Source organism: Solanum dulcamara, chromosome 9, assembly GCF_947179165.1.
Source record: "Solanum dulcamara chromosome 9, daSolDulc1.2, whole genome shotgun sequence".
Taxonomy (NCBI): domain Eukaryota; kingdom Viridiplantae; phylum Streptophyta; class Magnoliopsida; order Solanales; family Solanaceae; genus Solanum; species Solanum dulcamara.
In genome coordinates, this window is record NC_077245.1 from 8,008,588 (window position 1) to 8,152,766 (window position 144,179).

At 32.5% G+C, this 144,179-nt stretch overlaps 13 protein-coding genes across 14 annotated transcripts; 6 read left to right on the top strand and 7 right to left on the bottom strand.

Annotated features, from left to right (window-relative positions):
- Positions 1-4,865: 4,865 nt before the first annotated feature.
- On the bottom strand, positions 4,866-6,368 carry LOC129902871 (zinc-finger homeodomain protein 2-like). Its single transcript, XM_055978303.1, has 2 exons — positions 5,852-6,368; positions 4,866-5,760 (listed from the first exon to the last, which is right to left on the bottom strand). Exons 1-2 carry the CDS (start codon positions 6,066-6,068, stop codon positions 5,255-5,257), a joined length of 723 nt encoding a protein of 240 aa, XP_055834278.1. The 5' UTR covers positions 6,069-6,368; the 3' UTR covers positions 4,866-5,254.
- Positions 6,369-41,163: 34,795 nt separating this feature from the next.
- Positions 41,164-44,697, top strand: LOC129902520 (transport inhibitor response 1-like protein). The gene is made up of 3 exons (XM_055977812.1): positions 41,164-42,204; positions 42,583-43,081; positions 43,172-44,697. Exons 1-3 carry the CDS (start codon positions 41,597-41,599, stop codon positions 43,934-43,936), a joined length of 1,872 nt encoding a protein of 623 aa, XP_055833787.1. The 5' UTR covers positions 41,164-41,596; the 3' UTR covers positions 43,937-44,697.
- A 9,570-nt stretch (positions 44,698-54,267) lies between these two features.
- Positions 54,268-64,449, bottom strand: LOC129904608 (uncharacterized). The gene is made up of 7 exons (XM_055980173.1): positions 64,035-64,449; positions 63,659-63,757; positions 63,395-63,436; positions 63,029-63,158; positions 62,773-62,874; positions 61,144-62,564; positions 54,268-54,881 (listed from the first exon to the last, which is right to left on the bottom strand). The coding sequence occupies exons 1-6, from the start codon at positions 64,347-64,349 to the stop codon at positions 62,500-62,502; spliced, it is 753 nt and encodes a 250-aa protein (XP_055836148.1). The 5' UTR covers positions 64,350-64,449; the 3' UTR covers positions 54,268-54,881; positions 61,144-62,499.
- Positions 64,450-65,692: 1,243 nt separating this feature from the next.
- On the bottom strand, positions 65,693-69,112 carry LOC129904609 (uncharacterized). The gene is made up of 6 exons (XM_055980174.1): positions 68,722-69,112; positions 68,471-68,569; positions 68,056-68,097; positions 67,744-67,873; positions 66,111-66,212; positions 65,693-66,017 (listed from the first exon to the last, which is right to left on the bottom strand). The coding sequence occupies exons 1-6, from the start codon at positions 68,944-68,946 to the stop codon at positions 65,953-65,955; spliced, it is 663 nt and encodes a 220-aa protein (XP_055836149.1). The 5' UTR covers positions 68,947-69,112; the 3' UTR covers positions 65,693-65,952.
- A 4,667-nt stretch (positions 69,113-73,779) lies between these two features.
- Positions 73,780-74,331, top strand: LOC129903487 (uncharacterized). Its single transcript, XM_055979053.1, has one exon. It carries the CDS (start codon positions 73,780-73,782, stop codon positions 74,329-74,331), a length of 552 nt encoding a protein of 183 aa, XP_055835028.1.
- A 2,364-nt stretch (positions 74,332-76,695) lies between these two features.
- LOC129903902 (bet1-like protein At4g14600) lies at positions 76,696-80,316 on the top strand. The gene is made up of 4 exons (XM_055979423.1): positions 76,696-76,882; positions 76,982-77,105; positions 78,930-78,986; positions 79,838-80,316. Exons 1-4 carry the CDS (start codon positions 76,824-76,826, stop codon positions 79,997-79,999), a joined length of 402 nt encoding a protein of 133 aa, XP_055835398.1. The 5' UTR covers positions 76,696-76,823; the 3' UTR covers positions 80,000-80,316.
- Positions 80,317-80,404: 88 nt separating this feature from the next.
- LOC129903901 (uncharacterized) lies at positions 80,405-82,312 on the bottom strand. Its single transcript, XM_055979422.1, has 2 exons — positions 80,979-82,312; positions 80,405-80,836 (listed from the first exon to the last, which is right to left on the bottom strand). The coding sequence occupies exons 1-2, from the start codon at positions 81,996-81,998 to the stop codon at positions 80,438-80,440; spliced, it is 1,419 nt and encodes a 472-aa protein (XP_055835397.1). The 5' UTR covers positions 81,999-82,312; the 3' UTR covers positions 80,405-80,437.
- Positions 82,313-90,094: 7,782 nt separating this feature from the next.
- Positions 90,095-92,025, bottom strand: LOC129903301 (uncharacterized). Its single transcript, XM_055978822.1, has 2 exons — positions 90,703-92,025; positions 90,095-90,627 (listed from the first exon to the last, which is right to left on the bottom strand). Exons 1-2 carry the CDS (start codon positions 91,726-91,728, stop codon positions 90,226-90,228), a joined length of 1,428 nt encoding a protein of 475 aa, XP_055834797.1. The 5' UTR covers positions 91,729-92,025; the 3' UTR covers positions 90,095-90,225.
- A 595-nt stretch (positions 92,026-92,620) lies between these two features.
- LOC129904012 (40S ribosomal protein S21-like) lies at positions 92,621-94,620 on the top strand. 2 transcript variants are annotated; one of them, XM_055979544.1, is made up of 4 exons: positions 92,621-92,725; positions 93,482-93,574; positions 93,682-93,814; positions 94,365-94,620. In XM_055979544.1, the coding sequence occupies exons 2-4, from the start codon at positions 93,525-93,527 to the stop codon at positions 94,428-94,430; spliced, it is 249 nt and encodes an 82-aa protein (XP_055835519.1). In that variant the 5' UTR covers positions 92,621-92,725; positions 93,482-93,524; the 3' UTR covers positions 94,431-94,620. The 2 variants fall into 2 exon arrangements, with proteins under 2 accessions (XP_055835519.1, XP_055835520.1); XM_055979545.1 differs by having other exon boundaries at positions 92,659-92,725; positions 93,514-93,574.
- A 6,386-nt stretch (positions 94,621-101,006) lies between these two features.
- On the top strand, positions 101,007-102,373 carry LOC129904014 (40S ribosomal protein S21-like). Its single transcript, XM_055979546.1, has 3 exons — positions 101,007-101,055; positions 101,132-101,265; positions 102,291-102,373. The coding sequence occupies exons 1-3, from the start codon at positions 101,007-101,009 to the stop codon at positions 102,354-102,356; spliced, it is 249 nt and encodes an 82-aa protein (XP_055835521.1). The 3' UTR covers positions 102,357-102,373.
- A 604-nt stretch (positions 102,374-102,977) lies between these two features.
- On the top strand, positions 102,978-103,690 carry LOC129903489 (uncharacterized). Its single transcript, XM_055979054.1, has 2 exons — positions 102,978-103,272; positions 103,362-103,690. The coding sequence occupies exons 1-2, from the start codon at positions 102,978-102,980 to the stop codon at positions 103,688-103,690; spliced, it is 624 nt and encodes a 207-aa protein (XP_055835029.1).
- Positions 103,691-113,396: 9,706 nt separating this feature from the next.
- Positions 113,397-114,987, bottom strand: LOC129903292 (purine permease 3-like). The gene is made up of 2 exons (XM_055978801.1): positions 114,060-114,987; positions 113,397-113,816 (listed from the first exon to the last, which is right to left on the bottom strand). Exons 1-2 carry the CDS (start codon positions 114,816-114,818, stop codon positions 113,460-113,462), a joined length of 1,116 nt encoding a protein of 371 aa, XP_055834776.1. The 5' UTR covers positions 114,819-114,987; the 3' UTR covers positions 113,397-113,459.
- A 25,796-nt stretch (positions 114,988-140,783) lies between these two features.
- LOC129903467 (purine permease 1-like) lies at positions 140,784-143,821 on the bottom strand. Its single transcript, XM_055979028.1, has 2 exons — positions 142,999-143,821; positions 140,784-141,346 (listed from the first exon to the last, which is right to left on the bottom strand). Exons 1-2 carry the CDS (start codon positions 143,761-143,763, stop codon positions 140,966-140,968), a joined length of 1,146 nt encoding a protein of 381 aa, XP_055835003.1. The 5' UTR covers positions 143,764-143,821; the 3' UTR covers positions 140,784-140,965.
- Positions 143,822-144,179: the final 358 nt, after the last annotated feature.

Here is a 144,179-nt window from a genome sequence, read left to right on the forward strand (position 1 = left end):
GATAACTTATTTAATTAATGGGCTAAAGTGATAATATATTTAATACCCTGTACCACTTCTTCCATATTTATTAAAATAGTTAGTAGGACTATTACTTTTAGTACTTAATTAATTAGAAAAGAGATAAAAAAAAAAGAAGGAACTACCTATTGCGAAGTGCGGTGACCAGTAGCAATGATAGGTGAGGGTTTTACCTCTAATTCCTCAATTAAATTGTTAGAATTAAATTATAGCTTGTGCATGTGATAAAGCATAGTAGTATATTAATATAAATCAAGGAGGGGAGAATTAATGGTTTGGGAAGTGACCGTGTGTGTATTTGGGATTGGGGACAAGTTAGTGATGTCCTAAAAGTAGAGTAACCTAAATTAGTATTATTATTTTATTGTTTGAGGGAGAAAGTGAAGTAGCACAAATTTCATTGTTTGAGTTTTAATACGTTGTGCATTGGTCTGTTAAGCTAGGGGTACAAGTTTTAATGCCAATCATTGAGTAATAACAATTATTATAGTATATATATTGAATAGATTTGGAAAGTGGTTAAGCTTTAATTGTGTTTGTATTTGCTTATCAAATTATGATTCAAATTTTGATATATTGAGATAGATAATTAAATAATATATGTTTATATTATTTAAACACAATTAGAGTTACGCTACTAGGAGGAATTAAGAATTAACCCTACGCTTGATATTTAGAAATTGATTATAGATTTGAGTGAAATGTTGGATCTAGACTAGACATATATATAATATTGGTGTCTAGGGATTCGTTTTCTTGCGAATATTGTATACTTGATAGATCTGGAACGTGAGGCATTGAAGAAAGAAAAAGCATTGGTGAATTAGCTTTCTTGATTTCGATTTTTCGATTGAGATAGGTTATGGTTTATTCTATATCATAGATAGACTCTTAATAGCGATTGATAGTCATTGACTAATGTGTGAAGTTTACTATGCATTTAATTGTTGTGGTTGGATGGTTGGTATGTTGTTGTGATTGGTCTGAAATTTCAAGACCGTGAAATCCATAATCTTGAACTTGCCCTATCAAAAATGGTGCCTTGAATAAAGAAGGCTTGATGAAATATTGTTAATGAAGTGGAATGTAATAATAAAGAATGATAAATTAATTATATTTGGATCGGGTATCACAAGCCGACACGGAATGTTTGGATCGAATGTCACGTTCCGGCACGGTATATTTGAATCGGGTGTCACGTTCCGGCACGATAATATTAAAGAAAAATAAATTAAAATGACTTAATGTTAAATCTCCAATAACTCATTTCCCAAAAGAGCGTGATGTGGAGGCCTGAATTCTCATATGTGATCTTAATATTGTTGATTTGTTATGTAATTGTTCATTGTATTGCCACTTGATCTTTGATCTTGTTAGTTGTCACATGCTAAGTGCTATGGTTGATTTCCCGCTATTACTTTATGCATATTGATTTCTATTTTGAGTCGTCCGATGATACCTACTCAGTACATGGTGTATCGTACTGACCCCTACTTGTATTTTTCTTTATTTTATTTTGTGGAGTGCAGCAAGTGTTTCATCGACTTCGATTCGACCTCAGCTCTAGCCAGTGTCCAGCACATCAGGTTTCAGGGTGAGTTATTCCTTCTAGCTCGTATTGGATTCTCTCGGGCATGGCATGATGTCCTTAGTTGTCGGACACATTAAGTTATTTATTTATTCTGGTGTTTGATATTTTTAGACGTAGTATTTTAGAATTAGATGTCCTTGAAGTGATGACTTTCAGGTTTTGGGAAGAAGTATCTAATAGACTTTAGTCATTTTATTGTCTCTTACTCTCATAAATTGAGTTTCTGCGTTATTGTCATATTTTATAAGTTGGGATTTGTATCGTTATTTTTCCCACCTAGGAGATTAAGTATGAGTGTCACTCATGACCCATTTTGGGTCGTGACAACGGAGGTAGTAACAACAAATATGAGAGGATACTAATTTTTTGTCTCTTTCCCTTTAAATGTTGCTAATACTTCTAATTAAATTTGTCAAAAAGATATTAATTAAGAAACCAAAAGTCGAGAGATCAAAGCCATAACCAAATACACTTTATTTTATATTTTTCCTTTTCTGGCAGAGCATCCCAAACAGACGGAGAAAAACAAAAGAGCATCATTATCTTAAAGACACCAAATCACATGACCTACAGGTACTTTACTTGAAAACGTTAAAGAAAACAATTTGATGAAATGTGGTTAATGGGGTTCATAAAAGGACACATATTGCAGAACTAAGCATTATAAAGAATTTGAATTTTATGTGTTTGTGATACTAGCTTTTTTAAGTATGTTATTGAGTTCTTGATTAATAATTCGTACATATTGAATGAATTTTTTAAATACATATATAGATTTGGATTAAAGTTATTGAATTCGATAAAAAACTTATATGATGAAAAGATATTGGACAGGAGAGAGTGGTTGAAAGATGACCACATATATATATTATTAGCAATGGAAATGAGCTGTAATGTTTTATTATTGATTTCTCAGAAAACAAAAATCATTAATGTCTGTTTTTGGTATATATGATGAGATAAGAGGGAAGAAAGAAAGAGGCCCACATGTTTATACTGAAACAGAATAAAGCAACATGAGACCGAGCTTGTGATAATTTTTCCGACAGTTTCTTTACTAGACCAGTCTTTCTCCAACATAATTTGGAACTGCCCAACTTCATCCATCCATCATCCATTGTCTAACTCCTTTTTGGACAGAGGCGGAGTCAGAATTTATATGTATGATGTATTTTGAATTTTAAGATACGGTCTTAAGTGTTAGTAACTAGATAAACACTAGCTCAGGAGGAAAGCAGTACTTAAGACCATATAAGAAAATCACACATCGATCCTTAAGGGGCAATATGGGACTCTTCGCACACCCTAACACCCAGGACGGGGGCTCAACATCAAAAAATGAGAATTGGGATTAATTCTGTGTTGTATCATATGAAGAAATGAATCTTGAGATTAACTTAGTGTTTGTTTGACTTAACTTATTTTAAGCAGCTTATAACTCAACTTATATTTTTGACTTATAAGTTGTTTTCATCTTATAAGCTGCTTTAAATAAGTTAAGTCAAACAGATCCAATTATTTTTTTGAGCTTATTTTAAGCACAAAATGACTTTAAGTTGGCTAGTCAAATACTTAAAAAAACTAAAAACAACTTATAAGCAATTTATAAGTCAATCTAAACGGGCTCTTAACCCCAAAATCTATCTCAAGAAGAAAAATTTGCCGCAAATCGTATAAGGAAACCACTCATTCCTTAAAGGGCAGATGTTAAACTCTTCAAGGACCAAAATTGTTGGGAGATGTCAAACCCCGATGTTATATATAATACCTCCACCATGCTCCTACCCATATATTTAGTAGGCTTTTGACCGTATATAATTCAATATATAGAATTTAAGGAATTGCTGTTGAGGATGAATTTTTTTTTATTACACTTTTTGCAATATTGAAGAGGGCTTTTTATTTAGAACTTACGAAATAAAGTTGGAAAACAGGTTTGAACACTTTTACGAATTTGAAATCCAAGTTTGCTTTGTCAATTAATAACCAAACACTGATTTAAAATAAAATAAAAAATTATTCTAAAAAATGAACAATTCTCATGGTCTAATGTCTTCTTATTGATAACAAGAGTGTCTCATCCGGAATTAAGATTTGAATATTTTAGGTCTGAGTTCGAAATAATACCAAAACTCACTTATTGGATTGGAAATCTATTGTTTGCGGTTCTTATTTAGTGAATTATCAAAAATAAATATAGGACATTAGCCAAAGCTAATGTCTAGACCTTAACTGATGCACCACATCAGTTTTTTGTATCCCAAGCTTTCTCACTTATACTACATCTAATATTTATCATCACTTATCACTTATCAGTATAGAATAACTCTGCTCGGCAAGTTTAGGCCGAACTCATATTCACAATTTCTCTTCTTCTAGCAACCCCCTCCACAACCTAAGAAAACTTCGTTATCGTGGGGTATAATTACACATACATAGTCATAAAAGATGTCTTTTGACATTCACATTATATTCATGTTTGGAAGTACAGTAGTGTATTGTTCCTGCTGATTCATGCATGTGTAGAATAAACAACTTAGAGAAGATTCAACCCCCCCCCCCCCCACCCCTTTTTTTTAAAAAAATGAATAAAGAGATTTGGAGTTGAGAATAAACATGATGAATATATAGCATAAGGAATTGAGACGTGCTACAAACGTGATTAATTTTCTTAACTACTAAAATGGATGAAGAAGCCAATAATACACTTAAAAATTATCCATGATCCTAATAAAAGCATTACTACTAATATCCCTTATATATTTATGAAGAAGTTATAACATGAACGAGACAATCTAGATAGGTGTACCTCTATATGCTATGTTTACATTTTCCAGCTAAGTTTATCAAGGCCATCATATTTAATAACGGAATTTTAATTCAACTCTAAATTAAATTAAAGTCCATATATATACTAATACTTTAATATATAAATATTCTTCAAGACTAGCTTAGATAGGATAAAACAAATTAAATGAAGGTGGAAGTGGAGAGGTAGGGAAATAAATGCTAGCTAGAAAAACACACACAGAGAGAAAACAAAAAGGCTTTGAAGAGAGCTAAAAGTCATTAAGACGCCCGGCCGGCCGCAATGGAGCATGTGAAGAAGGTTAATAACCTTTGCATGTTGAACACGTACCATTTCTTCTTCCACAAATTCTTCCTTTTATACTATGATGTATCAACAAAACGCCAAAAAAAGAACAAACAGCTTCATATTTTACAAGAAATAATAAATAAGTATATGTCAAGATTAAGCAACACTCAAAGGTGCATAATAAGCAAAGATCAAACTCATCATTGCACATAAGATATCCAATTACACGTAAAAAAAAATCAGATGGAATTTCCAATGGACAAATAAAGAAAGCACCAAAGGTGACTGACTAACAATGTTTAGCTAGTAGCTAGGAATCCTAAACAAGTTACTCATCAAAATGTTAAATTTGATAATAATACTGATCTCGTACAACAAATCCTTGGCTTAATGATGATCTAATTAATTAAACTAGCTGCCCTCTTCCAAATTTTCCTCCTAGCTAGTTCCATCAAATAGAAATATGCTTTAATTTCTTTTTACCCTATAAAAAGGTTAAAAAGAAAAACTTAAGCATAGTGAAGAAAAAATTTTAAATTACTTGTTTAGGGTTTTTTACCAAGAGTGTGCTTGTTGTTGTGCATCCAAACTTTGAAAACATGTCGCTTGACATTTGTCTCTGCACAAAACTGCTGCACTAATGCCTCATCTTGCTTTTGCATACGCCACCCCAATCTTTCCGCAAATGCCAACATTTTATCCTTTTGGTCTCCGGTGAACTTTGTCCTAAACCTCTTTCTTGAATCACCTAGCCCACCACTCCCCCCACCCCCACCTCCACCGCTACTACTAGGATTCGACATATCTTCGTCGTCCCTAGAAGTAGATGGCAGGGCCAAAGGGCGCTGATGTAGAGGTGGGTTAACGTGTAAGTACCCAGACGGGTGATGGGTGGTTCGATACGAAGAAAAAGGTGAAAATTGGGGGTGATGATGATGGTGATGCGTGAGGTGGGGTGGTGGGGTATGATGGAACACCTCACCTTCTGCTTCCTTACGGTGGAAATTTCGGTGGCAATTGCAAGCCGCACATTTAAGCGCATCCATAGTACCTGTTGAAATATAATATAATTAATTAATAATATTATTTTTAAAAATAATTTATTTATTTTTTTAAGATGTTGTGATAATGAAAGGAGATACCTTCTTCACCGGCCGGCATAAATTCGCCACATCCATCAAGGGCGTGGCCACCTATGCCGACCGCGTGATTCTTCAAACACTCTCTATACCTAACATTACTTTTTCTGACAATACTAGTAGTGGAAACCCCTTCTTCTCTTCCAGTATTGTTACCCGTTTGGTAATTTTCTGCTCCTGCAACACCAATTTCCTGTTCTTGCTCTTCATCAAATTCCATCTTAATTTCACTTTTCAACTACCCTCCTCCCACCTACACACTTTTTCTTTTCTCTTCGTATATTATGATTATTATTATTTTTTGGATTTTGACTATTACAAAAAAATGAAAATAAAAATCTACATCATCTCAACTCAAAATAAAAACAGATCTAAAGTGGGGTTGTTGTATATAAGAGAATTTTGATAGTGAGAGAAGAAAAAAAGAGAGGGGAAAATGATTAGTGATGAGAAAGATGAAGATCAGAAAGAGAAGATAAGAGAAAGAGGAGGGTGTGGACATCAATTACCCAACTCTGCAAATTAAAGGGGAAAAAAAAAGATGGTCTTTTTAAACTTGATTCTTGATGATATAATTCTCTTTTCTTTTTCTCTCAAAAACCCTAATATTAAAAAGTTTATATTATAACTAGAATTAGTTTCCTTACAATTGTTTAAGGTAATTGTATAAATTTTCATCATTTTAACATAAAAATAATTATAATTTACAATATTTATTGTATACTTTTTAAATATTTAGATTTTAATTAGAATATTATATTAATTAAAATAAATTTGATTTTAAAAATTAATCAACATTATTGTAAGAAAATAAAAATTAATAGTAAATGATAATTTTGACGGTAGTAAAACATGTGATCGTGATATTATCATCTATCAAACAAGTTTTATGTTTTTATTTTTTTGGCAAAGTTATGTAAAAGTGAAAGTATTCTGAAATTACTTTACAGTAAGCACGAGAATGGAAATAAGATGGCGTGTCTGCTCAGTATTTCAGTTTAGTGACGTCTTGTACATCTGCATAAAGCCTGTTCCTATGGAAAATTTTAAGTTTACTCTAACAAAATTTTTTTGAAGGGTCTAAAAGTTTGAAATAGTTTGGTTAATGTTTATGTCTGGGGTCCGGATTTTGTGTTTTTTGGGGGTTGTTGAAAATGTATAAAAGTTTCTATATGAGTCAAAGTACATTTATGTCACCTAATTAGCACATACGATTACCTCCTGATTTATTCAAATAAAAAACAATAAGCAATTATAATTACACTGAATTAATGGTTGATTAATTTCATTAATTTGTTGTTGTTATGTTTTATTTTTCATTATTTTGAGCATGGATTTGTTCACTACTATATTTATTTTATATACTTGATTTAAATATGTTTTATTTCGATCGAAAATCTATCAAAAATAATTTTTCTAACTTCTCAAGATAAGAGTAAGATTATGTATTGCGTACATATTATTCTTCTTTTCAAACTTTATTTATGAAATTACGCATTTTCCAAATTGGGCTAGAAAAGAATCCCTCATTCGTTCATCAATTTCATTGCCTCTTCCCTGACTATCCACTTTAGGCATCAACACATACTTAAACGTAAACTGTACTCATCTAGTTTTGAAGTGATATCTGATTCTTTAAGCAAGTACTAAATCTAAATTAATGTATTAATTACTTCCTCCGTTCAACAATATTTATTTATTATTGACTTTGTACAGTTCTTAAGAAATTATAAATAAAAGAATAATTTTCTCATATCACCCTTTGAATATAATAAATATAATGTTTTGAAAATATAATAGAGAAATGACTACTAATTAATGATACGGATAAAATAGGAACTAAGTTAAAAAAAAATCTTAATTTTATTAATTGTACGATTATTATTGAATATCTATTTTTAATATAGTGAACAAGAAAAGATAATAGACGGAGTAGTTAAGTTTCCTTATTTAGTATAAATAACGTCATCACATATGCAGGAATAGCATCGAATATTTACTTAATGACTCTAACACAAAAACAATATAGTGGAGTTGAAATTTCCACGGAGACCAAAAAAAATCAAAGCGTTTTTCTTTGTCCGTCTAAATTTTAATACGTAGCTAGAATTATTGATATTTATACCGACAAAATTAATAATTAAAATACACAATTTAATTCAAGCACCATAGAAAAAATACCTGGAGAATGGATAAATAAAGTCCCAACTCCCAAATATATCATTCGAGCGTAGGCGGATTTAACCTAAAATTTATAATTTGATGTGAATTTAATAATTTAAATTTAAGTTTTATCACATATTTATTATAAATTTTAAATTTTGAACTCGTCTTATCGATGTGACTAAGTGAAAAAAGGAAATAAATGGTGGTTGAGAATTGAGGAAACAAAGGAAAGAAAGTGAAAGGGTGGGAATAGAGGGAACTTGTCGGGATTTATGGTAGCTGCTTCCATCACACACACTCTGACGCCACCATCTTCCTATTTTTAGCAAACTTGTTAAACTAAGAAGAAGAAGAAGAAATAATGCATACCGTGATGACATTATTTATTGATGATAAAACTAATCTATGTTCCAAGTAATACGTACTAATAAATTAATGTCATTAATTAAATTGCAAAAAGAAATTGTGTAGAGACTATTTGATTATGTTTCAGACAGAGTTGTTAACTAGTGTTCCGATTATAAATTTTGAAGAATTATTTTTAAAAATTTGTTCTCTCACAGAATTTCAAATTCCCAAATGTTTTGTTCCTATTTTTTTCTATTTTTATTTATATGACGTAATTTATCTAGATATGAAATTTTAAAAATATGGAAAAGACTTATACGGAAGAAGAGGGGCACTTTATACGGAAATTCTCGACAGGGTTGACCTAAATACAGTAACTATTTTGTCCAGTATTTTCAGTATTGGGAATTACATTTGACAGCCTGCACTTACTTATATTTCTTGCGACAATGTATATTACATGAGGACCCCTTCGTCTTTTTCAATAAAATAAAATATATATCATTAGGTGGCTACATTTGTCAATAACATAAAAAATGAAAACACAGTTATAGAGATAAATGGTATACTCTCAAATAACACAATAGCATTTACTATGTAATAAGCGTTTTCATCATGATAATCAATATTATTTAACTTTTTTTAGAATTTTTTAAAGTTTAAGTAGGAGATGAATTTGTGTTTGATCATACATTTTATAAAAATATTTAAATTTGAATGTATATTTTCTAAATATGATTCATACCCATGAATTTCTAAAAGCTAGCAAAATGACTCAACTTGATTAATTAATCTGAAATATATAATCAAATTTGCTCTACAAGAGTAATATCTCATAATAGATAGTCACATAATGTCATAGATTAGATCTCATAGACGAGCTAGCTACTACATATTATTACAAATATTTTTTCACTTCATTTAATTTTTTTGAAATTGGAATTGAATATCGAGTTGTGATTGATTATAATTTTTGCAAATAATATTTGGTAAAATAAAATATGATTTTGGATACTTTTCAAATTTCAAATACAACTTCAACTTGTTTTTGAAATTTTTATAGTCAAATATTGATTTTCAAACAATTAAAGTGAAAACAATTTCAAAAAAAAAGTAAAGAATTCTCAAACCAAACGAATTCAAAGTCATCAGGGAATTTTGTTTACGAGAATATTTTTCCCTCAATAGTTTTATATTTTTTATATGTACGTCAATCGACCATAAATCATACTTATATAGGCTGTGCTTTTTATTAATATATTTGCTTGTGTCGTCTCAATTATTATCATTTAAGATTTGCAATTGGCCTTTTTGATTTGTCATTTGAGTCTCTTCTTAACAATCAGGGGAAATCAAGATTGAAGGTTTTTTTTTTTCCACTATGATTAAAATTATTTTTTATCATATATATTATATGCATGAACTCTTGTAATGACCCAAACCGTCATTAATTATGACTAAATAGAAATCACAAAAAATTAGCTTGACTGGGTCCCACTATCCCGCTAGAGCGGAATGGTCCCGCCTCAGCGGGAATATGGCCGTCAGAGCTGGAGATCATGGGACAAAACTTAAGTCGCAAATTTCTTATTTCCCCCATTTCTCCCAAGTGTAAATTGGAGGTTTGGGTTTCTGCAAAACCCTCCAAAAAGTCTACTCTTGACTGGAGAAGATGAGAGGAGGGAATCTCAGCTTTTGGAAGGCTTTAACCGGTGGAATTCAATCCAGTCTTGCCCGTAGAATGTTGAGAATCAATGGTTTCAACAACACTATTTCTCCACGATTGCTTGGTGCCCATGTAGGCTAGGCTTCTCTTTTCTAAGTAGTAAATCTATACCTTTTATGTAGTATAGAGGGAAATTTAATGAGGAATCATATAACTAAGTTATGGCTTGCGGGTAGAAATTTGGTGGAGTTAGTGTCTGATTCGAATGTGACCTAGTAAAAGGGTGTTATAATGATTTGAAAAGGTGTTTTTGGTGGTGATATTATTACATATAGATAGTTATTTTATAATGGGCGTAGTATTGCGTACAGTAATATAAAGCTAAGTAGAGATTGATGATAAAGGTTTGGTAGTGTGGGTGTTGGGCTGTTTTCCGAAATTGTCTTAAGTGTAATTGAGTTACTTATGATATGCCTAAATGTATACCGATAAAGGAAACAGGTTAGTTTTTATATAAATGATTACTTGCTGGCTTGTTTGTGATGAACCTGTTCTGTTGATATAATGTGATCTATTGATGATATTTTATGGTTGGTTTGTATAACTGGATCGGGTGTTACGTTCCGACACATATATGGATCGGATGTCATATTTCGAAATATATTTGGATTAGGTATCACGTTCCAATACGTTCTTGAATCGGATGTCACATTCCGACAGGTTATTGGATTGGCTATCACGTTCCGACACAAATATGACTGGATTGGGTTCCCTGAGAGAGCCAAGTATATATGTGTGGATAGTACCATGAGAGGACTTGATGATATTTGTATTTCCATGTAAAAATAAAGTTAGTGATAAATGAGCCACGGACTAAAGACATGTAAGTGAAGTCTTTAGTTGAGGTGTATTAGTTATAAGGAATTATGATCTTGAATAAGCTTATTAGTGGATAAGAGAATGAACCCTGTTAGACCTGGAGGTGACCTATATGGTATACTCATTCTTAATATTATAGATTTAGAAGTTGAGGTTCTAGCTGCGAGAGAGTTTTACCGTTGTGATTTTCATGAGTAACTGTGGTAGGGATAGTGACTACCTAGAACTCGGGGTGAGTTAGAAAGTGTGGTTATGAGATGGATACGTCTTATGTTGTAAGATAGTTGGACTAGGACCAGTGATAGTTGGGTGAAATCATTGAGTGGTGAAGGTTGTTAGATGGGGCTGTTATAGTGAATGATCAATAGTATGATGGGCTCATAACTCATAGGTATTAACTTATAACTAGAATGGTAGTGGAACTCCGAAGTTCAGAGTGGTGAACACCTTAAAATAGGAGTAAGGAGCGTATTTATTTGGTCGGGATGGATAAAATGATAAAGTTAAATTTATTCTAATATCTTTTATTTTTTTGTTCATATATTATGCGGTGGGTATTAGATTGAACGATGATGCCTACCAGTATATGTTATTTGTACTGATACTACTCTTGCTATTCCACTTGGCATAGTTTGGTTGTAGGGTCAATTATGTCTTTTAGGTGAAGACAAAGGCAATCCTCCAGCAGCTTCTAATTTTTCTTCTTTATGGTGAAAGCTGATACATTGGTCTTTTATTTTATTACTACTCTTAGAAACTCTTGTACCTATTTGGAATAGTATCCGTGGGGGTTATATATAATTGAGATGTTCTAAATCTGATATAGTTTTCTTTAATCCTTGGATTAATTATTCATATGTTGATTGAACTTCTGCAATATTTTATTAGAATGGTTAAGGGTTCTCTTATCTAGGTGTTAGATTTGGTGCCCACACGGCCCGGTGGGTTGGATCGTGACAATTTGGTTTTAGAGCCCAGGTTACTGGTCTCCCAGTACAAGAGAAATTATGGAATAGACTCCTACGTATTGGTGTGTTGACGTCTACATTTAATCTTCGGAAAGCTATGAAGCATTCTAGGAAGTCATTTTATTTCTTCTCTCCTTTTATGTGATTTGTCCTTAATAGTATGGGTTGAGTCTAGTTGGTATTTTCGAATTCCAATTGGTATCTTAACAAAGTAAATTTGATGTTGTTGTAAAGGCTAAGAGGACACAAGCAAGAGAAATTGGGACCAAAAAGGTTCCAATTGGTATCTTGTCTTAGAGGCGGTGAGAATACATAGATAATCAACTATTAGTCATCCATGAAGCGGACTTAATTAATAGGTTTTAAACTTGATTGAGTTATGTAGATAAATATTTGATTATGTGCATAGTGACTCCTGATTTAAAATGCGAAATACTTTTGCTTGCATGCTGAAATTTTGTGGTATATGTTTGATAGTAATTTTGTGAACTTGATGTCACAAAAGAGTCATAATTGAATTATGTACATTGAACTTGTATATGATCCAAGACTATTAAGGGATGAGTTCTGAAGTGTTAAATGATATACTTATGTGAGAGAATGGGCTTGTAAATGGTGCGTGGACTTACCATTTATGTTAATTGGTAAGGAAAGTTAACAAATGGGGACTATGGAGAAACTCTGATTTTGGGGCAGTCGAAAATTGGTTGAAATCATGTTAGGAAAAGATCTAGTGTTGTGCATCAGCCTAGTGGTGATTATGAAAGATCCTTAGCATATTTTATATTAAGCTAAAACAAGGTGTTGTTGCATTGTGTCTATCTAATATAATGGGTCGAGCCATTAGTTTAAGTTAATAAGAACTTGATGATGCAAGTTGTTTTAAATGATGCCTTATCTATCTCGATGATGTTGGTCTAATGGAGAGCAATAATCTTATATGTGTGGTGTTGGGTTTGACTCTAGAACAGTCCATGTCAAAATTCTCGAAGAAAAAGAGTCGAATAAGTTAAGTTTTGCTTTTGGAATCTAACAGGGAATATGGGGCAGGAAAGATGCCCAAAGAAAATTTCTGAGGCTATTGTCTCGGCGAATCACACACCAGTGGGAATATTTCGCCAAAGTGGGAATTATCACGCTAGGGCGGGATCTCACGAGACAAAGACCTTAGCAAAGAGGTCCCCTATTTTTACTCTATTTTTGGCAATGATCTTTTAGGCGCAAATGACTAACTCTAAGGGTAATGTAGTGCCCAAGTAAGATCGAATAGCCAAAAAAACTATGGTATTAATATATACGGCAATGTGAATAATTTAAAAAACATCTGGTGCTTATAAAAATAGAGGAAAATAGTAAAGAAAGCAGTAAATTCTTTGTTCATTGCCCAAACGGGGCAAACCAATCTAATAAAAAATCATAACGGGGTTGAGGAAAGTGTCGACGTCTAAATCTAGGTCCTTCGGGGTACTCTCCTGCCCATGCCTCATTCAAGAAGGGAACTCATAGAAATCATCGGGTTCCAACCTGTCAATTCACTCTAGAGGGCGACACATGAGAAGATGGTCATGATAGTCTTCCACATCCTTATCATGAGGCGGTCCCTCTCTATGATCTTTCTCCTCTCCTACCGCAGCTGACGACAAAGCATTTATACCTTTATAGCGGTATCTGGTGGCACTGGAGCAGGGGTTTGGGCAAAATGTCCTCTTAGTCGCCTCCGAGCCACAGCTAAGTCCTCTTCCAAACGAGGGTTGACTGGAGGCTGTGACTGAGTGGGAGGAGCAGCATCCGCATCCTCGTTCTCTATTGCTGCCTGGTTGCTTCCGACCCTATCGGTTCTCCTCTTCTTCTATTCACTAGAGGAGGCTCTCTTGATAAGCAAGGGATGGAAAGGGGGATCCATGGGGAGTACCTCAAAGGAGTCCAGTAGTGGTACCCCGGTTGTCTTACAAATGTCAATAATCATGTTTGGTAAGAAGAATGCCTTTTTGTTTTTGCGATAGAACATCTTCCACTCTGAAATAATCTGGATCCCACATTTAGGTCTATCCCCTGAATGACACAAGCCACTACTAGAGCCCTCAGAAAAGTCAAATATGTACGGTTGCTGAAAGGGTGGAGCCTCCTAGCCACTAAGTGTAGCCACCTTTTAGCATCGTCATATTAGTCGGTGCTAGTAATTCCCTTTGTGCTGGACTAATAGACCCTACTCTGATGCTCTGGAACCAACAACGTGTTCCGTAACCACTCTAAGTTAATCTCCCGCAGCGTGGCCATACTCGACATTGGAGACCTCGGGTATTTTGAGCACAATATTAATACAAATGGGATTCAAGAAGATTTCCACTCCTATAATACAAATAGAGGGGTCAGGGTCATCCCAATGAACCTTAGGCAGTATGGCATAGAACTCTCTCACTCAATTGGTGCATGCTGAGTGAGGCAATTTGGTCATGACCCCACCCAAAATCCTCCAGCCGGGCATAGAAAGCAAATATCTTATCCGCTATCCCTAGCATATAGAAGTCCCTCTCTGGTAGAAATTTGTTGTTTCGTAAGTCGTGGTGCCTTTTCCAAAAGTGGCATCAGGAAATCTAACAAATAAGAGGTTGACATCATCATGGTGAGCCATAGTGATGTACCTGTAAGTTTCACAAATTTCCAATTAGAACTCAATAGTATATGTGCGAAATCAGAGTTAATGAGGGCAAATAAGCCCTAATACAAGGCCACTGCCTGGCTAAATCCCGCCAGATCAGGAGGATCCTGCCAGTGCGGCCCTGCCAAAGCGGTATGAAGGCCGCTAGAGCGGGTTTCATCCGAAAAGAACGCCAGGTGTAACCCATGGCGGCTTCTCACCCCCAACTCATAAATTTCTTCAATTTTTTTTGCAGATCAGTATCCTAGGTGTCCTAGCAACATTATTTACAAAGGATTTTGGTTCAAAAACTCCAAATAACTAGCGTGATCAAGGTTTGTTCCAAAAAAAACCTTTCAACTTCCACTCTTGCATTCCATTCTGATTTGGGTGAAATTTGTTGTTAACCTTACACCCAAGACATTAGAGAAACATTATAGACTTAAGGAGAAAGTCCAAACTACGTTAATCTAGCAGTGCAAGCAGTTTATTTCAAAAGATTTGAAAACCGCCCTATGTACCATTGATTCTATGAATTCTTAGCGTTATTAAGTATTAGAATGTACATGATAGCCTTAAATTAAAGTTAAGGACAAGTTTGTTACCATAACCAGACGATTGGAGTGGAGAGTTTGAGAGAGTTTTGGAAAAAATTTGAGTGAAGGAATGTGAAGAATGGGAGAAACCACTCTTCTTCCATCCTTTACTGATCGCCCTCATCCTGCCAGAGCGGCAGAGTTCCGCTCCAGCGGGAATATTTCTACTAGAGTAGGATGAGGCGGGTCAGTGTTTTTTGAAAAGCGAGCCCATTTCCTTTAAGTAATCCTTAACGAGCGTGTATTCTAGGTATAGTTATTCGCCCGTAATTCAAAGTACGCGACTTTTCCTTATGGTGTGAACAGTAATGTATATTTCAAGCATGCTCGACAGGTTTGTGCCTTCTTCTCGTGTGTCGTTCGGGGATGAACGAAGGATAAATTAGTATCTATTATAACAACCCAAACCGTCGTTAGTTATGACTAAAAAAAATTATAAGAATTTGATTTGACTAGGTCCCATAATCCTGTGAGAGCGGGATGTTTCCACCTCAGCGGAAATATGGCCTTCAGAGCGGGAGATCATGGGACAGAATTTAAGTCACAAATTTTTTATTTCCCCACTTCTCCCAAGTGTAAGTTGGAGGTGAGAGTTTCTGCAAAATCCTCGAAAAAGGTTGTTCTTGACTAGAGAAAAGGAGGGGAGGGAATCTCAGCTTTTGGAAGGCTTTAACCAGTGGAATTCAATCCGATCTTTCCTGTAGAATATTGGGATCAATGGTTTCAACACCACTATCTCTCTATGATTGTTTGGCGCCCAAGTAGGCTAGATTTTTCTTTTTGTAGTAGTAAATCTATACACTTTGTGTAGTATAAAAGAAAATTTAATGAGGAATTATATTACTAAGTAGTGGGTCACAGATAATGGGTAGAAATTTGATTGGGTTAGTGTCTGATTCAAATGCGACCTGATAAAAGGTGCTAGAATAATTTGGGAAAGTGTTTTTGGTGGTGATATCATTGCATACAGATGGTTATTTTATAATGGGCGTAGTATTGCGTACAGTAATATAAAACTAAGTAGAGATTGATGATAAACCTTAAAGGTTTGGTAGTGTGGGTGTTGGGTTATTTTTTGGAATTGTCTTGAGCGTAATTGAGTTACTTATGATATGCCTAAATGTGTACCGATAAAGGAAACAGGTTAGTTTTTATATAAATGATTACTTGTTGGCTTGTTTGTGATGAACCTATTGTGTTGATATAATGTGATCTATTGATGGTATTTTATGGTTGATTTGTATAACTGGATCGGGTGTTCCATTCCGACACATATATGGATCGGATATTACGTTTTGATACGTTCTGAATCGGGTGTCACGTTCTGACATAAATATGAATGGATTAGGTCCCCTGAGAGGGCCAAGTATGTATGTGTGGATGGTTCCATGAGTGGACTTGATGATATTTGTATTTTCATGTAAAAATAAGGTTAGTGGTAAATGAGCCACTGATTAAGTACTTGTAAGTTAACTCTTTAGTTGAGGTGTGTTAGTTATAAGGAATTATGATCTTGAGTAAAATTATTGGTGGATAAGAGAATGAGCCATGTTAGGCCTGGATATGATATATATGGTATAATTGTATTCTATATTATAGATTTAGAATTCGATGTTCTAGCAGCCATAGAGTTTTACCATTGAGATTTTCACGAGTAACCGTGGTAGGGTAGCGGCTAGTGGCTACCTAGAACTTAGGGTGAGTTAGAAAGTGTGGTATTGAGATGGATATGCCTTATGTTGTAAAACAGTTGGACTAGGACTAGTGATAATTGGGTAAAATCATTGAGTGGTGAAGGTTATTAGGTGGGGCTGGTATAGTGAATCAACAGTAGTATGGTGGGCTCATAACTCATAGGTCTTAAGTTGTACCTAGAATGGTAGTGGAACTCCTAAGTTCAGAGTGGTGAACACCTTAAAGTCGGCGTAAAGAGCGTATTTATTTGATCGGGATGGATAAAATATTAAAGTTTAATTATTCTGATATCTCTTATTTTTCTGTTAATATATTATGCGGTGGGTATCAGATTGAATGATGATACCTATCAGTACTTGTTGTTTGTACTGATACTACTCTTGCTATGCCACTTGGCATAATCTGATTGCAAGGTCATTTATGTCTCATAGGTGAAGAAGAAGGCAGTCCTCCAGCAACTTCTAATTTTTCTTCCTTATGGTGGAAGTTGAGTCATTGGTCTTTTATTTTATTACTACTCTTAGAAACTTTTATACATGTTTGGACTAGTATCCGTGGGGTTTTGTATAATTGAGATGTTCTAAGTCTGATATAATTTGCTTTAGAACTTTGGTTTAATTATTCAAATGTTGATTTAACTTCCGCAATATTTTCTTAGAATAGTTAAGGATTCTCCTATCTAGGTCTTACATTAGGTGCCTGCATAGCTCGATGGATTGGATCGTGACAACTCTCTTCGATTTCTTCATATGCTTATTTTTCATATTTTGAACCCTTTAATAAAAATCATGGTTGCAAATCCCATTTCTAGAAGCAACGCTCCCAACCAAAAAAATCATTTTTGAAAGTTAAACTCAAACCTTTGATTAAACATGAAGGTATTTCAATTATTCTGACCCCTCTTCATGATAATCGAGATTGAATTAATTAGAATGTCATCAATGTACTGAGCATCATCACTAGAAACACTACACAAATTTCCATTGATTATTCAATGCAAAGTTAATGTATAAATATTACTCCTAGGTTTTATGGGTATATCAAACATCCAAGTTTTAGGTACAGTTTGGCTCCGAATAGTTTTTGATTTTTTTTTAGAAATTAGTGTTTAATCATATAATTTATTATTATTTGATAAATATATTTGGCAAATACTCTCAAACTTTTACATTTTATAAAAACATCAATCGTTTATTAATTTCAACTAATATTTATCTACCAACTTACTCCATTAACGTGGTCAACCAACATTATTAAATAACATCTCTATCTATTAATAAATAATCAGACTATTCCTTTCTACAATTTATTTTTAATGCGATTAATGTGTTATTTTTGCCAATATTATTTTTTTGTTATTGTTGATTGTTATCAATTATATTATAAGATTTTTTTAACGGAACATGTTTATTATAAAATGATAATACAAACTTATGGTATTTCAAATAATTTTAGAACTTATTGATATAAAATAATATTTTTTGAAATAGTCAAATATTTTTGAAAAAAATTATAGCCAAACGCGTGGTGAAACTTCACAAAAATTTCACCCAATAACTTAGGGTTGTTCAAAACCGACCGCTACCGATAACTCAACCGCAAAAATGGCTTATTGGCTTATTGGAATTGAGTTATCGGATTAGCGGGTGGAGAATGGATTTAAATTTTATAATTAACGGTTTATCGGTGTGGGGGACGGATTACTCAATTTAGTTATTGGGTAACCGTTAATCTGTTAAGAATTTATTATATTTTAATATATTTTTATCCCTAAACATATAAAATATGTATGATAATTATAATTTGTAAACCTAAAGATAAGCCTCAACAGGCCAAGCCCATTTAGTTAAACAGGCTACGCCCATTTAGAGTATAAGACATTAAACAACAAATAAGAGTCATCCATATATTACTATACCCTAAATCCTTAATTTTACCTAAACCTAAATAAGAGTATAAGACCCTTGCCGAGTTGCCGCCTCTGTCTCATCTCTCGTTCTCTCTTGTGAGGCCAAGAGGTGGCGCCGCCCTGTCTTCTCCTCCACCAGACCTCCTCTTCTTTCTCTTAGGCCGCTGAACCTCCAAACCCACTGCCTCCCTCTTCTCTTTCCTCCCCTTCACCTCTATCCTCTCACTCTCTTCTACTGTCTCCGGCAAAATTTCGCCGCGGATAATGATATGCTAGATGTTTGTCGGTTTGACAATTTGTGAGATATTTTTATGCCGTGTGAATCAAATATTGCATTGTTTTTTTCTACATTTATGCTCGTTTGTTCTTCCAATTGGTTAGATACATACGATGTTATTATAGGTGCATAAAGCAGTGTAACTAGTTGGAAGTTTGTAGGTGCAAAGATAATAAAAATGCTAGGTATTTTTCAGTTTGACATTTCATGAATATGTTTCTACGTCGTATGAATTGGATTGTGCATTGTTTTTTTTCTGTTTATATGCTCGTTGATCTCATGATGGCTAGATACATACTATGTTACTATAGGTGCACAAAACAATCAAAATTTTTTGGAGGTTAGTAAGTGTAAGGATAATAGAATGCTAAGTATTTGTCAGTCTCAATTGTTTGGGGTTTTGATGATTACAATATTATCGTCAGTGTGGTAACAAGTGTGTTCTCCTTTGATGATTTGACCATCTGGAATGTGTCTATGTCAAATATGTGATGAATACTAGGCCATTTGTGTTGTTAGATCATCCAAACAGATTTTTGACACACGATTTGTAGTAGCTCTTGTGTAGGAATGGGTGTCTGACATTAATCGATACACCGCCCGATAACCGTTCGATTATTGTTAATCCGATACCGAATCAACCGATATCTTATAGGTTGGCTAGCAAATTAGTACTTTTAAAAGCCGATAACCATTAAGTCAAAGCGTTAAGCATAATAATCCGTCCGATCCGCCCGATAAGCAGCCCTACAATAACTTGCCAAGAATATTTGAGAATTTGGGATCAAACATTAACTTAGAAGATAAAGACTTTTAGACACCTCATGTCATGTCCTCTAATGTTGGCACCAACTTTCACTTAGACACCTCAACTAGGTTTTGTTCATTTTAGACACTTCATGTCATGTCCCGCTGTGTCATTTTGACACATTTTTGAAAATTAGCTAAAATAATAAAATATTTGTAATCCACTCGCGGGTGACATGGCATGCTGACTAATAAAAGAAGGATACGTCAGTTTGGTTCACAAAAAAAATAATTATAAGAAGAAGAAAGAAAAACTATTTAAACTTATATTTTAAAAAATATTTCACTAATAAAAAACCATTTTTCTAGAAAATTCATTTCAATCAACAGCTACTCCTCCTTACCGGAAAAAATGGAGTTTCACCGGATAAAATTATGAGATTAGATCTAATTTTTTCCAATGACTTTTTATATTTATTTTTAGAGTTAATAATTTTAATTTTAGATAAAATGTGTTTTGATGGAAGAGAGGAAGGAAGAGATAAAGAGAGTGACAACAATCGTGGATCTCCATTTTTTCCGGTGAGTTAATGATTTGATTTGGAGTAGTACTTATCGATAGTAATTTTCCGGTGAAATTTATTCGTGTTTTATTCTTTTACATTCTTATAAGAAATTTTAAAATCAGTGCGGTGATTTTTTTTTATTTTGTTCAAAATCAGAGCATTGCTATGCTTTTACAAGATTTTTCCAAATTAATGTGGTGGTCATTTGATGAATGGTGGTGGAAGGTGGAAGGTGGAAGGAGAAAGATGGAAAAGGAAAAAAGAAAAAAAATGTTTTTCACTCGTTCAAAATGAGTGCAATACACGTACTCTGTCAACTCAGTAAAAAGTGTTAAAATGACACAGTGAAGTATGACATGATTATCTAAAATAAATAAAGCCTAATTAAAGTGTGTAAGTAAAAATTGATGTCAACTTTAAAAAGCGAGCAGTAGATTTAGACTTGTTTTTAAGAAAAGCTTGACTAGTAAATCCAGTTATGAAATGTAGGAGTATTGTTTTGTTCTATATATCCATGTAAATTTCGAGGAAAAAAACACTGTTTAAGTGACAGTGGTGGCAGGTATCAAGTGTACAACCAATGAATAAAATTAAGAACTGAAACCTGGCCAACCACTGATCACTAATAATAATAGTCCATATAACTGTTACGTTGCATCAATTTTTTTGTGTCATTTCTCATGTATTTTTGTGGACTCATCTTTCTTTTTCATTTTACAATTTACATCATTACCTCCTGCTATTTCATTTATTTATTCACCACTCTTCTCTTTCTCCTTTCAAGATTTTAATACTAGCATCACTTTTTAATATTTGGCCATGGCATTTTTATTACTCAGATCTCCTCGTTTTTTAGGTAAAATTTATGTACATTTTATTCTCTTCAGATAAATTTACTCATAAAATTATATTGAATATATTGTTATTGTAATAGGATCATTTATAACGGGACATAAAAGAAGTATACAATATCATCTAAAGAAGTTGTATACTCCTTTCATATCCACCATAAGATGGTATTTGACTTTGCACATATATAGTGCATGTAATGTATCTATTCATTTTAAAACTTATGTATTATATTTAATTTGTATTAATTGAAAAAATTGTACAGTAATGAATGAAAAACTAGTTTGATAGAAAGTGTTAGATCAAAGTTTATATTTTTAATGAATTCGTGAAAGTTGAATTGAAATGGATGGTTTCAAAATGTCTTCAACTGAAAAAAAAAATGTTTCAGAAAGTTTAAATAGAGGAGATAAAATTGTGATCGAGGAACAAAATATAAAGGTTCATATGGCGGAAGGTTGAAGATTTCTTTATTTTTAATTAAAAATCTCAAATTAGAGTCTATAAAAATAAAAAGATTAATCACATTAAAAGTGTTACTCTAAAAATGATCCGTGCAATACGTAAATTCAGATTCAATTATGTTTTAATACAGGTACCGAATTGTAAAACCAAATAATTCCTACTTATGTTCTTTGACTTACTTTTGACATCTGTACTACTATAAACAATTCTCATATTTATATTACTATTATTATTATTATTTTTAAAGACAAAAATGTAAGTATTTATTTTGAATTTAAATTAGAGGGATTTGTTTATGAATGGAGTGGAGGTGGGGTTGTAGTAAAGGGGAACAAGGATGTTGACTACACATAAAAAGCAGATCTGAGAACTTCTGACTCTTTTTATCTCCATTTTCGTCCCCCTTTTTCTTGCCAGCCTCCCCATTACCCCCACTTGTCTTCATTACTCCATCAATATATAGGGTGCATGCTACATTAATTTAATTTAATACTCCTTTTATATACACTACATCAAAATGATCTTTTCACGATAATTGATTAACGATAATAATTTAATTATTATTTAATAAAGTTGTTTTTAGAGATAATTAATAATTTTTGTAAATGTCTCTAAAATTTATAGCGATATTGAATTCAATGATAATTAACTAATATCGATAAAAACTTCAATATTCTTTAGTAATATGTATATTTATTACTGTTAAAAGATATTTTTATTGTAGTGATATGTCTAGTATGACAAAATAAAAGCAATATACTATACTACCTTCGTTTTCAAACATTTGAAACCTAAGACACTATCCCTAATCCCTTACCCTTACAATCACTAGATTGTAGCAAAATTCATATTATAAAACAATTTCAACATAGGGATTAAGTTTAATCCCTCTAACAACAATCAAGAAAAAGTTGCTACCTCTTCAAATTACCCCTAACTTGAAGCTATACCTCTAAGAAAGCTGAAAATAGGTATAACTCAAGCACAATCCTAAACATATAATTATGAAATAGGTTCTTCAATCTGGCCCCTTATATTAAGTCGTACTTGAACAACTAGTCAGAATTCTATCAAATATGCTCATGTAGTCATGTGCATGAATATCATAAATAAAGAACCTGCATAGTTATAATAGCAAGTGAAAACTAGTTAAACACAAACGCTTTTAGGATTAATTATGAAAAAAGTGACTCTTTTAAACGTAGTATTTATTTAAAAGAGTCCTATTTTATATATTCTTCCAAGTTCCAACCTTATCAATTTGCTCTAATTTGAATATAAAAATAAACTTTTTTGAATTAACACAAAATATAAATTTAAAATAAAACAAAAAAATAAAATATCTGAATTTTGAATCAATATATTTGTCCTTATTAACTTTTATAATATTCGTGCATTGCGCGGGTACAAAATGCATAGATTAATCATGCATTAAATTTATATGTCCATGTTTGTATTTTATAGTAATTTATTTATTACTCTTTCCATTTTAATTTATTTGTCATATTTTAATTTGGCATGACATTTAAGAAAATAAAAAAGTTTTCTGAAACTTGTGATTTAAAATCAAACATATGTCAAATATACTAAAATATCTTTTAATCTTTTGTCTTAAACATGTCGGGTGAAAAAATGAAATTAAAAAGTTGCTACAATGAAAAAATAGATATTCTTTTAAACGGACTCAAATTTTTTAGGACAAATAAGTTGAAACAAATGAAACATTTGAATTTTGTCCAATGTAAAATAATCAAAAATAAAAATTTGCCTTGCTAATAGTTCAACGAAATACATTGTAAAATTAAAAGTGTAGTTTATCATAATTCATAGCTATGTATACACAAATATTATTTTTGATATCATAACAAAAACGTTTTGTACTGATAATATTAATTTAATGTACTCAAATAAATAAGATAATTTTTTTTAAAATATTGAAAAATAAATAATAACTATTAATTAATTTAAATTTAAAATTTGATTATCTTTTATAGAATTCAAGAATGGGGTAAATGCTAAAAGAAGTTGATTATAGAGACATTAAACAAGCTTTTATTGTATTGTAAAAAAAATTGTTAAAAAAATGTGACATGTTATCTCATTAGGAGAGAGAAGTATATTTTGAAGAAAATAGGAATTGTTGGGTGATGTTGTGGTCCTAAAAAAAATATAAGTGATATTATAAGGAAAATTCCCGAACATGGTGACTATCTAAGGAATTTATTCAAATTATAATATAATCTAAAGAAACATACTTGGTTTATTCATTATAGCCTACTTGTTCCATTTGTGTCTTTTAGGGGTAGTTTGGTTTGGATATAAGTTATGTTGGATAAGTTATGCTGCGATTAGATATACTTAGAGTAGTTTTTATTACTTGTTTGTTTTGTCATATTCAAAGTTATATGCAATGCATAACTTCGAAAAATAAGTTGTTTGTTTACAAAAATACCCTCCACCTTATTTAGTTTTTTTTTTTTACATTTTCTTTGCAAGCTTTAATTATTCATTCTTAAAAAATAAATTTCTATCTTATTTAACTTAAATATTTTTGTGTATGCAATTCCATGATTGTGTTGTGTGTTTTTAAAATTGAACTTTCATCTTATTTAATTTAAAAATAAAACTTCTATTTTAAGTTTATTAAAGTAAAAAAAATTATTATTAAAATTATCTACATTTTAATTGATATATAAAATATAATTTTTAGTGAGTAATAAATTCTTTAATTAAAAAGATGTAATTTAGTAGTGGAGTGAACATTTTAAAAGAAATCAAAACATAAATAACCATAAGAATTAGACAAATAAATTCAAATTATAATATATTCATAAATAGAAATTGTACTTATAAAATGTAATTTTTTAATAGAAATATATTATCATAGAAAGAACGATTAATTAAGATTGTAACTGTTATTATAAATGTTGTTAAAAATTATGTTAATATACATGAATGTAAAAACGGGTGTATAAAAGAGAGCTTAAAAGGGATATTTTTGTTATTTTACGTACTTTATCCTAGGATAAGTTATCCTACAATTACTATTCTATTCTTAGAGAGGAATAACTTACCCCGATGCTTATTGTTAATTCTGTTATAAGTTATCCCAACCTTTACAACCAAACAATGAATTAAAAAGCACTAAAAACTTATTCCGAAATTAACTTCTCTTATCCATCACACAAAACAACCTAGATATTTTTCTCAAGCTAGTATTAATTGCTTCTTCATATGTCCATTTATGATATGATGCCTTCAATATGAATTCATTTCTTCTTATCACCAATCAAAGGACTTTTCTACATAATATATCATATGTTTTTGAAATATCAACATAAATTAGTCACTTAGATTGAATAGAAAATAGTACTTTAATTATCAGCAAAACATCTTTTGAACTCATCATAAAGAAAGGATATCTTACACAAATATATCGCGCAACAAAATTCTTTTCATCTAAATGTTTGTATGTCTATGTGATATATTTATATTGTATAAATTATGTATAATATAATCATATATATGATGTATAATTATGTATCAGAGATGCATATAAGTTCTTATTCACTATTATACAATAATTATATATTGTGGTAGTTCATCTTCCTCCGTGAGTTGAATTCTTTTGCAATTCCGACCAGCTTAAAAATTTTCTTAACATCTCAAAATTTAAATATGAACTCTGTTTGATGTTTTGAGTCTTTTAATATACTATTCACTTGAAATGATTTACGTTGCAACAGACCTTATTTTAACTCGAGTTTCAAAACTCATCAATATCAAATTTTAGACTTGGTGATGAAAGATTTTGTGTATGGTGAGGCTCAAAGTATTATTGTTGTCGATCTCTTTGACCACATTGAAACTTGGCTTTTTTTTACTTATTATTAGTTTAGTCATCAAATTGTGTGGGATGAATCACATTTATAGAGACTAAATTTGACACCCCTACTACTTTTAGTCTAAAATGAAAAGACTTGCTAGCTATGCCAGGTAACTACACTCTTTATAATGATTATAGTCCCTGTATATGTTAAATCGTTAAAAAAATTGGACCAAGCTTATACCCATGGTCCGGACCAATAACTCATGATTAGTCATATAAGTCCAAACCGTATTCGAACATCGTTGATTCTGTAACGTCAATATTAGTAAATGAAATACATTTGGAGAGTAAAACTATTGATACGGTTCGAGTTTGAACAGCCGTAGCACAACTATACCTTCCCATAACACTCAATTCTGGTAGATTCCCAATATATATGTGCATATGGGAGCAAGCTCCCTAAGGTGCTGTCATAGTACAACGTACATACAACATATATATGTGGGCTTGTCAACCTGGGACCAAAACATTAACCACCTAGCAAATTACTGGGTCCATTCTCACTGTAAGCCCATTTGTATCAACTCATATTTAAACCAACCCCTCATAGGACAAGTTGGTTCACAGACCATCATCTTCCTAAGATTGCACGGGTCCACCTCATGGATTCTCCCATTTAATGCAATTTTTGCCCCCATCGACACATGGGCGGAGTCAGATGCGCAAACGCTTCATGTGTACCGTCTTAATTATAAAATTATATAAATAAGTTGTCATGGACAGTCAGATCTTTTTCATATACTATACATTTCATTATAATAGTCAAGTTTCTCGATAATCGACTTTTCATGTCATATTATATTACATGTTCTGTATAGCAATATTTCATCATGGTAAAAAAGAAGAACAAACGCCGTCGTTATAAAGAGGTTTGGTCGTATTAGAAATGTTAGATTCACTTGACTTTTTCATTTACTTACTTTTAATCTTATATTATATTTTGAATAGTGAAAATTTTGACTCCGCGCATTGATATATATGATGCCTTTTGAATTCAATGTGTGAATGTATTATATATTTATGTATCCCTCTCAGTTATTATATTTCTCTACTCAATAACCAGTGTATATTCCACTGAGGAATAAAAATATGAAGAATTCAATGACTCTTACCCACAAGCTTGATCATAGATTCACAGCAACAAAAGAGAAAATGAGATCTTTTGGCCATTTGCAAACTGAAATACAAGAAAAATGACTTTTTCAGATATATTTTTTATGTGTAAAAATAAAAAAGTCGTATAGAAAGGCTATAAACAAATATTTAAAATGAAAGGTTTACTGAATTACTGCTTCATACAAATTATAATTTGTTCAATTTTTTAATGAACAATATGATCTCGACCTATTATTTATTCAATTTGATTGATTTGAACCAAAAAAACTCGAATTGTAGGGCAGCAAATTGTGATCTATTTGGTTAGAAACAAATTCCATGGTGCCTTTAATATAAACTAAGTCAGATGCATTTTATTGTTGAAATCAGTTATTACCTGTAGTAATTCCATTTTCTGTTCGATCATCACCAATTTTATAGGGAAGTGGTTATACCTCTAAAATGCTCTTATTTTCCGTCCCAATTTATATGAGCTAAAACAATGCTCTTTTTCTATCTCAATTTATGTGAGGACGTTAAAAATGTAAGAATTACACTACACAATAGCCCAATAAAGTTAATAATGAAAATAGCATCCCTAATCTTTACTTTTAATATATATACATATATTATACGTAGACTGATTATATATTTATGAAACACTGACTATATATTGGCGATGATTACAAATTGTTATTGCGAGGTGAGTGATATTTTTTTAATTGACTGCCAAAAATGTAAAGATCTCAAAAATTTATTCATACAGTATACAACGTTTGCCTAGCTAATGGCACCGTCTAGCCGTTTGTGACGGTAACATTTAAAATATAGTCGATTTTTAAGACTATTTAAAATTTAACCAACGTTGGCAGACTTCAGACATGTGCTAATGCTCCTCCTCCTCCTCTTCAAGGAGCCACTTACATAATTTACACATACGGATTATTAGTCATATTCCTAAATTTTGTGTTCATATAGTACGATAGACAAAAAACAATTACACAACACTCAACTAGTTAATCTAACTCATTTTAAGATTTTATCGTTACTATCAAGATTGATATAGCAGATACAATAATAATAATAATAATAATCTATTCAATGTAATCAAACAAATGGGGTTTGACATATCGGATATCCATAATATTAAATTTTCATGCTTTTGAATTTCAGTCAGAATATATAGTATGCCATAGTTTTTGAGTCTAAAACTAGGTTCCGCAACAATGAGATCTTCATTTTTATTCTATGACGGCTAAATTTTAAATAGTTTGTAATTCGACTATTCTATAAACAGTGGTCCTAGAAATGCCGATTCCTGCACTTGTCCCCAAATTGGTTATTGATATAGCGGATAACCTACGAAGATACTCATATTCAAATAAATCATTAGATCTTAACACATTGTTTGGTACGTGGACTAAATTATATTAAGATTATAATTTCTGAAATAATTCATATGATGAGATAAAATAATTTCAAGTTGAATGAGATAAAGTGGAATATTTCATAATTGAATCTGAGATAAAATTTGTATTATGTTTAGCAAATGGTATAAATTTATTATGTCTATCAAATCATTTATAAATTTTATCTCACGCTTAATCTTGAAATATCCCGCATACGTAATGATCCCTAAAACTCTAAATTAGAGTGGAAACACATTTATTAACTAATCATAATTTAATGATAGAAAGTTATTTACAATATTGACGTCATGCATTTATATTTATTTTTAATAAAACATCAAATACAACTACTTCTTCTTATTATTATTATTATTATTATTATTAGTTGGATTTACCGGTATCATTTTTTAACGGATGACGTATCCCATAAGGGCTATATGAATCCAAGCTTCTGGGCCTAACCCATAATTAGCAAGCTTATTCACAATGTTGTTCGGCCCATAGAAAATTTGGGCAAAATGGAATTAGTTAGGGAAATTTACATAAATGTACTACATTAAGAAAATATTTATTATTTATAGTAATAATATTTTTTTTATTGAATACTTATAATACAATTTTAATGCATATTAGCGAGAATAATTTATAAAACTCAAATAATACAAATTTTATTCATGGATAATTTATTTATCACATACTTTAATACACTTATAATACATTATGTCGATTTTTTACCAAACATGTATAATACATTTTAAAACACTTATAATACATTTATATTGCATGCATAATTCACTTTTAATACATAGTAGATATATCATAATATTGCTATACATTGCTATAAAAAGTAATAAATAAAAAGTATCGCTAAAATCAGTAATTATTTATTAAAAATGTTTTTTCTAGTAATTTTTCCAATTATTTAGGGGGAGTAGTTATACATTTAACTGTTCGATAAAAAAATATTTACATTTGCTAGTCAATATACATTCATAATATATACATGGAAAAATTACTTAAATGAGTGCTTTTTAAAAATTAATTACTGATTTTAGCGATATTTTTTATTTATTACAATTTATAGCAATACATAGCAATATTATGATAAATCTACACTTGTATTAAAAGTGAATTATGCATACAATATAAATGTATTATAAGTGTTTTAAAATATATATTATGTTTGTGTAGTAAAAACTGACATAATGTATTATAAGTCTATTAAAGTATGTGATAAATGTATTATCCATCTATAAAACTTGTATTATATATGTTTTATAAATAGTACTCTGCAATATGTATTAAAATTGCATTATAAATGTATTATAAGTGTTCAGTGAAAAAAAATAATTATTGCTATAGATGGTAAATATTTTCTTAATATTATATATTTATGTAAGTTTCCCTATATATATTGTGGGGTGGGGCCTATTTATGTTAATTTTCTAGTAATTGTTTACGTAAATGCATGGTGTATACGACTTACGAGTTATAAATAGTGGATCTCTTGTCAGTTTTTGATCGCATTTACAGATTATCTTTAATTAATTAACAAATTCTCCTCTTACTTTAGTTCAAATATATAGAGTGGAATTTCTTATAAGACTGTTATAATATTTCTTTTCCCCTTAAAATCCATATAAGGAAACATTTAAGTGAAAAATTATTGTAATAGACTTCTATTTATTTCCTTGTTTCTCTTTCTTGATTTTAAGAAATTAAGAACTAAGAAATGAGTTCGAAAATTTTTAAGCTAAACAGCAGTCGAAGTAATTTGTATTTCTTTTACAATATAGTAATTGTGTGATTTTATCATACTTTTTCACCAGTATAGTGGTTGTGTGAATTGACACCACTATAATTTTATCTTAAAAATTACTGTAGTGGAAATATGAATATCTAATTTCTTGGGAATTGCAAAAACTCCCAAATAAAACAACTTCCAAGTATTGTGATTTGCAAGCTGGCTAATTGCTGGACAGCCCAGATCAGTTTTTATGTTTTTTGTTGTTAGCCCAATACCAAAGGTTTGTCCATGGACAATAATGGAGATCTTTTGGATTTTCTGGTGGACTGTTAAATTGTATTTTGTCTAGTTTAGGGTCTAATTACGGATTTTTTGTTTAGTTTTTAAATTATCTTTCATACCATATTTATTTCACCATATACATGTATCTCAGATAAATGCAACTCAAATTATGTGTAATTTATTCCAAATACATCGTATTCAAACGTGATTCACATGTATATGAAATACACTGACTCTCTTGTTCGCCTCTCTCATATTTTGCTCGTCTTTCTCCTCGCTCGCCTCTCTCCCTATAGATCTGTATTTTAGAATGTATCTAGTATCAGAAAATACATGTTGATTCTCTCGCTCCTCTTTCTTCGCTCTCGCTTGTCTCACTTTATGTGTGTATATATATATATATATATAGACAAAGAAAAAACTACCTAATTGCACAAAAAAATCCCACCATAAATATTAACCCATGCTATAGCTTAAAATAATTACATATTGTCTCATTAATTAATAAATTTGTATTATGTATTACCTCTTCACATGTTCGAACCATCTCAGTTCACTCCCTTTATCTTATCCATTACGGGATCACTCCACCTTATCTTGAATATCTTCGTCTTAATTTTATCTCTCTTAGTATGTTCACACATACATCTCAACATCATTATTGAGTTATTTTTGTTGTTTATGAATTTTAATATGTGACAGCATGTCAATTATATTTTTTTAAATCTCAATTAAGGGGCCATTTAGTTACAAAGATTAAGGGTTATGCCAATATAAAATTTGAGATTAAGTTTGTTCAGTGTTTCATTGTAGTATCTGCTAAAATAAAGACAAAAATCTATACCAAATCACAAAATTATCTATGTGATATAGATTTATAGAATATGAGATTATCTATTTTGATTATAGTCTTTATAATATAGCCTTGTTTTGAACCAAATGATTTGTAAATGTTTGTAAAGTGATTGATTTATAATTAATTTAACATGTAACTCAATTATGTAAATATTCTTTTTCACTATTGATGCATAGAGTTAATTTTGTTTTTTTTAAGTTAGTGGGGAATTCTTAGAAAGTTTAAGAATCTGTTTTGATGGATTTTTTTTAAAATAACTTATAGGTTGAAAATTGCTTATAAGTTAAATAAAATAGATGCAACCCAACTTATTTTTTTGATTCATAAGTTGTTTTCAACTTATAAGCTACTTAAAATAAGTCTATCCAAACAAATTCAATTATTTATTGAGATTTATTTTAAACACAAAATAACTTTAAATTAGTCAGTAGTTAAACACTGAGTTTATATTTAAATCATTCTCCACTTTTTAGAACTTCATTCACCGGCCAGAAATCTGTCTTCTCATTGTCTTTTGGTTGTAGTAATATATTCATAGCTCCCTTTTTTTAACTAGCCAGATAGCCTAAAAAGGGTTACTCTAAAACACCTAAAGCACCAGTTAAATCAATGCCTTTTTTTGTCTTCAACTTTTCCCACTTTTATGCTTTAATTTCTCATCACCTTATTCTCTATTTCATTTTCTCCAAATTTTTATTGTTCGGTTAGTGAGAAAAAAGAAGAAAATTTCTCACTAATGACAAGCCATCTGTAGTATTAAGTTAATCTAATTTAATTTACAATTTATTAAATTAACTTTCAATAATTTTAAAAAAAATATCACATAAATTGGGATAAAAAAAACACTTATTTCCCTCTTTAAGGAAAAAAATATGAAAGAACAAAACCGTCCAATTCCGAAGAGTCCACGGGCAAAATTGGTATTTTCCTTTATTTTCAAGCAATCTTTAGTTGTTAGAGTAATTAAAAGACATTTGTGAGCTAGTTGACTAATGTCAAGGTTATAATTGTGCCAAAATCGTAACAAAAGTTAAAATTAACCTATTTCAAATAGTTTTGAAGTATTTTTTGTTAAATCATTTTTCCAAAAAATAAAATAATGTTTAATTAATTAAGATTTGAAGTCAAATCGCAATTTGCGCATGACTAAGACAGAAAATTAGAGTAGTGTATTTTCTTATAAGCTTATAATTAGTATGCTCATAATGCTAAGTGGCTAAATTATATTAGGAAATGATGACAAGAGAATCAGGACCATTTCTTTATCTGTTTTTTTACGGTACCACTTTTCTTTCTGTCTTCAATTAAAAGTTGAGTTGACAAACCTTTCATCCTCATCAATAAAGTTTATTTATCCTAATAGAGGTTAATTATTTTGTTTACTCCGGTCATTTCTTTTCCTTAATTTAGTATACAACTTTACCGATAACAGTTGCTTAATATTCTTCAACTTTTGACATGATATCACAATTAAATTGTTCATGGCTATTCTGAAATACAATCCAAAAGAAAATATAATTACTTTTTTAAGAAAGAAAAACATACTTGTGAAACTTGTAGTCTAAAATAAGTCATAAACGTTTGTATGACTATAAATTATTTTATTAAATATAAAATGGACATGCTAAAGTAAAATTGTTACTAAATATAAAAATATGTTATTTTCTTAATACCGACTTAAAAAAAAGTATATATATTTGGACAAAGAAAGTAATTAATAATTTAACTTATATATAGTGACAGTGTAAATAATTCTCACATTATTATCATTATATTTGAACCTATTTTAGCATGTAACTCGCCTCATTTTACAGCTTACCAATTCCACTTATTAATTATGAATCATTATTTATAATTATCTTTTAGATAAATTGAGATAGTTTGAATTTTTTTATAATATGATCACATTAATTAAAAAACACAATTTTGATGGGGAGTTAGCTCATCAAGAATGTTTCTGACTAACATTTTGTTAGAAATTTCATGATTCCATTGAGATTACAATAGAACATCTGTCCAAAATTTAGTATTTTTTTTAGTAATATTAAGATGTAGAATTTAAACTATCTTTCTATAAATTAGTTTCGAACTAATTTTGCATGATGTTGAAGAAGTAGTAAAATAGAAAACACAATCATATCAAAGAATTACATGCTTGTAAGTGAAGTGGGATCAATGATAACCTAGCCATTCTTCCCCTTTTAATAATATAATTAGTAGAAGAAGAAGCCGTATCATATTAATATCTTCTTCTAAAATTTTGATTTGAAAACAAATTAACTACTACTATTTCTTTATGAGCTAATAAGATACCATGATTAACGAAATAATCATATTATTACAAGTTTCATTTCTTAATTACCTAACTTTTTATAAGATTTGTTTCTAACGGATCAAATTATCAAAATATATTAGGAGCCACTGTTTGATTCTTAAATGGTCCCACGCAATATTGCTGGAAGATTTATCCAGGCCTTATTATCGTTTTGCCAATTTATTTCAAGATTTAAGTATAACAAATGTTCTTTTTTTTCCCTTTTTCTAATTTGGGTTTAAACTAAAGAAAAAAAATAAATAAGAAATAAACATTACTAGCCAATGGTTTCTATTTAAGAAGGGTTTTGTTTGATTAAATTGGATAAGATAAATTTATTGTAGTATTAATTATTTGGTATTCTAAAAGATGGTAAGTGCGATATGTTCATGAAATGACTAGGAATTTGATTTACTATTGCTTTTTGTTTATTATTATTATTATTATTATTATTATTATTATTATTATTATTATTATATATATGCCTTCAAAAGTACTCATTGAAGTGATCCATTCTTAATTGAAGAGTTCCATAGAAATCATGGTACCATAATAATTAATTTGATGTATTTAATTTTTGGCGGAATGCCAAATCTTAGACAAAGAAGATGAATACTAAGGTTTTGGAAATTGACACGTCTTCTTTTTTGTTTTGATATCCACAATCTAATTAAATTTGAATTCATAAATTATAGGACTCATTTTTATGGGCAGCCCTCCAAGATTTTTTCCATTACTAGAAACTTAAACTCGAAATTTTTGTGGTGGAGAAATTCCACCACAATCTATGTTGATGAAAATTGACTCGCCATTGATTAACTTTTGAATTTTAATATAGTTGAACCATAGTGTCCATGTTAGTTTGTTTGAGTTGAGCAAAGCGACGTCAAATACCATTTTTTGATAACCACCATGTTTCAAGAAAACTTTTGATTTTTGAGACAATTGATAAATTACATATATACATATGAGTTTGAATTTTTTCTTATTGTGAGATTCTTTTATAAATATACATTTGAGAAGTTTATAGTGTAATATAATTACGCTTTATATATTTGATAAAATGTCTATCTCAATGTGTATGTTTTGAGTTCCAAATATTTTATTTGACTTGTGCAATGTGATATGTGCATGACTATATATTGGTAAGAAAAACATTAGGTTAAGTTTAGTACTCTTGCTTAAACTGTCTTGAACATTTGTATAATGTAATCTCGAAAATAAAAGACTCGTTGTTTTTGACAAATGCCAGAGATTCTTACCATATAATATAACTTTGCCCTTTGAACAAGATAATTAAGAGCAGTTACCTATTTCCTAAAGTTCTTTCTAAATCACAAGGTAATATTATATATGCTCTGATATCAGTAAAATCTCACTAAATTAAAATTTGGTAAATTAATAATCTCTCTAAGATAATATTTTTCTTCGATTCTGACTTAGGACAATGGAAAAAAATCACTCGTTTCGATAAGATAATATATTTTTAGAAGACCCATTTATAAATATATGGTTCCATTAATATTATAAATTAATAATTTTATAAAAGTATAAATATATCTAAGACAATTTTAGTGAAATATGATTCTATTGTGTTTTGTTAAAATTTAAATCTAATTGAAGATCATCTCTAACTTTTCTTATTGCATCCAAAAGTTTCGGTGTTGTTTTTTGGAACTGCACCATAAAATTGTGATGAGTTTTAGATGCGATAAGTGCTTCCTTACGAGTAAATGGTTTCAATTGTATTGTATTATCTTAAACTTCATCATCAACATTGTTTTTTCCGATGGTATCCACAATTTCTTCTAAGCTCCGAACCTCTGAACATGTATCATTTTCACCCAGATAACTCAACAAGTTATTGACGTTCATTTTTTTGTGGTAACCGAGATCATTAATCATAGATTCAAGTTCATGAATAACGTTTTCACAAGTGGGTTCATTAAAAAAAATGACATTTTTTCTTATGAATTCCAATTTCGTCTACATGTCTTGTCTATCAAAATTAACCTTCTATAAAATTCAAAACTCTCTTTAAATTAATAAATATTAATTTATCAATTAAATAATACCTCTATAAAATAAAAATATTTTATGACCCCACCTCTATTAATTAAGTGAGATTTTACTTGTAACTTTGATATTTGCCTAGCTACCACGAAAAATATAATAAAAAAAGCTAAGGAGAAAACTCATCTTATTCTCAGATCTCACATTAATAAATGAGGAACTAAATTAGCCTTTCTCTAAAAAAAAATTAAAATATATATGCCCCACTATAATCTAATTTGGCGTCATGCCAAAAATAGAACCATAACAAGAAACAAAGTTAGCATAATTTTTTTAATTTTATTTATTTATTTATTTTCTACTCGCGGATGACTGGTTGATCTTTCTTTTCGAATTGAACTATCACATTTCTCGCTACCAACATTGATTTCTTTGAATAAAATTGAAGAAGATTAACTTTTAGAGTGAATTTCTTCTCTAAATTAAAGAATTTATTTACATTCAGTCAATATACTTTTGTTTGAATTGAAAACTTGTTATACCCTACCATCCCCTTAAAATGCGGGTGGGGTTGACAAATGAGGGTTAGAGGAATTTGTCTTTTTTTCGACAATTTTTTTTTTTATATATAACATATTTCATGTGGAAGGCTAATAAGACTTTTCTTTACTCGCCTACGCCCATGAAAGAGAAGATCATATCAACAACAAACAACGAACAAAAGTTCATGTTCCTTATTCCCATGAAAGCATGAGTGAACAATCAATTATTGTTGAAAGGATTTGAAAGAATCAAGTTTGTGAAAGGCTTATCGGATGGGAAAAAAGAGCTTAGACTATCGATTTTAAGTTCAAGATCGATTAAAAGAGCTACATCTAGTAGGATTGGAGTTCATTATTGCATATCGAAAATAAAAAAAATTGATATTGAAAGACCAAATCCTTTTGAATTTTTTTTTAGATTAACAATTTTATTTGTATTATAAACATGAGGTTTAAATTCAGTTTAAAAGAGTCTTTACAGTCATAAAAGAGACCTTAAAAATGAAATTTTTAGAAGTTAGTTCCTCTTTTTTCTCATAATATATGGTATTACTTATCTAAGTCTCAGCAATTCCATTCCTAACGATCTGGAGGTTAAATAATTGTTCTTATTCATACTATGATTTAGGAAGTGACTTTCCTTCTACTCGATTTGTCACTTGTCTATTGGATCAGTCTTTTTTAAGGTGCAGGCAAAAAGAGAAATGTTAGATTATGATGGAATAATTGAGATATCTTCACTTGTAATTTGAGATTTTAAATTTGAGCTTTTGAAAATAAAAAAAATATTATCAAAAACACTGCTTCCACTGAGGAATATTTTGATACACGAATTAAAATTTAATCGGATTCAACCTGACATTGAAAGTGAAACCAAAAGGAAAAAGGTCACATTCAGTTTATATTCCACCTTTGTTTTTCTTCTTTTTGTCACTGTTTATGTTGTCTCCTTTTTCAATTTTTTCTTGTAATAATAGTATGGTTAGTCTTATTCTTCCGTCTACATAATGTGAAAGGAAGCGACCATACAATGTATAAAAAAGATTATAAACGAATCAACTGGCAGTCAAAATCTTTTTTCCACACACCACTAAAATGGCGCGTGCAAAATACATTTTAAATCGCTCCATTTTCTCAATTTTAGCAGGCGTTTGATCATGTTTCATTGTAAAAAAATTTAAAAAAATAGTTTTTATTTTCAAAGTGATAATGATATTTGATAATTGAAGTTGTATTTAAATATGAAATAAATTAGAGTGGTTTGTTAATTTTGTGAGTAATTTAATGTGAAAATATTTTTTTTTATGGTCAAATATGTTGAACTTGGAAAAAAGTTCAAAAAATTTCATACTCAAATGCTTAGAATTACTTCTTTTGTAGAAAAAAAATAAGTGACTGATTTAATATATATATGAGTAATTTAGTGAAATTTTGTAATGAGTATTATATGTTCATTCAATAATTATCACTTGAAATAAACTAATTTACCTCTTGTTACTGAGATAGTTTTACGTCACATACAATTTCATATGCTGATTTTTTATTACTTATTTCGTTACAAGTGATTTTATAAATAATATAATATTATAATAAATAAATAGACATAAAATAATGATTATTTGATAGGAGTTGGGTATATATTATGAGTAAGAGAGGTGACAGTTTATCAATAACCATCAAAAGATATAGCGCAATGGATGTAGTTGATTTTTTCTTTATTAGAGGTTTTGAATTTAAACTTTAAACATGTAAAAGTTTCTTGATAGGAAGCACTTCCCTTTGAATGGGACCTATGACACAAAATTTAAAATAATTAAATTTCAATACGGATATCAAGCAAGACTTACTATATCCATATGAATTATGTTCCCTATCTCTATAAATCTAAAGGAGAAGAAAAAAGAGAGAGAGAGACAGTTATATAAGTGGTTGGGTGTAATCCACTTGCATTTGCATTGCGTAGGGTTGAAATTCAACAATTATCTTTCCCCTTTCTTGTTTCCTTGTGTATATTTTCCAGCAAGGAAGTGGAAATTGCAGCAAACAATCCATGGTTTTAAGTTATTTACAAATCAGTCATTTAACTTCATATTATTGCAATCCCACCCATAAATAGCATCTGTCCAGAGCATGTAAGCGATAACTATTTTTTGGTGTTTTTCCTTTTAATTTGCCTAGGTTATTAGTATTGGAGTTCGATTGAATTCGAATTCGCACATTACATGGTCCATTTTATGAGGGACGACACTCTCAATAAAAAAAAAATCATTCTCAAGGGCTCGAAACTGTAATCTATGATTAATGATGGAAGGATTCCATACCATTCTACTACAACTCATTTTGGTGATTATTTTTGAGTTTTTTCATTCAATACCTTATATCGACATTAAAGCTTAACTAAATTCAAATTCGAGCATTGCGAAACCTATTTTTGAGAGTGACACTCTTAATAAAAAAAATTCTATTCCCAAAAACTTGAATCTGAAAATTAAAATCTCAAATCAATAACAGGGGTGTTGGGTGTTTCTCCTGACTTTCCTAGTATAATTGAATTTTTCTTTTCCTAAAAGAAAAACGTAAAATCTTCATATTTGGCTAGTCCTTTTTCTTAAAGAAAAAGTTTATAACTCTATAATTAGAGGTTTATTCATTTTAACTTGGTAGCATTCACAATGTAGTCCTAAGGGGCTTTTAGAGTATTGTGTAGGGGGGGAATTTGTGAGACACAAGTGATACGTTATCACTTGTGTAAACCTCCTTTTATTCTGAGTGAATTGTGTGAAGCTATTTCTCTCGATATTTTGTACTCTCATATTTATAGCGGATTGCTCATCTCCTCTTGTGGATGTAGGTCGGTTGACCAAACTACGTTAAATGTTTGTGTCTCTTTTAATATATTTCTCGTTTGTCTTCTCATGGTCATTCAAGATTTGCTTTTACTAGTTTCCGCATGACACCTAATAATTTTCGATTCCAACAAGTGGTATCAGAGTTAGGTTCAATGGTCAATGATCTAATGGATGTACCAGGTTAAAAATGGGTGTTCATCTTGGCTAGTTTAGTACTAACCGCAACCTTTTTGATAGTAATGAAGAATTTTGTTGGAGAAATTTTTTCAGAGAAGTTCTCTGTGTCGAGACATAGATTTTGCAGAGGAGATTTTGAAGATGAAGATGTAACCTGTTGAAGATTATGTAAAGAAGGTTGAGAAAATTTATTTTGTCAGAAATTCAGACCAAGGGTGAGAATTATTGGGTGTCTGCCCTCACTTTTCTAGTATAATTGAATTTTCCTTTTCCTAAAAGAAAAACGTAAAATCTTCATATTTGGTTAGTCCTTTTTCTTATAGGAAAATGTTTATGACTCCATAATTAGAGGTTTATTCCTTCTAACTTAGTAGCATTCACAATATAGTCCGAAGGGGCTTTGAGAGTATTGTGTATGGGGGAGAATTTGTGAGACACAAGTGATACATTATCCCTTGTGTGAACCTCTTTTTATTCCGAATGAATTATGTGAGGTTATTTCTCTCGATATTTTGTACTCTTATATTTACAGCCTCTAGTAGAAATGCAAGGTAAGGCTGCGTACAATAGACCCTTGTCGTCGGGCCCTTCCCCGAGCCCTGCGCATAGCGAAAGCTTTAGTGCATCGGGTTGCCCTTTTATATTTATAGTGGATTGCTCATCTCCTTTTGTGGATGTAGGTCAGTTGACCGAACGACATTAAATGTTTGTGTCTCTTTTGATATATTTCTCGCTTGTCTTTTTACTCATAATCATTCGAGATTTGCTTTGTTCACTTTCGAATAACACCTAATTATTTTCGATCCTAACGAGTGAAATTACAAATCATCCCACCATTATTTTTAGTTGGTTGTCTTCTACAGAGAAAAGAAAAGAAAGCTCTTGGGGCAACTCACTATCTTGTTCCAATAACTCTTAATTTTCATTGGATGACGTGAAATCCTTAATTCGCAAAAGCTAAACCTTATGTCCTTTCATTTGTAAATAAATTTTGTATTCCAAAAATTAAACCTATACATGTTTTTCTCTCAAAATAACTATTATATTACTCTCTCCATTGCAATTTATACAAACTAATTTCTTTTTTAGTTTGTTGAAAAAAAGAGTGTTGTATCTCTAAATTTTAAAATAGTTTATTTAAATTTTTATTTTATCTTTAATGAGAAGCTTTCATATCCTTAAAAATGTTATGACATGTGTCAAAAACATAAATTTCATTTAAAACAATAATTTTTTTTTAAAAAATAATTTCTTTTTAAAATTTCGTCTATAATCAAATAATCTCACGTAAATTAAAACAAAGGCTGTAACTGAATAACTACAAAAGAACCAAGAACAAAGGGCTTTTTCCTTTTTTTGCCCGACTCTTTAGCCTTAAGAATGAGTCCTTGCCCTTCTCCGAACATGACTACCCAATCTAAGAGCGGACAATTAATACATTTTACTTATTGAATTGGGTTCTATGGTTGGTCCGTGATCCCTGGATGCCAAAAACGTTCTTGGATGGGGTAATCTCGCAGTTCCTATGGGGTGGAGATGACGAGGTCGGTCCATAAATTTTTCTTTCTTTTTTTTTGTTGGATTTTGCTCAAAATTTTGAATGAAAATAGTGTATCAAGCTATTCGCAAGAGTCAACTTGGTCCTCTTCTCCAGAGATCTCAAATGAGGGAACCGAGAGAGCCGCCAACTTCAACTACTGTCCATTGTGAAAAAAAGAGATAGTCGAGAACCATCAATTATCTTTTGAATTAAAATAAGGACAAATCGAATATTGCGACTACAAAAAGAGGGAAGCAAAGCGTCATAGACAACTACACTCAAGAATATAATAGTTTCCCAAAGAACAAATTTATTTTTATTGAGTATTGACTATTTTGAATTTTGAATCTCAGTTCTCTCACGGAAACTTACTACTTTCAAATTTGAATATAACGAAACCATAATGGTCCTAAAGGAAAATAGCCAAAAGACAAAGGGTTCCTCTCTCCAAACAAGCTTTGGCATTAACCCTTAACATGTATACAACATATGATTGAGACATATGCTTGAAAGAATTTACATTTTTTTTCCTTTTTAAAAAAATAATTAAAGACAACATGAGATATTCAAGATAAAATACCTAATAGTACTAAAGTTTTTCAAACTCTCATAATAGAAGAAATAATCAAACACATACTAATTATTTTAATTTTTTTAAAGGAAACTAAACTAATAAAATCATATCTAAAGGACAATAACCTTTTACAAAAAAGTTCAGAATATTCTTCAAAAATTATTTATTTTTTTTTTGCAATTTTCCCTATTTATTTTTTTTCAAAAATTAATTTTGTAAAAAACTACAAACACCAAAATCCAAAAGAAATGGCAAAAGAAAAAGACAAAAGCTAGGCTTAAGAAAAGCCCCCTCAAATAATGAAGCAGCAGATGTGTGGAGAGCCATTGGATTTTGCAGGCTTACCATTTTCACAAAGAAAGAAGCCATGGGAGAATCCCAATACCTTCACCCACCCATAATACTTCACTGATTCACTCTAATTCAGTATTCACTTCATCGTCAGTTTCACCCCACCCCCTCTGTTTCTAAACCCCAAGAATCAAGCTTAATAATCTTGATTAGTGATAAAGAACCCTTTTTTTTTCATCTTCTTCAACCCTTCCTGGATCTGGAAAAAAGATATTTTATTACTTCAAGGGAAGTTTATTTATTATTTCAGTTTATAAATAAATTATTCAATTCAGATTTCAGAGAAACACTTCCCATAAATCTAGACCCCCTCATCCCCACCCCCCCACGCCCACCCCCACATGAGTGGTAGTGACAATCCTTCAGAGATGTCTGAAGATGAGGAGCGTCCTTGTCCTTCAGATCTCACCGGCGGCGCTACCGCAAAAGCAAGAAATTGTTGCTTCAACGCCGCTGTTACCGGCGGCGGAGGGGGGATTTTTAACTTTTCGCCACACCCAGATCAAGTTCTTGAAAATGTGCTAGAAAACGTTCTTTGTTTCTTAACTGATCGTCGTGACCGTAACGCTGCATCCCTTGTAAGCAAATCTTGGTATCGGGCTGAGGCTTTAACCAGATCCGAAGTCTTTATTGGCAACTGTTATGCTGTTTCGCCTTCCCGAGTTACGGCCCGTTTCAAAAGGGTGACCTCTGTTGCCATTAAAGGAAAACCTAGGTTTGCTGATTTCAGTTTGCTTCCTCCAGATTGGGGTGCCCACTTTACTCCTTGGGCTTCTGTTTTGGGTGTTTCTTATCGTGGACTTGAGAAATTGTATCTCAAACGTATGTCCATATCTGATGATGATCTAGGTTTGTTGGCGCGTTGTTTCCCAAGTTTCAAAGAGCTTGTTCTTGTCTGCTGTGAAGGATTTGGGACTAGTGGACTTGCTATCGTAGCCCGTGATTGCAGGTTAGTATTGTTTTGTGGGGATATACAGATCTGTTTCTGTGCAAACCCTTTTGGTAAAAAATTAAGAATTTTCATTTCTAGAAAGCTGAATTCTTTTTCTGCAATGGGAAATTTACAGCTTAAACTAGTGTAGGTATATTATGTTATTTGAATTTGTGCTTCATGTGTGCTGGTGTTTGAATTTGTTATGTAATTGGGTTGTTCTTTAACTGTTTAATTTTTGCGTTTGAAACTTAATGATACTTCACGAGGACTCTAGCATTGAAGTTGTGATATTTGAGTTAGGATGTAGTGACATTGAATTTGTGAGTTTGCAGCTGTGAAATATGGTTTGGTAATGTGATTTTTCTTGTGCATAATAGAAGGTTTTTGCTGCAGGCAAATTAGAGTGCTTGATCTGATTGAGTCCGAGGTATCTGACGATGAAGTGGACTGGATTTCCTACTTCCCTGAGAACAAAACGTGTTTGGAGTCTTTGACCTTTGATTGTGTTGAATGCCCTATTGACTTTGAGGCATTGGAGAAGCTTGTAATCAGGTCACCTAGTTTGAAGAGACTAAGGTTGAATAGGTTTGTTTCTATTACTCAGCTGTACCGGTTGATGATTCGAGCTCCACAGCTTACCAATCTGGGAACAGGCGCATTTGGCGTCTCAACGGTTGTTGATGAACCAGATCCTAATTATGCTTCAGCATTTGCTGCCTGCAAATCCATTGTCTGTCTCTCTGGTTTCAGGGAAATTGCTCCTGAATATCTGCCTGCAATCTATCCAGTTTGTTGCAATCTGACCTCTCTTAATTTAAGCTATGCTGCCAACATTAATACTGAACAATTCAAATCTGTCATCAGCCGTTGCCATAAGCTCCAAGTATTGTGGGTATGTCGTTTGAATTTGCTTAATGTTCTTTTAAATAAAATTGTACTCCGTAATAGCGTTATTATATTGAGCTCAATTTTGATCTGTCAGGTATTTGATTCTGTATGTGACGAAGGACTTGAGGCAGTTGCTGCAACATGTAAGGATCTGCGGGAGATTCGAGTTTTCCCAATCGAAGCCCGGGAAGATGCAGATGCCCCAGTTTCTGAAGTAGGTCTCCTTTCAATTTCTGAGGGTTGCAGGAAACTTAGGTCCATCTTATATTTCTGCCAACGAATGACAAATGCAGCTGTTATAGCTATGTCAAAGAACTGCCCAGACCTTGTGGTATTCCGACTATGCATTATGGGTCGGCACTTGCCTGATCATGTTACTAATGAACCAATGGATGAAGGCTTTGGGGCTATTGTCAAGAACTGTAAGAAGCTTACTAGACTCGCTGTATCTGGTTTACTGACTGATAAGGCTTTCAGTTACATTGGACAATACGGAAAACTAGTCCGAACCTTGTCAGTTGCTTTTGCTGGAGACAGTGACTTGGCTTTGAAGTATGTGCTCGAGGGCTGCCCTAATTTGCAGAAGTTAGAGATCAGGGATTGCCCATTTGGAGATTTGTCTTTGCGTTCTGGTTTACACCACTATTACAACATGAGGTTCCTTTGGCTGTCATCTTGTAGAGTAACTCTACAAGGTTGTCAGGAGATTGCTAGCCAATTGCCCCGTCTAGTAGTGGAAGTGATTAGTGGGGAGGATGAGGAAGGTAGTGAGACTAGTGAGCATGTCAATACCTTGTACATGTACCGGTCTCTTGATGGACCGAGGGCTGATGTACCATCATTTGTGCAAATACTGTGACCGACTTTTTAGAAGATAGGAATTTTCTGCAGTAATTGATTGGGATCTTGGAGAAATGATTAACTATTTTATTGGGAAGAGATGCTCTCCGGAAATCTGTTGTGACCCATATGAAGGTGCAAGTTTCCTTCTTGAGAAAACAAATGATGCACCACTTGCACAGGCAGTGAGCAATGTATAACTGTATTCAATGCTGGTCTCCATGGATGTCATTGTATATGGTTCAGTACAGAGATTGTTTTTTTCCAGCAAAGCAATCTAGAAGTCAAATGTTGTTGTATCAGTAATCTTTTCTATTCACTTTCTTTTCTTCATATTCATGGAGCCTTCAATTAGCAAGCGGAGTCGTTGCTAAGGCCACAGTAAGGTTAGATGTTCCAAACTGCATGGTGGCGGATCAAATTACAGCTCAATGAGATTTCTAAAAGGCTTTCGGTAGAATTGGGCTATTCAGAATCAACTCATATGGAATACACCTGTATGCTCAGTCGTGGTACTGGCTCGTCAAGTAGTATCTTTTCATACAATTGAGTCCCTTCTTATTTTTTGCTTCATTGTTAGTTTAGAGTTGAAGTTTTTTTTTAGTTGGTGATAGCCTAATGCTCAGAAGGATACCACAGTTGGATCTCTCCATCTCGCTTTCTAGAAATATTTGTTCTTTCCAGGATGTGTTGTTTCCTAGCACCTGACTGTTGAATTTATTATTGTTATTTTTAGAAGAAATGTGAGATGGGTAATAAATGCCAAATATGCATGGACCAGATGCTAGTGTGTGTTTGTCTTTGCCTTTCTTTTATGTGGAATGATCAGCTTGATAGTGAAGACCCATAAATGATGCGTGGAAAGCCTTGTACAAGTACAAAATGCAGGGCCCTCTCTCCCTCTCCTTCACTCTCTACCCCTCCCCCACTCCCCTCATATATGTGGGATCCATATATGAGTCTTATCCTCTGTATACCTTTCCAGCTGATGAATGGCCCTTATTTCCCCCTACTGTGTCTCTTCTTGTTGTATCTAGAGGAGCCTTTGTAGTAGTGGAAAGGATTGTACAGCACATCCCTTATTTTCTGCTGATGCACCTTTTATCATATAATTCATTGAATGATTCTTTTGGATAAGAGCCTTGAGGAGCCTGCTGTGTTATCTGCTTACTGTTCATATGCTGCATTCTTGATCTGTATTATTGAATACAATTCAAAGTGGGACCAATCACTAACGGATTGGTTTGATGATTTGTCACAACCCCTTTCTTTATTTGAGTTTCAAGAAAGGGCAAAACCAACTCAAAGTCATTCTATCCCAAAGAGTTCAATGTCTGTGTATTTATTCTTCTGGATGAGACTGGTATGTAATACAACAACATACCTAGTGTAGTCCTGTCCGTTACAAGAAACAACAGATAGTAACAAAACTACAATAAAATAATAAGTTAGTCGAGGCTTAATATCGACCGACTTCTCTGCTGATATTTTCTCTGGCAGGATATATGGTAAAAAAGCAAAACCCTATTAAACAAAGTGGGATCTGAGTATGCAAATTGAATGAGTAATTGGAAGCAAGACTTCCATTTTCTTTTTGTCTAAACATTTTTAGAGGGTAAGTGGACCTCACCCCATTTTTGCTTTTCCTAATTGCTTCTAATTCCAACAGACACCTCAAAATTCATATATCTCGAGTCAACTACATCATTCTTGATCTTTAACCAAGCTCTTTGAAGGAGTAAAAAGACTATTTACTTGTCCATCAAGGGTTCATTAGGGGGTCTTTGTTGTGTGTTTTTAGAATGGTTTGCTTTTCACTTTCAAACACAAAAAAAAGCTCGTTGGCCTTGGTAGGAAAAAAAAGTGACACAACAGTGTAAGAGAAAATACATGGAAAGTGACCTAACAATAAGGACAGGCTCAAGCATCTTTCAATCTTGGCCATCCTATGCGTTTGAAGACCACTTCTGATGGACACTTCTGACATAATTAATGAACATGGACAACTTAACATTTTATGAATGGTCACTCAACTTTGCATAAGTATCACAAGAACCCACTAAAGTATTATTTTTTAACAGAAAAAGTTCACCCAACTTTCCTTTAGTACCATAGAAAGGGAGAGCTTTCATTTGGTTAACTATTTATCTGCATTTTTATTTTATTGATAAGAGAATCAACTTTCTTACCCCCAATTTTTTTTTTTAAAAAGAAAGTACCATAGAAAGTCAATAAAGACATTCTATGTGATATTTAAGGCAAAATTGAGTGAATTTTTTTGTTATACAAAATAATGTAGTGACTTTGATATAATACAATAAAAGTCAAGTGACCATTTATGAAATTATTATTTGAATAAATAAATAGCAATCAATGAGAGGTTCACTACACACTGAGACTGAGTAAATTAGGTAGACACATACATCAAAGTGCTTAAGCTACAAAATTGAACTCCTTTAGCAAAATTTGGCCCAAATCATCTCAAAAAGTGGACCCCCTACTAGACTGATCATTGAGTTTTGGTGGGCCACGTGTACGGTATGGGAGGTGGAATACCATATATTAATCCCCCCCCCCCACCTCTTGTTGAATGCATTAATTAGTAGTATTAAATTATGTAATCATGTTTAATTACTTAATTAATACTACTTGTAAGTTCTGAGCATCACTCACAATCACAACTTAAAACACTATTTCATGTCCCAAGTTGGCCAATGATCTCGTCAGCGCCTACGCGTTTCTTTCAATTGTACTATTCCTCTAGCTGTTTGTACCTTTTTATGTCAATTACAAAGAAGTATTCACTCCGTCTCATATTAGTTGATCACTTTTATGTTACATGTCTCAATTTACCCCTTAATAAAAATATTTAAAACTTTACAAACTTGCTTATACTTTTAAAAAGAAAAACTATAAGTGTAAAATGAGAAAAATTTAATTAATTATCGCTTGATTTGTATATTAATAAGTAATTTGGGAAAATTATTTTAATAATATGGACAATTAGTATGAGATGGATGAAGTATGATTTGAATTTTTTTAGTTGTAATAAATCTTTCATTTGTTTCAATTTGTTTATCTAATTTTTACTTGACACGAAGTTTAAGATAATGAAAAATACTTTTGAATCTCATTGTTTTAAAAATATTTAGAATGTATTAAAATGTGTTTTGATTTTGTGGTTTTAAACTTATCACGTGGAAATATAATTACCAAAAAAGAAAGAGTTTTTTTTTTTAAAAAAATAAAATAAAAGAGGGATTAATGCACAAGTTTTGTCTGTTTAATTACACTAATGGCTGAACTAAGCACGAGGTCAACCACTAAAGTATATACCCTTTAATCTCTTCGTGCTCCTCCACTTTCTTCTTTTATATTTTCCAATTTTTCTATTTAAAATGCATATGTGTCTTTTTTTGTTCCTTTTCCCTTTCTTAAAATCATTAAAATATCTCATCCCATTTCTTAAAAACTTTTCTTAACCATTATTTCAGCCTCGATAATTCTTAGATTAACTTGTTTGGGTTCTATATTAATTAAATTAAAGAGAAAAAGAACTTCTTTAATAGGCGTCTGAACATTAAAAAAATGTGATATTTTTTATATAAAAAAGTAGATTTGAAGTTAATTGAAAAAATATATTTTAAAATTAAAGTTGTGAATGATCATGTATTTAACTTTTTAAAAATTGAAATTAATGAGCGAAAAAAAAAACTGATTTTGAATATGAAAAATTCATCTTTAAAATCTTCCTTTTTTTTTTAACGTTATGTCAAATTAAACAATGTCACATAAATTGAAAGCGGAACGATGTTAGTAATATTTAGGCAGAATTTTATATTTTGGAGACGCTGAAACTTTGTACTTGTTAGTTCGGCCTGCCTTGTGATCGGATCACACAATTTTAAAAAATATTCAGATCACATTGATGGGCAATTCATTTTTCCAAAAAAGTTTGGGTCTGCAATATATAATTATTTCTATTTTCTCTTTCCTTTTTTCCTAAAAATAAATTCCTTTGTCCACTATAGAAGACATGAATTCTTAATGGATTATATTTACTTAGATTTCTTGTCATACTTGCGTGTGATGTCTGGTGATGGATCATGTGAACGAGTAAGATGTTGTTCTTTTGTTTTTAGAAAAAGAAATATAACAAACACACTTTCTTGGAAAATGTTGGCGTCAACTTGAAAATTGGCTATACAAACAAAAGCACAAGCCTAATTTTTGACTTAAGTGATATACTTATTTGAATAACTCTCCACACCACCTAGAAGTAAGGGTGTGGGGTCAGTGATAGAGTCGTAATTTTTGATACGAAATTTAAAGAAGAAGCTAAAAAATTTTAATATACATAAAATACTTTTTGACCTTATATATAGGAAAATTTTTCATCGAAGAAAATTCGGATGAATTCTTTGCGCTCCTCTAGGCACTAGCTCCGTCTTGTGCGCAGAGACGAAGCTACAAGCATGTCTATTGTTTCGACAAATTTAGTAGCTTTAATCTAGATTTTAAAATTTGTGCTTAAAAATCACTTAATATTTATAATAATTTATTAAAAAATTAGTAAATTATTTTAAAATTCAAAAGTCATAAATTCAAAATCTTAACTTTGCATGTATTTATGTTAGGTTATTCTTTCATATTCTAGTCACATGAGTAGGCTTGACAAGCAAAAGGCTCTAACCAAGATGTTAACAAACACCGCATGATAAAGAAAAGAATGAGAAGACAGAAGGCCAACTCATAAGGTAAGCATTAATATTGTGTGTTTTTTGTTTTTGTTTCTTTGTATGTTTTTATCTATCTACTTTTAATTTATTTAATTTAGTTTCCCCAAATGATTTCCTACGACTTTAGAAAACATGTTTACGTCCAAATACATGAATCCTTGTGGTGTCTCAAAATGATTAATTGTACAAAGGAAAGTGGTCAATAATGTCAACAAAGTTAATTGCTCTAGAAGGCCTATTGCTATTTGTATGCGTGACCTAATTTAACACTTTTTAAAGTTAGCTATTTTTTTTTTCACTTAGTGTGATTCTGACATTGTTAAGGTAATATTTGCACTTAAACTATAGCCACTTCCTAGCTGCAGGAATTAGGAAAAAGTGGTCAAACTTTGAAAGCTCAATTTGTAATTCTCATTTGCATTTTTCTTTATGGACTATGTACTAAGTTGTACTAATTATAAGATCTTATTGATGATCGTTAATAAGCTTCCAAACGAGCATAACCCGGATAGAGGTTCTTTCCTACCGGACATGGCGGTTGGTGGGGTGGGGGGTCCCCTCACGCTCAAAACTAGGGATGTACGTAGATCGATTTAGTTTGATTTTTTATTAAAAAATATCAAATCAATTATGTTGGTTTATTAAACTTATAAACCAAATCAAACCAATGCTGATTTTTTCGGTTTTTGTCAGTTTTTTCGGTTTTTCCTTTTTTTTTGGATTTTTTGACAATCACACCGTGATTAAAAAATAAATCAAATTGAAGAGGTTGTTCCCTTGATCGTTTGATTTCATGCCACACTTGAAATTCTCAATTGAAGGTTTTTCCCTTGATCGTGTGATTATATTGCTTAATGACATCTTAAAAACACTTGAATAAATAAAATTAAAAAAAATAAAATGTACAATGTTCTCTTCAAGACATTGTCCTAGGAAAACATATCAAAAACTCACTAAAAGAAACAACACATATTAATTTTTTTAGTCATATTACAAGACCAATTATGAAATAATATATGTAAATATTGAAAGTTATAAACTACTTTAAAAAATACTTACAAAGCATATTATAATTAATATTTTTTTATATATAAAAAAGGTAAAATTATACATGTATTATGTCGGTTTAGTTTGAATTCAATTTGACTTTTTTCTATAAATATCAAACCAAATCAACAATAATAGATTTATTTTTTTCAACGCTAAAACAATCAAAACAAATCAGAAGTCAATTTTTTTGTCAATTTGACTTGGTTTGTCGACTTGATGATTTGACTTGTACACTCTTAATCAGAACTGGACATCTGATGCATGTATAGAGAATTTAATCTGAGGCTCACCATTGGTAAGGAACAATTGGGATGAGTCATGTTCTAATACCATATAAGTAAATAAATTTTGTTGTCTACCTCAACCTCAAAAAATAGCTCAGAAGGGGAAGATTGCCCGAGCTATATTAAATAGGCCACATATCCCTTAAACGACCAACGTGGAACTCTTCAGAAAATTCTCTCTTCAAAATATTTCATTTTGACAGCAATACTTTGAGAGGAAAGTCTACCACGCTTACCAAGTTAGGCAAGTGAGGAACTTTGAGAGGAGTCGTCTCAAATAAAACCTAGAAATTGGCTGGTAGATATTACTTACTAAGTTAAATCAATTGAATTGACACAAAATGGTACCATGTGATGTATTGTGGTAGAATCAGTCCATAAAGATAAGTACCACTGATGTATAAAGAAAAAAGTCGATATTATTTTGATTCATGACTACTTAGCTAACACATTGAAAGTCCAATCAAGTATTTTATTCTAGTCTAGCCATCTTCTCAGGTATTAATTATACCTTCAAAAAAAATTAGAAGGGCCAATTTATATGCTACTTCTTTATGACATCTGTGAGAGAAATCATGAATTCATCTAATCAATGGGTTTCAAGTTGATTTCTTTTTTTGTTTTTTGGGTGGAGCTACGTGATAAGTGGTGATTTTATCACTTATTCAAGGTCATTTACTTAAGCTTTTGTAGTTTTTAGTATATATTTATTCTCAATGAAATTTTTCATGTTTCAAATTAGTAGGAGGCGGAAAATGAAGTGAAAAAGAAATAAATTGACGAAATAAGACTCACCCAAAGTTTAAGTGTGTATCTACTCGTTCAGCTATATACAAGTTTAAATGTCTATTTATGCATACTCAAAGTTGAAGGACACAAATGCTAAATGAGAGGAAGTTAAAGAACACATTTATGTATTCCAAACCTGTGTTCAATTTCTAAACCCTTTTCTCCTGCTTCGTGATTAATATGACGAGTTCTTTGTATTTATTGATCTTAACATGAATGACTAAACACATATTTGATTTGAATAAGTTATGATGAAATTAGTTATGATAAGATAAATTGTGATTGAATTATTTTTTATTGAGTGTTTGGTTTGTTGCATTCAAAATAATATGCATTATAGAAATTTTAAGAATAAATTATTTGTTTATAAAAATACCCTTTATGAATATGAAAAGTGATGTATAAAAAGGGTTTAAAGGAATATTTTTGTCATTTATCTACTTTATTCCGGAATAAGTTATCCTAGAATTACTATACCACACAAGAGGAGGGATAACTTATCTCGGTATTAATTATTAATCCCGAAATAAATTATCCCGAACTTACCAACCAAACGATAAATTGAGTGACACTATAATTTTAATCCCGGGACTCCAAACAACCCCTTACTGTTATACATAGAACAAGTTTGCACTTATAAAGTCTAGATTCTGGATTTGCCTTTGGATTTCCTCGTACATGAGACTCCTAATTTTCTACTAAGTTGGTGACGTGTAATAAAAGTTCATACTTTTAATGTTTGTTTACAAACTTTTTAGAGGTTGTCAATATCATTCAACTTGTTCACTACTCAATGAATGGTTAAAGATTCAGTGATGTTGAGATAACCTTGGTCAATATCACTCCAATTCTATCTTTTCTATAAAGAAAAAAAGAAGGAAAAAGTTTAATCCAACAGCCTCACCCACTACTGAAATGATAAAAACAAAGCACAGCCTCTAAAAACTCATTGATGATATAAAGCTTTGAGCAAAGATGATGCATTGATTTCGAATGAGAAAAAAGAGGGAATCTTCTAATCATTTCAACTTTAGAACTCAAAAAGAAAGCAAAAGAAAACTCATCCCTCCCCCCAATCTTCCCCTTTAGTACTTATCATTTTCTGATGGATAATTGTAGTGGCTTTCAATTCAAATTCTTATCCACAAAAATACCCTGAAAAATCTTCAAACAATTATTTTCAATGAAGATGAAAACCTATCCTCTGGAGAAAAAGTGGTCTGGTCACTCTCCATCAGGATGGCCATTCAATGAAAGTTAGAAAGAAACAGAGTTTTGAGGTTCAAGAGGTCAAAAAAGTTTTGAAAAGATATTCTTAAAGTATTTTCATGGAGGTGGTCCCAATTCAGCCTTAAACACTTTTTAAGTGTCAAAGTAAATGTGAGATACAATACTAATCAACAAAAGAATCCATAAAAGAAACACTCTTAAAATTCTTAGGCTAGGTTCTACCTAGTTGAAATGATGTTAAGCATAGCCAGAATCTTGATCATTTGCAAGGCTTTGCCTTTTTATATGTACCATATTCTTAACAAAGAAATGTCTAATCATCAAGTCAAACTTTAATTTAGTGCACACCACTAGAAACTAGAGTATAGAGTCATTACATAGAAGAGGAACAAATATGTCATATCCTTCCTAAGCCACCGATCCCACTCAAACCAACCAAAGGAGAAAAATGATTTAAGCACTATACAAGCAAACATAATAGCAAGTCTACATCATCCACATGGGGTAAAAGAATTAAAACAAGATAGAAAGCGCAAAAATATTCATGATGTTTTGATCAGTTAACCATGAGCAAGCAACATTACGCAAATCAATAATTTGCTTATGGGGTTAGTCGATAAAAACATGACTGGATGATAACTATCTACAGGAAAGTTTGAACCAAGCATCAGACGTAACGACGACAGGCTGATGCAGGAGATCGACTCTAAATTATCCCAACATAATCAGGTTATTTACAAGGAGCAATTGTCATGAACCATTTGAATTTTTCTTAACAAACTCTGCATATTCAAAGACTTGCATGACTCCTTCAAGTTGAAAAGGATAAAAAAAGGAGTTATCTAACTCGATTATGAAGGTGAATAGAACAAAATATTTACCCTACGAATTCCAGGTCGTCTCCTCTCCTCTGAAACAAGTAGTGTTTCCCACATACTAGATGATACGATACAATGTAACCCAAGGAAAGGTTGTCTGCAACCCCCCATCTCAAATGCACCAGATAACATAGATCATGAAGTCACTCTGTTGAAATTAACATCTGTGTTCTTGTTTTTTGTTGTACAAGAGATTTCATCCATAACATGGAGATGCAGATAAAACTTTAGCATGATTATGTTGTTTCAATCACCATTCTCAAATTAACTAATAGACAAATAAATACAACAACAATTATGCCTCAGTCTCAAACAAGTTGGGTTGGCTATATGAATCCTTAGTGACCATGTTACTCTATATAAACTCACCTCAGATTAATATTACTCAACAACATACCCAATGTAGTCCCACAAACCAATATTACTCAAAATATAAGTATTAGAAAAGTTCATTGCATTTTCTAGTGGCGTATAAATTTTTGAAAGGCTAAACTCTTAGAAAAGCTAAGGACGTAAAGTAAAAGTGCTAACATGATTAAAACATATCATCAACTAAGGTATCACCTATATAAATCTTTTTCTTCCATTGCACCTCATCTTTCGCTAAATTTGCATGGATCTCAAGAGATTCAGGACTACCTCATCTCCTTTTAACACCTTTATTCACCATAGTTTCACATCCACAAACTTGTGCATTTAGTAGTTGACGCAGGTCATGACCAAACCATCTCTAGCGACCTTCTCAAATTTATCATCGATGTGTGCTACTTGAACCTTCTTGCGAATGTGATCACTTCTAATCTTGTCTAGTCTTGTATAACTGCACATCTATCTTACATTATATTCTTTAAGATGCACTAATTGATGAACATCGATTTTAGTTAACAGTTTATACATATTCAAAAGGGTTGTAGCAGTCATTTCTTATCCAAGGAGAAGATGCTCAGCTACAATCAGTAATTCAGGAGCGGATCTAGTTTATACTATGTGGGTTGCGAGAAACCCAGTAACTTTTGTTTGAGCCCTGTATTATATTGAGAATCTGTTAAATATATAAGAAAACTGTTAATTGGGAACCCATTACTACAAGGACCTGTCAGTACAGCGGCAAAGCTTGAAGCAGCAAAAGCTTATCTGCTCTCTTTGATGAGGGTTCAATTCCCCTGAGGCACTATATGTGCCCTTTTTACACAAAAAAAACACGCCGACCTTTAATTTCTCTCTCTCTTGTTTTATATGAAATTGGTAAGAAGTAAGAACCCATAAACTTCAAATCTTGGATCTGCCTATGTCAGTATTGATGAATTTTTGTTCATCAAGTACATACCCCAATGTAAATACGTTAATATACCTATGTATGCGTAGTATGCACAAATGAGATTTGAAAAACAACACAACTATATCAACCACCTAAAACATACATTTGTCTTTACAAATAGTAGAAGTCAAGTCATAAAAGAAAAGGATAGTTGACACTACATATTCATTCCCAAATGCCGAAAATACTAGTCAGGAAGTTAATTGATTCATTCTCCCACTTGCAATTTGGCAGTCTCCTTAAAATGACATAATATGTGAAATGTGTAGAATTTAATAGGACAGCCCCAATCAGTAAGCACACATAAAAACCAAATCTTTATCAAGGCTGAGAGTTCCACTTTGTGGGGATTCTCAACTATTGCAAGTAACCCAAAATTTCACAAGGCTTTAAAGAAAGAGAGAACTGTATAAAACCAGCAGTAGATGTTCATAAATAAATATAACTAGTCTCCAAGCTGAAACATCTTGTCCCTGTGTGGATCTAAATAACTTGGAAGTGAAAGAGTAACCTCTGTGAATCCAGGATATCTATTCTGTGCTTGTTTTCACAAGTGGTGGATTTACATTGTTTTGTTTTGGGGGAATTGCCATCCTCATCTTTCCAAATGCTTTGTGTGCCCTATTATTTTTTTTACACTTCATATTTTATCCTTGCCCCCACTAAACTCCTCAACCTACAAATATAGTCAAACTTGTCCACTTCTGTAAATTTTCGAAATACGATAGCTGATGCATATGATTAGCTGAAATAAAATACTGATACCTTGTTTGACTTTTACTACAAAGGAATTTAAAGAGAAGAAAAGCACCGGTAGCTTTTGTAAAATATTACTGAAATACTGTATAGTGAATTCATAACATGTAGGACTCTTGAGCTTCTATTATGAACTTTATCAAAATAAAAATGTGTCCTGTTTGCTCTTTCTTTATTTTTGTTGTTCATTTCAGCACTCTTTATGATTATATTTCATACACAATTGTGTTGCCGTCTTACAATGTAAAATGAGATGATCCAAATTTTTACGCTCTCCACTCCCACCACCACCCCACACACATGCATATGGAGCACCAGCTGATGCAAATAATCTTCCAGTCTTAAATTTTATGATAGAATGTCTTCAAAATAATTCATCCTTCCTCATCCCTCATCTTACACGAATCTTGGCTAGTGTGTGAAGGATGTTGTTTGAAAGCACCTCAAGCAATATCTAGAATTCACTTACCTCCCAATCCTGCAAATTTCTCCCAAACCTCTCAAGTCTCACATATCTCCCATACCCTTCCGATCTGTTATGTTTTCACCTCCCGCAGACTCAAGATCCTGCATATATTTGAAAATAATCCTGAGCACACCTCTCCACTCCACCTATCATCACAGGCTAAATTTGCTTCCGTCCCCAACTTTAAAAATGCTACTACTTCTAAAGTCTCATCTTCCCTTCATGATATTTATCGATAAGTCACAAAGGAACACTAATGCAATGGTCCTCGTCTCCCTACCTTGTCCACAATTTTTTGCTATCATCCCTCCACATAGCCCGCTACTTAGTCTCGAAACTCCACATCCATTTTCCCACAATGCCTTCTTGAACAGTCAAAGACTCTTCACCTCAACTCAAATCCTCCCCATTTTTTTTTGATAAGGTAAGATTTTCTGTAAGAGACACCAAGGTGGTTCAAAAGGAAACAGAACTCATACATAGACCAAACGTACAAGCTATTATTCTTTCCGTCCTAATAATTCGAGAAATTCCATGTATTGGTCTATACTAACAAACAGATTGCTATTACACCAGAAAGACAGATTATGCAAACGTTTATGTTTGACTCTAGAAATGTGAATCCTACGCCCTCCAATGCATGCTTTGTTCCTCTCCATTTTCTTTGGGAAGTGATGATTTCCAACTATCCAAATTACGAATTCTAACATTCTACTGTTAAGTTCCATAAAAAATTCCTCAAACCTCTCCAGCTTCTTGTCACATTAGTCTGTGTACGGAAAAGTAACATTTGATATATGGGAATGCCCTTCCTCTCTTCGACAAGTATCTCCCTTGTAATCTAGCTAGTATCTTCTCAAGTCCCAACTCTATCAATTATTAGGTTCCATAGTGTGTCTTTGTACAAAGCTCCCAATGAAAAACCTACGTAGATGGTAGCTAGGGAGGTCACCAACTCTACAATCGAACATTTGAGGTAGTTGTACAATGGTGTCGACCTCCCTTGTCTAAGGTTAATCGTGAGCTCTGACATATGAGGATCTGCCATATAAGTACGTGAGTTGTGAAGCATCAACATCACAAAATACTAGTGCATCATCGCCATAAAAGATAAACCCCAGTTCTAAAGGTTTCAACATGAATACGGCACATATGAATTAGACTAGTTCTAGGGACATTGCAAACTTCATTACTATTAAGTTTACACATTTGTTTAGTGAAGAGGACATAGAGGATAATGATGTAAAGTTATGTTAGCAACAATCCTATGCTTAAGCACTAAAAATTACCCCCTTTGAGGGTATATAAATCGCCTTTCTTTATTTTTGTTTTTAAAATTGCAAATCTCACCCCTATATATATGTGGCAAGTAGAAGTTACATGAGACCTCAAGAAGAAAGTTTCTGTTTTGATTTAAAAGAACACTAGTCAACTGGATGCTTATATTGACGATATGAGCATGAAATAATTCAGCAGCTAATGGATCCTTCCTGAATAGGTTTAACACAAACGAATTCCATGAAGATATTGCTCAACAACGGATTAATGAGATCCACAACTAACTTAATTTGGATTCTTTGATGATATCCCGGTGTCCTTTTCTTACATTTTTCATAAGGTAAATTAATTTCACTCTACTTGGGCGGAACTTGCCCGTATACAAGTAGTAAGCCTGCGAAAAAATATGGTAATCTACGAAAGACACCCAATCTTCAATACAACAAGGAATATCATGGGTTCACCAAATATAAATAAGGATAAGAGGCTACTACTCAAATTCACAAAACTCATAGCTCTCCTATCTCTCTCTCCAAATAACTCACATAAGTGCTAATGGACCAATTATCCAAGTCCTACACCTTTTCCTCCTTCTACCACAACTTCAACTGAACATCAATTCCTTTACGGTGCTTGGCATCACCCATGACAAGCCAACCAATTAAGTATTTCCCACCATATCCCGGTGTCTTTTACGGTCCAACTCACGCAAAAGAATGGAATTCTAGATATTAAGGACTTTTTTCTACCTTCTGCTTAATGAATTATTATTTTTTTGAAACTGGCAATGTCAACTTCTGCTTAGTGAATTTAGGTTGATACCCTACTTCACCTTTGATGCTCTAAATTTTCAATTGTTTTAAAAAGAATTAATAATTTAACAAAAAAATAAAAACATTATTCTATATGCCCCAAAAGCTGAACTTTTCACAAACATTAAGAAAAATGCTAAGCACGAGAAATGTACATGATTATGGATATGCAGTACAATTATTTCTAAAATGAATCATTTGATTTTGTTTAAGAAGACACGATATTATATATATATATATATATATATATATATATATATGAACCCCTCTTTGCCAATTATCTAAAATTGAATTTGAAAAAAACAAACTAACTCAAATTAATCTTTGTGAGAAAAACATTTTTAACATCGTAGCAGGTGTGATAAATTATCAGAGTGTAGTGTATTGCTGATGCACCATACTAACAATATGGAGGTGAAAACTGAATAGCAAAAGAGTAATGACCAGTGTGTAAGTGGCATCCAAATGAGCACTAAGTGTCTTTAAAGACTTTCTCCGGCACCTTGCAATCCCATCTTGTATTACCCTCAAGCTATGCATGCAATTCTGCCCCAATCTTACTGCACATGATGCAGCCTCATTTCTGAACCAGGGGGGAGGCACGAAAAAAAGGCATTTTGCAAGGCAAACGACAAGGTTACTAGAAGTAGGGAGCAGAGTTTAGGAGTACATAAGAGGCTGTAAAGGCTGATGAAGGATATGAGGGTTGGGCAAAAGAAGAAGGGGGTGGAGACTCTCGAATATATGGGATTCTTAAAGATTAGTTGATTACATTACTGAAAAGTCCAGATTGTCTCCTTTTAAACAAATTAAAGATCAGTCAAGTGCAATAATCCAGGGTTTGAAATTAAGAAATAGCTTGAGGAGAAAAGGTGCATGTTGTCCTTCTGAAAACTCTCTTATCAACACCTACAAATTGTACCCACTCAACTTGATCTACAAGTTACAACAACAACAACATACCCAATGTAGATGATCTAGTAGTTCAAAATTATTTCTAGCTCCCTTTAGTAACTGTATTCATATAATAAGGAGTAATCATTTAGAAGATAGACAACCGTACATACTTGTTAGGTGCTCGACTTGCATATTTTAAAATCATGAATTTTCGTTTGTGCTGAGACTCCTGAAGGTCATTTTTGAAGCTACATCTGCTTTAAAAGGCTAATGTGCTTAATCGGACCAAAGAGAAGTTGGCAGACCACTAGAGGTACAAATAGAATTGAACCACCAAGGTCTCAGATGTTTTATATCTGCATCAATACTTGACCAAGCAAGATGTCAGAGACCACGAGAGGAGGAATTAGAGCATGCATGAATGGAGGACTAAGAAGACAAGTTGCGTAAGTAAATAGCTCACTCTACTCATACAAATTTAGGCGTACACATATAGCCACATTATGAATAGCATTTTTTGTCAAACTACCAATGAAACGACGCATATATGTTCATGAGATCAACAAACTGAGATCTATGAAACCAGAAACCTAGTGGGAAGCGTTCTACAGCCAAGTGGACCTTGGAAGGACCGATAGTCTAAACCTGGTTGATATATGCAATCTAGGAAAGCAAATTTAGAAAGTGATATATAGGTATGGAAATTTTTTTCCTAAACAAGTAGGCCTAGATAACCAGCCCAATCCTATTGCTGCCACAGGAGATCAATCAGTTTAGACTTTAGCATTTGCAATAGTGTTGGTGAATAATATTTGAACAAAATCGGTAAATGTAGACACAAGAATTTGCTTAGCAAGCAAATATGAGCAAAAACCTTTTCTACTGTGGGTTCAGAATAACATGAATCACATGGAAAAACTAAGGACAAAGAGTAAATGCCCTAGAATTATAGTATAAAGTAGTTGAGTCAATAGATTGGACTACTGGTTGTGCATGCTGTACTCACTTACAAAAAAATAACTGATGGCAGCCTTGTCTGTAGGAATTTAATGCCAAAACTGTTGAAATTGAAACTGGGATATTAGAATTTTATGTGTAAAATGATAACATGGATATGAAAGAAACATGCACACACGCTGTGGACTGTCAATTCCTAAGTAGCCCCAACCCTAGGATATAATGATTTGGCAAGGAATTCTGTGTTGCATTGACTGAACTACTCGGTTGTCCAAATACTCAACTGCTAGCATTGGCCCGTTAAAAAATATGTTTGTACATAAAAGGTTTATCTTTCGTTCCTTTGTAAATTTTTGATACACCTATGAGGTTCCAGCTTGATACAAACCAAGTTGCATCAAGGCCATTCACAAGGAGTCAAGTTCAAGATCTCCAAGCTCTACAAGGACTATTCATGAAGATGGACGTACTTTAGCACACTTTGATGCCATCCCAGGGGTTCCATGTCATGAAGATTGCCTTGGGGGACAAAATGGAAGGAGAGAGTGCTGACTAACCATGAGGAGAAACATATGGACCACAAAATCTACATGCCGACTGTATCCTGGCCGTAAGTCAATATCAATCGGATGCGGCAGGGAATGGGATAGAAGCCATGTACGGACCGCGGAATGCACATTCGGTCCGTACCTCAAACCATATGTCAGAAGATGGTCATCGCCAGTTCAGGTCCTTAGATGCTCCAGCATGAGGAACAGAGTACGAGCCGCAGAATACACATATGTTCTCATGTGACTCATACAATCAACCATTTATCAGATGCAAAGAATTGCAGCTACAACCTACAGAGCCACATGCGGAGTGCAGGTTGCCACATACGGCCACATGTCCATCGCAAGTCAGAAGTGGCAGTGCGTTTTGGAATGTTTTTGCAACTTCTGAGTGCCACTTTTGGGCATTTATGTAATAAGTTGGCCTACACTATAAATAGCTGAGATTAGCTCATTTGGACCTAGTTTTTGATGAATAGTGATATTGTTCTCTTTGAGAGCTTGGTGAGAGCTTGTGATTGATTCTTGTTCGAGAATTGAGTTGCAAGGTGAATGTCAATTCTCTTGAGGTTCATCTAGGGTTTGGGTGCTTGTTTTGGTTCAATTAACTGGAGGTTTTAGCTAACTAAGAGCTTTAGTTTTCAATTAATTCCATACTTGTGTCTTTCTATCTATCTTTTACTTAACGGAAAAGGGTCAAATATACCCCTGTACTATTAGAAATAATTTAAATATACCCCTCGTTATACTTTCGATCCAAATATACCCCTCCCATTATACTTTTGGTTCAAATATACCCCTACCATTATAATTTGGTTCATGAAAAAATGGACAGCAAGTGATAACTTGCAAGGCTTCCCTACGATTGTAAGTCTACCTCATGCCTTTTTTCTTATAACCGTGATGTCGGACCAACTTGCCTATACCTCAACTAATTTCACGGGATACCTGTCACCTGCCACCAGCAACAAGTACCAGATAACTCTATTTACCGAGGCTAGGACAGACTCTTAAGTCCTCTTAACAAACAAAGTTATTCCTCCCATCTCCCATCACCACAAAAATACGCATAGATAGACACAGGACTAGCAGAACTCCCTATTTGTTCAATTCACCTAAGCTGCTAACACTTGTGGGCGTTGCCATTATACAATTACATTAGTGAAAGCGTGAAATAGAATACCATAATTAAACACTTGAACAAAGTAAATTAGGAAGTACCTTGAGTGAGCGGGATCGGAGCCCATTGCACCTCACACTGTAAACGGGTTGCAGTGGCCAAAATGGGTACTGCTGCTTTCGTACGTTTGTTTTTAATAATTTTGACTTAATCGCAAAAGAGTATCCATACAACACTACAAGTGGCAATTGAGCCCTCGTAAGTTGCAAATAGGGATGACAAAATCTACGTATAAAAGCATGATTGACTCACTTATTTTATTAACTCGGTCTATTTTGACTTGCTTAATTCAGTTGATTTTAAAACATGATTGATATGGAACTCAAATTGACCCGTGTGAAACTTTATCGAAATATTTTTTTAGGAATAATACATAAATATGGTCTTTAACTTGGCTTCAACCGGTAACTATGACTTTTAACTTTACTAGTGCACAAGTAGACACTTTAACTATTCAAAACTTGAACAAATAGACACATTCGTCCTACATGGCAATTTTGTGTCCTATGTGGCGTCCTACGTGTACATTGTCACGTAGGACACGTGTGTCTACTTATTCAATTTTATACAAGTTTAAGTGTCTACTTGTGCACACCTAAAGTTGGAGGATATAGATGCCAACTGAAGTCAAGTTAAAGGGCATATTTATGTATTATGCCTATTTTTTAGAAAAAACATGCTTTTTATTTAATATAGTCATAATAAGGAAAAAAAAGTATCAAGTACTCAAATAAATGATAAAGAAAATAAACAAAACATTTACAACATCACATGCAACAATAACAACAACATACCTAGTGAAATCACACAAGTGGGGTCTGGGGAGGGGAGAGTGTACGCAGACCTTACAACAACAACAACATCACATGATATAACGTTATTGATTTTTCCTCTTTAAACATTGACCCTTTTGATTTGCTCTCTAGTCTCTACAAGCCACACATTTAAATCTAACGAAATGATCCAACAATGAGATATGACCTTTTTCCCATTAAAACAAAACTAGCTAGGAAGAGTTACAAAGTTTTAAAAACGAAACAAAATATGGATCCAATTATAAATATTTTGCATGTAAGAGGGTACCCATTGGTTGGTCAAATGTGATGTATTGCCAATATTTGAAAATTAAATTTAAGCATATTAGTGAAATTGAACAAAGATTCTCTTTAACCAAGAGAAACAAATCAAGGATGTGGTAAAATAATCGAATGGCATACTGCCATAAATACAATAGCATGGCCATGCTTCTGTAACTTTTCTAATAAGGTATAGATTTTTTCTTCCCTAGAGCGTTAAAAAACTAATTATTCAAAGCAATTTTATTTTAAAAATTTGAAGGAAGAAATACTTCCCAAACAAGGAGCTACCACATAAAAACATAATTTCATCAAACTTGATCACTTGTTAATCTCTGCTTGCACTTTCTCAATGAAACTAAGCATGCTCTCTAATCCTTTCTCATCTGAAAAAGAAGAAGATGGTATTTGTCATTGTTGTTAAACAACAAGGGCTACACAGAAAATCTAAGTTGCTCGAACTCTCCAAAAATGTTGTTGCATCCGTGTCGGATCTTCTAAAATTGCACTATTTTTGAAGGATCCAACACGCACCTATGACAATTTTGAAGAATCCGAGCAACATAGCAAAAAATAAAATGTTTAGAGGTTTACCAAATCTTGGTATAGTGTGGCCCTTAGGATGATGAATGACCAGTGGATCAACATATGATTCCAACAGTTCCATCCCATACGTCTTTAGGAAGTCTTGCTCACCTATAGTATATATATGCAGTGAATATAAGTGTAGAATTTTCATAATACAAAGGGTGTATTTGTTCGTAACAAAGTTATAGTACAAGGTGTTTAGTGTAGTTAACCGTGAAACATATATACAACGTGCTTGATAATTTGTAGCGACAGAAAGTACCTAAGAAGTGAACGGAAGGGCATGTAATTGCTGGTGAATAAGCTTTTTCGGCCAGTGGTTTATGCTGCATTTTAGCACCTCCAATTATTATCAGATATTTTATTTTGGGCACCTTTGTAAGTCCCACTCCCTGCCAATATCACACCAAAATAACCATCAAAAGCTGGATAAGTGACAAGAGGAGATTGCTCAGATGGTAACCATATGACACTTTCAATTGTGAGATTGTGAATTAGAATCACCAAACAAGTAAGATGGGTGGGAGCTCCTAATGAGTATTATGATTCAAATTGTGTCAGTTTCATTTTACACACAAAAGAAGACATCAACTATATGGGGAAAACATTTCTAATGCCTAGTGTTTACCTTATCCTGCAACCCAGGCAATGCTCCAGAAAGGATTGCCCCCTGAATTGTATCAAAAGGCAGAGAATATTACTCAGAATCAGATTGTGCAAGTTTCCTATAAAGATTACAATTTGAAATGTGAAAAATGAAAAAGAGAAAAGTACTTGAAAGAGTATCAAACAAAATCAATATCAATTTTTTTCCAAAATAAACCCAAATTTATATCCAAACATCGAATTAAGATAATAAGGAAAAATACAGAAAAAAAAAATTAAAACATACCTGGGAGAAACCAAGAAGACCGTCGAAAGGTCCATGCTTAATCATACACGCTTCTATGTATGCAAGACAATTTTCAAAATTCTCATACTCTTTCAATTCCTGTATTTCAGAACAACAACAATTATAACATAAAATTAAATAAAAAATTAATCCTAACTTTTTTGATAATTAACCGAATTCACTTTTTTTCGGATTTCTGATACATACCAAGAAGCTGATATATGGCGATATGATACATAACTCATTTTCATTAAAAGAATCATTGCTTGAAATTTTTGAAATTTTTATAAATGGCACGAAATAATTAAAAATATAAAAATATAAGGTAATTTGGTAATTTTTGTTCTTTGGAATTAAGTTGGTAAGAAGTAATTACCTTATTAAACTGGTACCATTCATAATAGGGAGGGTCAAAAATGCCCTCGACTTCAGATTTGCCTTGAGAGGGAAAAGGTGCATCAACAAAAACGAGATCCAGTTTATCCACCACTTGACTAGTTGGCCATTTACTGAAAATTTGCTTCTTCAGAATTTGGCCACTAGTGCGAAATCCATGAAGGCAAAGAAATCTGGGTTTCCTCTGATTGGTGGCGTGTGATGTCTGCTGATGGATATTCATGTGAACAAGTAACGATCCTTCGTTTGGACACAGATTTTTGACGAAATTTTTGGTAAATATCTGCTTACTCATAGAATTTGTGAGAGACAAATTTCAAAATCTGTAGAAATCTCTCTCTGGGCCAAAAATATAATTATTGGTTTTTTATAAAAATTTAAAATGTATCTCAAACTTTTAGATTTTATATATATTTATTTATTTAGCACCCTACCTATTTTGGTCACTATATCTGAAATGGCATGTTAACCGTGAAGATAATATTCTTTAAGATTATATTAAAAAATAGTTAGTTATAATTGTTGTTATTATTATTTACTTCATTTTTTTTATATTGATGAATTTTTGTAACTAATTGTAATTTGATAAATATAATAGCTAGTAATTATATCATTAGTATCATTTTTTATTGAAATATTAAGTTATGTTTTTATGATAATTTATTATCTAGTTCATTATAAAATGATAATTTTGTGTCAAACTTATAGATTTTCTTATAAATTTTTTAATTTTATTTTTTTTAAGAAAAAAGTGAAATATATATTTAAAAATTTATGATTAAATGTAGCAAGAAATGTAGCAAACGCTAGCTAAGATATCATTCTTTTATTTTAAGAAAAAGAAATATAGCAAACGCTTTCTTGGAAAAAAATTGTTGCATCTACTTTAAAATTGTTATACAAACAAAAGCACAAGCCTAATTTTTTACTCAAGTGATATACTTATTTGAATACCTTTACCCACCTGGACTGAGGATAGAGTTTGTGGTGATATCAAAATTTTTATTAAGAGAGTTTAAAATATAAAAGTAAATAAATATATAATAAAATCAAGAAAACTATATATAGAGAGGAAAAAAAATTGACCTTATATATATCATTTACATAATTTTTTGTCAACCAATTCTTATAAACCCCTTGTTTTAATAGCTGATTTAGAGCATAATTTATGAATTCAAGGGAATTCAAAAGGTTTTATGTAGACTATAATTTTATTAAGAAATTCATTACTTATTCGTAATTATATAATTATGAATTTAATTATTGTGATATATTTTAATTTAAATATCAATAAAAATTTATAAACTTTAAATCGTGAATTTTGCGACACTCTAGCCCTGGCCCCATGTGGGATTTTCTCTCATATTCTAGTCACGTGAATTGGTTTGACAAGCAAAAAGCTCTAACAATATGAAGTTCAAGAATAAACCATTTCGAACTTCATAAATTTTTCGTGTGGCTTAAACTGCATATGGGGTATGATGACATATTTACATGTATTTTATCAGACAAAAGTCATTAATAAGAATAGTTCAGTAGTCCTTGTGATTTTTAGCCTCGCTCTAAGTTCTTGCAAGAATCAAAATATTGTTGATTGTTCACATTTTGAGGCAATCCCGAATGCAATTTTGGAACGAATTGCAAGAAAAATATCTAAAAGTTTGAACTGATAAAGATTTAAAAATAATCGAATGACATACTGCCGTAAATACAATAGCATGGCCATACTTCTGTAGCTTTCTAATAAGGCCTAGTATTTTTCAATTTTCATTCCTACATTGTAAAAAACTAATTATTCTGAGTAATTTTATTTTTAAAAAAAAAAAAAAAATAGGTGGAAATTATATTGTCCCAAACGAGGAACTACCACAAACAAAAAAAGGTTTATCAAAACTTGTTCACTTGTTAATCTCTGCTTGCACCTTCTCAATGAAACTAAGCATGGACTCTAATCCTTTCTCATCTGAAAAAAAAAATAAAAAAAAATTAATAAATAACATGGAATATAATTAATATTAAATGAAGTTAAATTAATAAAAATGTTAAAAAGGCTTACCAAATCTTGGTATAGTGTGGCCCTTAGGATGATGAACGACCACTGGATCAACACATGATTCCAACAGTTCTATCCCATACTTCTTTAGGTAATCTTGCTCACCTACAATAACCATTAATAGCCAGTGAATATCGTATTATTTTTATTTTTTAAAATAAAATTAAAAATAAAATTTTAGACATTGTTAAATCACTTAAAAGTTATTATAGATAATTGTTAATAATAGATATAATTGATCGCCTGAAAATAAAACATACAACCTGCTAAAACATATTAAAATATATTTAATTTTTTTTAAAGTGCATTAATTAGAAGATCCGAATTTTCAACATGTTGGCAGCTGAACCCCACCCCCCTAAAATAGGCACGTTGAAGTCATATCAGTATGGGTGTTCGTGGTTTGATTTGGGTCGGTTATTGATTAAAATCATAACTAAATTAATTTAATCAGTTTTTAAATGTCTAAAACCATAACCAAATCAAGTAAAATAATAACCATCGGTTTGGTTATTGTCGGTTTGGTTCGGTTTTTCGATTTATGACTAGCCGGGACAATTCAAATATTCTCTCTCCACATGCTTCAAATTTCTTATGAAACTCTTTTTTCTTCACGGCTCACAAGGGCGAACTTTGCTGTATATTGAGGGAAAAACATATTGATGGCAAATCAAGTGGACTAAACTTACAACGCAATTTAGATTTAAAAGAACAAGTCAAACAGAGGTTCCAAAATACAAACAACTTTGTCCATTAAAATGAAAAAATTACATATTTAAACTAAACTAACTAGAGAATACATAATATCATCAATTTTATCTTTAATTAAATCATGAAAATTAATAATTAAAAGGTATAAAATATCTTTTAATTATTTATGAAAAACTAATATTATACATATAAATAATTATAAACTTTATGTATATAATTATCGGTTTGGTTCGGTTATTTATTCAGTTATTTTTTACTATAACCATAACCAAATCAAATATTATGATTTTTTAAATTTTAAAACCAAACCAAACTAAATGTCGGATTTTTTATTCGATTTGATTAAGTTTTCGATTTAATTTGGGTTTTAACCAAAACTGGGAACAGCCCTAGTATAAGTTTGGATTTTTCTAGCTTATTCTAGCTTTAATAAGTCAATTAAGAAAACCTCATAACTGCAATTAGTTATGACACCAGAATTTAGGCGTTATTTGGTTACGGGGATGGAAGTTGGAATATCTCACACGATTAGTTATCTACATATTTTAAATAAAATAATTAAGTCTTTGAAATTAATTAATATCCATAAGCAAATATGGAATAAAATAATTTGTATTTTATTTCGAGATTGATATATATACCAAGGCATATCCTCTAAAATTCCTCCAAACAATACTATGGTCACGAATTCGGTGAAATCAAAGAATTAAAATTGATGTATTAATTGATCTAATTAAGCTGTAATAAGTTGGAACTATGCATTGTGTTTATCGACATGCCTTTTACAAATACTTAATTTGTATCGTTCCATAAATTTCTTAACAAATTCAATTTATTCGAGGCACCCCAAATTGACCAGAATCTATAATTGATTTATCCTAGTTTTGTCAAACTTCTTGAAGAAACGTGTAGGGAGAGAAAGTACCTAAGAAGTGAAGAGAAGGGCATGTAATTGCTGATGAATAAGCTTTTTCGGCCACTGATTTATTCTGAAATTTAGCACCTCCAATTATTATCAGATATTTTATTTTTGGCACCTTTGTAAGTCCCACTTCCTGCCAATATCACACACCATGTAATCATCAATAACCACCGTTAGTTAGGAAAGTTAAATTAAACACGAATGATTATGACATTAAGATTCGAATTGTCACATTTCGATCCCTGACCGTCTCTCTCTAGACACAAAAAGAACTAATCAAAAGAAGAAATGGGATAAGAATTTTAATTTGTTTACCTTATCCTGCAATCCAGATAATGCTCCAGAAAGAATTGCCCCCTGAATTGTATCAAAAGACAGAAATACTCAAAATCAGATTGTGCAAAATTATTTTTTCTGATAAAAATAAATGTAATATCACAAATTTGAAATGTAAAAAAAAAAAAAAAAAAAAAGAGAAGTATTTGAAAGAGTCAACTATCAAAGTCATCCAGAATCAACAAGAAATGCAGACAAGGAAGAGAAAAGAAAAATTAGTAGTACTCCATATGATTACTTTTAAAAGCATCAAACCTCAAATGAAGAATTTTATTCAACCTTTGACCTGAAATAGTGTAAAGTAATGTCTTTTTGCTTTGAGAAAACAATTCTTTTTATCAAATAAAACCAAAATCAAATAACGAATAAGAGGGGGCATAAAAACATAACATACCTGGGAGAAACCAAGAAGACCGTCGAAAGGTCCATGCTTAATCATACATTCTTCTATGTATTCAAGACATTTATCAAAATTCTCATACTCCGTAAATTCCTGTATTGAAAAACAAAAACAGTTATATAAATATATATATATATATATATACACCAAGTTGTTGATTGAAATGAAATTGAATGTCAAAGGTTAAAGGCTATCTGATCCGATTAACGGCTTGATAAAAAAGGGGGATGGGAAAAAGAAGCGACCTTATTGAATTGGAACCACTCGTAATAGGGAGGGTCAAAGATGCCTTCAACTTCAGATTTTCCCTGAGAGGGGAAAGGTGCATCAACAAAAACAAGATCTAATTTGTCCACCACTTGAGTTGGCCATTTATCAAAAATTTGTTTCTTAAGAATTGCTCCACTTGTTCGAAACCCATGAAGGCAAAGAAATCTGGGTTTCCTCTGAATGGTACCTTCACTTCCCATTTTAGCAACAAATATATATATATATATATAAGGACTCTGTTTTGTAAATTTAGAGAAAAGTTGCGCAAGTATAGGAGGAATATATAGAGTGAAGGACAAAGGACGTCGTGCCTGAATTTTTATAGGCGTGGGTTTGGGGAACGCGTAGTGTGAGTTGTCTCACGGGATTTGGGGCTCGTGGGATATAGCGTGGACGGTGAAGCTCAAAGAGAAATTGAGACGGCTTATTTTTTAGAATTTAGGTAGCCAATCTCTAAGCATTGTTTCTAGGTTTTTTTTTTTTAAAAAAAAAATGTATATTATATGTCGTGTTTTTTTAATAAACTTTTTTTAAAAAAATACTATTAATTGTGAGAGTTTTTATGATTAGTTTATATTTATTTATTTCTTGATTATAATCTCACTTCATTAGATATTTAATCTATTGAGATGATTATAATCTTAGAGAGCAATAATTATTAAGGATAAAATGGGGAAAATAATTAGTTTTATACTAATTTTTAAAGTGATAAATAATTTATGAAAAATGATCATATTTGTGCCTTTATTCTCAGAAAAAAGTTATATCTATTCATTGTCATACTTTTTTGATATTTGCATCGTCATTCAACTTTGAACACATATTTGCTCTTGAAATATTATGTTCGTATCACCATTTTAATTATCCTATATGACACTTACATGGTTGCCTTTTGTCGAATATTTTACTAAAATTAAAAATTGAACTCTTAAATATTCTACCGATAAATGCCATAAATGGTTCCTTATTTATAAGAGCAGCTCTAAAATAGCCCCTTAAATATATACATATCGGGTTTATTGCTTTAATTATTCGGAAACCTATCAAGTTTGGTCTCTGTCAAATTAAATCTTTTATTCATTTTTTCCAGTTATTCCCCTCCCCTCCCTCCCTACTTTTTCTTAAAATTACTCCTATGAAAAGAAATCTAACCTCAACAATTCTAAATAAAATTAATAAGTGAAGAAGATACAGGTCCTAATTTTATTCAATAGAAGATAAAATGAATCATTTCATACGATTTTTTAATTTTATTTTCATACAAAAAAAAAGATAAGAGATTTGATCTTATTACTCTAATTCATCTACGTAAAATAAAACGAACAAAATAATAAAGTAGATCTATTTCAAAATAACAAAGAGAATAATTTAAAAAATTGCAAATCTACTATTTTATAAATTTCAACTTCTTAAAAATTAAACAAATTCTTAAATAAAGTTGTTGGAGTACAAATTTTAGAAACAAAATATGTGAGTAAAGAACTTTTAATTTTTTTCTCATTGTAAGAAATTCGTTTCTATCATATAAATAAATCTATACCCCATACTTAAATGAATTTTAGCATATTCAAGTCATTAGCAGCCATATATGTTTTCTTTTATTGTTCCTTGAATAAAATTAGAATTCTTATATTTTCTTCCCCCATGAATTTGATTTTGAATCGTTGAGGTTAAGGTTAAGGTTCTTTTCTTAAAAGTAATTTGAAGAAAAAGTAGGGGAGAAAGAGAAATAACTGGAATAGTGAATAACAAATTTAATTTCACGGGGGCATGGGATCCGTTGATATAAGCCTAATATTTGTATTAAAAATAGATAAAAACCAAATTTGATAAGTTTTAAAATAATTAAAGAACTAAAATTTAATTATATATTTAAGAGATCATTTTAGACCTAATTCTATAGATAAATGACTATGAGCCCGTTTGAATTGGCTTTAAGTTGGTCAAAACCAACTTAAAGCCCCTTTTTAGCTTTTGGACGTGTTTGTCTAATGCCGACTTTAAGCCATAAAGTTCTTAAAGTCAGTAAAAAATGAAAAGTTAGGATTCCTAACTTTTTTTTCCAAAGTGCTTAAAGTCATTTTCTTTGATCATGGAAATTACTTTTATATCCCTTATATTTTAACTAAATTCTCAAACTATTTTTTTTTATTCTTTTAATCCTAAAATTCACATCATAAGCACTTTTATCCAAACACTCAACTTCTTATTTATAAAAATAACTTTCAGCACTTCAAAGTTCTAAAAGCACTTCATATATAAAAGTTACTTTTTTTAAGTCCATCCAAACGGGCTCTATATATGAGTTGGGTAGATATTTAATTAGAGATTTTTTAAAATAAATAAATAAAAATATACCATGTAAGCTTTGTGTAGGTGTCACATGGAATAATAAAAATGATGTTATGGACTTAAAAGTTCAAAGCATATATGTGTCCAAAGTTGAATGAAAAGGCAAATATATATATAAAAAAAGTATAACAATAAGTAAATATAACCTTATTTTGAGAATAAATAGGCATATGTGATTCTTTTTCGGATAATTTAAGATAAAGTTTTTTTTAAAAAACATGATAAATAATTTCACACATATATTATCTCCTTTTCTGATATATAATTTTTTGTTAAAATTGAATTAAAAAAAAAATACACTCTGTCGATTTGTCTTTTTTCCTTCAATCCTCGAAAAGACATGCTTGTGGACACAATCGTAAAGGTTATTTAGTATTTTTATTATTTTATCTCCATGTGAGCCAAATAATAATGAATATCGATAGAAACAGTAAATAATAAGACATATATTATTGAGCATGATCTCCTGAAGATTATGTAAATTACACATCAGATCTTATTTTAAGAATTTTTAATTATACTTGAAGGTTGGTGGAGGACATGAGAAGGCAATGTTACCCTATTGATTATTTTTTTGATTTTTTCATTTAGTTTTTGATATTCGTATTAATATTTGACTAATTTAAATTTTTATCGTACAAAGCCTATTTAAAAAAATATTTTTTACCAAAATAAAATTATATTCAAAACTCAAGATCAAAATTTTTTATTAATAAAAAACCAATTTAATTTATTGCATCACATCCTTTTGATGGTACACTATTGACATGTTTGAATTTATCAGTGATGAAGCTCATTAGTGAGCTAATCTCAACCCCACAATCCATGAGATATGTGAACTTAATCTGGTGTTTAGTCAAAAAAAATTAAATATTTTTGATAAGTTATTTTTTGGTGAAGTTTCATCATATGTTTAGTCATAGATTTTGGGAGAAATATTTATTTATTTCTTTCAAAAAATATAATTTATATTAATAAGTTCTAAAAATATGAATATTACCCATAAGTTTGTATTATCATTATATAATGAATATATTCCATTAAAAAATAATCTTATAGCATAATTAATGATAATCAATAACTACAAAAACAATAATATGGACAAGAGCAGTGCAATAATTGCTTACTCAAACTTGCCACTGATTTAGGATAAATTATAACCCACTAAAAACAAATTGATCTTTTTAATGGAGTTAGTTTTAAATAGATATTAATTAGGATTAATAGTAATGAATATTTTTATAAAATATAATAGTTTGGAGTAATTTTTATTTTTTTCAAAATTCCCAAATACTAAAATTTGGCCCAAATTTTAGTTTATTTTAAAACTCAAAAACATAAAATGTTTGCCAAATAATGGCAAGTTATATTACCAAACATTAATTCTCAATTTTATTTTATTTTTAAATATATTTATAGCCAAACTACACATAATATAAAACACTATTTTCTTTTCTTGAACCCCAAACTTAATTAGTGGAGGAGGTAGTTTATCATGAGAGCAAATGTCACTTGTTGCCCTTCGTGAATTAATCTTTTTTTTTCCTTCTCTATCCCAACTTTTTTCGAAATTTCCATGTATAGCATTATTTCTTCAATCAACTTTACGATAAAATGAAACAAACTATTACAATGAAATGAAGAGACAACATACCGATGGTGAAAAAAAATATTTTACTTAAAAATTTACGTTTTGACGCAGTTTTGTGTTTTTTTTTTTAAAAAAATAATACTAATATTTGGTTTATTTTAATTATTATATTATTAATATAATGAAGTGGATTTCTAGAATATTACAAAGTAGAGTAATAAAGATCATATCAAAATATATAGGAATATGATAGGGAGCGAAAGCCTGACGTGTTTGACTTTCAAAATATTTCATTTTGACTTTCAAAATTGGTATGTACTTGTTGTCACTGCTTAGCTACCACCTACCACGTCACCCATCTCTTCCTTTGAGATGTGAATATTTTATAATTCACAATATTTATTATTTTTAATATTTAAATATATAAAATTCATCTTATTTAAAAATTGCTGAATATAAAAATAACCAGTAGATGAAAGCAATAGCTACCAAGAGAATAAACAAACGAATAAATAGTCTATAGCTATAAAGTAAATATTTGGCTGACACTTATATTTATTGTTTTGGCGTTTTTCTCCTTGTAACTGTAATCTATTGTTGGGCTAGCACGTGCCATTAATTTTCTTGCCATATCTATTTCAATTCCTTTTAATTATGCTGGAAATACAAAATCCCTACTGATGATGTCTTAAAAAAGATGAACTTTAATATAGCATCCAAGTGTTGGTGTTGTATAAATCCTAAGGAGGAGACTATACATCATGTGTTCCTAACATCAGAAACTGCTAAAAGGACTTGGTCCTATTTCTGCAAGGCTGCAGGAATAAACATGGAGGGAGTGCAGCTGCAGCAACTAATTGGGAAATGGTGGAATGCCTCAGTAACTGCTAGATTGAAACAAATATACGCTGCAGTGCCATCAATTATAATTTGGGAAGTGTGGTAGAGAAGAAATGGTATCAAACATGGACATAGGGAGATCAGTAGCTCAGTTATATATATAGTACTAAACTCTATCCAAAGACTAGTACTACACAGAAATTCCTCAATTAGAACTATCCCTACCGGTTGGAAAAATCTGGTACATATGATGGAGGAAGGCAAGGCAAGATTGAAAGTAACACAAGTTAAATGGAAATTTCCTCCACTCGGTTGGTGTGCTTGCAACACAGATGGAGCTTCTAGAGGTAACCCAGGGAGGAGTGCTTATGGTTTTTGTGTGAGAAATGCACAAGGAAACCTAATATATGCTCAAGCAGATGAAAATGGAGATGCCACTAATATAGAAGCAGAGATGGTGGCTCTACCGGAAGCCCTGAAGTATTGTAAAAATCAAGGACTTAATAATATCATCTTCCAGACAGACTCTCAAACCAGTCAAAAAATTTTAACTGGAGACTGGAAACCTCCATGGAACATAGCAGGTTGGATTGAGGAAGTGGAGGAATACAAAAGAGATATGGATGTCATCTTCAAGCATACCCTAAGAGAAGCAAATAAACTAGCTGATGCTCTAGCAAATTATGCGCTAGATGAAGGACCAATGCACTGCTACTTGTTTAAGGATTTGACCACAAAAATGAGAAGTATCCTAAATAGTGATAAAAGTCAAATTCCTTATTTAAGAATCAAGAAATTCTGAGAAGATGGAGGAAAAAGGAAAAGAGACGCAGGAAGAAAGACAAAACCAGAAGGAGGAAAATGATTCCTCATATAACAGTTTGTTTATTTTGCAGGTATACACAAAAGGACTAAACAACACAAAGAATAGGACAGCAATACACTTAAACAACAACGAATCGACTCCAGAAGACATGTCAGACACACCAACAACTACAATGACGGAAAACAAACTGAGAGGAATAGGCACACATACTAGACAACCTTTATCACTAAGACACAACAGATTCATCAAAGAGGAAGGGTGCACATCAGAAAGACCACACTTTTTAGCACTTTCATCATCAGCACACCTCAAACAGAGGACCAGCTTAAACAACAAAAGAGGAAAAACGACAAGGGGAAGGACCCTCTCCTAATCAAAGCAGCAAACACATATACAGGGCTAAAATACACAAGATTCAGGTAAATCAGACACAAATCAGAAGAGAGTTAGCCCCTTCATCACTTTCATGAAAAACGATTCGGCAAAGAGGAAGGGTGCACATCAGAAAGACCAAAACACAACACCTTTTGGCACCTTCATCATCAACACACCTTATGGAAAGACGACAAGGAGAAGGACCCTCTCCTAATCAAAGCAGCAAACACACATGCAGGGCTACAATACACAAGATTCAGGTAAATCAGACACAAATCAGAAGAGTTTTAACCCTTTCAGCACTTTCATGAAAATCGAGTCAACACACCGACATGCAAGGCTAAAAAACACAACAAGCAGCTAGATCAAGAGCATATCAGAAAGGAACCATCATCAATTTGGCCCCTTCATCATCACAAACAGAGGAAACGAAGATGAAAATAGAAGAAGACGAGGAGACACTAGGAAGACAATTGGAAAAGTGGATACAGTGTATTCAAAACATTGACAAGTTTTGATAATAATAAGAAGCCCAAAGGGCGTATTTCATTTAAAAAAAAAAAATCCTTTTAATTAGTTTTAAACTTCAAAATAAAATAGCATATTCTTCAGTTATCTAAGTGTTCCGGAAGAGTGTTGAAACAGTTTTAATATTATTAATTAGATTAGTTGAGAAAAGTTAGTTATGCCAAAATTAGTTGATTAGAAAGCTTTCAAAGGCCCTGTAAAGAGATATAAGTCAAATCATTTGAAAATGAGTAGCTACTAGGTAATGGTGGGGGTACAAAATAATTTCTTAATATGCTAAAATAAATCGCTAAAAGTGATTTTTTTTAGTATAATAAATAAATAAACGTAAACAAAAAGATTACCATGCATAACAAGAATTGGAAGTAAGTTTTGAAGAAAAAAAGTTGGAATTTGTTAATAATATCTGGCCGCATGGCATGTGAATGTGTGGATTTAAACAAAAAAAATAAAATTCAACTTTATTAATATTATTTTTTGGAACGTCACAGACATGACTTTTTTTGAAACACAAGTGTTTAAGTTAAATGGCTATTAATTTTATCCCTTTGGCATTATTTCATATATATGCAATGTTACAATTCATTATATGATCATTCTTCCTCTCCTCTTACACATTCATTTATATAAATTTTTAGTTATTCTCCTAATTGAAATTCTAAGGCATTTGGTGGCTTTGTTATACATCTTAAAATATTTATTGCAGATTTTCAACAACAAATATTCATAGAGACAATAATATCGTAAATAAGTATTCTACATGTCTTAAATCCTAAATTATACTCATCGTTTTAACATAAAGATAAATATTCATAAGCGAAGAAGAGTGAAAGATGTTTTCAGCCTAGTGATGCAAACATTAAACAACAAATCAAGCATTCATAATGAAAATTTTGATATATTGGCGTTAATCCAATAAAAATATAATTTAATAATTAGCAACCACCCATAAAATATTAAAGACCAAGAACCACATGTATTAGAATGTGTCCTGATTTTTTTTTTAATCTTATTTGGACTTTACCATAATTTATTTTTTCACTTATACAATAAAAACTATTTTTTTTTTCTTTTTTACTGGATTCGCCCAACTTGTAACTATGTTCTTGATGATATTTTGTTTAAGGAGGTGGAGAAGAAGGAAGGTTTGGAATAAACTTTTTTTTTTGGATCGAAATGACAAATGAAACAATTATAAGGATTTTCCGAGTCATTTCGTCAAAATTAAAAGGTTAACGGTCAATCGAAATTGACACCTAGCATTATCATGCGTGGCATCAAATCATTGGTTGAGCTTACAAATCAACCCAATAAGCAACTCGGAAAATTATTGGCCGTTGGATTTCGTAATCGAACGGTGAACATGCACTCCCAACGTCATCTGATACCAAATTAAAAGAGGTAACAGGCTGTGACTCATAGCTATTTTCCTTTAACTGAACAGAAAATTAAAGTACTCGACGATCTTTTGCAGCGCGGAACCTAATTCTCAAATTTTTCTACGAAAATTTTCAAGGTTTTCTTAAAAATCTAGGGTTTCGAGGTTCCTTCAATCTCCTCTTTCAATGGCTTCTAGCTCTCATAGAGGCGGTGATTTCTACGGTGCTGCTTCCCACAGATCCAGGTATTTACCGGAAAAAAGTTACTCCATTATGTTTCTAAATTACACTTTTTTGGTTTATTTTTGAGAAAATTAAGATGTTTTATGTGTTTGATTGATCAGAGATGGATTGAGTACGAGGCAAGTAGGAGGTTCAGATGAAATACAGTTGCGGATTGATCCGATGCACGGAGACCTAGATGACGAGATCACAGGTCTCCGCAAGCAAGTAAAACAGCTCAGAAATGTATGTTTGTCTTGGTTTTCAATTTTGATTTTGTTGGAGAATAGCTATTGCATAACTGTTGCTGTAATTATGTTTTGTGTACATGTCAGATTTGGTGATGTATTATCTATTAGAACACTGATAATAGCAATATTTATTGGAAAACCAATATGAAACTTTTACGCTTAGAGGCACATAAACACACTTCTTCAAGATAGTTGAAGTGTATCTCCCACGAACAAACAGATAGCTGAAGTCTCTCGTACGACCAAAGGGAGATATTGTGGCAGCACTAATTCTGTGATTCCAACCGTACGAGTTTCATAAATGTTGATCTTCTATTCTTGAATCTAGAATTTTATATTTTGATCAATGTCTCCCTTATATGCTCTTCAATTTAAAAAATTACGCAGGATTTCCAAAGAAACCAGCCCTATTTACATGCTAAGAGTTCTAGAAATTTCTAAAACATCGTTAGATAAAGTTCGTGAATATGTGAATTTAGGACATCATTGAATGGATCTAAAATAAATTTAGCAAACTCCATTTGAAGTTTCATAAACTACTGTATAAATCCAAAAGACTTGAATCTATTTAATAAAATTCGTTGTTTCAAAATTTATTGAAACACCCCATCAACAATCTCCCACTAGTTTCAAAATGTGAAAATCAGGGACAATTGATCTAGTAATATGCATCAATGATGATGCCTTTTTAATTTGATAATAATCTGCTATTATTAGGCTTCAAGTGATTGTTACAATGGTAAAGTGAGACAAGATTGTCTCAAATACAATTACATGAGAAGATTATTGGAGGATGGCATAGCATCCCTTCAATATGTATGTTCTTGGTCTAACTTAGTAGATCCTTTGTACATTACCCATAATTTTCTTTAGTTAATTCTCTGTCTAAAGGATCGGACGAAGAGTTGGTGGTTGAATCTTGTAAAAGAATGATAGTAAAGCCTATTGTAAATTAATTGTACTCAATGGATACTTTACCCGGTGATATTATCTTAGGTTCAAACTTCAAAGGGATAAATAAGTGAAATTGCAGTTCTTGAGCCTAATAACAAATTTTTATTTCCTGAAAATATATAATGGATGTGCATATTTTCTTTAATGCTATTTCATGTCATCATGTGGCTTAGTTGAATCACGTAGTTAGTGTTGTAATGATCCAAATGTCGGTGGTATGCGGAGGGTTCTCTTTGAACTGGCTAAGCAATTGATGGAGAATGGAAATGGAAATTGAGATTTAGTGTGTCATCTTTAATTGATCAAATACTGGATAAGAAATTCACTCATTTGACTTTTACATTTCCACCTATGCATCAGTAGCATAGGTGAGCATTTGCAATATCTTAGACTGAAATTTCAAGCAGGACTAAAGTTTTGTATTTCTAGTTGAACATTGCTTTGGGTGTAAATACTGAAGATCTTTGTATACCATATGTCCTTATTGGATGCATCTTTTTCAATCCCTCATTTGTTGGCCCTACTTGTTACTCCCTCCATCCCAATTTATGTGATTAAATTGGTGATGGTGTTTGACTGGGTACAGAGTTTAAAAATGAAAGGAAGACTTTTGAAACTTGTGGTCTAAAATAAGTCAGAGATATTTGTGTGAATAGAAATCATCTCAGGAAGGATAAAATGGAAGTTTAAAGTTAAATTGTTACTGATTATAGAAATGTGTCGTTCTTTTAGGGACTGACTACAAAGGAAAGAGTGTCACATAAATTGGGGATGGGATAGAGGGAGTATATTATATTTGTCATGGTTTCAGATTTGTATACCTATTTACCCTTTTGCTAGTACTTATAAATATTTCATGTTGCAGGTAGCACAAGAAATTGAGTCGGAAGCAAAGTATCAGAATGATTTTATTAACCAGCTGGTATGCCGTGCACTCATTCTCCCTTTTTCTGAGTACATTTGACATTCTTTAAGACATCTTAGTCACTTCTCTATATATTTCATATTCTTTGACATTCTTTTTGTATTAGATCTTTTTTGGTCTTTGTTTTCTAATTACTAGATAACAATCTAACATGAGGCAGCAACTTAGGAGAAAGGGGAAAACACATTATATTTAATCTATAAAAGAGGAAAAACTTTTTGATTGCGTACCTTAATTTACAGCCTTTACGACTCTCTCTCTCTCTCTCTCTCTCTCTCTCTCACCCTTTCTCCTTCTATGATCTGGGAATTGCAATTGTTATTACTATAAATCTCTTAGAACTGATAGTGTATTTGTAACCTTCCTTTTCCTTTCCTTAGGTAGTACCATGGCAGCCTGCTTGAATGCTTTTGATGTTCTATGTTATCTCAAGTTCTTTGAACATATGTCGTTGTTAGATATTCTATCAACTGACTATGATAAGCCCAAACTTGATTGTATTTTTCCTTTTTCCCCCTAATTTGTTCTTGAGGGTAATGTGTGCGGGTTTTATTGGACAATAAACTGTTATATCCAGCTGATTCTAAATCTGAATGATGTATTTCTAGGAGCTATCCTTTCTAGAAAACTAAATTGCTGCAATTTTAGTTTGCTTCATGACGTTAGGACTTAGAAGTACTAAACTTCCTAGAGTTAGCTTGGCATTGTTTTACAAACGTGTTGATTGATCAGTCTCTCTGGGATTCTCATGATGTATGCTTATTTTATTGATTATGGAAGCATGCTTACTTGTGAGTTACATGGATATCCCATTTCCTTAAAAACTTGCACTTTTCCCTTTACCACAGCAAATGACATTGATCAAAGCTCAAGCAGGAGTAAAGAACAACATGAGACGGTTGAACAGGAGTATCATCCAGGAAGGATCAAACCATGTGATGCATGTGGTTCTTTTTGCACTATTTTGCTTCTTTGTGATATATTGGTTGGCCAAGTTTTCACGTAGATAAGGGCAAGCCTATCTTTCTATGCTGGTTTGCTGTTCCTGGCACAAGTTCTGATGAAGACGCTCAATCTATTCAAGCCATCAAACAAATGCTAAGCAGTGGCAGATTTTTAGTGATTTGGGAAGCAAGGATGCAACTGTAGAAACTCCAAATATTAGTCTTATGTAAAGCTTCCTAATCTGTAGAAGCACTGCGGGTTGCTATTAGATTATCCTTTTTGTTTTCATTTTATTTTTCTTTGTAATACTTGCTATATGACATTGACCTGTGTACTTATTTAAGAAAAATGTGATTATGGTGCAATGGAAGATGTTAAATAATTCTTTCGTTAAAAAGTACATCCTATTTTGCAGATGATGTCTGGCAGAACAGTGTATACATATGCTTTTAACTCTTATAAAGTGTATCCTTAATTGTGCCATCAATGCTTCTACCAGTAAGCTAGCAGGCACATGCTTTTGAATCATGTTGTTGCTTTGCTTGATCTTCAGAGGGTTGCTCCACCTTGCGTAGCCTAACCTGATCAATGACTCTGCTTGCCCATTCTGCAAAATAGGTTTCGTTATGTCCAACCATTCCATCTTTATGAAAAAGAAAGCACTGCAGATGATCTTGTGGTGATGGACAATCCTTGCCTATTGGATCCCACCATGCACCCTGATGTTTCATCCCTGATTGATCTGCCATCCAGTGGTGAGCATATTGGCCTACACCAGCATTCTCTAACCATCCTTTTGGGAAGAACTCCATTACACTGCCCCCGCGGTCCATGAAGAGCATATTTGTTAATTGTGCTCCGTGTGGAGACGCAACAATGTCAGTGTTGGTCAGCACTTTCACCTGATAAAAGGACATTTACGTTATTTCAGTGATTATCTGGATACTACTGAAGTTGCATGTAGTGTAATCTGAATCTTGCTGCTCCATTGAATTTTTTTTGGAATTTACTGAATACTGATACAAAGAAGGGAAAAATATGTACCTGGTCGCAGAAAGATAAATCTTCCGACTGAACTACGTGCAGAATGCATCCTTCTACTCGGGCACATTCCTTTGCAAATATATCAGTCACAGCAGTTGCATTCTTAAATGAGCGGGAACCTCTTCTCATTAACAGTGTTAGTCTTATAATTGGGAATCCTCTTTCATTCATCTCTCTACCTTTGCCTGCAGGATTAAGACCACAGTAGCTCCTTGCTTTGCAGCGCAGAAGGTCGGACACCTTCAGCTTGTTCTCCCGCGAAATTTGGCCTAGATCATGCCTCATGACAATGGCTTTCTCAAAACAGTAAGGTACATCTCCTCTATCAAATCCTTCCACCTTGACTTCACCAAAATTCGCTTGCATAAGTTGTTGAAGCCAAGATCCCATTCTTAATCTCAGTTCTCCCCAGTGGAATAGCACCCATCTAGTAGGCTTCAAGCACTCATTTTTCATTGACCATCTTACAAGAGGAGTCATTGCACATATTCCATGCCACAGATTTTCGTGGTTGTAGTATGTGTCCGATACAAATGTTAGGCCTTCCAATAGAATAGCAGAGTCTGGAAGACTTCCTCGCCATGCCAAAGCATATGAATTCTTTGTGCCATCCCTAATATCCCTTCCTTTAAAGCAAAGAAGGCGTCCTTTGGATGCTTTGGAAGGGAAATACAGGCGTTCTGTTTCATTTTCCTCGAGTGTGTCATTTAAAGAGCTCATAAACCATGTGTGGCCAGTTGTGGCTGTTTCTCTAAATCTAAGGTCCACTAGGGGGAGGAAAGTAACAGAGTTTTTGAGTTCTGTAGTCATGGTCTCGATGATAACGGAGTAATTTTGTTGGGAAAGAAAACCCCATCTTTGGGACCTTGCTGATAAAGAGAACTCAAATGGGGATGAATACTGGATATGGAAAAGGATGATAACCAGGAGCAAGGAGAAAACAAAGATGCTGATGATTTTTGTGGAGAAGCATTTGCTCTTGCTTTGTGTCCATGACTTGAGATGGTCTTCCAGTTCCATCAGTTATGCTAGAGCTGAATCTTCTGAACTATTGTTGTGGCAAATCTAGTCTCGAGATTGGAAGTTCATCTATTTCAATAATGAGCTGGCGTAAACTAGTTGTAACCATGTTACCATTTCCTCTAGTCAAGTAATAAGCACATAATGCAAGATTTGGAAAAGCAATCGCCATATACAGATGTATGCTCTGTGAATATTTTATGTATAAGAAGGGTTTAGGGTCAGAGATGGAGCCATGTTTTGCGTTAGTTTTATTGTTTTTTAAGTACTTGATTTATAGTTTTGTCAAACTGGCATTAAATTGTTCACAACTAATAATAGTATTTTATACTTGGGGATCCACCTTCCATGGCCCTTATCAAGATCTATGTAATATTCCGTAAGTTTCAGTGAGGAAATCCATTTGCGCAGTTGGATTCCTCTCTCAAGAGGAAAAACGGATATAAATGTTGCTTAATAACTACACCTCAGTTTCAAACAAGTTGGAGTTGGCTATATAATTCTTATTGGCCATGTTTTTCCATTTGAACTCAACAAAATGGAAATCTTCGAAGGAGGAAGATACCATGGGAGCTTTTCTTGAGGGTAAATTTGTGGTTTGAAAATAAAATAAAATTTTGTTTAGAGTCTCTGTGACATTGTCACATATCAGAAGTTGAGATTTGTTGCAATTCTGCGAAGAGGAAGACAAAGAAGCTTTTCTTGAGAGTATTGTCTAATCTTGAAAAATAAAGTTAATTTTGTTAAGTTTTTGATTAAACTTGGTTATTAGGTAGCACTGAGGACTTGTCTACTGCAAATGATAAAGTTAATGATGAATGCAAAATTGGTAGTGATCATTCACTTGTCAACCACATTAGAATTTAGAAATTAGAAATCAAACCAAATTGTTCATCGCGTCAAAGAGAGAGAGAAAAGGAAGATTGTTTATCAACTTTGTTTTGATTTAATGTGTTGATATCATATTGTAACTTGAACGAGTTCTATGCGTAACTCACGCAAGGTAGATATAAGGTCAGCGTACACCCCAACCTCTCCAAATCCACTTGTGGGATTTATCAATCACCTATGAAGATACTTACAAAACCAATACTTTACAAGTACGTAGAAGATGCATTGAACTAAAAACAAGACTTAACTCTAAACAATTAACCCAGCAAGAAGGGCTTCTAATTTATTATAAGCTCAAAGAATGGGTGCGAAGCAACAAAATATATGGTTGCTTAACTTGTTGGTTTCTATGGAAACAATGGTTAGATTAAACCGATTGACTTGACATGGAGCAAGTACCAACTTATTTCTGGTTACTACTCTAGCAGCAAGGTTGTGTTTCCATAAAGAAATATTAAACAGCTTTGAATCCCATGAGTGATGAGTCCTTGTTCTGTTAGTTTTGTCTACCTTCATTTCTGTTATGGGCTTGTATTGATACTCTATCATACTGAGACACTTTTATCACGTCTTTGAGATGGATGCTAAAGGGACATCACCTCTTATATCTATTTGTCATAGTCCACCGCCAAACCAAGTACCGTATGTTACTCTCTGTTGTTTCTTGTACTTTTTTTTTCTGTACTGCCTTGGACTGATTTTGTCTTGAGCCGAGGGTCTATTGGAAACATCTCTATCTCTACGGTAGGTAAGGTCTGCGTACACCCAGACCCCACTTTGTCGGACTACGGGTATGTTGTTGTTGTATAGTCCACTGCCAACCTAATCTTCTTCATCTCCCCGCAATCTAGTGGACCCATACTAATACGGAAGAGCTGCAAATGGTACCAAAAGATATGGATAGTGCCTTAATCCTTCCCTGTCCCCATTTCAATGTGGATCCAATGTACGCCTAAGTTCCTAACTGTTACACTCCCAATGTTGGGGTATTAAGTGTTAGATTTTTAAACAGATAAGAAAAAATAAGGTTTAGCAACAGATTTTACATTCATATGACATCTTACATAAGGCTTGAATACATATAGCTATATAAGCTTTTTCAAAAAGTAAGTAGAGTCTATACTTATCCAACCACTTACAAAACAAATTCCATAAAACAAGGATTACCCTTCCTTTACAAACCAAACATAATATTTAAAAGAGAACACTATTAGACTAAAAAACTATCTAGAAAATCTCATTTTCTAACACTCCTCCTTGAGATTTTTCTTGGATACTCCCAACTTAGCCCTTAGAACTTCAAATTTCCCCTTAGGAAGAGCCTTGGTCATGATGTCTGCAATCTGCTGATCTGAGCTGCAATGAACAAGTTTAACTTCGTCATCCTTCTCTGCTTGTCTGATAGCGTGAAACTTCACATTTATATGCTTGCTACGACCATGTTGCACTGGATTTTTGGCCATAGATATTGCTGACTTGTTGTCAACCTTAATGACAGTAGCTTCAATGTCATTTTACTCCAGATCACATAGAATCTTTCTTAACCATAGAGCTTGATTAGTTGCACCAGCAGTGGCGATGTATTCAGCTTCTGCAGAAGATTGAGCTACCACCTCTTGCTTCTTTGAATTCCATGAGAACATGCCTGAACCAAGTGTAAAAGCATATCCAGAAGTACTTTTCATATCATCTATGCTTCCTGCCCAATCACTATCTGAATAACCCATCAATTTCCCTTGCTCTTCCTTTTTAAACCAAATACCAAAATCAGCAGTTCCCTTGATATACCTCAACGTTCGCTTAGCGACGCCAAGATGAACTTGACTCGGAGCATGCATAAATCTCGACAGAAGACTTGCTGCGAACATGAGATCAGGTCTTGTTGCTGTCAAATACAGCAAACTACCTATTAAACTTCTATAAACTGCAGGATCAGCCCTATCACCTCCTTCAAACTTTGAAATCTTTTCATTGTGAACTAGTGGGGTCGATACATGCTTGCATCTCTCCATCTTGAATCTTTTAAGAATATCCCATGCATATTTTCTCTGTGAAATGAAGATTCCATTTGTAGCTTGACGAATCTCCATTCCCAGAAAGTAATTCATTTCACCCAAATCAGACATTTCAAACTTGGTCTCCATTTCTTGCTTGAATTGATTTATCATAGCTTCATTGCTTCCTGTTAACAGAAGATCATCAACATAGAGTGACACCAAAATCACATCTCCTCTTTTAGCCTTCTTCACATATAAAGTGGCTTCATTTTCACTTCTCTTGAAGCCACAATAAATAAGATGAGAATCAATCTTACTGTACCAGGCTCGAGGAGCCTGCTTTAATCCATACAATGCCTTATGTAGCTTGTAGATTTTATCCTCCATTCCTGCAACTTGAAATCCTTCTGGTTGGTCGATATAAATCTCCTCCTACAGCTGTCCATTTAAGAATGTTGATTTCACATCCAAATGATACAATTTCCAATTTGATTGAGCTGCCAAAGCAAATAGAAGCCTTATTGTATCATGTCGTGCAACTGGTGCAAATGTATCTCCATAATCTAGACCTGCAACTTGCGCATAACCTTTCACAACAAGCCTTGCCTTGTATTTATAAACTGAACCATCTGGATTAAGTTTGGTTCGATAAACCCATTTGATCCCTATTACATTTCTGTCTTTTGGTTTATCAACCAGCTTCCAAGTATCATTCTTCTCTATCATACCAATCTCCTCCTTCATAGCTTCAATCCAAACTTCATGTCTTGATGCTTCTTGATAGCTATTTGGCTCTGAGATTGCAACATTACATCTTTCATATATCTCAGAAAGGGACTTTGTTTTCAAAATGGGCGAATCAAGTGAGGATTCCCCATCTGATTCTTCATCTTTTTCCAAATTTTCAGAGCCAAATGATTGGATTTCAGGCAGCGGACGCAAGTTCTGAAAATCTGCATTATCTTTCTCAATTTGCTCCTTATCCCAGTTCCAAAAAACATGCTCATCTACTACAATATCTCTTCTGATGGAAATACTTTTTGTTTGCAAGCTGAAAACTCTATAACCTTTGGCTTGCGATGAATAACCAATAAAGATCCCCAATTCACCTTTGGGTTCAAGTTTGCTTCTTTTGACTGAAGGAACATGAGAATAGCAAATCGAACCAAAGATTTTTAAGTGCTTGGCAGATGGTTTTATTCCACTCCAAGCCTCAATAGGAGTTTTCTTATCCACAGCTTTAGTTGCCAACCTATTTAAAAGATATACTGAAGTATATACAGCTTCTGCCCAAAAGCTTTGCGGTAGTTTCTTTTCAAGCAACAAACATCTAGCCATTTCAACAACAGTCCTGTTTTTCCTCTCCGAGACTCCATTTTGTTCCGGTGAATAACTTACTGTCAACTTGTGATCAATCCCCATATCTTCACAATACTTATTGAACTCATTTGAAGTGTATTCACCACCATTGTCCGATCTCAAAGACTTCAGCTTACAACTACTTTGTCTTTCAACAAAAGCTTTAAATTTCTTAAAAACTGAAAATACTTGGGACTTGTTACTCAAAAAATACACCCAAGTCATCCTTGTTAAGTCATCAATAAAGAGAACAAAATATTTATTTTGTCCTAAAGATGATGTCTGCATAGGTCCACACACATCAGTATGAACTAATTCAAGTTTTTCAGTTGCCCTCCAGGTAGCACTTTTAGGAAATGATTTTCTGTGTACCTTACCCATCTGACATGCCTCACAAACTTCTTTAGACAGTGAGATCTCAGGTAACTCTTTAGTCAAGTCTTTCTCATACATAGACTTTAAAGTAGCATAGTTAAAATGCCCATATCTTTTGTGCCACAAACATGACTCATCCATACTTGCAAAATTTGCATTATCAAACTTCCCATCTAAAGGAAAAGATTTATCCACCATTTCTACTTTAACAATCAAACTATCTTTTGAGTCAAAAACCAAACAATGTTTGCCCTTAAAAATTAAGGAACAACCTTTCGACATCATTTGAGCCACACTTAACAAGTTACATGCTAAACAAGGAACATACAACACATCATGTATAAACTTTGTACCTTGTGTAGTTTGAAAGGCAACTGAACCCTTTCCATGTGCATCGACTGTTTCACCATTTCCCATCCTAACTTTAGCTTTGAACGACTTGTCAAGTGTGTGAAACAAGAGCTCATTGTGTGACATATGGCTCGTACATCCACTGTCTATGAACCATGAGGATTTGTTGCTTGTGTTTTCTTCGTGAGAAGCCATAAATAAGCTTTCTTCTTCCTTTTCCGACTCTTCAACAAAATTTGCCTGCTGCGCATGATGTTGTTGTGGCTGATTCTGCTTGACCCTGCAATTTTTCTCAATATGACCCATCTTTTTACAGAATCTACATTGAATGGATGGCTTTCCTTTGAACCAGCAGTCTTTTTCTTGATGATTGGTTCTTTTACAGTGGCTGCAAGGTGGAAACTTCCCTTTCTTTGAAGATTCCTTCCATGGTTTTCCCTTTGCTACTTTATCTCCTTCCATCCTTCTATTGTCCTTCACAAGCTGTTTGCCTTTATGTTGTGCCTGAAATGCCATTTCTGCTACTTCTCCATCTCTTATGCTTGATCTTTGTTCTTGGGCTTGCAACTTGCTGATCAGTTCTGCAACTGATAAAGTCTTTAAATCACAAGATTCCTCTATTGCTGAAATCTTGGACTCGAACCTTGCTGGTAAGCTTATCATCATCTTCTCCACCACCTTTGAATCTGGAAAGATTTCACCAAACAACCTTATTTTGTTTACAACTTCCACAAGTTTGGCAGAATACTCTTTCACAGTATCTCCTTCTTTCATCCTTAACATCTCAAATTCTCTTTTGAGAGTTAAGAGTTTGACAGCCTTCACTCTATCACTTCCATCGAACTCCTCTTTTAGCTTATCCCATGCTTCTTTAGGTGTTTCACAAGTCATTATTCTTGTGAAAATCACATCTGAAAGTGCTGAATGAAGACATGTGAGAGCCTTTGGTTTCCTTGACTTCGCATCTTCATAAATCTTCATTTGTGCAACTGTTGGATTTGGTCCAAGTGGAGGAGGATCATCTTCTCTTTCAATTGTTTTCCATAGACTAAGAGCTTTGAAATAAGCCTTCATCTTTATCACCCATATGTGATAATTTTCTCCTGTAAACATAGGAGGGCCTGCACCCAAGAAGCTGTTGGATGCCATGTTACTGCTGCTCACTGCTCAGCTCACCTTAGAAGAACTGGAGAAAACCTTGGTTTTCTTGCCTTCACAGATCCCTCAAGAAGAAGGGCTCTTGATACCACTGTTAGATTTTTAAACAGATAAGAAAAAATAAGGTTTAGCAACAGATTTTACATTCATATGACATCTTACGTAAGGCTTGAATACATATAGCTATATAAGCTTTTTCAAAAAGTAAGTAGAGTCTATACCTATCCAACCACTTACAAAACAAATTCCATAAAACAAGGATTACCCTTCCTTTACAAACCAAACATAATATTTAAAAGAGAACACTATTAGACTAAAAAACTATCTAGAAAATCTCATTTTCTAACATTAAGGAGGACTTCCAGGTTTGATCTTATTTGAAGAAGAAAGTGAGAAAATCTAACCATCTGATTGTCATCACATATTTGGTATAGACCAAAAACCGTCATCTATCTACCTTCTACTCTCCGTATCTAGCACTGGCACAGCAGCATAGGTGTGTGAGTTGCAATCTTAGACTGAATTTTCGAATGGACTAAAGTTTTGTATTTCTAATTGAAAATTGCTTTGGGTGTAGGTTATGTTCCTTATAGTGTGCATCTTCTCGAATCTTTTATTTACTGGCCTACTTGTTATATCATCTTTGTCAGGATCTCAGATTCCTAGTCCTACTTACCTTTTTGCTAGTACTTGTACATAGTTCATGTTGCAGGTAGTACAAGAAATTGAGTCAGAAGTAAGGTTTCAGACTCATTTTATTAACCAACTGGTATGCCATGAATTTGTTCTCCTCTTTTCCAAGTATGACATTCTTTTATAACTTCTTATTCACTTATATATATAATATCATGTACCTTAACAAATAAGAGTTTGTATGTTAGAGCTTTTTTGGTTGTTTATTTTCCTAACGCTGGATAACAATCTAACATGAACCAAGAACTTAGAGCCCTTTGACCTTTGTGCCCCTCTATAATTTTTGGGAATTTCAATTGTTATTACTGTAAATCTTTTGGAAATGCCGTGCACTCATAGCCTTCTTTTGCCTTTCCGTAGATGCTACAATGCCAACTTGCTCGAATGCTTCGTTGCTCTATGCTATTCATATGGTTCTTTGGTGCTTTGAAAGATACATCCTTTCTACATCTCCATGACTCCGTCAACTGACCATTATCAGCCTAAACCTGATTGCATTTTTTCTTTCCTCTGTTCTTTTAGTGTGCAGGGGGAGGGAAATTTGTCTACTAACTGTATATATTCAACTGATTTTGGATTTGAATAATGTATATCTAAGAGCTATCCCTTCTAGCAAACTGCTAAACTGTTGTATTGCTTCAAGCTGTTAGAGCCAGTAAACTTTCCTATTAGAGTTAGTGTGGCAGTGTTTATAAACGTGTTGATTGATCGGTCTATCTGAGATTCTCACGATGTATACTTATTTTGTTGATTATGGAAATCACTTGCAAGTTAAATATTTCCTTACAATTTACACCTTTACCGTCATCAGTGCAAATGACATTGATCAAAGCTCAACTGGGGTGAAGAAAAACATTAGACAGTTGAACAGGAGAATCATCGAGAAAGGAAATCAAACCATGTGATGCATGTGATTCTTTTTTCACAATTTTGCTTCTTTGTGATCTACACTTGTTGTCCATGTTTTCACGGAGATTAGGGCAATCCTATCTTTCTGTGCTGTTTTGCTGTTTTCTGGTGTAAGTTTTGATGAAGATGAGACACATAAAAAACGCATCATACAAATGCTAAGCAGTGGTTAATTTTTAGTGATTGGGGGCAGCAAAGGATGCAACTGTAGAAACTCGGAATATTAGTTTGATGTAAAGTTCCGTAATCTGTAGAAGTACGGAGAGTTGCTATTAGATTATCCTTTTTCTTTGTAATACTTGCTATATGACAATGATTACTGTGTCTGAATCTAAGAAAAAAGTGATTATTCTGCAATGGAGGAAGCTCAATAATTCATTTCTTAAAACAGTAGCCCGTTTTGCAAATGATGATGTCTGACTAAACAGTTTATACATTTGATTCAACTCTTATAAACTCTACCATGAATAGTGCTATTCAGTACTTCAACAAGGCTAGCATACACATGCTTTTGAATCATGTTGTTGCTTGTTTTCTGGATCTACAGAGGCTTGCTCCAGCTTAATTAGCCTAACTTGATCGATGACTCTTCTAGCCCATTCTGCAAAATAGGTTTCGTTGTGTCCAACCATGCCATCTTTATGAAAAGAAAAACACTGCCATTGATCTTGCGGGGATGGACACTCCTCTCCTATTGGATCCCACCATGCACCCTGATGTTTCATCCCTGATTGATTCGCCATCCAGTGGTAAGCATATTGGCCTGAGCCAGCATACTCTAACCATCCTTTTGGGTAGAATTCCATCACACTGCTCTCGCAATCCATGAAGAGCATATTCGTTAACTGTGCTCCACAGGGAGATGCAACAATGTCAGTGTTGGTCAGCACTTTCACCTGATAAAGGACATAAGTATTATTTCAGTGATTTCCTGGTTTAAATGCTGATGGAAGAAAGGGGAAAACGTGTACCTGGTCGCAGAAAGATAGATCGTCTGACTGGACTACGTGCAGAATGCAGCCCTCGACTCGGGCACATTCCTTTGCAAATATATCAGTCACAACAGTTGCATTCTTGAATGACCGGGAACCTCTTCTCATCAGCAGAGTAAGTCTTATGATTGGAAATCCTCTTTCATTAATCTCTCTACCTTTGCCTGCAGGATTAATGCCACAGTAACTCCTAGCCTTGCAGCGTAACAGGTCGAACGTCTTCAGCTTATTCTCCTGCCCCATTTGACTCATCTCATGCCTCATCACAACAGCTTTCTCAAAACAATAAGGTACATTATCTCCTCTATCAAATCCTTCCAACTTAACTTCACCGAAATTCGTTTGCATAAGTTGTTGAATCCATGATCCCATTCTTAATCTCAGTTCTCCCCAATGGAATAGCACCCATCTTTCTGGCTTCAAACATCCATTTTTCATTGACCATCTTACAAAAGGAGCCACTGCACATAATCCATGCCACAAATTTGTGTGGTCATAATATGTGTAGGATACAAATGTTAGTCCTTCCAATAAAATAGCAGAGTCTGGAAGGCTTTCTCGCCATGCCAAAGCATATGAATTCTTCGTGCCATCCTTTGCATCCTGTCCCTTAAAGCAAAGAAGCCGTCCATTAGATGCCTTAGAAGGGAAATACAAGTGTTCTGCTTCATTTTCCTCGCGTGTATCGTTCAAAGAGCTCATAAACCATGTGTGTCCTGTTGTAGCTGTTTCTCTAAATCTAAGGTCTTGGAGTGGGAGGAAAGTGACAGAATGTTTGAGTTTTGCAGTCATTGTTTCGATGACATTAGAATAATTCTCTTGGAAAATAGAAGCTCGTCGTGTTTGGGACCTTGATGATAAGGAGAAATCAAAAGGGGATGAGTACTGGATATGGAAAAGGATGACAACTAGAAACAAGATGAAAAAGAAGATAGTGATGAATTTTATTGTTAACAATTTGTTCTTGTTTCGAGTGCACGACTTGAGATGATGTTCCATTTTCATTGAGTTAGAAGCATCAAAAGACTATTTCTCTGGGTTTTAGGAGCTAATTAAGTGTCAAGATTGAAAGTTGATACTATATATTATATAACATAGGTAGTAATGAGGGATTCCTTGTCAATAGTTTCCATGTTTACAGATTTATGCTTAGTGAATATTTTAGTTGAAAGAAGTGTCTAAGGTCAGAGATGGAGCCATGTTTTGCGTTAAATCTGTTGTTTTTTGTGTACTTCTTTCTACTTTCGTCAAACTTGCATTAAATTCTTCACAGCCTAAAAGTTATTTTATATACTGGGCTGCATCCACCTTCCATGGCACCTGTCAAGATCCTTGGAGTATATCAATTTTCGTAAGTTCCGGAAAGGAACTCTATTCGAGAATCTGTGTACTGCAAAATAATAGTTAATGATGAAATTGGTATTGAAGATCCGACTTGTCAGCCACATTCATTTATGATTTGTTGTTATTTTAAATATAATATTCATTTTAATATTTACTATTTAAATTTTATTATATCATATCATTTAATTCATTGCTTGATAATAATGAAAAGTCTCATATTGAATAATGAATGATTTTGTGTGATGACATTGTTATTTTTTTGTCTTTCTCATTTTATTTTTATTTAATTACCTTAGTTTATTTATTACCCAATCTTTTTATGATAGCTCTATCTCATATCCTATTTTTTTTTTTATTTTATAAATGTATCCTTCAAATTATATACACTATAATATAACATAACATGATATATGAGGAAACAAAATGTAAGGAGTGATTGTGTTATGTATGAGTTGCAACTTACAAGAAATTCTTCACGGGCCTTTCTTTTAATCGACACCGGGTCGGATGGGTCAAAGGATCGGTTTTAGTAATTGCGCAAACCAACTAGGGCTATTTAAGTCAATCCAAGCTTCTTTAGGGTTTTTGCTTTAATAAACCTTTTAGCAGCAGCGCCGCTCTTCTTCTCCAAGCACATTCGTTGGTGTCTTTCTTCCAGGTACAATCTCGTTATCGCCTGCTCCCCTGTATTTTTTTCTTTAATCTCCGTATGTTATGGCCTAGCCAATTTTGTAGTGTATATCTGATTCCTTTCTTTTGGATACTTGCATGCTTCATATTCGTGTAATCAAACTTTGTGCTGGAATTGAAAATAGTATTTCCTGTATAGCATAATTGATTTATCGCCATAAAAGACGCTGTGTCTTAATGCCGTCTTTTGTTTGAAGCATCAATTACATGTTTGACTATTTGCATCCTTTTCTGATTGTGTTAAGAGAAGTATGCTTTGCATTTTGAGAATGATCTGACTAGGGTTTAACTTCACTTAGCAGCATTTCTGTTCAATAATCCTGGATAGGCACAATTGGAACTTAGTATTTGATAAGTGACTAATTTGGAATTTTGTTTGTGAAGATAAATGACAGAATTCCTGATTCCATCCCAATATATGATCATTAAAACTTGCATGTTTCAATTATTCAGATTTTTTAGAAAACGATGCTATTGTTTTGTTATCGGGACAATTTTGTATTCACACTTCCACAACTAGTACTTCCGTCTATTGATCTCCAAATGACACTTTTGAAATCTCTTAATATTTCATTTGATTCAAACTTGTATCATGTGAAGCTGAATGGTCCAAGTTTAATAAGTTTTACCTTTATGTCTGCCTTCGCGTCTGATACAAGTTTTGTTAGGATGTTGTTTTGTTAGTGACATGCCTTTTAATTTGCTTTCCCTTTTAAACCCCCAGGAGCTTCACTTCTAAAGTCTATTTGTGTTTAGCCATTGTCAAGATGCAGAACGATGAGGGACAGAACATGGACCTTTACATCCCCAGGAAGTGGTATGTATTTCTTACTTCCTTAATACTTAAGATTAAAATCCTTTGTCTGTTCAATGAAGATGTATGGTAGTTTGTCCTAGATAGTTAAACATACTATTTGGATACAGCTCTGCCACTAACAGGCTGATCACTTCCAAGGATCATGCATCTGTCCAGCTCAATGTTGGGCATTTGGATGAGTCTGGCCGATACACTGGCCAGTTCACAACTTATGCTCTCTGTGGATTTATTCGTGCTCAGGTAACTTCCTTGTTACTTCTGGATATCATGTTAGAGGAATTTTACCTTAAGATTGTTCTGAGTCGTGCCAAACAGTTTGTTTTCGGCGTCTTTCGAATTACTTGTTTTCTAAGAGTGAACTATTCTTTGTGCATCATGGGCTTTAAAAATGCATAATATGTCTTTGTATGTGGGGGGGGGGATGGTTGCCGTTTACATGGCTCACTAGCTTTAGGTGTGAGTACCTCTCATGCCAATACATTTTGCACAATATACTGGCAGTACCTATTTGGCTGGTTTTCTTGTCCCATTCTTCTCTCTGCGAAACTAAAACTGAAAATTGATCATTGATAACTAGCTTTGGTATACTTTAAAAGTAGTATCAGCTCTTTGCTTATATTGGTGTCTGGCATTCCGCTAGCTTATTATTATTCCTTGTCAAAAAACTTTTACAGAAAGAGAGATGCTTCTTTCACTTAGTATCTTCTTCTGGTGATCTATGTACTTTGCTTTCGACATTCATCATTTCTCTGTTACTGCAAATGATACGACTTGAAAACACTTTTTGCAGGGAGACGCCGATAGTGCTCTTGATAGGCTCTGGCAGAAGAAAAAGGCTGAAGTTGGACAACAATGAGGGTTTTCTATTCAGTATTGTATTGCCGGCAGTTTTTTTGTTGGTATTAGTGGCTGTTCTGTTTTATGTTTAAAGCTCATTATCAGACAAATGGAACATGCTTGTTACTATTTAGTGCAGTAACTTGATTATCTACAGTTGAGAAAACTTTTGGAGATGGCGGAGCAATATGATCTGTTGTTTTAATCAATTGGCCTTGTCCATGATCCATATCTTTCAGTTGCTATTTACTTGGCACTAAACTTGTTTTCCTTGGAACTGGTTTCATGCTTTCTTCTTGGTATTTTTTTATTGTATGCCCTTTACTTGTTTTAATGATAAATGATGGTGGTGCCTGGGATAGTTTTTCTTGTACCTGGACTATTCCATCCTACTAGAGTAGGTACGGGGTTAAGTAGTTCCAAGCCAAATTTATACCCTTGCCTTTTAATATATGCAATCTAGTTAGGACATCATGAGATCTCAGATTTGAACTCTACAAGAAACAAAAACATCCGGTGATTTCTTCTCATTTAATTGCTTGATATCTATATTGTTAGTGGTAGGTAACTAAAATAATAGTGACCTCACCAGTATACTCATACATATTTGAGTTTTTTTATGTGAATATGTTATTAAACTTATTTTAAATTTTATCGTGTTCTTATAATTTGTAGTGTGCCAATTAAATATTTTTAAATGTATTTTGTTAGATAAATGTTTATTTGTGTGAGATTTTAGTTACGTTTGTGGTTTTAAAAAATAAAAATTACGTCATGTCTGTAAGATTTTCATAATATAGAAAGCGTTTGATTAGAAAATATATCTCCTTTTGGGTGATATTCAATGTGATATATTTTTGCACAAGTGTTATTATAAATTACCCTTATTAAAGTCAATTAAAGAGTATTTGACTAAGTTTAAAAAGCACATTTTTGGCTCATCTTTGGATGTAGAGCCGTCAAAATGGATTTGGTCATGAGGCTGGTTCAATCCAACTCTTGAATTAAGTGAGGTTTGGACTAATTTTTTTTAGCTCATTTATGAACGAGGCTTTTTAGCCAGCTTCCCAGCCTTATAGGCTCAATTCGCGAGCCTCAGAGGCCAACCCGTGGATTGTGAATTTTAAAAATATTTATTATATATATATTATGTAGTGTTTTATTTTGTAAAATCTTTAGCAACTAGGTAATTGAATGTAATATAACTATGGATTTTTGACATTTTTTACTTTTGTGTTTATGCCTAATTTTTCGTTTCTCCTTTCTTGTCAAGTTTATGAAAAAAAATGATCATGTAATGTATATTGTTTCTGATGAATTCTATGAATATTGACTGTTGTATCTTGCATATTCTGTTGTTTTGTAAGTATTTCACTAAATTGTGTGCAACTCATAGACATGTGAATTTTTGACGTATTGGTGTTGTATTTATCAATGTTCAATGATTTTTCTAAGATGTCAATGTTGTCCGTTTTTTGATTGAAGGGCCAACCCGTAGCGCCGCTTAAGGCTGAGTTGGACTGCTATTTTATAGGTTCTTTAGTTAAAAGGGCTTGCCCGTTCGAACTCATTTAACTCGCTAGCCCTTTAGGATTGGATTGAGTTGGACCAACCCATTTTGACAACTCTATTTAGATATTTAATCTATAATATATTAAAAGCATGAAGATCCTTAATAATGTGATTGAACATTTTACCCTTCATTAAGAGACTTCGTTTTAAATAAAATCATTTTTTCACTATTTTAATTCAATTATTTTAATAATATTAGATATTGACTATAATAAACATAATAAAAATTAAATAAAAAATAATTTCTTATTATGATTAAATTTCTATAAGAAAAATCTGTTTTCAACTAAAATAAATTTGATCTAAAAAAAATTGTTAAAAAATGAGACTTAAAAGTATACAGTAAGTCGCATTCGCAGTTTGCGTTTTACTTTGTATTCTGTATTTTCTAAAAACATTACACACATTCTAGCAATTTGTAGTAAACAATACACATTTAAAATATAAAACTTTCTTTTAACACTCAATGATAAATTCCAAAAAGATATAGAAGTGAAAATCTAACTTTGGAGGCTTTTTGTGTATTTGCCACCTTTTCCCACATTGTAAACCATTTCTTTTACTTTTTTTTTATTTGTTTTGTTATATTAAATTACTTATCTTCTTCGTTTTATTTTACTTATCCTTATATATTAAAAATAGATATTTTAATTTTATTTATTTATTTTAATAAATTAAAAAATATATTACTATTTTTCTATATTAGCCTTTTGTATTAAATAACTATATAAAGTAGTAATAGTCAAATTTAATGTTTCAAAATATTTTAATAAGGTTAATTTAGTAAAATACAGCTCAAGTTAAAATTTTCTTAAGGAGTGTGTTCGGTTGACATAGGTGAAACTAATATGTAATGGAGGGAGTATTTTCAACTTTCAACCAATCATATTTAAATGAGCAGTGCACAAAAATCTAAAGGTCACTGATTTAATGCATAAAAATTAAAAATCATCCCAAAATGAGACTCGTAATTTTTTTTTGAACCAATCTCAGTGGCAAAATGATTTGCACTAAGAGATTCAAAATATAAAAAAATAAACATACGAAAAAACGGAAGAAATTTAATATCTATTATATACACACAAAAAATTATAACCATATATAAACAACGAGAGAATTACTTTTTTTCCAAATCCCCCTGCTTCTACCTAGCTCCTCCAGAGCCCAATGCCTCTACCAACCCGCTCAATAGCTCAGTTAACTTTTAAACGTATATCTCATTCATAGAATGCGTTTTACTTGCTTTTGTATCTTTCAAAAAATTTACATATTCTTTAATTTTTTTATTGAACACTCAATAATATATCCAAAAGGAGAATATAAGTGAATTTAATTATTTTTAAAAAGTTCATGTGTACATACGTCCAATACGATTAAAAATAGTTTATAAATACTTTAATTTTTTTTAGTCAAAATCGTTTGTACGATGAATGAAGAGTGTAATTTTGCACTTTTGAGTAATGAAAATATGTTGGACATTGACATAAATTAAAACAAAGGGGGATGAAATCATGAAATCTATTATTAATTAGAATTCATTTGGTAAATGAAGTGAGTGTGAAATTAATTGCAAAATGCTTTCATTTATCTTCATTTATATCACAGGATATAATTTTTTTTAATTGGATATTTTACTCTATTGAGGCATTTATATTAATTACTTATTTTCTTTGTTTTATTTTACTTGATACCTATATATTAAAAAAAGATATTTTTATTCTACTTATTTATTTTAACAAATTAAACGAGATTATTATTTTTTATATTAAATAACTATATAAAGTAATAGTAGTCAAATTTAGAGTTTCAAAATATTTTAATAAGGTTAATTTAGTAAAATACAACTCAAGTTAAAATTAAAGCCCCAAAATATTTTAATAAGGTTAGTTAGTAAAATACAACTCAGACTAAAATTTGAGTTTCAAAATATTTAAATAAGATTAGTTTAGTAAACTACAACTCAAGCTAAAATTTTCTTAAGGAGTGTGTTAGATTGACATGGGTGAAATAATATGTAACAAAGGGAGGAGTATTTTCAACTTTCAACCAAATCATATTTAAACGAGCAGTGCACAAAAATCTAAAGATCGCTCATTTAAGGGACAAAAATTATAAATCATCCCAAAATGAGACTTGCAAATTTTTTGAGTCAATCTTAGTGGCGAAGCCATGATTTGTACTAAGAAATTCAACATATGAAAAAATAAACATATGAAGAAATGGAAGAAGATTAACATCTACTATAAAAAAATAAATTAACCGTATATAAACAATGAAAGAAGATTTTTTTTTTCCGAACCCCTTGATCCTATCTAGCTCCAATCCGAAGCCTAATGCCCCTACTAACCCGCTTAATAGCTCAGTTAACTTTTAAACGTAAATCGCATCCATAGAATGCGTCTTACTTGTATTCTGTTTTCTAAACATATTACAAACATTCTAGCAATTTGTAGTAGACAATTAATGATATTTTCCAAAAAGAAATAGAAGCGAAAAGCTAACTTTCGAGGCTTTTTGTGTATTTGTCACCTTTTCCCACATAATACTAAACCATTTTTTTTTACTTCTTTATTGGTTTTGTTACTTTAATTACTTACTTTCTTTATTTTATTTTACTTGATTTATGTATCAAAAATAGGTATTTATTTTAAGATTGTCAATAGTTTAAGAATAAAATTAATAATTCGTATAAAATTTAGGAATATTTTTAATATTTCTTTCTGAAATTTGGTATTAACTTTAGTCTCATATTGAAATTTATCTCATTATTTATATTATAGGATTTTCATATAGAAGTTAGGATATAAATTAATAATCTGATGGGTTCACTTAATGAATCACGCCTTTTTCAAAGCATTACTATTCCTGAGTCGTTCTTACTTATTTCATCTCACGTATAAAACGATCCATGAGTACATATATAAAATTAGGTGAATAAAATGGTTTTATCCTTAATCAAGACATTTTGAGTTTGAATGTTAAGTATGAACAATATATTAGTAGACAACGTTTTCTTCTTTAATGAGTTTAATGTTGTTCGAAGTCAAATTAGTTGATACCTAATATGAACCAAATACTAAAAACAAAACAAAAAATTATGGTCAAATTAGCCTTTATAAATATTAAATATTAAATATTAAAATTATTTTTATTATAAAAATATATTTTTAATATATAAGATATACTATATTAAAAGTATGAAGGTTCTTAGAAATGTTGAGTAAACTTTTTGCACTTCATTAAAAGACTCTGCTTTAGACAAAATGGTGTTTTCACCATTTCAGTTCAATTATTATACCATTATTTTAATAATATTAGATATCAAGTATAACAAATATAATAAAAATTAAATGAAAAATATTTTCTTATTATGATTAAATTCTATAACGAGAATATTTCAACTAAAATAGACTTGATCCAAAAAAATTATCCAAAAATTTCAAAATAATAGGCAAATTTTTTTAAAAAAATTCTTTCAAAAATAGGTTAAAAAGGTCCAAAATATACGTCCAAAAAAAGGTTTTTTTTTTTACAAAAATAGGCAAAAAATTTCTACAAACACTTGAATTCTTAAGTTTATAGGACAATTTTAAATTTACCTTATATAAAATTAATTTATGTAATTCTATTTAATTATATTTTGGATCAAAATTTACAAGAACATATGCTACTTCTATTTTTTTTTCTTACTTTGATTTTGATTCAAGTCATCGTATTCATTATCACCATTTTTTCTATTTTTCTTTATTTCTTTTAGTTATTCATTTTAAAGATTAGATAATCAGCATTCAAGTCGTCTTCTTTCATTCATTATTACAACTCTTTTTTCTGTGTTTCTTTATTTATTTTAGTTAACAGCTTTCAAGATTATATATATTAATTATACATATGTAGATGTAATTAATTAATTAATTATGTGTGGTTGGTATTACATTTTTGGAATTACAACATATTAATATATATTATTTGTAACTTGGAAAGCTGCTTGTTTGTAATGCAAATACTATTGAAATTTATTGTCTTAAGACTAATGTGGATGATCAGTCTAGAATTGGTTCAGAAAAACTTGGACCAAAGTTGAATCACAATATATTATAATTACAATTTTAGAGCTACTTTCATGTAGTCATCTTTCTTTACCATAATCCTTTATGTCAGTGTTAATTTGTTATAGGTAATTACATTTTTTAAGCTTTGTATTATAATAATTCATTGTATTCATAATAATTTATTTTCTTATATATAAATTTATAAATTACGATCAATACACACTTGCATGCAAATCGTACGCTAAACTAGTAAATATTTTAAAGGCTTATATAAACCAAAATCAAACAAAAGAGGTTTTTCACCATCAACTTATAGGCACCTTTAATTTGATCAAATTACTTAATATTTTTTTCTAATTTTCAAAATACTTATTCAAAGTAAAAATTCCTAAATTCGTCAACATTTCATCTTCATTTGTCCGATGGGTCAAGAATCGGGTTCTATATTTCAGTCAATCCGTCGTGTTCTAGGGATTTCACTATCCTTTATTCAGCAGTTTTGCTCACATACTTTGCTGCCGTCTTCTAAGTTCCAGGTACAATCTCGTTCTCGTCCAATCCCATGTATTTTTTTTGCTTTAATCTCTGTAATATTTAGGATAAATAATTGACGATTAATGTAATCAAACTTTTTGCTGCAATTGAAATTTGGATTTCCTGCAACTTTTTGATTGTGTTAAAGTAGCATGCTATTTGCATTTTAAGTAGGATTTTAATCTCCAAGCAAGTCTAAACGTTTGAAATCTCTCGATATTTCATTTGATTCAAACTTGTATCATGTGGAGTTGGGATGATCCAAATGTAATTGGTTTGATGCCTTTGTAGTTGTCGAAATACTTCTGGATTACAATCTAATCGGGAAGAGCGAGTGGCATAATGTAGGCTCGCTACACATTTCTTTTTAATTTCCTTTCCCTTTTAAATCCCAGGAGCTTTCCACTTCTAAAGTCTATTCGTGTAAAGCCATTGTGAAGATGCAGAACGACGAGGGACAGAACATGGACCTTTACATCCCGAGGAAGTGATATGTTTGGATGAGAATCAGCTGCCCCTCTTTATCTGTTCAATGAAGATGTGACCGTATTATTATTTGGATGCAGCTCTGCTACTAACAGGCTGATCACTTCCAAGGATCATGCATCTGTTCAGCTCAACGTTGGGCATTTGGATGAGTCTGGCCGATACACTGTCCAGTTCACCACTTATGCACTCTGTGGATTTATTCGTGCCCAGGTAATGTTCTTTTGAATATCACGTTAAAGGAAGTTTACCTTCGGATTGTTCTAAGTCATGCTAAACAGCTCTTTTTCTGTGCTTTTCAAATTACATGAGTGTTCTGAGAGTTCACTACTTATTGTGTCTTGTGGACTTTAAAAATGCATGACTTATCTTTGTATGTGGAGTGAGATGGTTGCCGTTTACATGGCTCACTAGCCTGAGGTTCATTACCTAGCATGCCCAGGAGCGGATCTATGTAGTTGGACACCCCATGATCTCGGTTGAAAATTTATAAATACATGTATATTTGTATATATATTTATAAGGAAAATATAAATATTATACATGGCACCCTTAGAAATAATGAGCCTTATGGTGATAGTGGTTAAAACTCAGTTTACCATTGTAGCCTGTAGGGATGCAAGTTCGAGCCCTGTCGGGAGTTGTATTTTCTTATAACTTTTTTTCCATGCACATCATTAGCGAATTTATTGTAAAAAGAATTGTGAATAAGTAGATTAGAACCCTAGAACTCTTGTAAGTAAAATCTTAACTGAACCAACTGAACAAGTCTAAATTTGTATGCAAATTTGTTAATAAATCTTAAGTATTATCTTACTCTATGCTAGAAGTTTTTCCACAAGTTACTGTTCAAAGTAGCGTAGCACCCAGAGATTCAAAATCCTAGATCCGCCTCTGCATGCCAATAAATTTCTGACTGTTTTTCTTGTCCCATTTTTTTTGCAGTGCGAAACAGAAAATTGAGCATTTACAACGTGTTTTGGTACACTTTAATAGTAGTATTAGCTCGTTGCTTATATTGGTGGCTATTGTTCAGCTAGCTTTATTATCCATTGTCAAAAACTTGTTACAGAAAGAGATGATCTTTCACTTATGTTTTTGGAGATACAATTCGGGCATATATGATTTTTCTTTGCTGGAATTATTATCTTATGATCTTTCTGTGGTGGTTTATCTCGTTTCCTTTTGGCATTCATCATTTCGTGGCTACAGCAATTTACTTGTTAACATTTTTGCAGGGAGATGCCGATAGTGCTCTTGATAGGCTCTGGCAAAAGAAAAAAGCTGAAGTTGGACAACAATGAAGTATATTTGTTTTTATTAATGCTTAAAGTGAAGTAGACTCCCCTTTTTTCTCTATTTGATCTTCTTTCCCGTTTCTATCCATTCAACCTTCGCCTTTTCATTTACTGGAACCGAGCGTAATGTGAGTTATTTGTTTCCAAACTTTTGGACTGTAGCAATAAAAATCATATTTTTCTCACTGCATAGTTAAGTTTATTTCTGCCTCTTAAAAACTACAGTTCTAAAGTCTAACCAGATCTTGCGTTGTGCTTCTGTGACACATCCTTGATGGTTTTCAAGACCAAAGAAAAAAGTTGCAATGTTTTCTTCTCCAGAAGAATGTAGTGTCATATACTTTAAGGTTGAAATATAAACCTATTAAACATTGACTATTTAAAGTTATTTACAGAAGACTTCGATTATCTTGTTTAATTCCTTACACGATGTCGTGTTTAAATGAATTAGAGATAATCTTATCTCAAATACAATAAGGACCTTGTTTTTCTTTTTCTCTGCCATATTAGATTAGTTAACTCGTTAAGATCACGGGATATAATGGCATGAAAGTTTTGAACAATTAAAATAAACATATATAGAAGAAAAGGTGAACGACATACAGATATTAACAACCAAATGGAACGATGACACGCTTCTTTTATGTATCGGCATTGTTGATAAAGATATATCAAGAAGAAGCTGCAGCTGGAACCATGACACGCTTCTTTTTCTTCTTATATAAGCAAAAGAGAGCAATAGCAAATGCTAAGAAGAAAAGACCCCCAATTGATACACCTACAGCAATAATTGTTGAGTGTTTTCCACCTCCCCCTGATGGCGGGGCAACATCAATACTAGTACTTGATGGTGGAGGAGGAAAAGTACTTGAAGGAAAAGTTGGTGTGGGAAGTGGTGTTAATGCTGAAGGAGATGGACTTAGTTTTGAATAAGGGGTTGAAGGAGAGGGTGAAGGAACTGTACCACCATCTAGTGATGAAGGTGCTATTGCGAGTTTTTTGGTGGCATAGAAGGTGGTGTTCCTGGTGAAGAAGTTGGAGATTGCAAGTCACTTGATGGTAAAGACGTTGGTGAGGGTGGAATCTTGGAATTGTTTGGTGGTGAACTTGGACTTTGTGGGGGTGAAATAGGACTTTTGGAAGTATTTGGTGGTGAACTCGGAGTTTGTGGTGGTGGAGGAGGACTTGGTGGAGAAGATGTTGGTGTTTTTGTTTGGTTGATAGGACCAGGAGGAGGAGGAGCATTGGCTAATCTAGGATTTGAACTTGATGAAGGAGGCGGAGGAAATAGTTGTGGTGGCAATGTTGGTGGTGAGAGTGGGATATTCCCACCACTTTGATTAGGAGGGTTTGAAGGTGACGTATTATTACCACCGCCAGGAGGTGTTAAATTTGGCGGTTGGGTTATAGGAACCGTCACCACCGGAGGTGGTGGTTTCGGATCATTTGACGACATAGTAGGTGGAGGGAGAATAATATGTATAAGCCATTGCAATGCGCTTATGATATGACATTTTCTTTAAACTGCGCTTATAGTTTAATTTGATGGGCAAGAGGCATGTCCAATACGTGACTATATGTAGTGCAGTAATATATTTACGTATTATACATTTCGTTTGAAAAACTTTCGAACTTTGGTAAAAATGATTTTAAAAAAAATCAACATTTTAATGTTTGTCCTAACCTATTGTTTGGAGTTTTACAACTCTGGCATAATTGATTGTATGACTTGCTTTGACATCACTAATTTTTGCTAATGAAAGTGGGGTTGGTGTAATAATGATCATGGGCAAAGCTGTTGAGATGTAAAAGATTAGTTAGGAAATTAGTTAGAAGTAGGGGTATTATGGTCAATTCCATCTCTCTTAGTTAAACAAACTAACTACCAATTAGTTAGTTTGTTAGTCTAAGTAACTGTGTATATATATACATGTATATGTAATCAATGTAATGGGAATTAGGGCATTTTTCACAGAAGCCCCAATAATGAAAAATATCTTCCTCTCTCTACTCTCTCTACTCTCTCTTCTCTCAATCTTCATCTTCTTCTCCATACTGAGCTTAGATGTAAGAAGCTCAGTAAGAAGCTCAGAAAACTTCATGGTATCAGAGCTTGTTCGCAGTAAGAAGCTCAGACAGTTGAGTCAAAGACTCGAAAAAACCAGAGTCAAGGATTCAATCGAAAAATCAAGGTTCTAGCTCAGTTTTTTTTACAGATCTGAGCTTCATCGAAGCTTCATCGAAGCTCAAACGAATTTTCGCAACAAAGAGCTAAAAGGACAAAAAGATGACAGGCGAAGCCACAGATTCAGCTCAACGAGTGGCTGCATCAGGTTCATCAAACTCGACAGGTAATAATGGACAAAGTATTGACTATAATCATCCATTATTCCTTAGTCCCACGGATGTAAGTGGTATCAGTATCATATCGTTCCAGTTGCAAGGCATTGAAAACTATACCTTGTGGAATCGATCAATAAAACTAGCCTTGCTAGGAAGAAACAAGTTAGGTCTTGTGGATGGTACATGCAGAAAAGAAATGTATAGTGAAGAGTTATGGGGCCAATGGGAAAGGGTAAATGCGATTGTGTTATTATGGCTTATGAACTCAGTAACAAAGAGCCTACTTAGTGGAATTGCATTTGCGTCAAATGCTTCAAGTGTGTGGTCTGACTTGCAAGAGAGGTTTGACAGGGTTGATGGATCTAGAACCTACAGTCTACACAAAGAAATAGCTACTTTACAACAAGGAACAACGTCTGTTTCAACATATTATACGAGGCTGAAGGCACTGTGGGATGAGTTTGAAGTGTTAGTGCCTTCACCATATTGTAATTGTGAGAAATCCAGAGGATTTCTAGTCCACATGAATAGACAAAAGCTGTATCAGTTTCTAATGGGGTTGAACGACACATATCATCAAGCTAGGAGTCAGATTCTCATGATAGATCCTTTACCTACTATCAATCAAGCATATGCTATGATAGTAGGAGATGAAAGTCAGAAGGCTGTGGTGACAGGCATCAACAATTTGGGGCTTTATTCATCAAATTCTGATTCAATAGCCATGTACTCTAGAGTTGGAAATGGTTCAGGTGTTAATAACAGGTTTAAGAAAAATACATCCTTAATCTGTGAGTTCTGTAAGTGTAGAGGCCACACAAAAGAGTCCTGCTATAAGGTGGTGGGATACCCCCCAGATTTCAAGTCCAAAAGGAAGGTTCAGAGTGCAAACATGGTTCATGCAGACACTAATCAACTTCAGCAGTCAGGTCAGGCTAGTTTCTCTTATGGTTTGAACACAAATGTGAATAGTGAAGCAATATGGGATAGAAACAGCACAGGACAGCACAATGAAAACAAACTATCAGCATCTACCTCTAACAAGACAGCTGAGAAAGAGGTCAAGCAACTACTGCAGGGGTGTACATTCACAAAAGATCAGTATGAGCAGATTCTTATGATGATAAATCAACAGTCAGGATCAAGAGCCAATGTACCTGATTGCAATAAGGCAAACAATGCAGGTAAGGCCTTGTTTGTAACTGAAAATAGTGATGTGTGGATTGTGGATACAGGTGCAACAAACCATATGGTGTCTAAGATGGAGATGCTGCTAAAAGAGTCTGTACTTAAACTTGCCTCTTCGAAGGATGTGTGTTTACCAAATGGTGATACAACTCAAGTAACTCACATTGGATCTTGTAGTCTACCATCTAGAAGTCTGATCACTAATGTGTTCCATGTTCCGGAATTCAAGTACAACTTAATGTCTGTTAGCAAAATAACCAAGGAGTTAGGATGTTCAGTCTCTTTCTTCCCTGATTTCTGTGTTTTCTAGGAGCTCTACACTGGGAAGGTGAAGGAAGTTGGTAGAGAAGAGGGTGGCTTATATCTGCTATGGAGCCAATTAAATCAAGATATTGCAAGTAAGACTCAAGTTTCTGCCAACTCTGTAGATGCTGGTCAGTCAACAAACAAGGAATCCAATATGGAGCTATGGCATAAAAGGCTAGGACATGTATCTTCAGCTGTACTTGCCAAGATATTCAATATGAATAAAGTTAGTATGTGTAAGGTGTCTGAGTGCTTAGTGTGTCCATTTGCCAAGCAAACTAGACCTGTATTTTCTTCTAGCATCATAAAAAATAGTAGCTGTTTTGATTTGATTCATGTTGATCTTTGGGGTCCTTATAATACACCTACCTTTGATGGTAACAAGTATTTCCTTACAATTGTTGATGATTTTTCAAGAATGACTTGGCTATTCTTACTTAAGCACAAGTCAGATGTGTGTGTGTCTCTTAACCTCTTTCTAAAGTATACTAAGAATCAGTTTGGGAAGGTGGTTAAAGTTCTAAGATCTGATAATGGTACTGAGTTTGTTAACTCAGTATGTGATAGTATGTTTAAATCACTGGGCATTATACATCAAAGGTCATGTCCATACACTCCTCAACAAAATGGTGTGGCTGAGAGGAAACATAGACACCTACTAGAAGTAACCAGAGCCCTCAGATTTCAAACTAAAATACCTATCAAATTTTGGGGTCACTGTGTGCTGGCTGCTGCTTATCTAATAAACAGAACTCCCAGTACTGTGCTTGAGTTTAACACTCCCTATGAAAGGTTGTATGGTAGAAAACCAGGTTTATCTCATTTGAGAACACTTGGTTGTCTAGCTCTAGCCAAGAACCTCACTGAACATGACAAGCTTATGCCCAGATCAAAATCAGCAGTTCACATGGGATATTCTGAAGTACAAAAAGGCTATATCTTGTTTGATTTGCACAATAGCTCATTTTTTATCAGCAGGGATGTTCAATTTAGAGAAGACATATTTCCATTCTCCAAGAATGATAATTCTACATCTCCACAGTTGTTTGTAGACAACCTACAAAGTCTAGGTAATATAGCTCCACAGCTCCATCAAATGCCTCCATTCATAGTTTCAGGTACTGCTCCACCTGTTCTATCAGCAGAGGATACATGTGTGCATCCAAGAGGTGATGAGCAACACTGGGTGCCTACACAACCACCCACTGATGCAGGTGGCTCTGAGGTATCTGAACCAACTATCACTAGAAGATCTGTCAGATCCAAACAGCCTCCCATTTGGCTGAAGGATTTTGTTTCTCTGACTGCCAAACAGGATGTCCAATATCCCCTGTCCAACTATGTAGCCTATTCACATCTTTCACCATCTCATCAGTGTTTTATTGCAGCTACATCCTCTGTGATAGAACCCACAAGCTATGCTGAAGCAATCAAAGATCCCAGATGGGTTGAAGCTATGCAGACTGAGATCCAGGCCTTAGAAAGCAACAACACCTGGGAGATCACTTCATTACCTGCAGGAAAAAGACCTATTGGCTGTAGATGGATATACAAGGTCAAGTACAAATCCACAGGAGAAATAGAGAGGTTCAAAGCAAGGTTAGTTGCAAAAGGTTACAGCCAACAGGAAGGAATTGATTACAAGGAGACCTTCTCTCCTGTTGTGAAAATGGTCACTGTCAGAGCCATTCTCTCCATTGCTGTCTCTAAGAATTGGCACATCCATCAAATGGATGTCTTCAATGCCTTCATCCATGGGGACCTTGAGGATGAAATATATATGCAGCTTCCTCAGGGATTTGTCAGTCAAGGGGAGAAGGTGTGTAGACTAACAAAGTCCCTCTATGGGCTCAAGCAGGCTCCAAGGCAGTGGAATCACAAACTCACTGAAGCTCTAACCTCTCTTGAGTTCAAACAAAGTCAATATGATTACTCCTTGTTCATTAACAAGTCAGCAGAAGGTATTGTAATTGTCCTTGTATATGTAGATGACATGTTAATAACTGGTAGCAGCCTTAAACTGATAGAAGACACAAAGCAGGCTCTACAAAGAGCCTTCAAAATGAAAGACTTGGGGGAGCTCAAATACTTCCTAGGAATTGAGTTTGCAAGAACCACAGAAGGTGTACTCATGCATCAAAGGAAGTATACCCTTGAACTTATATCTGAGGTAGGACTATCTGCAGCCAAACCAGCAGGAACTCCCATAGACACCAACATCAAGCTCACATCAAGGCAGTATGATGATCATGTGAACAAGAGGCTGGAAGAATCAGAAGATCCTTTGGTAGATCAAGCTGCATATCAGAAACTTATAGGTAAGCTACTGTACCTCAATATGACAAGGCCAGACATCTCCTTCAGTACTCAGACACTGAGTCAGTTTCTAAATCAACCAAAAAGGTCCCATATGGAGGCTGCACTAAGGATTGTCAAATACTTGAAGAAACAACCTGGACAAGGTATATTATTGTCCAGCCAGTCAGATAGGCAAGTCACTGCATTTTGTGATGCAGATTGGGCTGCTTGCCCACTAACCAGGAAGTCAGTCACAGGGTTCATGATCAAGATGGGAAAGTCTCTGGTCTCATGGAAGGCAAAGAAACAAACCACAGTATCAAGGAGCTCAACTGAAGCTGAATATAGAAGTATGGCCTCGACTGTATCAGAACTTGTATGGCTGCTGGGTATGTTGAAAGAAGTGGATGCAGATGTTGAGCTGCCTGTTCAAATGTATAGTGATAGCAAAGCTGCAATTCAGATTGCAGCAAATCCAGTATATCACGAAAGAACAAAGCACATAGAGATAGATTGCCATTTTATCAGAGAAAAACTGCAGCAAGGCCTGATAAAGGTAAGTTACTTACCAACTCAAGAACAACCTGCAGATTTGTTAACTAAAGGGCTGTCAAGGGTTCAGCATGAGCATCTTTTGTCCAAGCTAGGAGCTTTGAACATCTTTGCACCTCCTAGCTTGAAGGGGAGTGTTGAGATGTAAAAGACTAGTTAGGAAATTAGTTAGAAGTAGGGGTATTATGGTCAATTCCATCTCTCTTAGTTAAACAAACTAACTACCAATTAGTTAGTTTGTTAGTCTAAGTAACTGTGTATATATATACATGTATATGTAATCAATGTAATGGGAATTAGGGCATTTTTCACAGAAGCCCCAATAATGAAAAATATCTTCCTCTCTCTACTCTCACTTCTCTCAATCTTCATCTTCTTCTCCATACTGAGCTTAGATGTAAGAAGCTCAGTAAGAAGCTCAGAAAACTTCAAAAGCCAACTCAAAACAGTAATAATATGCTCGTGCCGCAATTTAAAAACACTAACGCATTGTCCACATGTCTCTTTATTTAGTCGTAGTTGTATATAGCCTAACACTAATAATTTGATTTGCAATTTTATATATATATATATATATATATATATATATATATATATATATATATATATATATTTCTTGGTTATGAATATCTGAAATGGTTGTTTGCTGTTCAAATTTTTTTGTTTAGGCAGTTCATACCATCCATACATAGTATTTTGATCTAAGATTTTAATTCTTCCGTGTTTCAGCAGTTCATAGAGCTAAGACCCAAAATAGGGAAGAAACAAGCGTTTCCACGACTCTAGAGAAACCCCATCCCTCTCTTTCCTTTTTTTCGCCATGTCGCCACACGGGAAAACATAGGGACGTAAAAAAGGGGGTCCTATCAACTTGTTCCGACCTAGGATAATAAGCTCATGAGCTTATATTTGTTATAAATATTTTGACTGGTAAACAAATTTAACAAAAAATTATTTATAAAGAAACTGAGTTGGTCCATGTGCAATTTTTTCCGATAAGGTAATCCAAGTTGTATTAGTTTACTCCTCTTTTATTTTCGGTTGATAATTTGCTCTTCCTAAGATTGAAAAAAAATAGATATTTTTTCCCTATTAATCATTCGTTGAGAAAAATGGATAAAAAGTAGTAGTTTGGAATCTCATTAATGAAGATGCATCAGGGTAGGAGGCAATTCAGAAAAAAATAATCAGGTATTATGAATAGACAAAGCCTTAACAAATTATAGTTGAACATTTTTAATTTAATACATTCTAAATTGTAATTATTGTAAATAGCTTGGGGGAAGAATCTTTCATTTCTTGTCTTGGAGTCCAACTATAGCAAGCTTGTCCGCCACGATAAAATTATATTGTAACTTCTCTAAAGAAATGATGAATTCGACATCTATTCTGAATCTATACTTTTTCAAACAATAGAATAACAATAACATATTCAGTATAATTCATAAATGAGGTCTGGAGAGGATAGTATATACGCAAACCTTATCAACTATCTTGGATAGAAAGGCAATTTCCGACAAATTTAACATGTTTATTATTCAATAAAAAACCTGTTTTTGATTCAAATAACCATTTTAACTTCGTCTGTCAGGGTATTAAGAGGCCGTTTGGATTGACTTATAAGCTGCTTATAAGCTGTTTTCAGCTTTTTTTGAGTGTTTGACTGGCCAACTTAAAGTCATTTTATGCTTAAAATAAACCTCAATAAATAATTGGATTTATTTGGATGAATTTATTTTAAGCACTTTATAAGTTGAAAACAGCTTATAAGTAAAAAAAAGAAGTTGGCCTGCACCTACTTTTTTTTAAAAAAACTTATAAGCAGTTTTCAACTTAGAGCCCGTTTGGATGGGCTTAAAAAAAGTAACTTTTATGTATGAAGTGCTTTTAAAACTTTAAAGTGCTGAAAGTTATTTTTATAAATAAGCAGTTGAGTGTTTGGATAAAAGTGCTTAAATGAGGAAAATTATGTGAATTTTAGGGTTAAAAGAATAAAAAGGGTAGTTTGGAAATTTAGTTAAAATATAAGGGATATAAAAGTAACTTTCATGGTCAAAGAAAATGACTTTAAGCACTTAGAAAAAAAAAAGTTAGGAATCCTAACTTTTCATTTTTGACTGACTTTAAGAACTTTCTGGCTTAAAGTTAGCATTAGGCAAACACGTCCAAAAGCTGAAAAGGGGCTTTAAGTTGATTTTGATCAACTTAAAGCCAATCCAAACGAACTCTTATAAGCTGCTTAAAAATAAGTTAATCCAAACAGGCTATAAGATTGCTTTCCTTTTCCTTTTTTCCGTAGAAAGGCATTTAATGTCATTCCATGATGAGTTATCTTTTCCTTTTAAAACTCCCACTACAATGAGAACACTGGGTAGTAAACGAAATTCCTTTATCTTTTAACACAATTTTTATCCATAGATCTAGAGTTTAGTTTTCGTTTTATCTTATCCGCAAGCAGAGAAATCTGTTACTTAGGTAGAAATTAACTTTAGTTTTCACTATTAATAGTACATTATAGAATAAATATTTTTTTTGATTGTTCCACATCGACAATGAAAGAAAGACCTTTCCTAGTTATAAGTGATTTGAAATGAACACTGCTTTCTGAGCTTCATAACGTGAGCTTGTAACCCGAGCGAGGGTATCAAGGTGGTGGGATGTTGGGCTGATCCAGAAGGATGGGCCTTGTGGGCTATTCGCTAGCCTGACCTATCCAAGCATTGAGTTGAGCTTTGTGGCCCAAGCGAATGCATGGGTTACATGGCTCCTAAAGTGGGGTGAACTGCGTGAGGCTGTCTTCACAGAGCAAAGAATAGCTTCCGCTCTCTGCAGTGAAATAGCTTCCGCTCTCTGCAGTGAAAGGATAATGGGTCAGAGCTCACTAAGTCCACCACTTTTTGGCTAAATATGGGCTTAGCCCAGTCTATTAAATATTATATTTTGAATATAGCTTATACTTGTTATAAATACTTTTGCTGGTAAGCAAATCTAAGAAAACATATATAATGAAACTGAGTTGGCTCATGTGCCATATGCACACTATTGAGTAGATTCATAGCCCAGTAGTGTGTACATGATTTTATGAAAGCAGTATCAGCTTACAATCACAACTTGGCTTATAAGTGAGTTTGAGTATGAGAGTACTGTAATAGTTTGTGAACAAGTTATATGTGGAGATCATATAATGACGAGATTAATTATCTAGTACATTCTTTTAATTAAAAACCATTCACCAAGGCTATACTAATCCAAGGTGATGGGGGGTTTGACATGATCTCTACCTATCTATATAATCACCCCAAAAGTATAGGGAAGAGGACATAAACCTTGGCCTCCGAAGCAATATGAAGAACAGATAATCTCATCCTTGAGTAGAAATTGAATAAGCACATGTAAGCAAAAGAGATGACTTATATCTAATGTTACAATTAAAAGCAAGTTTGTCCACCACAAATTTGACTTCTCTGTAGCAATGATGAATTCGACATCTATCATGAGTCTATATACTTTTTCAAAATAATAGATTAAACATGTTTCTTAATCAATAAAATCATGTTTTGATTCAAATAATCATTTTAACTTCTATCGACAGAGAGTTCATCTGTAAGTATATTTAAATATCATCCCATGATAACTCATCTTTTCCTTTTAAAAACTCCCACTACGATGGGAACACTAGAGAATCAAATTGGACGAAATTCTACATCTTTTAACACTTTTTAAATCCATAGATCTAGAGTTTAATTTAATCTTATGGTAGGCAAAGAAATCTGCTAATTAAGTCCTAATTAAATTTAGTTTTCACAATTAATGGTACATTGTATAATAAATAAAAAAATTCAATTATCCTACATTGACAAAGAAAGAATGATATTTCTTAACTTTAAGTGATTGGGAATGAACATTGCTCGCCGAGCTTTGTAACACGAGCTTGTAACTCAAGTGAGGGCATTAATGTGGTGAAATGTTGGGCAGATCCAGAAGGTTGGACTTTTTGTGCTATTCTCTGGCCTGCCCTATCCAAGCATAGAGTTGCGCTATATAACCCAAGCGAAGGCATGGCTTGCTTGACTCGTAAAGTGGGGCGGACTGTGTGAGGCTGGTTTCACAGAGCAACGATTAGCTTTCGCTCTGTGCAGTGGAAGGATAATGGGTCAGTGCTCATTGAGTTCAACAAAAGCCTGATGGACTGCTCCAACTAAATCATCATTTTTTGAGATATAATAATATGTATATAAATTTTATATATCGGCTAGAAAAATTATTTTTTGAGATATAATAGTATGTATATAAATTTTATATATCGACTAGAAAAAATAATTAGTGAATCCGTACGACACACAATTATAACATAGGATATCAAAGTAGAAATTATTCATGATATTATACAAAAGAAAAATACATGCTTTAATTACAAAGACATCAGACAGGTGAGGTTTGAACCACTTCTGTTTGGGAAATTGGATTCTCCTCTCTCTTCTTCTTCTTCTGGTGGCTTTGTTTCATTTCACCATATAAGTATGAAACAAATCCCCAAAGAGAGAGGAATATAGCAAGCCCCTTTGTAACTTGAAATGTTTCATGAAATAAAAGTACACCTAATAATTCTGTGAGTGGAAGTAAAAAGGCAATTAAAATTCCACACAGCAATGATGAACCATATTGGACTACTCCAACAATTCCTAGTGTCGAAAACTGCCAAATAATAGCACTCCATACTAGCACCAAATAATATTTAGCTTTTCCTACCTCAAACCGGCTTGCTTCCCTTGAAATTGCCTGTAAAAATTGCATCCAGAGTTACGAAAATACCACGTTTTGTCGAAAATATAATTAAATAAATATAAGTAAGTTCTTTTTATAGCTTAATTGAACATTTTTAGTACTTATATATATGCACATAAATACTACGATATGTTTGACATAACATGTTTAAAAGTCTTCATTTTTTTTTTCGTTCTTTATAGTATGTTCTGCCAAAAATGGAAGGATAAAAAAAACCTTGATTGGAAATTGTCGTACCTGAAAATCCTTGTTAACAATCATTCCAACAGTGCAAAAAGCAGAACCAAAAATGTTAAGTATCATCTGAATCTCCAAAATCATAATGTAAGTTATATTTTTTTGAGCCTTCATGTAAATCAACTCAAGTAGAGGCAGAGCAAGCCCTGTTGACGCAGCAGCCAAAAGAGTCATTACAAACCCCAAAACATATTGTTTAGTTGACTCTCCTTTTGGTCGATCACTATCTGCCCGAAGCGCTAAAGTTCCCGCTCCAACGATCAGTAAAACAACAGCATTCACCGAATACACCGTCAATTTCTGCTTCACTATAAGAAAAGCAAATACCACGGTGAATCCGAGCTGTGCTGCATAAATAACGGTTGAAGTCGAAACGGGGAGTTTCGCGGGTCCCCATGCGTAAAGATAACCGGCTAAGCCAACAAGAATGCCTAATGCCGCTGATGATGTGAACTCCTGACGAGTTATGAAAATAAAGTTGGTATCAGGTCCCTGAATTTTTAGACGGAAAAAATAAGCAATGATTAGAACAATGAGAATAATTGGCCATCCAATGCATGCTAGCCAACTAGAAAGCCAAATTCTTTGGCCACCGTGGAGGAAATAGAGGCGTGAGATTAAAGGGCCACCACAGTAGCCTATGCCCAGAGTGATACAGTTGAGTACAAGTATAAATTTTCTCCATCTGCTGCTGCTTTGATTGTCCATTTCCAATTTTCTTGATCTTTGTTTATAATGATAGGTTTTTTTTCGTCTCATTTATGTGAAAATATTTGTCTGTATATGAAATTTTTGTAATAAAAAATTCGTGAATTGGGATGGAGGAAGTGATATATCCAAGTATGTAGAACAATAAATAATTGTGAGGATAAGTAAATGATTGAGGGCGTCGTCATTGAACAGGGCAGGGTTGTTTTGGTATCATTTGGAGAAGGAGCTAGAATATAGTTTATAGGTCGATAAATTGAGTAATTTTGATTGAAGCTCTTTTTTTTTTAATCTTAAAAAATTTATTAAATTTGTACAAATTATTATACTTTAGAACTAGTAACTTAAAAAAATTAAAATATTAAAATTCATAAATTTTAAATTCGAAAAAGAATATTAATCATATGCTATAATGACGCAACATTTCTGGCATGAGCTGCTTGTTCTCTAAATTTTTTGTCACTCGACTGTACCGCCATAAGCAGAATTTGTCCTTTAGTTTCCTTTGTTGTTTTTTTCTTCGTAAGAAAAAAGATCATTCACTTATTTTTTTTTTATTTTTAGGAAAAATTATTTGAATATATAATTTATTTTATTATATTCTCTAAAAAAATTATTATTTAAAAAAGTTATAAAAATTTCTACTCTTTCTTATTTTCGGATATATCACTTTACACTATGTATTGATCGAATATATTACTTTACGCGATGTATCGATCGGATTCATCACTTTATGTGATGTATCGGGACGTTAAGTGATGAGAGGGAGGATGTAATTCAGCTCGACCTACAGGGAGAGGGAGGGTGATCGAGGGGACCCATACCTTCGATCTCTTCTCTATGGCGGGAGGTTTCTTTCGTATCAAGAATGTGTTGGGGAGGCCAGGGAAGATGGATTGGATCAAGAGGCGATGCTTATGTCTCTTTTTTCTCGATAGGATTCCCATCATTTTCAGTCTACGGCGAAGGAGACAAAGGCGAGGCACCGAACATGTTCTATCATATCCGGACGAAGATGTGATGTATCGGGACATTGAAGAATTTATCCAAAACTAAGACGCGATGTATCGGAATATTTTTGGATCTTTCGGATTCCACCAAATTTAAAGAATTTTTCAGTTTTTACATACCGATGCAGTTAATTTAGCGTCATGAATTTGCATCAAAGTCTTTATATATATATATAGGAAAACAAAGAATCATTTAACAAATTGTTCTTTCGTTGATTTTCCTTTAGAGGCAATGATTGAAAATTACCCTAGTGCTTCTGAGGGTTCACGTGTCTTTTCCTCAATCACAAGTGAGTGATTTGTGATAGCTCATGTCTTTAAGGGTTATTTGTGATAGCATTATAATTGCTATTGTTGTACACTGGATGTCATTTTATCAAGTAGGCCCACTTGAAAGTGGGCAAGTTGCCCACTTGATTTTTTTCCTTTATATGTGTTGTCTTTTTTCTTCTATAAATGTCAACTTTGGCATTAAGAAGAAGACATAGATACGGAAATAAAAACATGACTTTCTCAATTCTCTCTCCATCATCTGTTTTTCCCTCTTATTCTCTCTTTATTTTGTCAAGTTAATTTATTTATAATACGTTATTAGTACAAAGTTTTAATTTTTTCAGAAAATTAACTTCTATATCAGGTATACCTACTGAAGAAATTTAATTTTAGTTGTCTTTATTATTTTTAAAATTAATTTTTATCATGTCAAACTTGTCAAAATTAAAATTTATGGCACTTGATATTTCTGGCAAAAATTATTTGTCATGGGTACTTGATGCTGAAATCCACCTTACCGCTAAGGGTCTTGGTGATGCTATAATCGAAAGAAATAAAGCATCTAGTTAGGATAAAGTGAAGGCTATGATTTTCCTTCGTCATCATCTAGATGAAAGCCTGAAGGTTGAATACTTGACAGTAAAAGATCCATTTGAATTGTGGAAAAATTTGAAAGGGAGGTATGACCATCTCAGGGCAACGGTATTGCCAAGGGCTCATTATGAATGGATGCACTTACGGTTTCATGATTTTAAAACTGTAATTGAATATAATTCTGCTGTATTTAGAATAACTTCTCAATTAAAATTATGTGGGGAAACTATAAATGATGAGGACATGTTAGAAAATACACCAACTACTTTTCATGCCTCTAATGTGATATTACAGCAGCAATACCATGAAAAGGGTTTTCAAAATACTCTGAATTGATCTCATGCCTTCGGGTGGCTGAGCAACATAATGCCCTTTTAATGAAAAATTATGAAACCTGTTCCACTGGAACTGCTTCGTTACCGAAAGTAAATGTGGTAGAAGTACATGGCCAGTCTAAAAGAAGACAAAATAAAAATTAAGGCCACAATAATGTGCGTGGACATGATAATGACAGAAGACGATATAATAATTGGCATGGTGGTGGTCAACATAAAAGGGAGAACAATATGAGTTCTCAAAGTAGTCCTTCAAGAAGTAACTGTCATCGTTGTGGCATGAAAGACCACTGAAAAAATGAATGTCGGACGCCTAAGTATTTTGTAAGGCTTTATCAAAATTCATTCAAAAGAAAGGCAAATAGAGGTGATGCCTCTTCTTCTAATGCTTGGATAGAGTCACATTTGACGTTTGAAAATAATGTTGAGGCAAGACCTTCGCATAATGATAATATTGAAGCAAATCTGGCTTTGAAGATGACGATTTTAATGACCTCAATGATATTACTCATTTGGAGATTGTAGACTTCTATAAGAATTATAATTGATGTTAAATTTTATTATATGATTTACAATGTGTTGTCATTTTTATGTACTGTTGATTATTATGTTTGTACGTTTATCTATTTAAAGAAAAAAAGGACTTATGTTTTTTTCTAGCAATATTGTTACTTATTTTAACTTCTATAATATATTTTTATTTTATAAAAATAAATAAATTTCTCAGTCTTCAATTGGATCCAAGATGAGTAATAGAGATATGTGCCTTTTGAATAGTACCACAACTCATATGATATTAAAAAAAATATATATTTCTGTCATTTGATTATGAAAAAGGCTTATGTCAATACAATATCCGATAGTACAAAATTGATTGAAGGCCTGGAAGAGCGGCCTTATTACTACCTGGAGGAACTATATTGATAATGAATTGTATTGTAGTAAGTCTCAAAGAAACTTGTTAAGTTTCAAGGTTATTCGCCAAAATGGCTATCATATTGAGATTGTGAATGAAAGAAAGGTTGAATACCTTTATATCACTACAATAAATACAGAGAAAAAAATTGTGCATGAAAAACTACCTGCGCTTTCTTCTGGATTGTACCATACAAATATTGATACTGTTGAATCACATGCAATAGTAAATAAAAGATTTACTGATTTTAATGATTTTATCATTTGGCATGACCGATTGGGCCATCCCGGTTATAATATGATGGACAGAATTATTGAGAATTCACATGAACACACTTTGAAGAATCAAAAATTCTTCAATTTAAGAAATTCTCTTGTGTTGCTTGTTCTCAAGGAAAACTGATTATTAAACCATCAGCAACTAAGGTTGGAATAGAATCTCCTGCATTTCTGGAACGTATATAGGGTGATATATGTGGGTCAATTCATCCTTCATGTGGACCATTTAAGTATTATACGGTCTTGATAGATGTATCTACAAGATGGTCACATGTGTGCTTATTATCAACTCGCAACATGGCTTTTACGAGATTGTTAGCTCAAATTATAAGGTTAAGAATACAATTTCCAGATTATGCAATAAAGATAATTTATCTTGATAATGCTGATGAATTTAAATCTCAATCCTTTAATGATTATTGTATGTCGATTGGAATAAAAGTTGAGCATCCAGTCGCTCATGTTCATACTCAAAGTGGTCTAGTAGAATCATTGATTAAACGTTTTCAATTGATAGCTAGACCATTGTTAATGAGGACAAAACTTCTTCTTTCGGTATGGAGGCATGCTATTTTGCATGCAGCAACACTTGTGCGCATAAGACCAACAAATTTTTATGAATTTTTCCCATTACAATTTTCTTTTGGAAGGAGCCAAATATATCCATCTTAGAATATTTGGGTGTGCGGTATATGTCCCAATTGCTCCATCGCAACGCACAAAGATAGGTCCCCAAAGAAGGTTGGAAATATATGTTGGGTATGAATCTCCTTCTATTATAAAATATTTGAAACCTATGACTGGAGATTTATTTATGGCAAGATTCGCTGATTGTCATTTTGATGAATCAGTATACCCAACATTAGGGTGAGTACATAAGCAATTGGAAAATGAGATAGATTAGAATTCATTATCACTATCTCATTTAGATCCTCAAACAAATCAATGTGAGCAAGAAGTTCAAAAGATTATTTATTTGCAGAATATTATAAATTAACTGCCGGATGCATTTACTAACCTTCCACGGGTTACTAAATTGCATATCCCAGCTACTAATGCTCAAGTTTGAGTTGATGTCCCGGTAGGACAACTTGTTCAGACAAATGAGTCTAGGTCACGCTTAAAACGTGAAAGATCAATTAGTTCCAAAAATAAAAATCCTCGAAAAAGGAAAGCAATAAATCATCAAGATGATCATAATTTAGAGGCAAGTGCTCAAGAAGAGCCTAGAGACACAACAAATGGTGATACCACCAAGGAGATCCAAGTACCTGAAAATAAGAGAATGAAGAAATCTCAATAAGTTATGTCTCGACAGGAAAAAGATGAAACCAAAATAATATTGTGGTCGATAATATTTTTGCTTATAATGTTGTCACTGAAATAATGCAATAAGATAAGGATCTTGAACCAAAATCTATCGATTAATGCAGACAGAGAAATGATTGACCAAAATAGAAGGATGCAATTCAAGCAGAGTTAACTTCACTTGAAAAACGTGAAGTTTTCGGATCAATAATCCGAACACCTGAAGGTGTCAAGCCAGTAGAGTACAAATGAGTTTTTATGCGTAAATGAAATGAAAAAAGTGAAGTAGTAAGATATAAAGCATGATTTGTAGTCCAAGGTTTTTCGCAGAGGCCTGACATTGACTATATGAAAATATATTACCCTATCGTGGATGCAATTACCTTCAGGTATCTAATAAATTTGATAGTTAATGAAAAGCTTGAAATGCACCTAATGAACGTGGTCACTGCCTATTTATATGGCTCATTAGACCACAATATTTTTATGAAAATTTCCGTAGGGTTCAAAGTGCCCGAAGCATACAAGGATTCTCGAGAAACTTGTTCAATAAAGCTTCAGAAATCGTTATATGGGTTGAAACAATCAGGGCGCATGTGGTACAACCGTCTTAGCAAATATTTGCTAAAAGAAGAATATAAAAATGATCTAATTTGTCCTTGTGTCTTTATGAAAAAGTCTGGATCTGAATTTTTCATAATAACAATATATGTTGATAATTTGAATATTATTGGAACTCCGAAAGAACTTTCAAAGGCAGTAAAATGTCTGAAAAAGGAGTTTGAAATGAAAGACCTCAAAAAGATAAACTTTTGTCTTGATCTACAAATTGAACATTTTGCAAATGAGATATTTGTCCATTAGTCAAAATATACTGAAAATATTTTTAAAAGATTTTATATGGATAAAGAACATCCATTGAGTACCCAATGATTGTGAGATCTCTTGATATCGATAAAGATTCATTTCGACCTCATAAAAATGATAAAGAGCTTGTTGGTACTGAAATATCATACCTTAGTGTAATTGGTGCATTAATGTATTTTATCAATAATTCTAGACCAGATATAACTTTCTTCATAAACTTGTTAGCAAGATTTAGTTTTTCCCCAACACAAAGACATTTGAATGGAATTAGGCATATATTCAGATACCTTCGAGGGACCACAGATATGAAATTGTTTTACTCAAATGAATCCACGTCATAATTGATTGGTTACACAGATGCGGAATATTTGTCTGATCTCCATAAAGATCAATCGCAAACAGGCTATTATTTACATGTGGTGGTACATATATATCATGGCGTTCAACAAAGCAAACTATGATTGTCACTTCCTCAAATCATGCAGAGATAATAGTCATTCATAAAGCAAGTCGATAATGCGTTTGGTTAAGATCCATAACTCAACACATTCAAGAAACATATGACCTTTCTTTGAAAAGAGACATTCCAACAATATTGTATTAAGACAATGCTGCATGTATAGCTCAACTTAAGGGAGGATACATCAAAGGAGACATAACAAAACATATTTTACCAAAATTCTTCTTAATCATGATCTTCAAAAGAAAGGTGAAATAGATGTTTAACAAGTTCGTTCAAGTGATAATTTAGCAGATATGTTCACCAAGACATTGCCAGCTTCAACATTTGAGAAATTGAGATACAAGATTGGAATGAGTCATCTTCGAGATATTAAATGATGTATTCATCAGGGGGAGTATAATACGCGTTGCACTCTTTTTTTCTTAGTCTAGGTTTTGTCCTAATGAGTTTTCCTGATAAAATTTTTAATGAGACAGCAGTTAAGGCATATTACCAGATGCGTATACTCTTTTTCCTTCACTGGACTTTTTTCCACTGAATTATTTTTAGTAAGATTTTAACGAGGCACAACATCTATCGGTGTTTAGAATAAATATGTAAAAAATAAATATGTATATTATTTCTTATAGAGTTTTTAAGGAGGTACATTATACATAGACATCCAAGGGGGAGTGTTGTATATTGAATGTCATTTTACCAAGTGGAGCCCACTTGAAAGTGGACAAGTTGCCCACTTGATCTTTTTTTTTATATATATATGTTGCCTTTTCTCTTCTATAAATGTCAACTTTGGCATTAAGAAGAACACATAGATATAGAAATAAAAACACGGCTTTTTCAATTCTCTCAACTCTCTCTCCGGTCTCTGTTTTTCCCTCTTATTCTCTTCTTATTTTGCCAAGTTAATTTATTTATAACAGCTATAATATAAATTTAGCACATCAAGTGCGGTGCTTGGTTGTCAATTTACAGTCCAATATAACTAAAATATATATAAGTTATGAAGCAATTTATATATTATTTTATGTTGAATTAAAGATGTAATAACTAAAACCATGCATAACTTTAATTATCAACCAAACAACCTCTAAGGGTAAAATGATAATGTGAAGATTAAAAATAGTTTTCAAAAAGAAAATATAGTTTTTGGAAAAATTAAAAAGCAAGGTGAAATGCATTGATAGATATTCAATTGACAGTTGACACCAACAATTAGATAAATATCTTTTAGGTCAAATATTACATTTGTGATTAAATTTTAAAGAAACACCTGCAAACAACAAAGAGAGTTGGTCTAGGAAGTAGACCAATAACATTGTTTAAGCCCAAATGAACCCAAAACATTTGAACCCAACTTTCCCCTCTCTTTGCTCTTAAAATTGTGCTTCGTTCTTATCTTTTTTCCTCTTACTTTGTTTAAGGGGGAAAATAGGGTCCTCGTCATTCAGAAAATCCATCAAATTCTAACAAGAAGTTAGAGGTAGCTCGTGGATTAAATGTCGTAAATTTTTCTATAAGATACAAGTATTCAAGCACTTAAGTATTTCTCTACAAGTTCTAGAGATCAAGACAAAGATTCAAGATCAAACTCAAAGTCCCTTAAATTTAAATATAAGTCAAAGATCAAGACCATTAAATTCAAGATCAAGCTTCAAGTATAAGAGTTTGTTTGGCTTAGCTTATATAAAACAACTTATAATGTGCTTTCAGCTTATAAGTTGTTTTAGATAAGCTAAACCAAATAGGCCAATTATTTTTTTGGGTTTATTTTAAGCACAAAATGGTTTTAAGTTACCCAACCAAACAATCAAAAAAATGGAAAAAGCTCTAAGTCAATCTCAAACTCAAACTCAAACTCAAATGTCCTTGAATCGGAGAATTCATCGAGATTGTAACATTCATATATTGAATCAAATGCTACGATTGTTGTATATTTTTCTATCTAAATTATTATTTTCTTAATGTAAATTTTACGGTCTACAATCCTACCCCCCAAAATAAATAAATCAATGAATAAAATATGATTGTATATACTCTTGGTTGCAAGATCTTGTTAAATCACTATACCTAAGCTATTTCCTAATTAATTTGAACTGGTTTCATATAATATCACATGTTCTGGTAGTGATCCAACACGTGAACAATTTAGCATATCAAATCTTCTTTATAAAGATTTAAAATCTTTGGATTTCCCACTAATTTGATGGTCAAACTACAATCAAGAGATTGGCAATGGTAGGTAAAGTTGAGGTGTTAAAAATGTGTAAATTGACTAATGCCTAATCAAGATAATATCTCACAATTAACTTTAATAATTTCATGAATTGTTTGATAATTGAGAAAGACAAATGGGTAGATATATAGATACTAGATATCGGAGCCCATGTCAGCACAAGCTCAATATATGTTAGTTTTTCATTTCAATTTATGCCACACAAATAAAATTTGTAGAGTCAATCAATTTTTTATAAAAAAAAATATTTGAAGTTGTTAATTATTGTAATTTATAATAATTTTGATGTTATTTTTAAATAATATTTGTTACTCTCTTTATCCTAATTTAGATGACACATGAAATTTGGAGAGCCAAACCAATTTTATATATAATTTAAAAATAATTTAAATTATTAATTATTATAATTTATAATATTTTCTTTACATAATTTTAGCTTCTTTGCTACTTCACTCCTTTATTTCATTTCACCCTTACTCTATATTAAAATACAGGTTAAGGGAGGAAGACTTTAATTAGGAAAGGAATCTCCTCTGCCTAAGGCATGTTCGTTACTCACATGACACTTATTGGTTAGTAATTTTATTTTATTTTTTTATAATAACTCTAGTTTGTACCTTATTGTTTTGGGTAGGTTTATCCTACGACATTATATAACTATAAAAAAATAATATAATCTATTTAAATATTATATTTATTAAAATAATATAGTACGATATAATACAACATAATACAATATAAAATAATGTGTAACAATCATACAAACTAAGAGAGGAATTAAGATGTATATGCATCTGGGTTCCACATAAAAGATGCCTTTAATTTCACCACGTAGCATCATGATTGATGAAATAAGTATAGGGGCAGTTTGGGCAAGGACACAAATATTTATATTATAGCTACAATACGATTCCTTACTCAGCCAATTATAATGGTCTAATTTTAGCATATTTACGTAAATGTCCTCATGGCCCATTCTGTAAAAGATGGGATAATACATGACAATTGAGTGAAAGGCTCTTGGGTTTTTTGTCATTTTGTGTTCATAAAAAGCAACTTTATACTTTGTATAAAGCAGAAGAAGCACGAAGTATGATATGAAATGATCAAATTACCCTCATTCAAATTAGATTTACTAAAAACACACATGTTGACCACCTCCTGTCCGCTCTACTTTGTGTTGTAGCCTCTTTCTATACTAGATACAGGATAGTTCTGATAATTTAATTTATGTGACATGAATAAAATTTTAGAGATTTATTTAAATTTTTATTTAAGTTATTAATTATTGTGATTTATAATATTTTTAAATTTTTAAATAATCGACACTATCCTTTTGTTACAATTTAAGTGGTACGGATAGAACTTCAAGAGTCAACAATTTTTTTTTATGTTTTTTAAATTTTTTAAGTTGTTAATTATTGTGATTTTTTTTTTATGTAATTTGTAAATAATATATCCAATTTTATGTGGCATTGATTAAATTTTATGAGTCAACCAAATTTTGTAAGTCTTGTAAATATTTAAAGTTGTTAATTATTGTGATTTATATTACTTTTTATAATATTTAAAAATAATATATGTTACTTCATCTATCCCAATTTATGCGACACCGATAGAATTTTGAGAGTCAACCATTTATATATATCTTTAAACATTTTAAGTTATTAATTATTATGATTTATAGTATTTTTTACTTAATTTTCAAATATATAACAAACTAAAAAGAAAAGTCACGCAAACAAATGAAACTGAAGAAAGTATAAAAATTTCATAAAAATCCTCGGCCAGAGGCAAGTACTTCGACGAAGAGATGCTTATTTCTGGCCTTAATTTATATGATGTAGTTTGATTTGATATGAAGTTTAAAAATATATATAAATTTTTAAAATTTATGATTTAAAATAAGCTATAAAAAATTTGTGGAATGAATAAAATAGATATTTTAAAATTAAATCAATACGAAATATAAAAATATTACATTTTTTTAGACTCACTCAAAAAAAGTAAATAATATAAATTAAAATTAAAAAAATGATAAGCTAAAAATTAATAATGTGGAAAGCTATTAAGTGGGCCATTAAGTGATGGAAAGGGCAAAAGGATACGTGACTCCAAGCTACTCTATTATAGGTCCCAGAGGATAATTATGTCTTTAAAATAAAAAAGTTAACCTTGAAATGGTATACAACCAGTAAATAATGAAATGACGGATATTCCATAATTGGCATTAAATGCCAAGAAGCAAATATGCTGAAGAGATGTTTGCTTATCCATTTTATTTCCGGTTCATTTTTACTTGTTCATTATTGATTTTGTATAATTCTTAAAAAATTATAAATAGAAAAATAATTTTATTATATTATTTTTTGAATTTAAAAAATATAATGTCTTAAAAAATATAATAAAAAAATATTTATTAATTAATAATAAAAATAAATTAGGAACTAAATATAAATTATTTCTTAATTTCATAAATTAAACAAATATTAATAAATATTTATTTTTAATATAATAAATAAATAAAAATAAATGAAGGGAGTATAAGATACTAAAAAGGTTGAGAAAAAGAATTAGATAGATAGCATATATTGAAAACATCCAAATAAATGTAAATTAGCAAAGACACGAAAAGAACAAAAGTAAATGGGCCCCACGTGATGTATAACTTTTCGGCTGACAGGTAATGAATGGACAAAATTGTCCTTCAATTAATATTATACCAAGAAACGTGCTTTTCACACTTCTATATATTAGTAATATTAACTAGATATTGGAGTCCGTTTTTAGCACGGGTCCAATATTTGCTAGTTTTTCATCTCAATTTGTGTAACACAAATAAAATTTATAAGGTTAATTAATTTTTTTTAAAATATTTAAAATTATTAATTATTGTGATTTATAATAATTTTGATATTATTTTAAAATAATATGTGTTACTTTCTCTGTCCTAATTTATGTGGCACATATAAAATTTGGTGAGCCAAATAAATTTTATATATGTTTTTTTAATAGTTTAAATTGTTAATTATTGTATTTTTTACGTAATTTTAGCTTCTTTACTACTCTACTCCTTTATTTCATTTCATCCTTATTCTATATTCAGATTAAGGGGGGAAGACTTTGATTGGGAAATGAGCCTCCTCTGCCAAAGGCATGTTCGTTACTCACATGACACATATTATTTAGTAATTTTATGTTATTTTTTATAATAATTCTATTTTGTATCTTATTTTTTTGGATAGGTTTATTCTACGATATTATGTAACTACGAAAAATAATATAATCTATTTAAATATTATATTCATTTAAATAATACAATATGATATAATACAACACTATACAAATTGAGAGAGGAAGTAAGATATATATGCAGCTGGGTCCCACATAAAATACTTGTCATATTTATATTATAGCTACAGTAGGTGTTCCATAAATGTCTGCGACCTAGTAAATAGCTCTACGAGCGAATGGATCGGATCGAATTGGAATTGTACAAGCTCTAGTTTTAGCATAATTACATAAATATCCTCATGGCCCATTCTGTAAAAGATGGGATAACACATGACAATTATGTGAAAGGCTGTTGGTTTTTTTTGTCATTTTGTGTCCATAAGAAGCAATTTTGCACTTTGTATGAGCAGAAGAAGAACGGAGTATGATATGAAATGATCAAATTACCCTCATTCAAATTACATTTACTAAAAACACATGTTGACCACCTCCTGTCTGCTCCACACTGTGTTGTAGCCTCTTCTATATATTAAAATATTAGTAATATGGTGTATTTTAATTGAGAAAGGCAAATGGGTAGATATATAGATATATGGTGTATTTTTAATTGAGATCAAATTATATGGTGTATTTTAATTCCTGTCTTTGACGTGACCTGTCGTTTCATTCGCTTTGTTTTTTTTTGATAAACAAATGGAGTAGCAAAAAGTTTAAAGTATTATCAACCAAGTAATATCAACCAAGTAAAATGGTTGTCCACTTAAAATGGTGGATAGTCCATTTACTTTTTAAATGGGTAAAATGCCCATTAATATTTTCCTCCACTTGTAAATATGGCTATAAATATAGCCTTAAACTTCAATGTAAAAACACACAAACACATAAAAGAAAGAATTACTATTACTCTCTCTATATTACTACTCTCTCTATTAATACTTTCTATATACATATTCTCTTGTTCTTCTACCTTTATAAAATTGTCAAGTTAGTTAATTTATAACACGTTATCAGCACGAAGCTCTAATTTTTCAGAAAATTAACTTCTATATCAGGTATATCTACTAAAGAAATTTAATTTTTAAGTTATCTTTGTTACTTTCAAATTAATTTTCATCATGTCAAACTTGTCAAAATTGGAATTTGTGGCACTTGATATTTCTGGTAAAAATTATTTGTCATGGGTACTTGATGCTGAAATTCACCTTACCGCTAAGGGTCTTGGTGATGCTATAATTGAAGGAAATACAGCATCAAGTCAGGATAAAGCAAAGGCTATGATTTTTCTTCGTCATCATCTAGATGAAAGCCTAAAAATGGAATACTTGACAGTGAAAGATCCACTTGAATTGTGGAAAGACTTAAAAGGGAGGTATGACCACCTCAGGGCAACGGTATTGCCAAGGGCTCGTTATGAGTGGATGCACTTACGGTTTCAAGATTTTAAAACCGTAATTGAGTATAATTCTGCTGTATTTAGAATAACTTCCCAATTAAAATTATGTGGGGAAAATATAAATGATGAGGACATGTTAGAAAAGACACTAACTACTTTTCATGCCTCTAATGTAATATTACAGCAGCAATACCGTGAAAAGGGTTTTAAAAAATACTCTGAATTGATATCATGCCTTCTGGTGGCTGAACAACATAATGCCCTTTTAATGAAAAATCATGAAGCCCGTCCCACTGGAACTGCTCCGTTACCGGAGGCAAATATGGTAAAAGCACATGGCCAGTCTGAAAGAAGACATAATAAATATCAAGGTCATAATAATGTGCGTGGGCGTGGCAATGGCAGAGGACGATATAATAATCGTCGTGGTGGTGGTCAACATAAAAGGGAGAACAATATCAGTTCTCAAAATGGCCCTTCAAAAAGTAACTGTCATCGTTGTGGCATGAAAGGCCACTGGAAAAATGAATGTCGGACGCCTGAGCATTTTGTAAGACTTTATCAAAATTCTTTTAAAAGAAAGGCAAATAGAGGTGGTGCCTCTTCTTCTAATGCTCGGATAGAGTCACACTTGGCGTTCGAAAATAATGTTGAGGCAAGGCCTTTGAATAATGATAATATTGAAGCAAATATGGCCTTAAGGGATGATGATTTTAATGACCTCAATGATATTACTCATTTGGAGGTTGAAGATTTTTTTAAGGATCTTAATTGATGTTTAATTTCATGTTTTTCAATATGTTATCATGTACTTTGAATTATTGTGTTTTTACGTTTATGTATTTGAAGAAAAAAAATAATAATCAAGGTTACATTTTTATGATAATTGTATATTATTTATTACATTGTGCTATTTTACAATGTTGTAATTAATTACTATTAGTGTGCTATTATTTAATCTTAATATCATATAGTTACTAAAAATAATATTCGTCTTATTTAATGTCATTATAATAACTATTTATTCTTATTAATGTTTTAGACATTAATAATATATAATGATTGTATTATTTTTGTCAATAAACAAATTATCTATACATGATGAATAATATTATATTAATGTTTTATAATATTTTATATTTGTTTTTAATACTTGTGTATAATATTTATTTAAGGTTAATAAGTATACAATTCCATAAACTAAATGATTGTAACATTCATCATAATTGAATCATATAATTTTTTTTTAATTATAAATTACCATAATTTAACTTTAAAAAAAAAAGGGACTTATGTTTTTCTAGCAAAATTGTTACTTATTTTATTTCTTACAATGCATTTTTATTTTATGAAGATAAATAAATTTATCAGTCTTCAATTGGATTCAAGATGAATAATGGAGATATGTGCATTTTGGATAGTGCCACAACTCATACGATATTAAAAGAAAAGAAATATTTTTGTCATTTGATTATGAAAAAGGCCTATGTCAATACAATATCTGGTAGTACAAAATTAATTGAAGGCTCTGGAAAAGCAGCCTTATTACTACTTGGAGGAACGATATTGGTAATTGATAATGCATTATATTGTAGTAAGTCTCAAAGAAACTTGTTAAGTTTCAAGGTTATTCGCCAAAATGGCTATCATATTGAGACCGCAAATGAAGGAAAGGTTGAATACCTTTATATTACTACAATAAATATGGAGAAGAAAATTGTGCACGAAAAATTACCTGCACTTTCTTCTGGGTTGTACCATACAAATATTGGTACTGTTGAATCACATGCCATTGTAAACAAAAGGTTTACTGATTCTAATGATTTTATCATTTGGCATGACCGGTTGGGCCATCCCGGTTATAATATGATGCGCAGAATTATTGAGAATTCACATGGACACACTTTGAAGAATCAGAAAATTCTTCAATCTAAGGAATTCTCTTGTGTTGCTTGTTCCCAAGGAAAACTGATTATCAAACCATCAGCAACTAAGGTTGGGATTGAATCCCCTGCATTTCTAGAACGTATACAGGGTGATATATGTGGGCCAATTCACCCTTCATGTGGACCATTCAAATATTATATGGTCTTGATAGATGCATCTACAAGATGGTCACATGTGTGCTTATTATCAACTCGCAACATGGCTTTTGCGAGATTGTTAGCTCAAATTATAAGGTTAAGAGCACAATTTCCAGATTATGCAATAAAGACAATTCGTCTTGATAATGCTGGTGAATTCACATCTCAATCATTTAATGATTATTGTATGTCGATTGAAATAAAAGTTGAGCATCCGGTCGCTCATGTACATACACAGAATGGTCTAGCAGAATCATTGATTAAACGCCTCCAATGGATAGCTAGACCATTGCTAATGAGGACAAAACTTCCTATTTCAGTATGGGGGCATGCTATTTTGCATGCAGCAGCACTTGTGCGCGTAAGGCCAACAAATTATCATGAATTTTCCCCATTACAGTTGGCGTTTGGAAGGGAGCCAAATATATCCTATCTTAGAATATTTGGGTGTGCGGTATATGTCCCAATTGCTCCACCGCATCGCACAAAGATGGGTCCCCAAAGAAGGTTGGGAATATATGTTGGGTATGAATCTCCTTCTATTATAAAATATCTGGAACCTATGACTGGAGATTTATTTACGGCAAGATTTGCTGATTGTCATTTTGATGAATCAGTATACCCAACATTAGGGGGAGAACATAAGCAGATGAAAAATGAGATAGATTGGAATTCATTGTCACTATCTCATTTAGATCCTCGAACAAATCAATGTGAGCAAGAAGTTCAAAAGATGATTTATTTGCAGAATATTGCAAATCAACTACCGGATGCATTTACTAACCTTCCACGGGTTACTAAATCGCATATCCCAGTTGCTAATGCTCAAGTTCGAGTTGATGTCCCGGTAGGACAACTTATTCAGGCAAATGAATCTAGACCACGCTTAAAACGTGGAAGACCATTTGGTTCCAAAGATAAAAATCCTCGAAAAAGGAAAGGAATGAATGATCAAGATGATCATAATTTGGAGGCGAGTGCTCAAGAAGAGCCCAGAGACACAACAAATGATGATACCACCGAGGAGGTCCAAGTACCTGAAAATAATGAGAATGAAGAAATCTCAATAAGTTATGTCTCGACAGGAAAACGGTGGAACCAAAATAATATTGTGGTCGATAATATTTTTGCTTATAATATTGTCATTGAAATAATGCAACAAGATAAGGATCTTGAACCAAAATCTGTCGATGAATGCAGACAGAGAAATGATTGGCCAAGATGGAAGGATGCAATTCAAGCAGAGTTAACTTCACTTGAAAAACGTGAAGTTTTCGGATCAATAGTTCGAACACCTGAAGGTGTCAAGCCAGTAGGGCACAAATGGGTTTTTGTGCTTAAACGAAATGAAAAGGGTGAAGTCGTAAGATATAAAGCACGACTTGTAGCCCAAGGTTTTTCGCAAAGACCTGGCATTGACTATATGGAAACATATTCCCCTGTGGTGGATGCAATTACTTTCAGGTATCTAATGAATTTGGCAGTTCATGAAAAGCTTGAAATGCAGTTAATGGACGTGGTCACTGCCTATTTATATGGCTCATTGGACCACGACATTTTTATGAAAATTCCCGAAGGGTTCAAAGTGCCTGAAGCATACAAGGATTCTCGAGAAAATTGCTCAATAAAACTTCAAAAATCCTTGTACGGGTTGAAACAATCAGGGCGAATGTGGTACAATCGTCTTAGCGAATATTTGCTAAAAGAAGGATATAAAAATGATCCAATTTGCCCTTGTGTCTTTATGAGAAGGTCTGGATCTGAATTTGTCATAATAGCAGTATATGTTGATGATTTAAATATTAGTGGAACTCCAGAAGAACTTTCAAAGGCAGTAAAATGCCTGAAAAAGGAGTTTGAAATGAAAGATCTTGGAAAGACAAAATTTTGTCTTGGTCTACAAATTGAACATTTTACAAATGGGATATTTGTCCATCAGTCAACATATACTGAAAATATTTTAAAGAGATTTTATATGGATAAAGCACACCCATTGAGTACTCCAATGGTTGTGAGATCTCTTGATATTAATACAGATCCGTTTCGGCCTTATGAAAATGATGAAGAACTTATTGGTGCTGAAATACCATACCTTAGTGCAATTGGTGCATTAATGTATCTTGCCAACAATTCTAGACCAGATATAGCTTTGTCAGTAAACTTGTTAGCAAGATTTAGTTCTTCACCAACACGCAGACACTGGAATGGAATTAAGCATATATTCAGATACCTTCGAGGTACCATTGATATGGGATTGTTTTACTCAAATGATTCCACATCACAATTGATTGGTTATGCAGATGCGGGATATTTATCTGATCCCCATAAAGGTCGATCGCAAACAGGCTATTTATTTACATGTGGTGGTACAGCTATATCATGGCGTTCAACAAAGCAAACTATGGTTGCCACTTCCTCAAATCATGCAGAGATAATAGCCATTCATGAAGCAAGTCGAGAATGTGTTTGGTTAAGATCAATAACTGAACACATTCAAGAAACATGTGGTCTTTCTTTGACAAAAGACGCTCCAACAATATTGTATGAAGACAATGCTGCATGTATAGCTCAACTGAAGGGAGGATACATCAAAGGAGACATAACAAAACATATTTCACCAAAATTCTTTTTCACTCATGATCTTCAAAAGAAGGGTGAAATAGATGTCCAACAAATTCGTTCAAGTGATAATTTGGCGGATATGTTCACCAAAGCATTGCCAACTTCAACCTTTGAGAAAATGAGATACAAAATTGGAATGCGTCGTCTTCGAGATATTAAGTGATATTTTCATCAGGGGGAGCAAAATACGCGCTGTACTCTTTTTCTCTTAGTCAAGGTTTTGTCCCACTGGGTTTTCCTGATAAGGTTTTTAATGAGGCAGCACTCAAGGCGTATTATCAGATATGTGTACTCTTTTTCCTTCATTAGGCTTTTTCCCACTGGGTTTTTTCCTAATAAGGTTTTAATGAGGCACATTTCTCGTGGACATCCAAGGGGGAGTATTATCAACCAAGTAATATCAACCAAGTAAAATGGTTGTCCACTTAAAATGGTGGATAGTCCATTTACTTTTTAAATGGGTAAAATGCCCATTAATATTTTCCTCCACTTGTAAATATGGCTATAAATATAGCCTTAAACTTCAATGTAAAAACACACAAACACATAAAAGAAAGAATTACTATTACTCTCTCTATATTACTACTCTCTCTATTAATACTTTCTATATACATATTCTCTTGTTCTTCTTCCTTTATAAAATTGTCAAGTTAGTTAATTTATAACATAAAGTGACTTATATGCATAATATAAGTATTACTATTACTAATTGGTATTAGCGAGGAGAGATAAAAGAATTCGTTTCCGATATATTCTCAACTGATCAACCCGAAAGATAAAGGTTGCTTATGCTTATGAGTAACAAATGAGTTGAGAGTAGCAGATACACACGTAATACCTATATATGAAGACAGTTCAATTTTCTGCTCGTATGAATAAGGATAAATGTAAAGTATAACAATTTGGAATTTTCAGATATTGGAAAATCCAAAGATTCAAATTCAAGATTTTTCTAAAATTAATCAAAACTGAAATCTAATATCTGAAATTGGATTCGGTTTTATCTAAACTATATGCCCATCATACAGTGCCTGTCAATACCTTTGACTTTGAGATTGTGCAAGGTTTTGTGCTAGCTTGGCCATAAATTATTACTGGTATATAATAGGTAGGTCTAAGGTACAAATACTCTTAATTAGTTCAATCTTTGAAGGTGTATTTCAAGTGAAATATGATTATTTTTTTAAAAGAAAAGTATTTGTTTCTACTAGCAAACTGCTTTTTTAAAAAAAATAAATTCGTGTCCAAATATAAGTGTATAAATGCATATATAGTTTTTTCAATATCGGATTCAAATACATTTTTCATGGAAAAATTATCTGGGTAAACACTTTTTAATAAATAATTACTAACTTTAACGATACTTTTTATTTATTACCATCTATAGTAATACCTAGCAATATTATGATATATCTGTCATGTATTAAAAGTAAATTATGCATGCAATATAATTATATTATAAATATTTTAAATTATATTATATTTGTTTGGTAAGAAATTAACACAATATAATATAAGTGTATTAAAGTGTGAGATAAATATATTATTCATGAATAAATCTTGTATTATATGATTTTTATAAATTATTCTCGGTAATATGTATTAAAACTGTATTATAAATATATTATAAGAGTTCTGTAAAAAAAAAAATTATTTTTATAAATGATAAATATTTTCATAATATAATATTTTTATGTAAATTTCCCATTTTTCATCTTCAACTCAACTCAAGTATATAGTCCAACGCCAACTTAGACAAAAGGATAAATAAATAAAAATCTGATAGGTGATGAAAAAATTTCTAACTATTTAATATTATAGTCAAACTTTAAATTTCCGTCCAAAAATTCTCTTAAATAATTATTCTAACCAAATAAGACAAGAACAATGAGGGATAAATGTTGGAATACTTCATAGAATTCACCAAAGATCACAAGTAAATCACTAGATAGAGATTTGAATATATAAGAATGAAAATGAAATACTAATCTTTATCCATGGCAATAACTTGATTGAATGATTTGATTTTCTAAACCTTGAAGATAATTCTTTGTGTTATTCTTTATCTGAGATAGAGAGAAAAAGAAAAGAAAAGTATCTTCCGATTTAGGGACTATTTTTATTTATAGTTTTAGAGGTGCCTTTTCATGTTGAAAGGTACCTTTAATTAGAATGTTTTTTCATGAAAAATACCTTTTCTTAGAATATCTTTTCATAGAAAGATACTTTTTTATAAGTTTTCATCATAATTATAAGAAAAGGTTCATGGACTCATAGCATATCTATGTACAAATATATTAATATGTGAGTCTATAAAACAGAAATTACTAACAATCTCCCACTTGGACCACATATATTTTTGAAGAATCGTACATCGATGAAATTTTATTGTGCACAAACTTTTGCTATCTTAATTAAAATATCTCAAAACAATCTGGTCTATCGATAATACCAATATAGGATCAAAGCGATTTTCGTAATACATATATTTGTAATTAAATTCATCAATGGTCACAAATATCAGCAATATCAATGACATAGATCAAATATGGAAATTACATGTAAAATGATCTAAGTCATGTCTATTTTCAACTGGTCATTGATAACTTTAAAGTCCAAAATCACTTTCTTATACCTTATAAAAAAAACACAAAAGAAAGTAGTGTTTTTATATTTATCAAATTTATCAATAAAACTTTAATCTGTACAAAAAATAAGCGTTAACATGTCCAAGAAACATATATACAATGACAAACTCCCACTAAAGTGACTCATCATCGAATCTGACAACACCCATATGAGTCATATGCCCATGAAACACTTTAGGTGGCAAACCATTTATGAGCGGATCCATAATCATCGAGTTTGTACTAATATGATCAATTGACATAAAAAGACTCTGAACTCTTTTCTTTACAACCAAAAATTTAATGTCAATGTGCTTTGACTTTGACGAATTTCGATTGTTCTTTGAAAATAACTCAGCAGATTCATTATCACAATAAATTTTCAATGGTCTCTCTATGCCACTGACTATCTGTATTCCAGTGGTAGAATTCCTTAGCCATATTCCTTGATTTGATGCTTCATAGCAGGCTACAAATTCAGCTTAGCCATATTCCTTGATTTGATGCTTCATAGCAAGCTACAAATTCAGCTTTCATGTAAGAAGAAGCTATTAATGTTTGTTTCACACTATTCCAAGAAACATCTCCTCCAGCCAACATGAAAACATATCTTAATGTGGATCTCCTACTATCAAGACATCCAGCAAAATCTGAATCGAAATATCCAGTGAGCATGTAATCTTTAGTTCTTTGAAGATACCTCAAAATCAGTTTTGTTGTTTTCCAATGATCCATTCTCGGATTACTTAAATATCGGCGTAACATTTCCATTATGTGCGCTATATATGGACATGTACAAACTTGTGCATACATGAGACTTTCCACTACTGAAGCATATATGATTTTGTCCATCTCTTTCTTCTCTATGTCTAAATTTGGACATTGGCGCAAACTAAATTTATCATCTTTTGCCACAGGTGTATCTCCTGGTGCACAATTTTGCATACCAAATCTACTTAACATCTTTTCGGTATAAGTCTTTTGTAAGAATCCAAGTATGTTTCTGGTACGATCTCTATGAATCTCTATACCTAGAACAAAGGACGCCTCACCAAGATCTTTCATTTCAAATTTATCGGATCTCATTGTCTTTCACAAATTTCATCCCATCTTTCATGGCTTCGATCCATTTAGCAGAGTTTCTACATGATTTTGCTTGTTTAGTAATTATAGGATCATCTTCTAATCCCATATCAAAATCATGTTCTTGGAGTTAAACAACATAGTCATCTGAAATTGCATTTCTCCTTTCTCTATTAGATCTTCTTATAGGCACTTTAACTTGAGGTTGTTGAACATGAGGTGATATCATTGTGTTTTCAACATAATCCTGATTTACAGGTTGAAGAATATTTGGTAAATCTACTAGATTATTTTCACTAGCAGAATGAATATTATCAAATTACTCTTCAAACATAATTTGTTTGTTTTGATTGCTCCTTTCATAATCAACATCCTCAACAAATTTGGCATTCTCTGTTTTGAAAAAGGATCTGTTTGAGGGGTCATAAAACTTAAAATCTCTCGATCTTTCTGAGTAACCTACAAAGTAGAAACTAACAGTTCTTGAATCCAGTTTCTTTTTATTAAGCTTGTAAGGCCTTGCTTCGACTGGACATCTCCAGACATGTAAATGTCTAATACTAGGCTTCTCATTATTCCACAATTCGTACGGGGTCTTAGTTACTGCTTTGCTTGGAACTCTATTTAATATGTAAACTGCAGTTTTTAGTGATTCTCCCCAAAATGATTCAGGTAAAGAAGAATGACTAATCATACTTCTTACCATATCCTTTAGAGTTCGATTTCGTCTCTTAGATACACCATTTTAACACGGAGTTTCTGGCATGGTGTATTGAGGTACAATTCCACACTCTGTTAAATATTTTGTAAAAGGCCCTGGACGTTGTTCACCTGATCCATCATTTCTACCATAGTATTCTCCTCCACGGTCAGATTTGACAGCATTAATTTTCTTGCCTAATTGAGTTTCAACTTCAGCTTTGAAAATTTTAAAAACATCCAATAATTGCGAATTCTCATGAATTAAATAGAGATATCAATATCGGGAGTAATCATCTATACAACAACAACAACAACCCAGTGAAATCCCACATCGTAGGGTCTGGACAGGGTAGAGTGTATGCAGACCTGACTCCTACCAATGTAGGACGGCTGTTTCCGAAAGACCCTCGGCTCAATAAAAGCATAGAAAAAGGTCAGACAATAGTATTAAAAGTAGATAAGTAGATAACGAAATAATCAAAGCACAAAAAAAAGGATGTATTATTAGATAATAACATAAATACCATAAATCAGAGTACAAGAAATCATAGTGCATTAATACGCCTACGGATAAGGGGGGAAAATGCCACTATGTGCTAACCTTCTACCCTAATGTGTGTCCTCCACACCCTCCTATCTAAGGTCATGTCCTCGGTAAGTCGTAAATGCGTCATGTCCTATCTGATCACCTCTCCCCAATATTTCTTCGGCCTACCCCTACCTCTTCTGAAATCATCCATGGCCAACCTCTCACATCTTCGCACTGGTGCATCTGGGACTCTCCTCTTCACATGCCCAAACCATCTCAGTCGCGTCTCCCGCATCTTGTCTTCCACCGAGGCCACTCCTATCTTGTCTTGAATAGCCTCATTTCTAATCCCGTCGCTCCTGGTATGCCCACACATCCATCTCAACATTCTCATCTCGGCAACTTTCATCTTTTGCACGTGGGAGACCTTAACTGGCCAACACTCTACCCTGTATAACATAGCTGGTCTAACCACCACTTTGTAGAACTTGCCCTTAAGTTGTGGTGGCACCTTCTTGTCACACAACACACCGGAGGCGAGCCTCCATTTCCTCCATCCTGCCCCAATACGATGTGTGACATCCTCTTCGATCTCCCCGTTGCCTTGCATTATAGAACCAAGGTACTTAAAACTACTTTTCTTTTGGATGGCTTGGTCTCCGAGCCTAACTTCCGCGCCAACCTCCTGAGGGGTCTCACTGAACTGACACTCTAGGTACTCTGTCTTGGTCCTACTCACCTTAAACCCTTTAGACTCCAAGGTGCGTCTCCAATCTTCCAGCTTAGCATTAACTCCGCTACAAGTCTCATCGATGAGGACTACGTCATCCGCAAAGAGCATACACCATGGCACCTCACCTTGAATTTGTCGCGTTAATACATCCATCACCAAGGCAAATAGAAATGGACTAAGAGATGATCCTTGATGCAACCCCATTACAACCGGGAAGTGTTCTGAGTCCCCTCCTACTGTCCTCACCCTGGTTTTGGCACCCTCGTACATGTCCTTGATCACCCTTATGTACGCTACTGGTACACCTTTAGCCTCCAAACATCTCCATAGTATCTCTCGTGGGATTTTATCGTAAGCCTTTTCTAAGTCGATGAATACCATATGCAAGTCTCTCTTCCTCTCCCTATAAAGTTAATAAAATATTATTGATCATTCTATGAAGCCGTAGGGAAAGGACCACAAATGTCTGTATGTATCAACTCTAAAGGTTCCTTACTCCTATAAACATCTATTTTTCTTATATTTGTTTGTTTTCCCTTAATGCATTCTATACAAATTTTAAAATTTGATAGATCAAGAGAATCAAGAATTCCTTCAGACATAAGCCTTTGTATTCTTTGTTTTGAATATGACCAAATCACTTATGCTATAACATTGATGAATTCTCATTTATTAATTTGCGCTTAATCCCAAAATTACTGGAATGCAGATTTTTATTGTTGTATGAGTCTTGAGGGTTTAATTTGTATAATTTATCAATTAGAGTACGAATTCCAATAATATTAGAATTTAGAGAAATACTAAAAATTCCATTTCTAATAGAACAAGTATATCCAAATTTGTCCAAACAAGAAATAGAAATTAGGTTCCGTCTAAATGACTGTACAACAAATATTTCCTCTAATTCCAAATAAAAATCACTATCTAATAAAATTCTAAAGAAACCAATAGCCTCCACAGCTGCCTTATTTCCATTGCCCACATAGATGTATCTTTCAACATCAATTGACTTTCGACTCCTTAGGCAATCCTACATAGTGGCACTTACGTGAGTAGTTGCACTCAAATCTATCCACTAAGTGTCACTAGATACCATAGCCAAATTAACTTCTGAATAAACAAAATTGAAAAGTTTACCTTTCTTTTCACGCCAAGCAGCGTATTCGTAACACTCTTTCTTCATGTGACCAAGTTTCTTATAAAAAAAACAGGAGTTTTCATCCTTAGGCTCCAATGTTGCTTTTTAATGAAGAATAAAAGGAGAGCAAAGCGCCAATGACGCTCGAAGCGCATGCGGAACGGGCACGGAGAAAAAGACGTGTGGAGAAGAAGCAACCGAGCTTATTCCCTTTGCTTCCTGGGCCCAAAGCAGTGTAGTCTTTCCTGGCCAAATCAAGGATTTGGGGCTCTTTGCTGTAGTTTCTTTATCCCTAGTCCTTTTTCGCTTATGTGAAACGACTTTAGTTCCAGAGGTAGATGTCAAATGAGCACTTTCAAACCTCTCTTGTTTAAGTCTGTCCTCTTCTTGCACACATTGAGCTATAAGCTCATTCAATGTCCATTTTTCCTTTTGAGTATTATATGAAATTTTGAATTGACTAAATTGTGGAGGAAGAGAGATCAGAACCAGGTGCACAAGTATGTCATCAGACAATTCAAGCTTAAAGGCCCTGAGTTTTGTCACAAGATTAGACATCTCCATAATGTACTCCCTTCTATTTCCTTTGCCTTTATATCGCATTGAAACAATTTTATTAAGAATAGTACTTGTTTCAACCTTTTCATTAGCAGCAAATCGGTCTGTGATTTTTTTAAGAAACCTTTTGGCATCTTCATTCTCTGTTATACTGCCCCTTAAGGATTCCGAAATTTAGTGTTGCATCATCATCAAGCTCATACGATTTGATCGCTCCCACTTTTCATACGCAGGCTTTTCTTGTTGGAATACTTCATAGAATTCACCCAAGATCACAAGTAAATCACTAGACAGAGATTTGAATATATAAGAATGAAAATGGAACACTAATCTTTATCCGTGACAGTATCTTGATTGAAGGATTTGATCTTCTAAACCTTGAAGATAATTCTTTGTGTTATTCTTTATTTAAAATGGAGAGAAAAAGAAAAGAAAAGTATCTTCTGATTTAAGGACCATGTTTATTTATATAGTTTTAGAGGTGCCTTTTCATGTTGAAAGGTACCTTTAATTAGAATATCTTTTCACGAAAGGTACCTTTTTTAGAATACCTTTTCATGAAAAAATACCATTTCTTATAAGTTTTCATCATAATTATAAGAAAAGATTCATGAAATAATAACATATTTATGTACAAATATATTAATATGTGAGTCCATAAAACATAGATTACTAAGAATAAACATATGAAAAAATTTCGAACTAATTATTATAGTCAAACTTCAAATTTCCGTCCAAAATTTCTCTTAAATAATTATTCTAACCAAATAAGACAAGAACAATGAGGGATAAACATATGAAAAAAATTCCAACTATTTAATATTATAGTCAAACTTTAAATTTCCGTCCAAAATTTCTCTTAAATAATTTATTCTAACCAAAAATAAGACAAGAACAATGAGGGATAAACTTGTCCAAAATTTCTCTTAAATAATTTATTCTAACCAAAAATAAGATAAGAACAATGAGGGATAAACTTCATTCTTTCATAATACTTCCATCAACACAACTATTTTAACAATTTGTGGGAGTAAAATAAAGGTCTTACTAATTAAATAGGTCTGTGTATTGAGTAGTTGTGGGAAATTACATTTTTTTTTATGAGAACAGATATTTGCATCTGTCTTTTGTACCCAATAATTGATTAATTAATTTCATACAATACAAGAAAAACAAAATGGTACTACATGCATTATTTTTTGTCTTCACTTTAATTTGCTACACCACATGATTTGCCACAGTTTGGTCCATATTTAATTGTTGAGATATTTGACTGATCTCTGTTTTCTTCAGCTTCAGCTTCTTCTCCTTCCTGCCTTGCTCATATTCACCATAAAAATAGGAAACAAATCCCCACAGAGCTAGAAAAATAGCAACTCCCTTTTCAGCTTGAAATTTCTCATGGAATAAAATTACAGCTAAAACTTCAGTAACAGGAAGTAAAAAAGCGGCTATAATTCCAGAGAGCAAAGACGAAGAATAAAATATTACTCCAACTAATCCCAAGAGCGCGAATTGCCAAATAATGGCGCACCATACTATTACCATATAGTATTTAGCTTCTCCAATTTCATATTCACTTGCTTCCCTTGGAATCGCCTGTCAAAATAATAATTTGGATATTATTATTATTATTATGATTATTGATTCTTCTTATCCAAGTTGAATATATTCACTTTATCGAGGGAACAGCAATAGAATATAATACAACTTTTTTCTTAATAACTGCAAATATAAAGGTGCCAATCGTTTTCTAATCAATATATGTTCTTGCCTTTTATATTACTTTCTTATTGGAAAAAAGGAGGATTGTTTTGCAATCGATGTTGATGTATAACCAGCAGCCTATTTTATGATGCACGTAAATTACTGCAGAAATTTTTTATTACTATTTTAAAATGCACCTTTCACCATATTAATATTGTAACTTATAATATTATATAATTTTTAAATATCTAAATATTAAACTAATTTAATTTTAAAAATCTGAAATTATTTTAACGGAAAGAGTAATTTGAGCATGGGGTACTGCCTCGTAAAAGGCGCTGTATAAGAAATCAAGTCGAGAAAATATAGGAGATTCCATCCTTATTTAATGCAAACATACAAAAAAAATCCATATAGACAGCTAAAATGGTGATGCTCGCTGGCCCGACAATACATGGGCTGAACTTATGATAATTATACTCGAGTTTTAAGATGTGTGAAATTAAGAAATTGATTTTCCTATTTAAAACATTTTCATTCTTTATAAAACAGCCAAATAAATAATATTATTTTTTCTGTTACAATAAATGATTTGTTTTTTTTTTCTAAAAAACTGAAACATGCATTTTTAAAGGATTAATTAAAAAATAAAGGTATTCCACTTGTGACATAATACACGTAGAATGCTACGTAGAACAAAAAATTGTCATATAAGATGTCATGTAGGATAATGTCTATTTGTTAAAGTGTCTACTTATGTACGAATATAGTTAAATGTCATAATTATCAGTTAAAGCCAAATTAAGAATCATATTTATATTTATGTATTATGTTAAAAATAAATAAACAAAAAGTTTAATTTATAGTTAACAAAGGACGATCCATGTAAATATTCAAAAAGTCGAAATTCATCTGTGGCCTCTTAAAGTTGGTACCAACTTTCACTTAAACATCTCAACTAGACTTTGTTCATTTTAAACACATCAAGTAAGGCTCCGATGTGTCATTTTGACAATCACAAAAATATATTAAGTGTGTGTAATGCACTCACATGACGTGCCAAAAACAGCAAATTAAATAAAAACACGTGACATATATATATATATATATATATATATATATATATATATATATATATATATAAAAAAAAAATTATCAAATAATGACTTTTAAATAAAAAAAATGATCAATAATTTAATGACACGTAATATTTTTAAATCTAAATAACAATTAATTAAAAAAATAAAAATTAACAACTATTAACAACAATTCAAAAAAGTCAATAGTAATTGGTATGGTTATTCTAGTTGATGCGGACACGCTACCACTCTTCTCTCATTGGATCTCACAGTGAATTGCATTTAATAACAAAATGGATCTCACAGTGAATTCAATAATTAATATTATAAATTTAGAATTTATAAAGTTGAAATTGTATAATAAGGATTGAAAAATATATTTTAAGCTTACGAGTTTCAAAATCAGATAAGAAAATCATGTTTATCTGAAAGTGGATTTGGTGCAGAAATTAAAAGTATATGTACCTGGAAATCCTTGTTAATAATCATTCCAATGGTGCAAAAAACAGTAGCAGATATGCCAAGAACCATCTGAATCTCCAATACAGTAATGTATGTAACAGCTTGCTTCGCCTTAATATAAATCAACTCAATTAACGGCAACATTAACCCATATAACACCGCACCAATAAACGTCATCACAAACCCCAACATATAATCCTTCGCCGACTCACCGACCGGCCGGTCACCGCTCGCCCGGAGAGCTAAAGTTGCAGCTCCGGTGATCAGTAAAACGACGGAATTCGTGGAATACGCAGTCAATTTCTGCTTAACTATAAGCACAGCAAAAAGCGCAGTGAACGCAAGCTGAGTCGCGTTGATTAGAGTCGAAGTTGAAACGGGTAATTTTGCGGGTCCCCACGAGTTTAAGTAACCATCGAGACCGACGATGACTCCGACGCCGGCAGATGCGATGAACTCTTGCCTTGTGATAAAGACGATTTTAGCCTCGGGTCCTTGGATTTTCCGGCGTTGGAAATAGGCGATGGCTAGAGGGATGAGAATAATTGGACAGCCAACTGTCTGTAACATGCTGGGTATCCAAATTCGTTGGCCGCCATGAATGAAGTAAAGTCGAGAGATCAAAGGGCCACCGCAATTGCCTATTGACAGCAAAATTATGTTGAAAATTAGGAAGACAAGTTTATTCATTTTTCGCTGTTTGGGTTTCTTATTTCTTAGTTTCTGTTTATTTTGCTTTATGGTAGATGTATTATTGGAAATCTCCATAGTTCACTATTTATAACAATCCTAAATATTCTTCAACCCACTATTAAATCCCGTTTACAGTTTCGTGTAATTTTCATTTTCTATTATGGATTTTTATATATTTGTGCTGTTTTATATTACTCGATTCAGGTTAAAGTGACATTCTTTTTAAGAAAATTTTAATTAGAGATATATTTCTTTAAGCTAATATTATTAATGATGTTTTTAAGTCTTTAAATTTGAATGTTACTGATTTATCTAGTTATGTTATATGAAGGTTAGTGTGACAAAAAAGTAATGTTTTACACAATGTAAGGCCCAAAGATGGAGGTCGCGGATTGATGATTAGTATTCCCCTGCCCCACCCCATCTTTGCTCTGCTCCATTGTTATCCTTGATTGATTGTATTTTAGAGTATCGTACTTGTTAATTCTTTT

Excerpts from the sequence above, each read along its gene's own strand:
- LOC129903292 (XM_055978801.1), bottom strand. The coding sequence starts at position 114,818 with ATGAGACGAAAAAAAACCTATCATTATAAACAAAGATCAAGAAAATTG. Across the intron at positions 113,817-114,059 it reads TTGTTAACAAGGATTTTCAG|GCAATTTCAAGGGAAGCAAG; the intron begins GTACGACAATTT and ends CAATTTTTACAG.
- LOC129904014 (XM_055979546.1), top strand. The coding sequence starts at position 101,007 with ATGCAGAACGACGAGGGACAGAACATGGACCTTTACATCCCGAGGAAG. Across the intron at positions 101,056-101,131 it reads CCTTTACATCCCGAGGAAGT|GCTCTGCTACTAACAGGCTG; the intron begins GATATGTTTGGA and ends TATTTGGATGCA. Across the intron at positions 101,266-102,290 it reads GTGGATTTATTCGTGCCCAG|GGAGATGCCGATAGTGCTCT; the intron begins GTAATGTTCTTT and ends ACATTTTTGCAG.
- LOC129903467 (XM_055979028.1), bottom strand. The coding sequence starts at position 143,763 with ATGGAGATTTCCAATAATACATCTACCATAAAGCAAAATAAACAGAAA. Across the intron at positions 141,347-142,998 it reads TTATTAACAAGGATTTCCAG|GCGATTCCAAGGGAAGCAAG; the intron begins GTACATATACTT and ends TTATTTTGACAG.
- LOC129904608 (XM_055980173.1), bottom strand. The coding sequence starts at position 64,349 with ATGAGTAAGCAGATATTTACCAAAAATTTCGTCAAAAATCTGTGTCCA. Across the intron at positions 63,758-64,034 it reads AATGGTACCAGTTTAATAAG|GAATTGAAAGAGTATGAGAA; the intron begins GTAATTACTTCT and ends TCTGAAATACAG. Across the intron at positions 62,565-62,772 it reads CCACACTATACCAAGATTTG|ATGAGAAAGGATTAGAGAGC; the intron begins GTAAACCTCTAA and ends CTTCTTTTTCAG.
- LOC129903489 (XM_055979054.1), top strand. The coding sequence starts at position 102,978 with ATGACACGCTTCTTTTATGTATCGGCATTGTTGATAAAGATATATCAA. Across the intron at positions 103,273-103,361 it reads TGCTGAAGGAGATGGACTTA|AAGGTGGTGTTCCTGGTGAA; the intron begins GTTTTGAATAAG and ends TTGGTGGCATAG.
- LOC129903901 (XM_055979422.1), bottom strand. The coding sequence starts at position 81,998 with ATGGAACTGGAAGACCATCTCAAGTCATGGACACAAAGCAAGAGCAAA. Across the intron at positions 80,837-80,978 it reads ATTTATCTTTCTGCGACCAG|GTGAAAGTGCTGACCAACAC; the intron begins GTACATATTTTT and ends TCCTTTTATCAG.
- LOC129904609 (XM_055980174.1), bottom strand. The coding sequence starts at position 68,946 with ATGGGAAGTGAAGGTACCATTCAGAGGAAACCCAGATTTCTTTGCCTT. Across the intron at positions 68,098-68,470 it reads GTCTTCTTGGTTTCTCCCAG|GGGGCAATTCTTTCTGGAGC; the intron begins GTATGTTATGTT and ends GATACAATTCAG. Across the intron at positions 67,874-68,055 it reads TATCTGGATTGCAGGATAAG|GAAGTGGGACTTACAAAGGT; the intron begins GTAAACAAATTA and ends TGATATTGGCAG.
- LOC129903301 (XM_055978822.1), bottom strand. The coding sequence starts at position 91,728 with ATGAAAATGGAACATCATCTCAAGTCGTGCACTCGAAACAAGAACAAA. Across the intron at positions 90,628-90,702 it reads ATCTATCTTTCTGCGACCAG|GTGAAAGTGCTGACCAACAC; the intron begins GTACACGTTTTC and ends GTCCTTTATCAG.
- LOC129903487 (XM_055979053.1), top strand. The coding sequence starts at position 73,780 with ATGGAGGAAGGCAAGGCAAGATTGAAAGTAACACAAGTTAAATGGAAA.
- LOC129902520 (XM_055977812.1), top strand. The coding sequence starts at position 41,597 with ATGAGTGGTAGTGACAATCCTTCAGAGATGTCTGAAGATGAGGAGCGT. Across the intron at positions 42,205-42,582 it reads ATCGTAGCCCGTGATTGCAG|GCAAATTAGAGTGCTTGATC; the intron begins GTTAGTATTGTT and ends TTTTTGCTGCAG. Across the intron at positions 43,082-43,171 it reads ATAAGCTCCAAGTATTGTGG|GTATTTGATTCTGTATGTGA; the intron begins GTATGTCGTTTG and ends TTGATCTGTCAG.
- LOC129904012 (XM_055979544.1), top strand. The coding sequence starts at position 93,525 with ATGCAGAACGATGAGGGACAGAACATGGACCTTTACATCCCCAGGAAG. Across the intron at positions 93,575-93,681 it reads CTTTACATCCCCAGGAAGTG|CTCTGCCACTAACAGGCTGA; the intron begins GTATGTATTTCT and ends ATTTGGATACAG. Across the intron at positions 93,815-94,364 it reads GTGGATTTATTCGTGCTCAG|GGAGACGCCGATAGTGCTCT; the intron begins GTAACTTCCTTG and ends CACTTTTTGCAG.
- LOC129903902 (XM_055979423.1), top strand. The coding sequence starts at position 76,824 with ATGGCTTCTAGCTCTCATAGAGGCGGTGATTTCTACGGTGCTGCTTCC. Across the intron at positions 77,106-78,929 it reads AAGTAAAACAGCTCAGAAAT|GTAGCACAAGAAATTGAGTC; the intron begins GTATGTTTGTCT and ends TTCATGTTGCAG. Across the intron at positions 78,987-79,837 it reads ATGATTTTATTAACCAGCTG|CAAATGACATTGATCAAAGC; the intron begins GTATGCCGTGCA and ends CCTTTACCACAG.
- LOC129902871 (XM_055978303.1), bottom strand. The coding sequence starts at position 6,068 with ATGGAATTTGATGAAGAGCAAGAACAGGAAATTGGTGTTGCAGGAGCA. Across the intron at positions 5,761-5,851 it reads TATGCCGGCCGGTGAAGAAG|GTACTATGGATGCGCTTAAA; the intron begins GTATCTCCTTTC and ends ATATTTCAACAG.